Here is a 127,170-nt window from a genome sequence, read left to right on the forward strand (position 1 = left end):
TACACCAATAAATTAACTGTGTCGGAATTTTCCAAAATTTCCTCTCCAACATTCTTCATCATACTTTCCTCTACTCGTTCAATTTTGACCTGTCTGTTAGGGGTTCAAGGAGGTTTTTCTATATTGGTTGTCTATAGATTGAATTTTGTGCAACATTATGGGTATGTTTTCAAGTGATTTTATTCACGAGAAAAGTGAATTTTCAAATTCTCAACAAGTAATGGGCTTAAAACCTTGAAAAGTGGGGCTTTCGGATATTGTGGGCCGTGACGTAGAATAACCTACAAAAGCAATGATCCATAGGACATGCAATCAGGTCGAACATGATGTGTGACTGCTGACAATCTTCAAAAAGGTTATGGATGGAAAAAACTTTTGGGAAATACTTGGTTCTCAGGCAAAAGTCTACATCTGGTTGCTCATTTTCAAGCCCGAGAAGTGCCATTTTCGGTGATCTGGGGGGTATCAAAACCAGAAATTTTCTTGTACGCTCCGCGCCAACCGATGGTGGCGCTCCGCTTAGATAGTAATTCGCGCCCCCCGGGTTAGAAAATCCTGGATACGCGCCTGATTCAGTCCATATGATGAACACCAATGAAGTATTCTGAAGTTTTATGGTAATGTATATACACAATTATAGTAAACATAATTATATAGGCCTACAGATATGGTGATTTTAGCTTCCATGAACTCTCACATACCACTTGCTGGGGTTTGGTATCATTACAACTTGCAGTGCACGTAAAAAATACCAAAACGGATGCTTGTAGCGAAGAGATGACACATATGATGATGAACGTGTCCAATTCACAACTTGCAAAAGAAGTATTGAATGCTACAAAATCTTTGCATACTGGGAAGACTTTGAAGGTTTACCCTATCATTGATTTGAATTTGAGCTGTAAGGAAGTACATTTTTAACCATGCATGAAAATAAACCAACTGCTATGCTTGATGAGAAAGTCCGCAGAATGATTATACTTACATGCTGCATAAATTGATTACTCGATATACGTCGATGATTATTTAGGTTGCAATTGGTATTGTCCAGGTTATCTCCAACCAAAAGGTGACGCTACTTTGATGACACGTACCTCTGATATCAGATGAACACGCAGGGACGAAGCTAAGGCCTGATGATTGGGGTGGGGGGGGGGGGGGGTGAGGGTAGTGGCTGATATTCCAACTGGAACATGTGCAGCACATATTTGCACAGAGTCTGTGTGTCTACGTGCTGCTTCATGTACAGCACTTAAAGTACATTTGACAAGGTACAGATCCCTTTCAAATTCATACTCAAGATTTCTTTGGATGATAATCTAAGAATATGAATAATTTCAAACGAAAAAATATTGCTTACTGTTTAATAATTAGCTTTACTAAGTCCCATTCACTACTCTCAAAACGACTGAATTTGCGACAAATATGCAAATGAGATGACGCACGGGGAGGGAGTCACGATACAGTTACACGATTAAGTGAACAGCCTTCGATTGTTTGATTGAGTCCAAATCAGCTTATTCTAAGCCACGACAACTTAATTTGTTTATCGCTGTAGAAAAATATATAGCACAACTACTACTACGTACACTGAACTACATGGAAATTGCGCTTAGGGTCGATATGATGAAGTGGTCGGGCGGATTCGATTATTAAGTATAATCATATCAGGATGCAAACAATAATCTCGAACTGTGATAAAGGACACTGATTTTTCTCCAAATATTCGCTGATGAAGGGGGAAAATGTTCGACTAACAGTACATACCCGTTAAATTAAAGAATGTCCTCAGCCAGTACAGATACTGTCTGGGTAATTGGGGATTCCGAAATGTGATTTCAAAGACTAAAGAATAGATCAGACTGACTGTAATTTATTGGTTCTGTTTATTTGTTTTGTATGGTGTGATCACTTACTGAAACACCAACTTAAAACTAAGGCCCGAAGGCCCAAAACCAATCAGAATTACAAATATGAGTCAAAGATATACACAAGAACCACTTGCTAACAACTGAGATCCGATACAATGCGTGATTTAATAAACCGTGCATAAACAACTCTCAACTTTTACTAGGCTGTTTAAGTGACCCACAATAACGTGAAGTGTGATATGAGACCCCTTTCATATCGTATCACCAGGGTCGTACGTTCACCATTGTTCAAGAGGGATATTGATCGATTTCGAGACCGACTTGGCTTGGCGATATGTCTGAACTACATGTCTTACCCTAGTGAAATTAGACTGAGAAGTGGTTTCATGCAAGTACTGGTCAAGTGTTATTATTTAAAGAAAAGTAAAACATTGATTGATTTCCTGCTTAGCTTTAGTGACATATAGTGAATTTGAATGTGGAATATAAATGTAACAAATCAGCTATGTTACAAAAGGAGAGCCCTGCTCTAATGAAGCCTAATATTGACAATAGGTATATATAACGACGTGTAATAGTCTTTTATAAAATAATTTCTAAATACCAATTATTATTTTCTAGATTTATGCAAAAGTACATCAGATTCTCTACCTCTCATATGCAGAGGTTGTTATGTGACACTGTACCACCAAAATAATAAAGAAACCATCTAATCCGTCGAATCCGTAGAACCATTGACCATATTTCAAAAATATTATTTTACACATTTAAAATATCAACGAGTTATTTTTTTGCGTTTTAGTTTGCTCTACTCAGAATAGAATGGTTGGGCAGTTACCACACAATAGTCTGAGGAAGAAGCGAGATTGCCACTAATATTGGGAGTGTATGCAGGTGGTTGATCGAACATAACTGCTCCATATGAGTGCATCGCTGGTGGTGTTACCGGGAGAAATCGGCTGACAATCTAAATGATAAAAAAACAGTGTCAGTGATTTAGTACTATATTACAAAGATAACATTATCATATTGGAAATGTATAAGTATATACACACATATATATAAATAAATATATATATATGTATATATATACATGTGTATATACATATATATATATATATATATATATATATATATATATATATATATATATATATATAATATATATATATATATATATATATATATATATATATATATATATATATATATATATATATACATATATATATATATATATATATATACATATATATATAGTTTTAAGTAAAACACGGAACTCATTTGATAATAATCATCGCATCGAGGAGTTAGATGGACGATGGTAATTAATGTACTTTCATAACACTTCATAAGCCAAGAGATGATGTTAGATAGAAAAAGTTGCATTAGTATCAGAATATACTTCATGTTTCATGTAAAATAATTAGATTCAACCCATATGCAATTAGATAATGCGTAATCATGAGTTTTATGAATACAAACGACAGCATAAGCGAGGTGACATATACATATATAGATATGATACTATCGAGTTGAACTCTTAAACTTCTCACTCACCACTTGCTGGGGTTGGTTATCAGCAGAAAGTGCAGTGCATGTAAAACCTGCCCCAATGACGCACAAACAAGCTTGCAGAGCATATGTTACAGTTATCATAATGTACCTGTCACTGTCAATCTGAAAAACAGTTGGAGAAGTGACTAGGTTAAATTGTGAAAATTAATTGACGGTAGGCTCCTACAATAGGTTTTACCGTGAATTAAAAAAAAAACAATTTTAATGTTAAGCTTAGCAAATAAATTTAATCGAGAGTGGAAGTTCGTTCAGAGGGTGTTTTAATACTTAAATGGTAAATGAAACACATCGTCCTTCCGGTTTTAAATATCCCAAGTACCTACATCGGAAAAACATTGGATAGATTCATATTTATAATTTACGAAACATTCTCTTCACTAAAACGAATATAGCAACAATAATTAGTATATTATTTGCCTTTTCCGAAGATCTTGATACATTCGATTTCATATTTTTCGATTTTGTTTATGTTAACTTACCTGACCACATGGGACTAGAGACGCCTGGTGACCCCACCAGATTATACTCATAAGTGTCGCAATGATGGCCAGGACCATGAAAGTTATTACCTGAAAGAAAATAATTACACAAAATAGTTGCAACACTCTTGCCAAATAAAACTAAAATATAAATCACATATGTTTAAGACTATCAACGAATTGATACAATTATTTGACTACATGTGCTGTACATGTGCTGTACATGTGCTGTACATGTGCTTTACATGTGCTTTACATGTGCTGTACATGTGCTGTACATGTGCTGTACATGTGCTGTTCATGTGCTGTACATGTGCTGTTCATGTGCTGTACATGTGCTGTACATGTGCTGTACATATACGCAATTGAGTGAAGGTAAATTGTCCATTTTCCTCTTATTAAATGAAATCGCGAAGCTTTACATACTTATGAGTTTTGAATTTGGTCACTTCGCCATTTGTATATACCTATATACCCAATAACTAGCCAAATTTCTGTTAAAATCCTTATGAATCAATGTCATTAATACATGAATATAGATACGATGTGAACGAAATATGAAGCGTGAATAGGGCTGCAGGAGAAACCCACTTAGTAGGATCTCGTCAGAAATCGTCACATGAACAGCAACCGTAGCTTCAAAATTTGCCTACAAAAAAGGCGTGTCCTGCACAGATGCTATACTCAAGCTCGTACATTGTGTTGTTTCTGGTTTAAATCAGAGTGACACAACAGTCACTAAAGTTTTATTCTTAGATTTTTCAAGTGCTTTTAATACGGTTTTACCAAATCGGTTAATCCAAGGTTTGTGTAGTTTTATCGATGAGCCATGGCTTATACCTTGGTTGGCTAATTTTTTACAAGGATGGTCCCGACAAGTCAAGCTACAGAAAGGTTATTCAGAGGAATCAAATATTACAGTGGGAGTCCCCCAGGGAGGCCCTCTATCTGCGTTACTTTTTACAATATACACAGATGATATATACGTTCTTCTATGGGGTGTGATGTAATTAAGTACGCTGATGATACAGCTATATCCCGTAACATTTCAAAGCGGACACACCTTGAAAATCAAAATGACTATAAATCCTGTATTGATAATATGGTCAATTTGTTTGAGCAGAAGAACCTCTTACTTAATCCAAAGAAATCTAAAGAAATAATTTTTGAAAACATTAACATTAAACATCAAGGTCTCATTCAGACCAGGGATCAGAAAACTTATATTCAGGGCTCCATTGTTGAGCGGGTATCTCATACTATGTACTTAGGAGTTGATATTGACGCCAAGTTAACCTTTACTAAACATATATCTAAATCGATGTCTAAGGTGTATTATATTGTATCAACGTTGGCATACATTACTCCTTATTTTCATTCTAATGTAAGAGATAAGGTTTTCAGCTCATCAATTCTGCCAGTGATTGTGTATGCAGTTCCTGTCTGGTATCACTTTCTACTTGAAAAGGACAAGAAAAGAATTAGAAGTTTCTTGAAATACTGCTCAAAAATATTTAATCTCGACTACGAAAGCCTTGTTGGTAAAGTAAACACTGTTGTTAAAAATGAATTCATAAGACTAGTTAAGAATATACATAGTTCTAAAGATCACCCACTTCACTCAGAGTTGATCTCTCTGTGCAATAGAACCAGCAAGTACAATCTACGTGATCCTACTATCTTGCCATCTTTTAGAATTATGCTTTTTAAGAACTCATTTATCTACAGAGCAGCCATTTATATTCAAAATGGGTTCTTAGAATCTCTGTTATAATCCTTTTAATCTTTAAAACTTCTAATCCTCTATCTTATTTCTTGTTTTTGTTCGTGCTTTCATTTTTGTACATGTTTACGTCTTTTATGTATCATTTTTATGTGTCCTATTTATAAATTTTATAATTTATACTGGAATAAAGAAATTGAAATTGAAAATCAATTACCATATCCAAATCGTGAGAGTATCAAATCCAATAGCAGCATGAAAAATGAGCGACAGCATCAAATTCAATCATGCAACCACTTCAGTGATCTTCTTTTTAACCTTTAATAACATCTAGGTTCTTTGTACTCTCATGACAGGGAGACGGGATTGAGGAAATCTGTGTGTGTGACTTACATGGGGTCCACATTGAGACTCCTATTGAAGTGTTGTGTTTACCAACCACGTTGAAAATTCGCTAGCTTCATGATTCTCTCTCGTAACGTCACTCTTTCGTCCCGACCCTTATCGATATACTACCTGGTTTTAACGGAACTTACCATACACTTCCTTTTTCTGCTAAAAACGCCGAAAAATCCAGTTGTAACGGCAAACTGTTGATAAAATACGTTTTACATTTAACAGGGTCAGTTCAAAGTATGTCTTTCGAGATCCGGCTTAGAATCATAATGATTTTGAGTTGGTTAGCGTCCTGTTTGATCTCTAGAGTAAGGCAAATATGTCACCAAAAACAGAACTAGTATTGTTCAATACAGGTGACAAACGCCTACAGTGAAATTACGACCTTCCTTACCGGTTTTGAACCTCTGGACGTACAATCAGTGTCCATAGCCTAGTGGTTAGGGTGTCCGCATATAAATCGGGAGGCCCGGGTTCGAATCCCGGTGGATCGAGGCTGGAAGTTTTTTCACTGTTCTGGATTTCCAACTCATTACGATTTCAATTATATATATATAATCATTTGCCTGTGTCGTTTACCACAATTTCATTTAATAGAGTTTGTTCAAAGTATCTCTTTCGAGATCCGGCTTTAGGAATTACAAATGATTTCTAGTTGGCTAGCATCATGTTTGATCTCTAGAGGAAAGCAAATATGTCACCAAAACAGAACTAGTATTGTTCGGTACAGGTGATAAACTCCTACAGTGGAATTTCGACCTTCCTTACCGGTTTCGAACCTGTGGACAAACAATAAGCGTCCATTGCCTAGTGGTTAGGGTGTCCACATATAAAGCGGGAGGCCCGGGTTCGAATGCCGATGGAGGCTGGAAGGTTTTTTCCCTGTTCTGGATTTCCAAGTATATTGATATATTGATGTATCGCTATATATATATATCGATATATCGATTTATTGATATATAGATATAGCTATACACTTACCGCACCGTTCCAGATTCCCCAACCTACAACACCCAGATATGAGTCAAATGATGTTCGTAACTCGATCATCAGCATGATTTCGATAATGCCACAAATAATGATGGCAACTCCCACGGTGAAGCGAGGCACAGATCCCTTTAGGTTCCCGGCATTTTGAATCACCTGCGGCTGTTGTCCAATACCGACAGGTTGTAGATTCCCATGCACAATTTTCTGATGGCTTACTGGTTCCATTTCTCCTTATTACAACCGTTTCACTTCTATACAAAAGTTTAAATAAAATAAAATTCAGGTAATTTATTGTAACCATGTGTAACTTTTAGTAAGAGGATGCAAAGAACTGGTATAAATCGGCTTAAAAATCCTCTTCGGAATTTTCTTTGGACAGCTTGTGGAATCTCGAACGTGCAGTCCTTGTGGAATCTATTTTTGAATCTTAAAATCTCTAATTTTCTTAAGAAAACCATTACTCTCGGATTTTAGTGTTATATTTTTAGGGTTTATGAAAATTCCAAGCTCATTATAGTTAAAAAACGGTTTTATGACGAGGGGTTTTTCCTGGAAATAACGAATTACCCAGCACTACTTAACTGCTATGAAGAAAGAAGAGAATGTGAGGTTACATGACAGGACCACAAAAGATGTTCGATATACTAGTGAAAAGACAATTTCAAGAAACGACTCTTTTCAGGACCATGAAATATTCTAGAAAGAGAAAACTCCATCCTCTCCTTAAACATATTGCACCTCTACATCTCTCTTGTTCATACAATCTCCTAACCGTAAGAAATAGACACGCCACGGTCTATAAACTCAACCTGATCTCATTTTCATCAAAGAAGGATCAAGACTTTACGTAGTCAATCAAATATCCATGACCATTAAACGGTGAGAGAACCCCAGTCATTTGAACCCATTAGAGAGAATAACAAGCACACTCACCTGTAGTCTAACGATGTAACTGCAGTACACGTAACGTTACCTAGTTTAATGTTCGTTCTTGACCTCGTATCACAAGAAACCATATAGTAGACTATAGTATTTAACTTTACGCAAAGGTAGACACGATCAAGTCGACAGACGAAACCCATGCTGTAATAAAGTTTCTGCGATCCCTTTCAATGTTATTTTTATTCTTGCGTCCGATTGGCTGATATTACATCATGTGATCATTCCTGACCATCCGTTATTTTCAATAACGGACAGTCTCCTTCATAAGTGTGCACAAATGCTTAGAAACACATCAATTGTGGAGGGAAAGAGACTTTCTGTTATTGTTAGGCAACATGGTGCAGCGTTACCTTCATATTTCGAGGACAGTACTGGCAAAGCACATCATCGATACAATATCATGAAATTCAATGCGCGTTTCTAGTGATCTTATATTGACGCATGGATGTTTCAAGCTTTGAACTTTACACTTTTAACCTATTTTGTATACAGCAGCAAGAATCTCTCCCCAAACTACCTTTTATTTGTATTAAAGGAATTCAGAATTGCAGATGTCAGTCTTTTATTTGTGAATCAGTCATGTCAGAGATGGTCAACAAGTCCATATTTTGAAAAGTAAAAATGTTTGTTAGCCTCATATATCAAACAATGAAAGAAGGTCCTTACAAAAATAATAAGGCCTTCTGTTCTCGTAAGTATGCAGCTTAAACACATATGGTATCCTCTAGAATACTGGCATGCCCCTTAATGTCTCTTAAAAAATGTGGTCTTGCTATATTCAGACAATCAACACTCATGACAAACTTTTGTGGTTAACATATGAAGCCTACTTCATTCCCGACGATACTTAGCAAACCTGTTGTAGCCTAGCCTATTGGTTTTCCAGTGGTAGGCATAAAGTTAAGCCTAGTTTCACAACTAATTCCAAGCAACACCTACTTCAAAGTAAACTGAAGTATGAATATTGAACGATCCAATAGTACAATGAATTAGGATATATCGTCGGAGATCTCTGGTGGTGACAAAATACAATGAAACATAATGGAGGTAAGAGAAGTCGTCAGGAATCCTATACTTTTTCGTGGGTTGGTTGACTTTTTGTTATTGTACTTGTCCCAAATCGTTTTATCAAGTAAGTTTGTTAAACAAATACGTTTTTCATAAATTTTGGAGTGTAGAAAGCCCCTAATTGTTTTACAGTAACCCTGTTATTCCCCCAATTCTCTAGTCTTGACTGTTTATTCAACAATAACATGTGGCAGCCTTAAGGGGTTTATTCCTTCAGTGCTGTCAATGAAATTCCGTTGCCACTGAAATTTACATTATACCAGTTCGTCTAGTATTCATGACGACTTTACGCTGCCCTTTCTATTCGCTAAATATATGTTGAGGAATATTATTTTGTCAACACAAAAAGGCTTCTACCAAGCGTACTTACTTACTTAGGACATACGAATTATTGCTTGATTGCCGAGACTCGTAATGAACAAAGACGAAAATAAACAGAGCCTGTGTAGCCTCTTAAGAAAAGTGCAGTAATTTTGTTTTGTGAATATATTTGTCCCAACACAATTTTTTTTCTTTTTCAATTTGAAAGTATTTCTATAAAATGAATTTTTTTGGATATTTCCTTTCATATTTATTGGTTATAAACAAATGGGGTGTGCTTACCACAACTATTCGCAACATGCACAGGCAGCCTTTATCAGTTCTCGAGAACGAAACAATTTCGAGTGGAGTCTTCTGTGATGTGGATAATAATGTATTGTGGCACAGAATTCCTTCTAACTCGAACACTGGAACATAACCTTTCTCGGTGTGAACAAAAGATCAACAAAAGTTCGTTAAAAGTAGGAACGAAAAATTGGTACCAAGCAGTAAACAATGAGCCAACCATATCTTTTGTACTGTTCGATGGTACGATCATATAAGAAAGAATAGTAACTTAACTTCATGCTAGGCAAACCCCACACCAATCTAAATAATTGAACAAGTCTAACAATGAAGGTACCATATGGTATCGCACAACAATATCGAGTGGAGTATTTTGGGGTGTGGGACATAATGTATTGTGTTCTTTAACACTTTGACACAGACAGTGGCGGAGATTTCTTGTCTGAAGTGGGGGGGGGGGGGGGGTTGAAGGCCATTGATGAAATAAAAAGTCATAACTGCTGGCTCACTATCTAAGTGGAGCGCCACCATAAGTTGGCGCGAAGTGCACAAGAATTTTTTGGCAAATTTTGCCTCCCAGATTGCAGTAAATGGCACTGCCCAGGCCTTGAAAGCTGCATTTAACCAGGGGCGTATGCAGGATTTTCTAACCCGGGGGGGGGGGGCGCGTATTACTATCTAAGCGGAGTGCCACCATTGGTTGGCGCGCAGCGTACAAGCAAATTTATGGTTTTGGTACCCCCAGATCACCGGAAATGGCACTTCTCGGGCTTGAAACTGACCAACCATATGTACACTTTTGCCTGAGAACCAACTTTTTTCCAAATACTTTTTTTCTCGTCTATAACCTTTTTGAAGATTGTCACCAGTCACACATCATGTTTGACTTCATCACATATCCTGTGGATCATTGCTTTTGTAGGTGATTCTTCATCGCGGCACACAATATCCGTCAGCCCCACTGTTCAGAATTTGAAAATTCACAATTCTCATGAATAAATTCACTTCACAACATACCCATAATGTTGCACAAAATATCATCTATGGACAACCGATATAGAAAAACCTCCTTCAAACCCTAACAGACGGGTCAAAATTGCACGTGTATGATGAAGTATGATGAAGAATGTTGGTTAGGGAATTTTCGAAAATTCAGACGGCTACATTTCGTTGAAGGAAATAAAAATATACCAGATATTTCCGAAACCGAACACTACACACATCGACAGTTTTGAGCATGGGCGCAGATCAGTCTTGGATAATGGTGGGGACGCGCGTCTGTTCTATGACACTAAGCGGAGCGCGACCATGGGTTCGCGCGTAGCGTACGATTTTTGGGGGCAAATATATCTCCCAGTTCGCCGGAAATAACACTTCCCAGACCTATAATGATGCTCCAAAACCTCCTTAAGTTTTAGATCTCATGGCTTAGAAATTTAGTTTGGAGAAATACATGGGCGTCTGCAGAAAGAAAATCAGGGGACAAATAATCCAAGTGGACTTTTGTATATACGATGGGTCTGGGGTCCTCTCCCAGAAAACAAATATAGACTGCCGCAAATGCGATTTCCGTCCTATATTTAACAACTGTGGATAAAATACAATAAAATGAGAACTGCTGCATGTCATTTGCACAATGCTGGATTAAACTGTGCCAAAGTTCAATACAGGGGAACTTGAAATGCAGCAATTGGTCAAGACAAATTGGTGTGGACACGGTATATCATGTCCCCACTACTGAAAAAGTTGGTGGGGACGCGTCCCGCTGTCCTCACCAGGATCTGCGCCCATGGTTTGGAGGCTGTTTATCGTGGAACGCCATTTTCATGCTCACTGATATGATGTGATATCTGCTGTTTGCTTCACAAATTCGAATAATTTTGTCACTGTTCCTCTTTCTCTTCCCGTTTTCTTGCCGTATTTTCTACTCCATCATTTTCTCCTTTTCTCTCTTTCTTCTTTTTCTTTTCCTTCCTTCACCTCGTTGAAGTTGGCAAGTGTATACAGTTCCAAAGCTATTCAACATCAACAAAACGTTATTTTGTGTATGTCTGTTGTGGGGTGAAGTTAGCGCTATGAGCTACAAGTTCCAATGCGCAAGGTGGGGGAAAGGGGCTAGAAATAATGTGTGGGTCTAACTCGGTTCTCGGTCGTTAACTGTTGATGTAGCCTACCAGGTAAAAGGTTGAAATGACTTTAACAATTTCAAATTTAATAATTTGATTTATTATGTCATTTGGAGCACATAACATAGGCTACAACAGAACATTACTGGCAAAAACTAGGGGAGGGGTTGATTGTGTGGGCCAACCCCCCTCTTCAAAAAGTGGGGGGTGTTAAAAAACCCCAACCCCCCCTGTTTCTCCGCCACTGGACACAGATTCCTTCTAACTCGAACACCAGAACAATACTATGGCTAGTTCGTGTATCCATGTAGGGAACAGGACTTCAAAATCGATATCGATAATTAACATAAATCGCCAAAAGTCACTTACTCAAAAAAGTTCCAACCATATTGGTTGAAAGTGTGTCGCAAACATGAGTCTGATAGATTAATAGTGACTGTGGTACATACGTGGTTGGTGACGTCAGAGAGTCAAAAGTCAGAGGTCAAAATATAAAAAGACGGAAAAGGTACGCCATTATGGGTATGCCAACTTAAGTCGTATAGGCACTAAAGGTCGAAAGTCAAACAAAAAATGTGTCGCAAAATCTTAAACCTCACGCTCTTGAGACTTAAAACGCTTTCTAGTCACTTCGTCCAAAAACCATTCGCCCAACTGCCATGTCGCCCAACCAGCCTGGTCATTTCGCCCAACCATCCTGGTCATTTCGCCCAACCAGCATGGTCATTTCGCCCAACCATCATAGTCATTTCGCCCAACCAGCATGGTAATTTCGCCCAACCATCATAGTCATTTCACCCAACCTTATTTTTACTAATATTCAGTCGGAATAATATTACTTTTTCTATTCCACTAGTTCAATTTGTTTTTTATCCATCCTTTGGGTTTATCTAGTTCTACATAGTGTTAATCTAATGTTATACAAACACAGGGGAATCGGTATTCATAAAAACCTATCAAACATAACCCCTAAAACACTGATTCATCTTACTGACTAACAATTCCCGAACGTTTCCTTATTAAATTGAAAAAAAATTAAAATATAAAACCCGTCCATAATATTGAAGTACTATATGTAATCAACGTAACCACTTTATCAATGTAACCACATAGGTAATCACATATGTAATCAATTTAACCACGACTTCAAGTATACTTAATATTCGGTTCGTATCCCGTAACGTTAACAATTCCCGAACGTTTACTATCAAACCTATCAAACCTAACCCCTAAAAACACTGATCCATCCTCAAGATTCCTGAATATTCGGTTCGTATCCTGTAACGTTAAAAATTCCTGAACGTTTCCTTACTAAAGTTATACAAAGTAAAGGACTTCAAGTTTCCTTAATATTCCTTAATATTCGAACGTTTACTATCAAACCTAACCCCTAACACAATGATCCATCCTCAAGTTTCCTTAATATTCGGTTCGTATCCTGTAACGTCAACAATTCCCGAACGTTTCCTTTTGAAGTATCATATTTAATCAAGGTTGGGCGAAATGACTAGGCTGGTTGGGCGAAATGACCAGGCTGGTTGGGCGAAATGACCTGGCTGGTTGGGCGAAATGACCAGGCTGGTTGGGCGAAATGACAAGGCTGGTTGGGCGAAATGGTAAGTTTGGGCGAAATGGCAGTTGGGCGAAATGGTTGTTGGGCGAAGTGACCTGCTTCCCTTAAAACGATGTGGGTGTACGCGTAGACATTCTGCTATGATGGCCCAGGGTCTTAAGACGTCAAAGGTCAAAAGTCACCAAATATAAGAGTTGTCTTTTGTCTAAGATACAAATAACAATTATACGGCTTACGGTGTGATTTCCATTAAGGAAACAACAACTAAATTAACGAAAGGGTATGAGGTGAATGAAGATTGTACGATCAAAATAGAGTCAGGCAAACTTCCCCTAAGCCGTAAGGGTTATGCAGCACTTCAAAACTAGCTGAATGCCTGGACATTACACGAAGCGCCTCTCTGAGTGATGACATCATAGCTAGCACAATAGTTGACCAGCCTTTGGGAGATCATCTGCAACTTCATGGACTGTCTACTTATTTTCTTTGTGTATTGTTTTTTGTTTTATGTTATGTCCTGTCAAACCCCACGATGTTTTATTTTTCATCATAATTCATGTTGACTATTTACCGGTACCTCCTACTTTTCTTGTTAGATAAATTGTGCAAAAAGAAATAAGTATCCAAAACTGACTAATTTTGGAGACATAAATGAAAGACAATGTTTGGATAACTTGCAGAGCTTGGTTATGGGGAATTATCGGGCAAAGAGATTTACGATGTATAAGCTATATTAACTAATCACGTGCGCGTGGACGATTCAGCACCATTTTAGCCATGCGCTAATAACAAAACTACACCACAAATGTAACGTCTTTATTTCTGGATTACAAACCATTTCGGTATCATCATTCTGACTCGTTGATATCATTCCCATTTGTTTACTAACAATTCATCAGCTATAAAACTTACGTCTCGTAATTATATTGCAGAGCAAACCGACTCATCCACTTCATGTAATCGATATGCCTCTGTGTAGATTTTTAACAAACAGTGCATTTTTTTTTGGGGGGGGGGGATGTTTTTGACACAGGTTTAGTCCTATTACACAGTTTGTCTTTTCTGAACGTTTCTCACTTTGAAGTATTTCTATAAATGAACACATTTTTGAAATTTCGTTTCTTGTTTATTGGTAATAAACAAATTACAGTTACTTACCACAACTATTCGCAGCACAGATATCATCTAATATCAGCTCTATTAAACGAGACCTATCATACGTAATCTCTGAAGCATATGTAGTATCTAAAGTGTGCTCACAATGCATAACATGACCACCAAAGAGAAATACCGTAGCATACGAAACGAAAAAACGTTATTGAAAAGTAGGAACAACAATATTGACAATGCCAGACAGTAAACAATAAGCCAACCATATAAATTGAGCGATCTATTACGGGTGAGTTATCATTCGGTTGGCTGCATGCTTGCAATAAAAAAAAAACCTACAGAGTACCTTCAACAGCGTTTTTGGTCATATAAGTACATATTAAACCAATCTTGTCTTTATAATGGTAAGGTAAGGACCCCATGCTTGAATATGATATTCAAGTCTAAACAATCTGGGAACAATTTCTTTTCCGAAACATTTCAAAAACTCCCCTAATCATTCAAAGGACTGTACTGTTATGCAGCATTATTACATCATTATAAACACCTATATCCATTTTACCAAAACATCCTGATAACTAATTCGGCATGGAGACTATCTAAACAGGATTATACCTGCAAATCGCACTGACTATAACATTGAAAACCATTTGCCACTGCTGAGACTACTTAAAACGTTAAATAATCTTTTTTTTGGAGGAAAGTGTATCATTACCTTTTCAATACATAGTTTTGCATACATATTTGGTGTCGACAGCAAGTGTATTGATTCTACAAAGCATATTAGTATGGAGAGCATACAATTTAAGCAATGAACGAAAGGTAGTTAAGACTGAGCCTTGTGGAACACCATAACAAACCTCCTACTAATCACTAATTGCAGACCTCTGTTTCCTATCGACAAACAAATTCAGGAGTTATTCAAGTAAACCAGTAACTACCAATACCCAGCCAGTCCTTTTCATTAATAGGCACAGTTGCTGAAGTGGTACCTTGTCAACAAAGATTGATGAATGTCTAAGAAAATTTCATCTAAAGTACATGACGCTTAGTACATCCTTTTGTCTGTCGATAGAACTATTTACATATCCCATAATATTAATGATGTGTTAATCAACGATTTAAAATCATGCACGATCTCCCAGCATTTCTGTGGTGTATCAATGTAAATACGCAAAAAAAAGTAACAAGAATGACGATTATTAAGTGAAACAGTAAACAACACTACATATATATATATAAATATATATAAATATATATATATATATATATATACATACATATATATATATATATAAATATATATAATTTTTTTCAATTATATATATATTTCAATTATATATATATATATATATATATATATATATATATATATATATATATATATATATATATATATATTCAATGACTAATTGAACACGCTGTTTTTGGTTCCCTAGCATCGGTGACTTCGTCGAAGCTCGTCTCGCGAGGATCTCAAGTCTTCGCAGGACGCTACCAGAAGATTTACAGACCAACCCCTGTCGCTGGTACTTAATAAGGTACCTTTAATTATATAACGTATCATGTATCTAAGGTTACGTGTCAACGTAATTGCAGTAATTAATTTTACCCTAACAATTAGAACTGTACAGATTGGTGAAAAAAGGTGACAGAGGAAACCGACTCATCCACCTTATGTAATCGACAGCCAGTAACTGTAAACATGATGTTTGCTCTTGTTCCGCCCAGCTATTTGGAATAGTTTGGTTTATTAAACGGTGTGTATACTTAAACTGTGTAACAGGTAACCAGCTATCATGTAATAACTGCCATTCCGCACACGGTTTTTAGTATATGTTCATCGAACTATTATGGTGAAACTTTTAGAAACTTTTACTAATACTATAAAACATTGCTTTGTTCCTTCTCGCAATCCGCTCTATATTAATGGGGAAGTGGGAATATTCTGGCGAATAGGCCGTGGCTATATATATATTTTAAAGAAACTTTCTGATGGATAAAGTCGATTGACTCATCCCTTTTTGTTTCGTGTCGTGACTGTCCTTGTATAAACATACCAGTGAACAAGGGCGTAGGAACCGGGGGGGCTGGGGTGGGGGCGCCAGCCCCCCCAGTGAAAAATATGGGGGGGGGGCGGAAGTATCATTCCGCCCCCCCCCGCTCCGCGAGTCAGAAAACCCCTTTTTCATTTCCAAATGAGAAAAAAATCTCATTTGGAGCACCAAATTGCATCTATAAGGCCAGGTGAAAATGCAAAATTAGTTACAAAATGGATTGGGTGTTGAAGTGTGCTATATTGCACCAAATTGCATCCGAGGCCACCTGGAAATGCAAAAACACCCCCTCCCCTTAGACCCCTCCCCCCAGGCCGGCCATCAGTCTTCAGCCCCCCCCCCACTCAAAAGTACCTTCCTACGCCACTGCCAGTGAACATGGAAGGGATTGAAGCTTTGCATACACATACATTGCTATATGCTTGCTCTATCATATTACTGGTTAATTGGGTTGTATGTGTTTGTTTGTATTACTGACTTCGCTAAAATGTTAGCATCACTTAAAGCACCTTTGATATGGAGCATCGCCTCTTTAGAACAAACTGCATTACGAACAACAATATATATAACAAATTTCGTGGAACTGCTTACTTTACTTCTCCGCTGCATATATAGGTTACATTTATTGCATTGACTATACCTGATCTCATTTTCTACAAAGAAAACCAAGACTTCACCTAGTCTATGAAATATCCATAACCGTTAAACGTTCAAAGAGCCGGCAATTTACCAAACACATCTGATGGAATAAGAGAAAATGAGATAACGGCCGCCACCCGCACACGCAAGACAAGTAGCCTATACTCACCTATAGTTCTAACAGGGGCGTATCCAGGATTTTCCAATAGGGGGGGCGCCAGGCATGAATGATCGCCGTCCTGGGGGATGGGTCTAGGGGGAGGGGTGTACAATTTTTGCTTTCAAAGAAGGGCTGAAATGCAAAAATGGTGTCATATGCATGGGCGGCGATCCGTACTTCCGAGTGGGGGGGGGGGGGGATATGACCTTGTTGACTATCTAAGCGTAGCGCCACCATGGGTTGGCGCGAAGCGTACAAGAAAATTTTGGGATTAACAAACCCTCTAGATGGCCGGAAACGGCACTTCCCGAGGTTTCCAAGCGGCATATACCCAACTTTAAAATAGGGATGTCATGTCCGAAATATCTCATAATCAGGATCCAAAATACTTTTTTTTTTAATTTCGGGTGTTATTTTGGGAAAATTGCCCCTGTCAATCTTGTTTCAGGCGCAACGTTAGAATGTTCGAGAGCTCTGTTATATTATTCGATGAAGAAAATGGCCTCATGCAGGCTATTATAGGCCTATACACATGCAATACACAATTACACATAGTTACATTCCTAGGTACCGATTGCTAGGGCATCCAGGTGAAACGTGTATTAAGCATTACCCTGGTTACATGAGATTCTCAGCTGTTCGAGGGAACATGTACGTGTGTAGGCCTACTATATGGCCTATATGAATACTATGAGGGTGCATATATGTACTATATCAATACCGTGGGCGCAATAATACATTATGTAGGCATGAAAATATTCTTATCCCTGGCATTTGGTGGGGGGGGGGGATATGGTGCATTACATCCCCTCCACCCATTTTCATGGGGGATATATCCCCCTCCACCCAGGATCGCCGCCCATGGCCATATGTGATCCATTTTTCGACCTTAATAATAAGCAACATTTCCAGTAAATATGGACACAAAATGCACAATTTAGTATGGCTGGCATGTCATTTAGTGTTTATAGTGATAATACAAACACAATTACCATCTATGTTTCTAAAACTATTATGCCGCCGAACTTCGCCAGAACCTTTTTTTGGCAAACAAAAAATAAAGCATACGGGAGGGGGGGGGGGGGTTGAGCGATCACCGACATCTCACATAAAGGTCGTCATCAATTTTTTTTTTTTTTTTTTTTTTTTTGCTAAACTTTTTTTTTTTTTGGTGACGGCCAATAGGGGGGGCGCGCGCCTGTTGCGCCCCCCCTGGATACGCCCCTGGTTCTAACGATGCTACCTATCTTTAATGCTCGTTCTCGACCTGGTATCACAAGAAACCAAAGAAAACGGTTTTTAACTTGACGTACAAGTAGATGCGAACAAGTCAACGGAAGAAAACGCGGCCTGTAATAAGGATTCTACGACCACTTTCTATAGACTGTGATTTTCATTTTTATCTGATTGGCTGATTTGACTTCAATTGGGCCATTTCTGACCATCGTTTATTTTCCATAACAGACAGTTGCCTTGAAAGACACCAATTTTGGAGGAAAGAGACACGGTCTGCTGTTGCTATAGGCAACAAGGTACAGCGTTACATTCATGTTTCAAGGACAATGTACTGACGACGCACATTGTACATACAACACTTAAGTTTCAATGCACTAATCTTCATATGAATATTCCATGCTTTGAACTTTGAACTTGAAACCAAGTTTGGATAGCTAGAACAGCTAGAATCCCTCCCATGTCCCGAGACTACCTTTTCCAGACCTGTCAACCTGTTTGACCCCAAAATAGGGAGAATAACATTTTTTCAGGGCAAAAAAAAACCCCGGGAGAATAAGGGGAAAATAGGGAAGTTTGTAATTTTCAACTGAAATTATATAAATACTCCTAAGTAAATAGTCTACAGTACCGCCCATGTATAATTGGGCATGTGTACGCGCACAGGATCGTATAAAGACGTATAAACAAGTACAATCGCGTATAAAATCGTTGACAAACAAATTGCCGCGTAGACACCTCGTATAATCCCTGTACGAGTTTATACGCAGGTTATGCTATTGTGCTCAATGAATAGGGATTTAAGTCGCCGAAAGAATTAATGAGATGTTTGAAACAGCCGTTTCTTAAATCGTAGTTTAAGACGTGATATTCACCTAGCATCGAAGAGGACGCAGGTAAAGTGTGTGCCGGTGTGACAGTACAGAGTGTCCCCCTGTACAAAGTGTCCGCGGGGACAATCTGTACCAGCATATTTAGTCCGGTGGGACATTATCTGCTGAAAATTGGGTCCCCACCTCACAGCAAATATAGTCCCGCCGGACGAAATGTCCTGGTACAGAACGTCCGCAAATACTTCATAGCATATTTTGTCCCGCATAAAATTTAGGCATTTCGACATTCAAAAGGCAATTGAGTTCATTGTATCAATAATTAGAGCAGATGCATACATCAGAGTTAAATGTTACAGGAAATAAATGAGACGTTGTGCCTTGCTGCAAAACAAAAAATAGAAAGGGAAAAAAAAGAAACAAGTCTTCCATCTGTAGAAGATGTTAATCATGTTTTTGTTGTGATTGCTGCTATTTCATCCTCCGTATATGTTGCATGTTGTATTCGGCAACTACATTGCGTTCATAGTCATCTTTACAGAGGGAGAGATAGTATAAACCTAACCCCCCCCCCCAACGGAGGGCGGGTACGGGATAGGGAATGCAACAGCTACAACAAAAAATGATAATTGCAGAGATAAAATATTACGAACTTAAGGAGTCCAAATTTCATTGTTGCCGTATTTCCCTAACACACAGTGGGTAAGATTTGGCAAGTATGGTAACTGTACTTAATGGGTCTACGAGAGTTGCCTAGCCAATATGAAATTTCATCCGTGCGTAAAGCTCATTATAGGACGGGAACCGAGGGTGTTTTCAAGTTACATCCTAAACGAAATCGGCAACGCTGTATACAAAACTCATGCCCATACACATAATTTTGAGTGCAAGGATTCGGGGGGGGGGGGGGAGTTGGGATGGTAAGTTATCAATGTGTGTCCTGGGGAGGGGTCTTCTTAAGTCTGTGACCTATCTGTGATGACTTCCAAAATATTTTTGTTTGCTAATAACAACAATGAAGTAGCTGGAAGATACTTCTCTGACCTTGAAAATGTCAATACTGCCCCAACCCTCTCCGTATAGGCTTGACACCTATTTATTGACTTTCATTACTACTTTATTGTTTACTTTTTTACCCTTCCTTATTTTTGTCACTCAATTGTCGAGTCAAGGTTTTCACCCTCTCAACAACCATCCCCCCACCCCTGCCCCATAAGCCCCGTTGTGATGGCCATGCGTGAAGCAAATTTTCATTTGTATAGACAAATGGCATTCCAGGCAATTCCAGTGATAAATGTTCGTTGTTTCTTATTATGAATGTTTCTTATTGGACAAAAGGGGTTCAAATTAGAAAAGATATATTAGAACGATATCCTCTTCTAAAGAGCTGCAAACATACAGGAAACAAAACAAAGCCAAACAAGGGAAAGAATAAAGCAAATAGGTCAGAGCAGGATGCAATATGCTAGATTTTTTTGTCTCATCATGTTTCTCACACTTTAAATATGTCATTCTTGTAGAGATAAGTTTGTTCAAAGAAAGTTAATATAGTAAAAATCAAAACATGAAATTGGATGATAGTCATGCACAAATACAATATTCTGAATCTATATCAGACTGGGCAAAGAGTGAAAAATGATTATACATGGAATCAGGGAGCCAGGAGCCGGGGGGGGGGGGGGCACTGTCTGTACATACTATTTTTAAAATGGCATCCCATATCTTTTTATAGCACGGTTAACAATAAAGAATCTCAATAAATAGTAATGATAACATACTAACACATCATATATATTTAAGTGATATGGCCGGTGTGTATCGGTTTATAGCATATCGAGTGGTGGTTGTGGAATGAGAAAATGTCCCTCTGATGTTGTGTGCCCACCCCCACTCCCTACCCCCTGCATGGGGAAATTTAACTGGAATGATGACTCTCCCTTTGTAGCTCTGATGCAACTAAAGATAATTCATGCTTTCTAGAGCATCCTTCAAGCAGGGAGGTATTGCTTGATTAGAATGATATACTACTGTCACTCTTCTTCAAACAATATGTACTTGAAACTCTCATAATCCACATGAAGAACATCCTCTTTAGAGTTTGGTAAGGACCTCAATAAAACCATGCAGAAGTTTCCCTATTAGAATTCCCCCACCCCCCCCCCTTGAACTGCTTTCCACAAACAGTAGGATTACCTATATAATGCTTTAATGTGCAACTTGATACCGTCAAAATTTAATCTTGATTGTAAATTACAAATAAAATAGCTGATTCTCATGTATCCAACGGGTTTTTCGTTAAGACTTACACAGAAATCCATAACAGCAAAAGTTACAACAGGAAGAAGAATATGGTCGGTTATATGTTTTACTATGAGAACTTATCTTGAACACAATTTCCAGAACCAAGAAACACGCCTTCTTATTTGTTATTTAATGAAGTAATGAGGTGATAAAGAATTTCGAGCGTCACATCCCTTCAACCTGAACTGCAAATATATGTATTTCCACCGAACGACTGGCAGTGAAAAGTCAATGGCCTGTCTTTGCTTAAACGTATAGCAGCCGACTAAATTTCTCTCATGATATGTTAGAGTGAAAGACAAGATTATTGTCGGTAACAAGTTAACTGCTAAGAAAATCGTCTAGACATGTCTTCTGTTAACTCCATACATACTCCCTCCATTGGTGGTCAGAGATGAGATATCAGTACAACCAAATCTGTGCAAAATAAAAGTTGAAAGCAATATTATGAGTAGTGAATGCCACACTGTAGGTCATATATAAAATAAATTATCATCTTGAGAGGTTTATGTGTAAGCTCCACTACAAAGATAATTAACATTCACCATGTTGGTTAAGTGTAGACTGTATAGTGTACAACTGAACTATGCTTAGGCATTGAGTTAATTGGATGATCTTTTATTGTGACACCTACATGTTTATGGGATTACTGGCTCCATTTTTTAATTGGAGATTGCATGTCATAATTTTGGCGCTATATTGTACAGTTCACTACCAAACCTGAAAAGTTTTAACCACATGAGCCAATACAACATTTATGACATATTAATTAAATTTAATATCAGAAATTTATCAAATTAGAGTAAGCTAGGATACAACAGAAGTTTGATGCCTTTTTGGTGCTCTATTGATGTATGTGTGCATGGTATCACTGTTTAATGCCGATCAAACATTAATTGTCCTAAATCAGGATCCATGGGGGTTCAAAACACCCTCTGTATGACCCAAATGCAAAAACAAATAATGCTAGCTTACCATTATTATAGTAAAATGTACTATTATACATCATTTTGCATCAAGAGACCTAAACATTGCCTTATTTTGCCAAAGGAAAGGGGGTCCTCTCCCAGGTTTCAGGAAATATCCCCCCACCACACACACAAACACATTTAGCAATTTTCCACACGGACCTAACAGAGAAATGGTACCAAAACTCAGTTGATACATTATCTCTCTTATCTTGTCGAAATTCCTGTCAAAACAGCCAAGTAGTAATAAGTTCACACTTTCTAAACAGAAAAGTTCCCTGTGGTTACGATATCAAACTGCCCAACACCTTTTTGAAAAACAACACACAATAGGTGGTGTCTAGCTGTGGAATGTGGTCTTAATTATTTACTCATCATTTGTTTCAACAAATAAACTGTGTCTGCTGCAGTGAAACATGTCCAGCCAAAATCACTTTTTGGGGATGTAAATCAAATGACGACAATTGTCAGGCTATATGCTACTTAAGAACCAGAGGTGGAACCTTTGCAAGTAAATATAGGAACAAAAACTATGTACATATAAACTTGTTAATGGGGACTTAACCTGCCTGTATAAGCTTAATACCTATTTGGAAATAATTTATACTCAAACACAGCATTCTGCCATGCACTACAAGTTATTTGCATGGTACAAATAACAGATATGATGCCATTCATATTGGAACTAACTACAGAAAATTATTCACTTTTTAAGACATGCTTACCTCATCATCACATCAGTAATGCAATAAGAAGTTGATGCTGCAGTCTTGTCAGGCACTGCCTTAGTCTCAGGCCACTTTGAATATAAGTCAGACAGTGTTATGATGTACAGTCGCTTGGCAGCTGTCACTGGTAGAGGACCAATAAGATCTACACCAACCCGTTAAGAAAGAAGACAGCATTTAGGTGCTAATTTTTAAAAACATTTACAAGTTGCAGGCTTTGCCTTGACTGTTGTTCTATTCCATTCCTTCTTTCTGTACACAGATCTGTAGATAAAAACAGTGGGATATCTGATCGAAACAGGGTGTTGGTGGATTTAGGCCAATTATTTTTACCTTGCAAACATGAAAATGTAACTTACACCATACTGTACCATATATTTACAATCTCTTCAACCACTAAACCAGAAAAATGATACGCCACTTTTTGCAACTTACAATAATGCCTATATTGATGGTTGCTCTGCAGTTAGGCCAGGGTGTGGCTTAAAGGTATGCTGTATAGGCCCTCAATATGCCAAATTTTCACTATGGACAAAATTCTTTTAGTATGTTTATTTCCCTGGAGGAAATTTACCTCACTGGGACATTCAATCATCTCGTGTCATTGAGATTGAGAATTTACCTGTTTCCATAATCCAGTTACAGGAATGCTATGGAGACTTGTTCGTGGTCTACAGGACAATGACGCTTTGACATCCTGTTGAACATAACTTGTTACATCAACGTTGATAGTTTTCCAATAGAATCTAGACATAGTCTGTTGTCTGGTTTATCTATGCAAAGATGAACACCTTCAAAGAGATAAGAAAATTCATGATCAAGGAGATATCATGTTTTTTTGCCCCCCCCCCCCCAAAAAAAAAACAAAAAAAAAACAAACACACACAAATATATGGGCTGCAGGATTAGTAGTTCTAGCTGAAGTGCCTTAAAATTGAATTACAACTCTATATCGAAGTCTATATCTAGAAGTAGGCTAGGCTATATGCTATAGTCCAATAATTGCATTTTATAGTGTCCCATGCATGCAAACCAGACTAGCTCTGTAAGCTTTAGTGATCTGTTGTTATCTTTTATGATAGGCAGGGCGATAAAAGGTAGAAATTTATAATAATTTTCACAAAAATTTGTTAAGACAATTGGGTAAACAAAACGAAAAGAAAAAGGCCCTAATAACTTTGTTCATGCACTTAAAACTTTGCACAAGCATACAACTGATTATAATGTTGCATAAGCATGCAATTGCTTGACTTTTGCGAATGAGTTTTTACAACTAACCAAACGTGGTAAAAGAATATCATGATTTGTGAACCAATCAGTCCTAGAGGCCTGGTTATAGTTTAACTGTGGAATTGCCGTTCGCCATTTAACAACCAATACCATATTGTGTATCCTATACTGTAAGTTACAGACATTACCTTATAGATGTCACTAGTCAGTATGAGCTGCCTCGATTTGGGCGAGTTGAGAAGCCCTAGATAGCAAAACTTTCCTTCAATTTCGGTACGCAAGAGTTTCATTTTCAGCCAGTCTGAAAGACTGACTTTGTCTCCGTAAGATCCTTCTCTGTTTTATTCTTGTAAACTCACTTGGATAGCTCTCATCTCTTAGAATATCCGCAATTTGTCTCACGTTTTCTGCTAGCTTTTCCATTTTTTAGTTGTCGCACGACTTTACTGCTAAATATACGGAAGCCGAAATGCGACAGTTTGCTAATAATACGGATACTGCCAGAGTCCATTACTAATTAAATTTTTGCTACTCGAGCGTACATGCTAATGCGGACATAGTGTTCAGGGGGACACAATTTACAACAAAATATGCGACCAACAAATAATGTCCCCCCTCGTTTCATCATAGCATAAACTGTCCTGGGAGACAGTCTGTACCAACTGGCCTTGTACAAAAGGTCCGGGAGACTAAATGTACTGGTAAATTCAGAAAAAAATGTCCCAGTGGGACTGGGACAGTATATACTGAATATGGAATATTTGCGACAGTTTGTACTGCTACACCGGCATAGAACTTAACTGTTTTTTTGTCGTATATAAGTAGCCTACATGCGAACTGCACACATTCGGTACGCCGCACATACAAAAACAAGTGACAATTAACTTGTGTTTATTAACTTGTGAACCATGGCATATGCACAGTGCACGCCGTACTACTGTACTGTATTCAGGATCGACCAAGGCCAACGTACAATAACGACATTGGGCGAAGTCTGAGAACTGACAAAGCAGCCTGATATTGGTTGAGAGTCCCGCACAGCACTGTGTCAGTCGTAACGTGTTTGTAAACAATCAGTCTATTTTTAGATTACACTTATTACGCGATAGGCATAGCACCAACTGTTGGCTATTTTCAGAAATTTCGCAAGTGATGAAACATTAAAAAACCGGGAGAATAGAATATAAAACCAGGAGGCCGGGAGATTCGGGTAAAAACCGAGAGTCACCCGGTAAAACCGGAAGAGTTGACAGGTCTGCTTTTCACTCCTATGAAGAAAGAAAGAAAAAGAATTGTATTTAGTTTGTATTGGGTCCTTAGCTTAAGAAAGAAAACTCGGGAGGCAATTTGGAGATCTGTTGGTTTAACGCGCTCAACTTCGACAGCGTAGCGATTAACTGAAGAGAGTAAAAAATGAAGCAAAAGACATAGAAAATAAATTGCTACTAATCTCTCAATAAACTACCCCTTAAACTCTAGAGGACTTCCAAACTCACTACCCCTTTAACTCTATAGGACTTCCAAACTCACTACCCCTTTAACTCTAGAGGACTTCCAAACTCCCAAGAAACTGCATAGACCTATACATAATATAACCACGTAACAATATCCCTGAAAAATATGCATTGTGAAATAGATCACCTTTGATATAAACCCTAGCCAAGTCTAAACTACAAACTTGATAAACCTCCAATTTCCCCACTGAATACCACAGTACTGAAAAACACATTCACCCAGGCTTGCCCAGGGAAGCTTAACTAAACGAGAACCTTAAAATAAACCCAAGCCCAATAAAAGTACATATACCCCTGCAACAAACGATTGCGAAATATCATCTCACCGAAACAAATAAACAAAAGAAACTATTTACCCACCTAAACCTTTAAATTGCATAACCAAGCTGCCGAAACACCATCTAAAAACCAGCAACAGCCCAAACAATATGGCTGAAGTAAATCTAAGTGCCACTCACTAAAAACGAGGGCGCTATAAACCAATTGAAGGAGTAAAGACTAAACTAGAAATCAAATTTGGTCGCAACAGTTTGCCTTTTATTTGAGAATCAGTCATGTCAGAGATGGTGTACATGTCCATATTTTGAAAGTTAAAGTGTCTGTTGTATACACTCACAGAGCAAATTTTAAAAAAGGTCAAAGACTTTAAAGAAAGTAAGTTAGGCCTTCTGTACTCATAAGAATGCAGATCTGCACGAGGTGAGTGAAATCGTTACTTTCACATAATAAAATAGACCATCTGGGGTACAGCTTTCTGTTTCTTATAGCTCAGGGAAGAAAATAATATTTAAAATGTTTTTTAGCCCATCAGTAGTAATTTTACCTGTCTGGTATAAACGGTACTGAAACTAATGGTGCACTCTAATGGTTCATTTGTGTTAAATGGTGCATAATTCCTGACGGTAAACTTAAAATTTCCAAAATAATGCTCCAATTTTGGTTTGGCGAAGCTGGAGGATTCCCAAGTGTTCATTTTTGTTGTACTCTGATGCATTTCTGTGGTAATAATAGTGATTTTTATAAACAATATCAGTTGTCATTGTGCACATTTGAGGATATTTAAAATAACAAATTTGAAGTGAAATAAAGATATCTTTAAGTTTAATGTGTTAGGAAATCCCTAATCTACATGCGAGAGTACCGCGAAACATTTAAAGGGGTGATAGGATTGCCTATTTGTAGCCTAAGGCCAACTACAATACAATATAAAGTTTAAAAAAACCCAGAATAGATATCAGCCTAATATGCACATAACTTTACCTGCCAAATCTACCTGCCAAATTATTTTCAACTATTTTTTAGAGGTATTAAGTGAGTCTATTGAGGTTCACATCAGGGTAGCTAATATCTAGTGACTCTGTGGAGTAAGTCAAAATTGAGAGTTTACGCAAATTTAAATAAATTTGCTAACACACTCTCACTCTAAATACAAACTCATAGTAATTTGCAACTCCTAATCGACATGCGCAATCATTCTCAACGATTTGAATGGCAGTAATTCTCGTTCTTATTGACTCCCATGTAGGTGGGTGGGGATCCTTCACCAGAATGAGGTTAACACGTCACATGGCTCCATTCTGAGACTTACGTAGGTAGAAAATTCTCTTGAAGTTTTATGTGAGGTCGAAAGAGGGTGTACAACCATTGTTCTCACATCCCTACCCTCCCATGGCCATGGCCTTCCCCTTCGGTCTGCTCCTTGTGTAATAAATTGTGTAAAATCCTCATGAGCTTTTTGCGTTGCAGTTGTTGATTGAAAGCAAAGCAGTAACCTTTGAATTGACAACTGTGGTGAACATTGACAAATGTATCTGCTAAACTCAAGTTCTGGGGTTGCTTAGTTCAATTAGTTGCTTAGGCGGAGTGCTTAGTTGCTTAGTTGCTTAGCCGGAGTGTATAGCCTAGTGGTTAACGCCGGCGTCTCCCAGTCATGAGATCCCCGGTTCGATTCCCCGTCGACAGCAATGTGTGTCGTCTGGCAAGGGTGTTGTTGAATAACAACTTCCTGACATGGACGCTAAATGGATGTGTGCCGAGATATTGGCTTCGGTCAGCTTGCGAGTCTACAAGCCTCCATGGCTTCTTTCGCGAGTTCCTGCTTGCGGGAAGATCACATATACATACATACAATTAAGAGGTGACAGCTTTATATACTATCATGACATTACCTGCTAACATAATGCACATAATGCATATGATAGGAATAAGTGCTACCAAGGTACTCGTCACATGACCTTCCACATGACCTTTCTTTTACGCCTCGAAATAGTATTGCCATAAACGGTCTAACCTTAAGATATATGTTTATATATAGGGATTGTTTGGATGATGAACATTACTAAAATGCTTGTTGCTGTCCAAACAATTTGGCAGTTTAAACCTACCTCATCCCTGTGTGCATTCCCATAGATGATGACAGAGTGTTGAACAATCTGTCTTTTATCTTCTGTTCGTACATTGTTTGATTTCAAATAATTGCTCGAACTGGAAGCTGTTTGGGTTGCTTGAACGTATTTTATATATATATATATATATATATATATATATATATATATATATATATATATATATATATATATATATATATATATATATATAAATATATATATATATATATATATATATATATATATATATATATATATATATATATATATATATATATATATATATATATATATGAAAAATAATATTGATGTCATGGATTATTAAGCAAATAAATACAGTATATCAGTATATCGGTGTCTGACCTTTTAGAAAAAAAGGAAGTCAAATACTCTTCTGTTATTTAATCCTTCACCCATCAATTGTTTGGAGATAAAACCAAAATTTGATGTTTAGGCCGACTGTTAAAATTGTCGCATAGGAACGTATCAAAATATATCAGTCACAAGGAATCATATAAGACATGAAAAAGTACTCCATAAGCTAAAAATATTCACCTATAAATGATAAATCATGCTGATCATGACATTTAATGTGACCACTATTTGCCCTAGTATTTATCCCGAGGGTAACATACATTATATACTTTCCCTGCCTTACCCACCGTCACTTGCGCAAACGTTTACAATAGTAGGGCGTTAACACATTTGTTTAAGTATTTAAAAATAAAAAACGTCGTAATACTGTCGATACAGCTTTAATATAAGCAAACTTTATCAGAGCGGTGTGCCTATAGTGGCGTGCAATAGGTAGTTCAGGCGGTTTATTGAACGGATGTCGGGATTGGTCAGAGGCCCCGGGTGTTGATTCCAACATTTTTAGCCAAAGGATCACATTTAACTGCCAATCATCTTTTCTTCTCTAACAACTGGTTTCTTCCAGGTGACAAAACTATTAACAGCCCACTGCAGTCATTCACTGGAAATGTTTTAAGTCATGTACAGTGAACATTGCATCCGACATACTTCATGATATTTATACACTTCACGTGAACCAGTCTGAAATAGAATTAACTAACTTGATAAAGGAATAAAAAAAAGAACATTTTTAATTATAATGCACTTTTTCGACAAGGGATTCACTCCACGGATGTGCTTAATCTTTCAGCTGAATCTTTGTATTCGGAAACACAGTGCAAGGCAATACAACATCAAAGGATTTTTTATGTATGTATATATTACCCGTCATATATTCGCTTTCTGTTCTCGAACCATAGACACATGGTTCACATTGTGCCAACATTCCAATGAAAAGATATCAATTTTTACGAAAAATAAAACAGTAAAACAGAAATAAGTGGAATTATTTAGTAAATATGAAACTTGAGGACATCGTCAATTTAACTCATTGGACGGTGGGGCATTTTGGGGATAAGATGTCGAAATTTTGATACAAGTCGAAATTCCGATAATTTCGGGCATTTTGTGGAAATTGTGAGATGACATAGTTCAAGTTTATTATTTGAGTATTTTGTGTATTCAACGCCCACTCCCCCTCCCACCTCCCCCCACCTCTGTTCACTTTGTGATGGCTCCTATTCCACTGATGGTTGTTACTGGTTATGTAGATTCTTTTAACTCAGAAAGCTTGTGATAAAAAGAGAAGAAAAAAAAAGCATATGCGCTCACGCGGTTCGAAGTCGTTCATGCAACATAAATTGCGTGCGGAAGTTCCCCATCTCTCAGCTTGAGCCACGCCCATTAGAGCATACTTAAGTGTCTAATCTTATTATGATCTCACACGGCCACAATGGAATTTAGAAAGCTTCACACGTGGAGCGGGTCAATTTGGCATTCACCCTGTTGCACTCGAAAGGGTAGGACAGGTATTGTTTATACTACTATTTTCTATCATCTGATTTTGAGAAAGTCAGTGTTTTAACCAAGTCATTGTTTGTCAAGTCACGTCAAGTCGGTCAGAGGTGAATCGGATGACATGGCTTCCCCACTTGGACACGCCACTGAGTATATAACGGTGAAAACATGAAAAATCACGATGCAATATTCAAAAAACCTTGAATGACTATACAACTACTAATATTATGCAACCTTTGTACACCTAACGTAAATTTACACTAACATTTATAACAATAACACCATGATGCATGGACTTAAATAAGCAAAAATATGCAACCTATTCCTTACAACGCATTTCAGCGTAAAGCTTAAACACGATGTGTACTTCATGTCCCAAAGTTGGAGGCATGATAACATTTTTCATTGAATAGTTATGTTGCAATATGGTCGGTTGAACGATTCGCTCTTCTGATCACTACTTGGTGCAGTCAAGGGCTGCTGGTGTCCATGTCAACTTTTCTGAACATCAGTACTAAAGTTGCGAATAACACCGGATTGATATTTCCTAAAAGATACTGAAATTGCTCAAATTTTTCCTGAAACAACAGTAGAATAAATGACATGCGTCTTCCTTTGCAAGTGGAATGTTAGTGTCAGAACAAATTATACTGAGTATTTGTTTCAATCGCGCGTATTATTTTTTTTTCAATTTCTTTTAAAAATACTTTAATAATGACTAGAAGGCAAGCAAATCCAAATCAAGTCACAAGTGATTTTATATGTAAGTCATTACAAGTCACAGTTCATGTCTTGTCAAGTCACAAGTCATTAATAATCAAGTCAAGGCACAGGTCATTTACCAAGTCAAATTAAGTCAAATTAAAAAAAAAATCGAGTTCAAGTCATTAATTCGAGTCAACGACACTGCTAATCTCCATTTTTGTATGAAAATATGGTAATAATAGTGCACATACATTTAATGTGTACACAGTAACACTTAATATAATGATGACATCTAACGCCTCATTGTTAACAGCAAACAAGATTGTTTTATCTTTTCTACATGTTCTATGAACCAGTAATTGGATATTTTGACAATATTACTTCATTTTCGTCGATTTGAATGAAGCGGATGTTGTATCAAGCATAGTCTTTATGGAATCTATCAGTATGTGTTGATATAGCAGGGAGTAAAAAGATACTACATTACATCATTCTCATGTGACCTTCTTCTTTCGAATGAACGTATATTTAGTAATAGTACAAGATATTACGATGTTTTTGTAACTAAAAATTCGCTTACATGGCTGCATTTGCTACGCTCGCAACAATAGGTAGATTCAAACTAAAATTTCAACAATATCAGTTTTCAATCTCAAAATAAAAATTAAAAATGAAATGAAAGTAAATGAAGTAGGCTAAAACATACTACTTTGCTCTATTTTATGTACATATTTGATAAATGTCTGAATAGAAAATGTAAATTTATTAAAGTAAGAAGTAAGTAAGTAAGTAAGAAATTTCAACAAATGGTTAAGCAGTGAAGAAATGGTCAGGCATAGGTATTGCTTTGGTGGGTGGTCGATTGGCCGGATTTACATCCTCTTCATTTGCAGGTGGCGCCACATCAGGACGGTATACAACCTAAACAGCAATAAAAATGAGAAGAAAATCGTTAAGAAATGTACATTACGATCAAGACATGCTCAATGGTATCTAATTAATACGTTTCTTAATTGCCCTCTGCTCCTTCGGTTTATATATATATATATATATATATATATATATATATATATATACATATACATATATATATATATATATATATATACCTATATATATATATATATATATATATATATATATATATATATATATATATATATATATATATATATATATATATATATATATATATATATATATATATATATATATATATATATATATATATATATATATATATATATATATATATATATATATATATATATATATATATATATATATATATATATATATATATATATATATATATATATATATATATAGTTTGGCACTCACCCTTCTTGCACTGGACTCCACAGAGGGTAGGGCAGGAATTGATCTCACTTCTCCATTTCTTATAATCACACCTTGAGAATGTAAAATGCTGTTTTATAACCAAGTCATTGCTTGTCAAGTCACCAGTCATCTTTGTTATCCTATCAAGTCGCAAGTAATTTAATTATCGCAAGTTAAGTTAAGTCAAGTCATAATGTTGAAGGCATGATAACATTTGTCATTGAATAGTAATGGTGCAATATCGTCGGTTGAACAATTCTCTTTTCTCGTCACTACTTGGTGCAGCCTAGTCAAGGGTTGCTAGATGATATGCTGGTGTCAATGCCAAATTTTCTGAACATCAGTACTAATTCGCACACATCACTAGATTGAAATATACTAAAGTATTCTGACAATGCTCAACTTTTTCCTGAACCACTCGTACAATAAACAACCAGCGTCTTCCTTCTCGAGTGAATATAAGTGTCAGTGTCTGATCCTGAGAGAGATAGATTGAGTCGTTCACTTACCACTCGATCGAATTGCTTCACACAACATTTAGTGATATCTCTGCACGTTAGAAGTGACCCGATTATGCAGGCAGTAAATTCACACGCCAGTATTCCAACGAGTAGGTATGAACCGGCATCTTGAACCTAAATAAGAAACAAATGGAAAGCTAGTATGTTTATGTAGACAAGAACAATCAAGTTAATTAATTAGTTAGTTAATTTAAAACCGAAAGAATCTATCATGCCATCAAAGTACTTATGATTATCGCAGTATTGTACAAACCAAAAATCATCACATTATGATACAAATTTCGCAATTTGTAGGAACACTTTTCATGCTCTCTCACTTTTCTTACCAGACGTGCAAATGACGCTTGAAGAATAATAAAGATTCCACTCATATGTGACGCAACCAAGGCAAGGATTCGGAAACCTATATTCTGTAAGAAAGAAATAATGATTTTTTTCAAAACGTTGCAGTGCAAAGTTGACAGAGTGCACTTGAAAGGGAAAATTAAGACAAAATATGATATGATATATTGTAGATGGTTACAAACTACCACGTACAATGCTGTCAGCCCGTGTTGTATATATATGCAATGTTAACTTTGAGAAATGCCTCTATAAAAGGATGTTCCCGTGAGGAGCACTGTACCACTTTTAGTCGAAAACTCCACCGCCGTCTCTTGATGGGTTTGCTGGAACTACAACTATTTGATTGGCTAAAACACTATTTACACGAGGAATTGGATTAACAGTATTGTAACGGAAAGTTAGTATTTATTGACTACTGTCGAAAGGTTATACTGTAATGCGACGGGTCAGACGTAGTCATGCGTATTGAAGTATAGAGTAACATATAACTTACAGATTATAAGTTTCGCACTGGAGACCGGAAGATGCAACGATTGGTAAATATGTTTTCTTTATTTGGGTGGAGATAATATGTGTTTTTTTAGCTATGTAAGAATCTCGATTAGTAACAGATATTTATTGCAAAGGGCAATATGTAGAGTAAATTTTCTAGGAAGCAATTGGTAGCTGCATTCGTATTTCTGCAAACTGTATTCTTTGTATTGTTAACGCATTAGTGTAATCTCTGTTGTAGTATAGTATGACTATTTTCTACATAGTTCCGTCTATTTTTGACAGCGTTTGATATTTCAACAATGTAACTCTAATCCGGAACAGAGAAACATTCACAACCATCCAATATCTTGTCTCTTGCCTGAGGCAATTTTAAAATGTAAAAATGTAAAATATTTATGTCTTTGTCACAAATGCTATGGTGTTATGGTTATTTTAGTCCCTCCCATTTTAAAGTAATCAGCTTCAGCTGCCTGAATATCTCTTTAAACAGCTGATGACGGCGACGTCATCAACAATTTAGCCTTAAAGCCTTCCAGAGATTCAGCATATTTTATATTTAAATATCTCGAAACCAGAATCATTGTAGAAAATCACTACTGGCACTCAAAGTATTCATTTAACTAAGACAAATGAAGACTACAATGCAGTCTAAAAGTCATCAATTTAATGACATACGGCACGGTGAACATCAACTTACCCTGTCGAGAATACCTATTTCGCACCAAAACAAACGCCGTAGTGGCGTACAAATGATTCAAATATGTGTTTGTGTATTGAGGAGGAGGTCGGGGTGGTTGGTGAGACTGGGTAAATCTCAGTTCCTGATTTTAGGTAGTAGGCTAACCTGATGTAATAGCTTGAACTTTTTTGTAAGGACTAGTTCCTTAACCAGAGTTTGCAGAGACGGGGCACAAATATTGGCTGACGTCAGTCCTGGAGAGTGATTTGTTACCCTGTGAGACATTTCTGGTTAGGGAGTTGCTTAGACAGAAAATCGTTTCATCTTTTTAACTACATTTGTGTAGTTCAAGCTTTTAGAGTGCTTTTGTAGGACATTTGATTTTTTTTGGGGGGGGGGTGGTATCATCCCCACACATATCTACGGCCCTGAGAGAGTAAGAGAGAGTAAGTGGTGTGGGGGACCTCCACAGAAGAAGAAATGAAAAGTTAAGACGTCAAAAACGGCTCCTTTATGAGGCATGTTCGGACTAGCTCTACAGATAAGGAACTACTATAGTGCACACCAGGATGGGTGATATTATTCTTCCCGAATTAATGTAAAACTCTCCCCCTACACACCCCACCTAACTAAACCATTTTTCTCAACCAATGGCCAGCACTCACCCCATTCCATACCCCACTGTCAATAGGTTGAATCCATGACGAAAGTACTTTTCTACCCGAGAACCTTATCTTAAGTGCGTTCTTTGTGGTATCTGCAGACCCTCACTGTGTATGCCCCAAACACACATTTATATCAGGAGACCATATGAGCTTACTGTGAACATGAGTTGTATGATTCTCATTTGAACCCATAATTCAAACGTGCGATCTGTGTCCTCTTCAAAGATATCTCTCTTACCACACATTTGTTATTTGTCTTGCCGCTAAGAACGCCGACACATCCAGTAATAATGGCAATCTATATGGTAGAGAAAAAGTTGTAAATAAAATGAATGTATTGTTTCTTGCATTTGCAACCTTGCTTGATAGTCAAACGTAGCCAGTGCATTGTTAATGACAGTTTTTACCACCGATATCAACGTTACTCACCTATATGATTGATTTCTGGATGAAGGCAAACATATCACCAACGAAAATTAATCGACGATTGTTCGATGCAGACGTCGAGACATGCAAGTGTGGTATGATGTCCGATAAAACATATACATCACATATATATATATATGTATATATATATACTAAAAATATATATATATATATATACAGGTGCGTATCCAGGGGGGGGCGTTGGGGGCGCGCGCCCCCCGGGTAAGAAAAAGAGGAGAGAAAAAAAAGAAGAAAAAAGGAAAAAAGAGGGGAAAAAAGAAGAGGAGGAGAGGAAGGAAGAGAAAAGAAAAAGAAGAAAGAGAGAAAAAGGAGAAAAAGAGGGAGTAAAAGAAAAACGCGAAGACACCGGGAAGAGAAAGAGGAACAGTGACATCATTACAGCGCTGAAGGGTAGCCAGTGACGGATCAATGATTTCGTAAAAGTTTGACTCACCCTACCCCTTACACCGACAACTCCATTTTTGACGTTTCCATTTTCCTCTCTCACTAATGATCTATATATATACTATATATGGTCTATCATAACGCGTGTGTAGAATTGTGCTATGAAACCAACTGTGGCTGGTCTCGAACTCGATCGTGTCGTTGGGGAACATGACGATTTTTGAGATGGGGGCGACCGCCCGCCCCCCCCCCCATTCAGCATTGTTTTAAATGATATCGCTAAGTAATTTCAAAATAGAAAGTGCTTAGATGCAACTTACAAGGCCTGGGAAGTGTCATTTCCAGCGATCTGGGAGACATTTTCGGCCAAAATTTGCTTGTACGCTTCGCGCTAACAAATGGTCCTGTGTAGTGCCATTTCCAGCGATCTGGGAGGCATTTTCGGCCAAACTTTTCTTGTACGCTTCGCGCCAACCTGTGGTGGCGCTACGCTGAGATAATTTGCCTACAGGCTTCGCCCCTCCCTTGGCAAATTCCTAGCTACGCGCCTGTTCGAATTTGTGACGCAAACAGCAGATATCACATCATATCAGTGAGCATGAAAATTGCGTTCCCGGATAAAAAGCCTCAAAACTGTCCGACTTGCCTAAAAAAATAACCCAAAATTTCCGCGCGCAAAGCGCGCGTTCAACGTCTTCATGTCAATATCATATAAGCAAGCATCGGTTAATACATCGCATGCCATCATGTACCGTACGGTCCGTTCAAATTGCGCAGTATACCGCGGGATGCTAATGTAAACAACGACATGTCTCATGTAGATGTATAAAAAGCATGGAGGTCCAATTATGTCAAAACTCTCTTTTACATTAGTAATGGCGAATTAGGGGCTGCACCCCCGCCGCGCAGTGGCGGAGCGTCCATACGGTCAGGGGGGCGCATGCCCCCCCCCCCCCCGACGGACTCAAATGGACTGCTGGCGCGTTTTTCAGCTCTTTACCACTTTTTACTTATTCTAGATTATTGACTTTTTTATTGCGCTCACATCTACTTATTGACATTTGTCACATTTTGTTGGTGTAATTTGGAGATGACACCTATTTATTCTTCGTTTATCTGCAAATTAGCCAGGCCCGGAAAGGGTCATTTCCGGCGATCTAGGGAGTATCTTTACTCAAAAATTTTCTCTACGCTACGCGCCAACCAGTGGTGGCGCTCCGCTTAGATAGTGTTGAAAGCGCCCCTACAGACCATTCTCGCTCCTCCTGACCAATACCCCTAGCTCCGCCACTGCCGCCGCGCCTCCTACGCCTATGTGTATAGTGTTCGGTTTCGGAAATATCTGCTATTTTTTCATTTCCTTCAACCAAGTTTTATAATAGCCGTTATAACAGGTTTTAATATTTCTACACCAATAAATTAACTGTGTCTGAATTTTAGAAAATTTCTGACCAACATTCTGCATCATACTTCCCTCTACTCGTGCAATTTTGACCGGTCTGTTAGGGGTTGAAGGAAGTTTTTCTATATTGGTTGTCCATAGATGAAATTTTGTACAACATTATGGGTATGTTTTGAAGTGAGTTCATTCACGAGAAATGTGAATTTTCAAATTCTGAACAAATATGGGGCTTAAAACCTTGAAAAGTGGGGCTGACGGGTATTGTGGGCCGCGACGTAGAATCACCTACAAAAGCAAAGACCCACAGGAGATGCGATCAGGTCGAACATGATGTGTGCCGGGTTGACAATCTTCAAAAAGGTTATGGATGGAAAAAAACTATTAGGAAATACTTGGTTCTCAGGCAAAAAGTGTACATCTGGTTGGTCATTTCAAGCCCGAGAAGTGCCGTTTCCGGTGATCTGGGGGGTTTCAAAACAAGAAATTTTCTTGTACGCTGCGCGCCAACCGATGGTGGCGCTCCGCTTAGATAGTAATTCGCGCCCCCCGGGTTTGAAAATCCTGGATACGCGCCTGATATACTAAAAAAATATATATATACTAAAATTATATGTCACATTATATTGTGTTACATTTTGTACTTTTCATTCGACTGCCAAGTATTGCTGACGAAGATCCCAGGGGGGACCGAAAATTCCAATATATTTTCTAAAACTTACTCCTTATTTGTCATTTATGAGTCATATCTTATTTCTCTGGTTTTCTCTAATAATATTTTCTTTGGAGTAAACGTGGATTTTCGTTATATTATATATATACAAATATATATATTTACATAACCATTTACATGTATCACTCTGCTATGAACCGTACTTACTAAACCATTTACGATCCCCCAACATCCAACGTTGTAAATGTGACAAAGGTCTGGTGTAGTAAGCGGATAGATGACTAGAATGCTACCACACAAAAAGATGACAATGCCCATGGATATCCGAGGCAATTGCATGTACTTGTTATCATCATTTTGGAGGTTTGGCTGTTGTACATTGGTTATAGGCTGCTGATTCTCAGGCGCAATTTGTTGATTAACTGCTTCGTCCATTTCCCCTTATTCGTTGCAACCGCTTTTCTTCTATGGAAAGTTTAACAGTGTAAAAATAATACGGCTCAGGTATCGAGTGTGTCGACAATAGCTTCGATTTGTTCTTTACTTTGTTAGTTCACAAAAATAGAAAATGACTGCTTTAGAGCTAAACTCAACTACCAAAGACTTTAAAGTTGTGTTTATCGTTTCACTTTTGTGATTATATATGTATATATGACCTGTGATTATATATGTATATTATATCATATATCTATATCTATCTATCTCTCTATCTATGTATGTATGTAAATATACTTAGTATTTATATATATATTATATATATATATATATATATATATATATATATATATATATATATATATATCATTAAGTGCCAACTCTCGATAGGAGAAACCGACTCTCCAAAGGTCTAAATTTTTGCCCTAAACCACGGCAAGTTAATGCTCAGAAACTTTCTCTTGACCTAAATATGTTCTATCGACGCTTACGTCTCCGTCATTTTTTTTTGCCGACGAAAATGGCAATAACACCACACAACAAACCAACGACTTGCATTCCAATTTTAAGCCCAAAAGCTCGTGGAATCCGCCCAAGGCTCATTGTACGCCTTTTGAATCATTTATTTTGGCAATTGAAGAGGATGTAAAAAACCACAGACCTCTGCCCCAAACTTCCGCGACAATCTCAATAAAACTGAAAGACAGGCTATCCATGAACTCCGGAAGCGCGATGACATTGTCATCAAGCTAGCCGACAAGGGTTCTGCAATTGTCGCTATGGGCAAACAATTCTACAGAGAGGAAGCCAACAGACTACTCGGCAACCCTCAACACTACAAACTACTGGATTCTAATCCTACTCAAGCAATCACACAAAACGTGAAAAGAGTCATCCAAAAGATAGTCTCTAACGGTTTCATTGACCCTAAGTTAAGCCAAAACCTTTTTAGAAACGACCCAAAACCTGTCGCTTTTATTTTCTGCCTAACATTCACAACGAAAGCAATCCCGGGAGGCCCATAATATCGGGTAATGGTACAACGACTGAAAAAAATCCAAATTCATGGATCTTCTCATCCAACATCTTGTTTCGGCCCTACCGTCCTATGTGCAGGACACTACGGACTTCATCCGGAATATTGGGGAAATAAAAAATCATCCCCTATCTACCCTGTTAGATACCTTGGATATGTCTTCGTTATACACAAATATCCCCAACGAAGATGGCATTTCGGCCTGCACAAAAGCATTCAAACCGAAACCCGGCAAAACCCCCACGAAAAAAAGAATTGGCCGAATTGATGCAACTGATCTTGACCAGCAATAGTCTGGTATTTGGCAACAAAAGCTACCTCCAAGTTCATGACACCGCAATGGGTACTAATATGGTACCGTCTTTTGCCAACATCTTTATGGGAAACCTCTAGAAAGAATTTCTATCTCGACAAAACTTAAAACCACACACGTGGTTACGTTTCATTGACGATATCATCATGATATGGACCCATGGCGAGGCAAATCTAAAACTCTTCATTGATGATATAAACTCGTTTCATCACACTATCAAATTCACTGCTGATTTTTCTGGACATGGCGTTCACTTCCTGGAACCACTCTGACCCTACAAAATGATTCACTCAAAAAAACAGACTTGTTCAATAAACCCACGAATAAGCACAACTACCTCTAACCAAGCGGCTGCCATCCACGTCACTGTACCAGAAATATTCCGTACAGTCAAGCGTTTGACGCAGTTGCTCCTCTGAAGTCGATTTTGATTCCCGCACTAAAGAACTGTCGCAACACCTCTCCTAAACAGACAGTATTTTAGGGGTACTATTGAAACGCCATCAAAAAGGCTAAATTTTAATCTGCAAAAACATTCAATTGAGGATTTGCGTGTTATTACCATTGACCAAGACGATTCTTGGACAGATAAATCTAGGAAAGGAAAAGAAATTTTTGGGAACTAAACCTAAAGACCACGGCACCATTCGGTTTAAACATCAGAAACGATTTGCCGTCCCAGATAAACCAAAACAATTCCTTTGCAATTATGACGGAATCGGATTAAAATAATCCGACGCGAATTAAAATAATCCGAATTCCTAAAACTTCTGCTCAATTCAGCAGAAATCAGTAAGTCGGTTTGACTTCACAACCATGCCGACACTCTTGTCTATAAATTAGTTTCAATTCCTGCTACTCCTTGTCACTTTCGGTGATCATGCACTGAAGAAGAGCTAGTTTTGCTCGAAAGATCTGCAAAAACCAAACATTGGCTGTTTTACTTCCAATCACTTACCTAATTCAATTATTGTATCTCACTCGAGATCCAGCCTAATTCTAAATGCAGCATAGTTGTTTATTTAACAGTTTCCCGTTATTCCTATATATATATATATATATATATATATATATATATATATATATATATATATATATATATATATATATATATATGAATATATAATATAAAAATCCTCAAGAACCGGACACAGGGAAGCACTTATCGGGTCTAGCACTTAACCTATGTCTGGAAAATGGCTGACACTCCTCCACTTAGAGATGAACGATAGTGATTTTCAGCATTGACGAAAAAATACGATTTTATTCAAGAGTATTCTAGTTGGTTTCCGTTTTACACATGTGATAATTCAAGTCAATCCGATGTTGGGAAAGGCTGAAAAAACATTCCTAACCTCGTCGATTTTTTAAACAAAAATTGGGCTTTTCGCGAAAAGCGATATGAAGATCAAGTGATCTACAGTGACCTGTGACGTCATTATGATGAGTTCTTCAGCTGTGTGCACTGAGTTTAGTTGCAACCTACTGTATATTGGACTCGACAACCTAAACCACTGGCAAAATGCCAAGAAATTGCGTTGTAGGGGGATGCAACAGAACGAATGTGGACTCTACAGTAAGTTTTTTTTAAATTTTCCAAGCGTATGTATGCTCGAGCGAAACAAATATCGTGTAAGTACTACTTACGGTAGCGCACAGTCACTAATGTTTGCACAGTGTGAAAGTACCGTTTGCGGACCTACGTGAAGTTGAGCTAGAATATGATTCCTCCTGAAGCCCAAACCACGAGGCATGCATGTGAATAAACGCAATAGGCATTGCATGTAGTGAGAAAATTGTTAGAGCTAGACTAACCACTCGAGTGCAAATGCAGTTGTATTTCGAGCTCAATGGAACCTTTCTGTTGGATTTAATAACGTACGGAACAAGGAACGTTGTTTTACATGTTTTTTCTTTCGGATGTTATACTAATCTACGTTTGAGACTATCATCACTATTATTTTTGTGCCAGTTTGACAGGTAAGTGAGCACATTCATACAGCACTCTGAATAAAACCCGCCAACAACGTGATCTTGTGATTTACGTTACTAAGTTTGGGTCAGCTTGCGAGTTACCTCTTCAGATATTGCGAAATCGTTGCGAAATCGTCGCAAATTTCGTAAAAAAAACTTGTAAACACGCGGTGAAGTACTCAAGAAACACCATGATATTCATTATCTATTTATGTCTTGAACATTACGCCGGAAAATTAAACTAAAATAGCTCCGTACTGAAAAGTGCACAACAGAAAAGATCATCAGAGGGCGTTGTGGTCAAGTGGTTAAGGCAATGGACTTGTGATCTAAGGATTACAGGTTCGAGCCCTGGCCAGATCATTACGTTGTATCCTTGGGCAAGGCGCCTTATCTCCATTGCCTCTCTTCACCCAGGTGTATAAATGGGGACCTGTGAGGTAACTTGTAAATATAGTTGCGTGCGCCGGTTTGTGGCTGCACCCTATGGGAAGTCCCCCGGGGACACGTGGTTGTGGTGCACTGTGGTGCCCCAGGAGAGATTGATTGAATTGTGCACACTTTGGTGTGTGGGTGTGACAAGTTACCAATGACCAGGGGTTAAGTTGTAAAGTCGTGTGAGGAGGCTTTAGCCTCATACAAGACTGTAAACCTTCAACTTTTTAACTTTATCACAGTGACGTCATTCACTGACTTGAGGGCTGTTCAAGGTCGTTGCAGTGTTTGCAAATTTCTAAATTCGTATCAATTACGGAGACGAAAAAACGATATTTTAATTCCCTTTTATATAACTTTCCGGTGTGCTATTTGGAAAATAAAAAATATGTTGCTTGGTAACATATAAACTACATTATATATGAAATGGAGAGATTTTTTTCTATCACTATAGTTCTACTTTAAATGATGTAACAATTGATAAAAAACATAGAGAATATAAGGAATTGCTTTGACTTGTCTTGGACGGCAGGTCGTTTACGAATGGTGCCGTAGTTTTAAAATTTTGTTCCCAGAAAGTTTTTTTTTAAAAATTTTCTAGACTTATCTGTCCAAGAATCGTTTTGGCCTATGGCAACAATATCTCAATCGAATAATTTGGGAGATAGAGATGAATTGCAACAGGTTGGTTAATATTGTTTGTTTTGATCGCCAATCTATGTTGAGTCATTCTCTTTCTTCTTTTTTGTTTATTTCCCAATGTTGGTTAAAAATCAACACACCAGAAGAATTCCACTTCATGGCCGGTTTCGTTCTTTTTGGGGCTTATCATGCAAAGAAAGGACCGGATCCCGGACCGTTCGAGTCACAGAACTAAGTCCGTTACACTAAGCCACAGTAATTCTACTGGTGAGAATGTGTATTTTAGGCTTTCTATAGCTGTCAATGAGAGCGCCCTCTTCCCGATCTAGGAATGCGTGTGTTTCAATTAGTCGGCAAAACGACGTTCAAGAAATGTCCAGTTAAGATATATACCTGATGTTCATAATGACGAGGGTTGGAGCAAATCCGCTTCAGTCTAAGACATTGGCTGTAAACTAAGAATTCTTAAAGGAGAAATAAACCCTGGTGTTTTGAAGTGTCCTCGTAGTAGAGACTAATATTCCCTCATCCTCTGTAAAATAACTAGTCAAAACTACCTTCCCCCGAATTACCAGGAATTTTCTAATTATACTTTCACAACTACCGTGTTGGCAGCCAATATTTATCGAGGACGCTTACAAAATGACGCAAGCGAGCTACATCGTAAGTTAAACAATTCACCTCTCTGCGTATGAATTGTTCACTTGCTCTCGGAGATTGTTCGGAAGTTGGTACAAAATGTCGGTAAGCATTTAGTTGGGAAGGATGGTGCAGAGAAGGGAAAACGATATTATGTTACTCCTGTCGGGAAAAGGTTTCCAGAAACATGATAACGTACAATAGGCAAAAAATGACCAGACTTGCCCTTCCGTTGCAGAACTGTTACTAGTGTTTGCTGTACCAGCGAGTACAGAGTCTGTTTAAAAGGCTCTAATCCCGTTGTCGCAGTTCGTGCACTTTGTATTCAGGCTCGAATTGCTAGCAGTCAAGTCCAAATGCATCCATGTTCTCTTTTTTCAACATTCTCGATTCCGGAAAGCGTTTCAGAAGAAAAATTTGACTAGATGTTGCCTTAGTTATCGTGAACGGCGGGCGGGTAGGAAATGTTATGCTCAGAAGGTTTAAATGTATTGAATTGCGATACGTGGCCCGCCCACGTCATGAAACAAGCAGAAACTGTAGGTATTGAAAAAAATGGCAAATGCCATGGGTGACAATTCATTCGATTTTTAGGATTGTTGGAAATGTTTTCAAGCATTCGTGTTGCTTCTGTCGGAAGAGTGTACTGCTAAACGGAATTTTCTGCTCAGAAAATGTCAGGTTAATATCTCTTTTAATGTAAATACATATGAATATCAGCAAGCTTATAATAGACCGACGTGGTTAACGCATTCGTATCCAACTTTACCAGTACATCCAAACACGATATTTGGTGTGTAGAGACTAAATCTTACAAATTAATGTCTTCCATGTTATATGAAAGATATATACTAAATTATTTAGATCAACACACTATAAAAGTTCCACTTCACGACCGGTTACGCCGTGGGCCTCATCAGGCAAAGGTATGAATCAAACCGGGGTCACATATCTCCAAGTTAGACAGAACTACTCAGCCACAGGGATTCTACTGGTGGGAATGCGTATAACTATACTGTTGCTTTGAAATTAAACAAATGTACCACTTTTAGAGGCAAGCCAAGTCACATCTAAAGAAATAATTGTGTTGCATATATATGGTATGGCAGATATGTAATACATTTCTAAAGGTTTACATTAACGTTAACACTATATAGGCATGTGCAGTTGTGAAACCTTAGACCAGTGCTCTTCTGCACACATGTCAATGTGTGAAAATCAGGAATTCGCATTCATTGTCAGCGGTATGTGGTTTCGTTAAGATTGTGAGTTTTGTAACAGTTTAAACTGCTGTTGTATTTCTAAGTTCACAGTGTGACGTCGTGAGTTACCTCCGGCGTTGGCCTTGACTATATCATTTTGTATTTCATGATGTTTGTCTATCTGTATATATTTGGATTTCTGAGTGTGAAAATACTTTTCGAAGTGAACAATATTTAATATTTTGTTTCCTTTTCCTTTACATTAAATTAAATGAACAACATATAATTTACGATTAAAACACTACGTACCACAACTGTCCGCAGGATATCGGCTCCCCATACGACTAGTGGCAATTGCATTAACGTCCAATGAGTTTGACCTTAAACGCATGATATAACGTTACCCAGGCATTCACTGCTACTAATCCGTTTGAAGTTTCAAGCAGTGAATAAAAGATGTGAATAAACCCGTCTAAATATAACCTATATGAAAGGTCGCGTAAGAAAGAATAATTTGGTTGGCTGCTTCCAATGAAAGAGGCTGTAGCCTTCTACCAGACTATACATACACAACCGTACGATAAAGTAGGCATAATCTACAATGCACATTGGATTATGTTCGTGATAAATTACTGGGTCTCATACATATGTCTATATAGATACCGACCTATGCCAGGCAAGCATTCCTTCAAACCTGAGCGTATATTTCAATTGAATTCATAGGCTGTCAGTTTAAGGCCAGCATAAGTTTTTTGGGCTCATTTCTATACCAGAAGTCAAACACATAAAGGGGTTGATTTCAGTCAGAAAACAGAATAAAATGACAACAGAGGCACAAATATTTTTCAAAGTGATTTTTGTGTTCAGTTTGCTTGTTGAAATAATTTTTGTATCTACTTGCAAGTTGCTTATATGCTATTAAAGGCAAAATATTGGCAATAGCCTGACTCAAAGAGACATGATCTGTACGTGTCAATTGCCATATATAGATTTCTTTTCTTTCTTTTTTTTTCTTCATTTAACAGAACAATGTTGCTCGCATGAGGCAATGGGAATTTTAGTTCAAGAGGGTTATTGAGTAGGGAAAGAGTTGAGTGTGTTTTTCTATGTGTGGAAAATCACTAAGATGTTGGTACGTTGTGTCTTGCTTCATTGGATTTTAATAAATAATGTTCTCTTTCTTTACCATGAAGACCCTTGAAGCTGCAGAAGGTAGCAGTATATCAGAAAAACCATCGTCTGTTCGAGCACAACCATTCCCAACAGTGCGCGAATTAATAAAAAGAAAGAAAGCCAATCATCTGGAATCAACACCATTGATGATGGATATTGCATCATCAGAGGTGAGTTTTTTTTAAATTATTCTTTTAACAATATAAATTTCTGTTGCAGTTATACTTACATAAATAACAGTTACAAAGTATTGTAAATGTTGCTTCCATTAGGTGTTTTGAATTTGAAAAATCTCCAATTAATGATAAATCTTGCATCTTAGTTGTTGTGGCAAGAATTGGAAGCAAATTCTGTCATGAATGGTTTTGATCTATGGGTCAAATTAACATGTCACCTTGATAATAGAATAGTTGAGTGTAGTAGAGGAGAGAGTTAATCTGCATACAGACACAATGCAACTTTCATAAGTCATGTATTGTTTGCTACTTAGTGAAAACACTTTTGTCAGATATTTTCACTGAATATATAGCATTTCATACAATATATATATATATATATATATATATATATATTGTTTTATTGTGTGCATAATATGTAAGTGTTCATAGACACAAAATACAGAATATGTAAGAACTGAATGGAGTCATGTGCAATGTTTCATCAGTGATTTATCTATCATTTGCATCTCTAGGGTGAAAGTAGTATTGTTGTTGCACCAAGGGATACTGTCAACGTTGAGGTCAGAGATGAGTTGGCCGTGGAGACTGCATTTTTGTCTAAAGGTAATATATCACCTCTGCCCATGCCCTACTGGTAGATAAGATTGTTGTCTGTATAGTTTTTGGTTCCTTTGCTCAAGTACTAATACTCAAGATAACATGTGTGTTGATGTAAGTAAATGTCAAGAACAGTGGGTTGGTTTGAATTGAAGATTTTCAGTGCCAGATTTCATTTTGCTGATTAAATATGAGGGGTGGGGCCCGAGAAAATTATGCCTGAATTTGGTTCATTCACACAGAATCTATAGAACTGTGGGTTGGTTGAAATACTACTTGGCACAATGGTGGGCCCTATTGGTTTTGTTGTGAATATGCTGTATAGTAATGATTTGCAGGTTTTAGCGAATAAATGTGAGATTGACTTCATATATGGTGTGTACATGACTTCATGTTGCTTGACAGTTAAGACATTTGAAATAGACCCAAGGTTGTATTCATGTCATTAATTAGACATTGACATTGAGGATTTCTAAACTACATTGCTAAAACTGTTAAACAGAAGAAAAACCAATGCAGCCATGTGTTTGTCAAACCCTGCAAGTGCAAATTATTGTCTAGTTAGGTTAGAAACATTTTGCAATGTACATAAATCTCAACCTTCAATTTTTTGAACAGATACCCAGACAGACCGTTCAGAGTATGTTGAGGGATACGTTCAGTGTGCTCTTGTCCCACTGCCACCACTAGAGTTCAGACACACATCTGAGGAGTTTCCAAAGCCAGCTACTCCTAAGCCAGCTAACCCCAAGCCAACCACTCCATTATCAGTTAGCCCTACAAAGCCACCATCAGAACTTAGTGAAGAATCCAGTGAGCCAAACCAGCCATCAAGCCCAGTTTATGAGCCTTCTTCTCATTCATCTGATCCCAGTGGTGATCATGGACCTGGATCATCTCCAGTGTAAGAACTATTATCTTTCTTTCTCACATTTGCATGTCAGTTTATGACATATATGTTAAAACTCAATTCACTATTTTAAATACAATGTAGTCAATCATTCTCTCTCAAAGTGTGAAAAAATGAAAATTGAAGACAAAGACCAAAAAAAAAGTGTGAGCAGATGAATGGGTTGTTTTGTTAGGTAATAATTATCAATAGATCTTGCTGGTTTTTAGAATTCAGCCTTACATGCGTTTGGTCAAGCACACAAAACCTGCCTGCTCTAATGTAAGAAAGTAATATCAAAAGTTTTCATGAAACAGTGGTGTGTGCAATTCTCAAAGTGCAAAATGGTTTTCCTGTTACTAGATTTATTCCCCTCCAATTACATTTCTTTGGCAAATCATAGATGAACAGCATTAGGGTCTGTTTTTTTTTTCTGAAGGACTTTGCCTGTTTTGTTGATTGACATTTTTCACACCTTCATGATGAAAAAAGGCTGTTCTAAAAAATCCTCAAAAATATAAATTCTGTCTGAATGACCAAATAAAATTGTTTATAAGTGATTTGAATGTGGTCTTTGCAAATTCAGTGAGTGGGAGCTGAAATTTTTGGACATGCTAAATCCCAAACATAGATAGCCCTGACACTGTTCTTTGCATACACTTCCAATGTACTGATGAGTGCATGGTTTGCCAGAAAGTCTGAAAAAAACTTTTCAAAACTTTTTTATCTGCAGAAAACCAAATGTTGAGGAGACCAAAGAACGTGTATTTTTGGTGATGGAGAGTTGTCTCCTGCTTCTCTTCAAGTTATGTTCTGCATGCAGTGGAACTGTGGAGGCAGTGGTGTGGAACATTATAGGGTCCATGATAAGGGTCAGGCAGAGGTGTAAAGAGTGTGCCAACATCACCTTCTGGGACAGCCAGACGTTAGTAGGAAACATTCCCCATGGCAACCTGATGATGAGTGCAGGGATTCTGTTTGCAGGATCAAATCCTTCAAAGACCCTGCGGGTCTTTACAAATATGTGTTGTCCTGCCATTACAAAACGGACATTTCACAGGCATCAGAGGAACTGGCTGCATCCAACAATCAGCAGAGTTTGGCGTGAGTCGCAGGAGGAGATGATTGAGGGGCTGAAGGAGATCGGTATGGCAGTGAACCTTGGTGGAGATGGAAGGAGTGACAGCCCAGGTCACTCTGCAAAATATGGGTCCTACACTTTCGCAGACCTTGACTGGAACATGGTTCTTCACCAAGAATTAGTACAGGTACTGATATTTAAGATATAAACTTAGATTGATTCTACAAATGTACCTTAAACAACTATGTCTTTTGCTCACATTTGATGAAATGAGGCAATCAGAAACAAATCTTTCATATTCCTTGCAATTTTTTGCCTTTTACAGAGCAATGAAGTTTCCAGCAGTAATGCTATGGAACTGGAAGGCATAAAGCGGGGGTTGCAGTTCTTTGCAGGGCAAAATCTCCAGGTCAACTCTCTTGTGACAGACAGGCACCGTTCCATTTCAAAATATATGAGGGAAGACCAAAGTGAGATTGACCATCGCTATGATGTTTGGCACATAGCAAAAGGTGTCTATTTATTCCACTTTTTAAATGGGTATATTACGGGTGTTGCCAAAATTCAATTAAGCTAATACAGCAACAACTCTCTGTCTTGGTTTAGTGACCAACATACACAATGAATTTTTGTAAGTTCCTATTGCTACACCATCACTTATAAAACAAATTGTGGTAATCATCAATGATGAGATTACTACCAATGCTATGTTTTGTTTCATTACGTAAAATTTGGTCTCAAAGTGATTTTTCTACAATGGACAATTTATTACACTCTGCTTTATATTTTGCAGGTACTTGTAAGAAAATTGACGAGCTGGGGAAAAAGAAAACCTGTGCAGCAGCTGGTGCCTGGGCAAAGAGTGTCAGCAACCACCTCTACTGGGTTGCAGCATCTACACCTGACGGTGATGGTGATGTGATGTTGGCCAAGTGGCTGTCTGTTGCCAATCACATCCAAGATGTGCACCAGCATGATAGTGATCTTTTCCCAAGATGTGTCCATGGCGAATTAAATGTACCAGGAAGAAAGAAGAAGTGGCTACAACCTAGTAAGTGGTTCTAGGTATAGGTGTAACTATTATAACATGGGTGGATGTCCATCTCTCTTCTTGATAATGTTACGTTGAGAAATTGGAAGGTTATACATATACAATAAATGCAAAATGGTGTCCATGACAACACTAAAAATCTATCCCTTTTTTTTGAACAGGCACCGAAGTTTGTGAGAAAATGGTACAGGTTATAACTGCTAAGTGTTTGCAGAAAGACGTTATGCAGTTGTCATCTGCATATCAAACTTCAAACGTTGAAAGCTTTCACAGTGTAGTTATACACTTTGCCCCGAAGAATACCCACTACAGCTACCATGGAATGATCAGCAGGTAAACATTGTACCACTTTTATCAATTCTAGGCATCAAGGTTTAACTCATGTAGACATTGCACTTACCAGCTGCATACCCAAAAAGAATTTTAAAATATTTGGAAACAGATGGATGTATTTATTAGTAACATCATCAATTTTTAATTTTCAAAATGGTTCATACCTAACACTTTCCTAAGTCCACATTATAAACATGATCTCTGGTAAAAGCAATGCTACTCCCAGTCTTATATTTACTGTGAAACCAGCAGAAATGTTTGAAAGTGAACATAAGGGGTTGACAATTATCAGTGTATTCTCCACAAGTAATAATATTTATACCCAGAGAAATACTTCAGCAAAACAATGAGCAGGGGTGTTTAGACACCTGCCATTTAATCATACTCAATTCTTATGCTTCAAATGTTAGTCTTTAATTTTGATTTCAGACTACAGCTTGCTGCTCTCCATTTTAATGAAAATTCAAGCAGATCACAAGCCACCACAAATGAGGGAAAAGAAAGGTTTGCCATGAGGTTCCCAAAGTTTAAGAAAGGCCAAGCCACCGTTTCCAAGGTCCTTACCGATGCAACTTATGGTAAATATTTTTTCTTGCAACTACAGCCTCTTGCAGTGAAATGCAACTTTCATAAGTTATGTAAAGGCAAATTTTTCCATTAAGTCACAGTGTTACTTTTTCCCCTTGAATAAATATTCTTTTTTTTATTGGGGTTGCAGGTTATGTAGAGAAACTGACATCAACTCTACTTCAGTTGTGTAAGGCTGGAAGAAGCACTATAGAAGACCTTGAGGAAGCTTCTGCCCCCACCACCACTGGCAAGCTCTTATGTCCATCCAGACAAAGAGGAGGCTGTCCAGCAACACAAGAGCAGATATAACTAGTATACAGCTCTACTGATCTAGCCATCTATCCGTCCGTCCATCTGCCATCAATTTTATTTTTATGTTACTATACCACCATACTTGAACAGATTCACTTGAACATTATATATATTTTCAAAAATAAGAAAAACTTATTGTATTGTATGATCATGAAAGTTGGTGAGCACTATGATTGACCAATGGTACAAAGAAGGGGGGGGGTGGGTTATATGAAAGGTTAAATAGTGATCACTTTCACAAATTTTTTTTAAATGCTCAAATGCTGCTTCTACAAATTATATTTAAGTTAATCAGTAGTATCGCTTGCCAATGGTACATACTGTATGGGACCCACGTGAAGTTTGTTACACATTTTTTTATATGAAGTGAAATTTATTATGGGGGCAAAATGTTTTCATCTAGCCTGAACATTGCAGTGATAATGTATGGGCCACCCTCCTTGTTCATTAGGGGACATATCCTCTCCCCCATTCTCCTCACCCTGACCCCTCATTTAAGTCTGTTTTTATGTCAAATGAATATTTGAAGTATTTTTTAATCTTATAGTTGTTATGTTATGTAAGTCTTTCTTTAGCTCTAATTTTTCCTTGTTTTAAGTTACAGCTACTTCTTGAGAACTTCTTCAACTTCTTGAAGTAATTGAAAGTCGAGGCTTCACACAAGCACATGCATATTCACACACTGCCACATTAAGCACTCATTTATTCCTCAATGTTTTGTGAAATTAAAAATAGTTATAAATATTTGTAAACAATCACAACTTCCAAGTTCATACTTTCTTCTGTCACTGATTTTTTTTCTTGCTTTCTTTAATGTTAGAAAACCATACAAAATCATCACTTTAAAGTAGATGACCAATGAAGATTTTCATTAATAGAAGAGACACACCTTCTCTTGATTTACCGTTATGTTTATTTAGTACATGCAAATTTACAGTCGAGGCAATCTAAAACCTTCATAGTTGTCTGATGGAAAAGTGTCTCTAATTTTTAATACGGCACATGCTGGGAGGATCACCCTGACATCTTTTCCCAAAAACTGCCAACAAAACCTCACTAGTTGTCGATACGCCACGTGTCGATACTTCCTACAGATACAAATGAAAGGAAAAGAAGAGAGAGAAAAAGCTTGTTCAGTACCAATACTTGCAAGCTGTGTATTGAAAACATACAGTAGTTCTGTTTGGATTGTTATCTAATGCTAGTTACAATGTTTAAGTGCCAAATGGTGGAACACTTTAAGCATGACATTGAATGCTGGCCACCCAGATGAATTAAAGTCCATGAGTTGTACCTCTCTTCAATGATCAATAATGACAAGTGCTGCCCATTCCATTTTATTTATTGTACATTTCAGCATAAAACTGGTGCCGTGTAGTTAAAGGCTTCTAAAATTATAATAACATTAAATTTCTATGGCAATTCGTGTAAGCAATGCAAGTTTTTCATAAATCTTACTCGTGTAAACTGCTCTCTCTTGCATTTTCTCCATACTGTTGGCGGTAAGCAAAATATGCTGTCCTCAATCCCCACCTGTCAAGACAGACAGCATGAAATCCAGGATGTGTTGTGATGCATCCTGCACCTTCTTCTTCCATAACAACTTTCACCTGATCAATTTCAGTGCAGCATCTGCATTCCCTCGCAGTTGTCATTATGGCACAATGACCACAAGTACACCTTTATGTGAAAGAAGATTGAAGTAGTAGTAGTAAACCACAAGAAAGACCACTGTATATAGAGTAATAAATTAGTGATATAATATAGAGTAATAATGTGAAAGAAGATTGAAGTAGTAGTAGTAAACCACAAGAAAGACCACTGTGTATAGAGTAATAAATTAGTGAACGACAATGCTGAGGCAGTTAGAAACTTCAACAGGGCCCTAGCTGTCTATCCTGTATTTCATGAACCACTGCAACAAAGCCCAAGTGCAACCCACCAAATTTCAGAATGTAAGAAATCTTTGATTAAAAAAAAAAATCGCCAGTAACTGACAGAATGCACTGTTCAATATTACTGAAAGTTTTACTGCCCAAATCATCCTTGTTTATTTCTATAAGACACTACCCCAAGATTAGATTAACAGGAAGAACAGACCCTATGTATTCGCTTGGTCAGCTAATTGAAGCCACACTCTGATGACCAGGAGAAAATAAAAGAGTGGTCTGATTAGTGATTATTAGTACCATGGTCGTCGATTGGAACCATGAGTTAATCGTACAAAATCTACGTTAATGGAATAAGCAGGCTCATATTGGCTTGACCATCAACAAATACTCATTCCGATATCATTCCAACAACTTGTGCCTTTCAAGACATGCATTAAAAACTGAAAATAACTTGTTGAGATGATCTGATGAATAACAAAATAATGTCCTTTCAAAATAAGGCACAGACTTTTTCTTAGAGCAAGAGTTATTGTACTGCACTATAGTACTGTGATGGATTCAAGCCTAGGTTCTGTTCACCCTCAATGTTGCATACAGATACAGTTTCATTATCATGAGTAAATTTGATGGGCAAACAAACAGGGACAACAATAATTTCCTTCATTTATCTATTTACCAATTAACCACAGAGTGAACAGACCTTTAAGTGACTGAATCACAGTACCCTAAGCCACTGATGTAGGCCTTGGTCATAGAATATAATTCATATTGTTACTGACCTAAGCCAGCTAAACTAACGTTAGGCATAACTATGTTAGGCCTTGGCAGCCACAGGCTTGCCTAATTCCTGCTTGATCACTTACACGATTGAGTGAGCAACCTTCGATTGAGTCCAAATTAGCCTAGGCTACATGCCTACGAAAACTTTGTTAATCGCTTTCTACAACAAGTATGTACAACTACAACGTACACTGGCCTAAATAGGCATCGCGCTTAGGGTCGATATGATGAAGCATTCGGGCGGCGTTCGATTACTAAGTATAATCTTATCAGAAGGCAAACAATGATATTGACACTGTGATAAAGGACACTTAATTTCCCAAATATTTACTGGTGAATGGGGGGAATGTTCGACTAACTCACGTTTCCTTCATTATTTGAGTACGTACCAGTCCAAATTCCTTTGGCGATTACCTTCATCGCCTTGTACATCTCCTCCTCCAGCACGGCCCTCGCCATCGTTCTCGTCACCGGAATCATCCGTTTCTGGCTCGTACATGTAAGGCTGGATATCTCCGCCGCCAGGTAAATATTGTTGATCGGCGATATTCTCACCATCATTCTCGCTACTTTCGTCAGTATCTGAGCTCTCTACTTCGATACTGAGAGGAAAATATGGCACTGTCATGTTTGTTTTCGGTAAAGATATCTGGTAATAGCGTGAATTCGTCCAGTAAAATATACTGCGCAGAAGTGACAACTTCATCGACGTTCTGCGCTACAATACCGTACGTCGTCAAAAATGAATACGAAATTAGCTGGCATTCGATGGCCTGATATGAGCGGTTATATTTCACCAATTTTGAATCTGAAGGATTTTTCTGTCGAAAACCATCGAAGTCGATTTGGGATAATTGGTATACGTTAAAAAGAGTTCAGTAGAGTTTCGTTTTCCGTGTCACATGTCCTTTAAGAAATGCAAGTGAGATAGTGGTAAGTTTTTCCTGCTCATGGTTATTGTAGTTGAACTCAATGTAAGAACTGTAAAGATGCAATCAATGTGTTAAAAATAAAAACATGTTACAATACTGACTTACCTAACTTTAGAATAAGCAATACAAACAATAGTAGGGCAGTGTTCTAAATACGGAATGCAAGAACATATACCCAAATAGGGCTAGGAGACGCCATGCCTCCATTGTGGAACTTCTCCATGATAAGTATAGCAGCTTTACATGCAAAAGAACTTTGCCAAAACTTCAAAAGACCCTATAATGTCCCCTGCATTTCAAACATCTCCATCTGCCACTATCTCCATCTGCCACTGGGCCCGACTGGGATTATCATGAGAGCACTGAATGAACTGTTTTATCACTACTAGCTGCATGTTAGAGTACCTCTTCAACACTCTATGACATCACAATATATGTTATGTTAAATTGATCTCACACAATACAAAATAAAGACAAGTTATTCTGTACCAACAATAAATAACCCAAGATCAATGTCACATTAGAACTACTGGTATGACTGAACAAGCTACAGTAATTAAAAAGATCAGATATTGCTATCATGGAAAGCCAAATAGTGTACGATCAAGTATGTAGTGAAACCAATATTCAATCATTTACTTATTTAATATGACACAGTTGTAACTTTGATGACATCAATTATGTAGTTTACTTAAACTATGAATGAACATGCAAATCAATGCTAAATACTACAGAAAGGAGCAGGATACATAACACACTGAATGCAACAATCAATGTTTGACACCATGGAGAAGATAAATTCTTATGATACATTGCACTAGCTTAGTAACTTCATTTTACTGAGACACCATGTTTGTTGTTGTCTGTTATGGTACAGTTTGTTCAATTGTCTTGAAGCCTTGTGATATCTACATTCTGGATACTTGTTACTCCCATTGTCCACTCTTGTGTCCTTGATGTATGGTATTTAAATAAGCTGAGAAACTGCTTTGACATCAGCTAATTCCAAATTGTCCGTATCCATGTTAACAATGTTCACTATGCAAATCCATAGCTTTCACTGGAGAACAAGAAATATGACAATCATCTTACGTAAAGTAGAGAAGCACACATTTATTAATGAAACAATCCAACACAAATACTTCCAGTTCCAACCCTTATATCTGCTTGCAAAACATTCATCATGCCATAACGCTATGCTGTGCTGTACTGTTCCTCTAAAGGATGTTCTGTACATCTGTAATGTGAAATGAAAATGAAAAAAAAGACATATTTATGGCATTGTGTGAGGACAAAAGTGTCACAAAGATATACCTGTTCAAATGATTTTCCAAGATATGATTTATTTGATTTTAATTGCAAAAGAGACATTCAGGCTCATAGACAAGGTAACTGGGTTGGAGCCAGCATAAATGTTATGTTTGTTTATTCACTGAGATTGTAACTTGCACTCATTGTAATAACTAAAAATTATTGTTCAAATCTGGGTGAAAGTAGACCCCTTAATGATGCCCCTAACATGTTAAACTAGAAATATACCTCACACTAAAAATTTGCCAAAAATGTCAATGTCTTTGCTGATATGAAACTATATGCACATGACAACCTGATCAGATGACAACTACAGTAAAGGCAGTTAAGAGTAACTATCTTTAAGCAGTGCTAGTACTGTAATGTATGTACAAATGATGCCACATCATCATGAAACATAAAAAGAAAACATAAAGAGAAAAGAATAAATGTGCAATGTTTGAACACAAACTGCTTCAGACAGGTAGGTAGCACATTCTACAAGATTGGTAAATGTCTTTATTTTTCAGAGATACGGAAAAATACTACAGGTACTGTTATCATTAACTTGTGGGGTTTGAACATTTTTGGGTCCCTCACATTTATAGACCTCCAGTGGCTGTATTAGCACCATATTTAGCACTACATGTCTATGTCATTAATATATAACATAATACAATAAATGAATAAATGTGTCCAATGTCCTAAATCTGGTTAGTCATATACAGTCCTACAGTAGTAGACTGCAGACCTACTTAAAATGTAGACTTATTTACAGCATGGAATGGTGACAGTATGTACATCAAAAAATTACCAGTCTCCACTGGGGTATAGCTGCTGGAGTGCATTGCTGCATCAGCCTCTGTTGGGCATAGCCTTTCGTTGAAGAACTGGTGTTATCTTTTCTGGTTGATCAGTTTGGATACCAACCTCTCAAGTTTCTTAATTGGGCACACACCTTCAACTGAAAAAGAGAAATAATACCGGGATGTGCAAAGTTAATAATATATCAGAAAGCATACTGTACACATAGCAGGGAAGTGCTCATTAATATTTGAGTGCCAGGCAGATCGGGCGGTAGTGTGCTCCACACCCTGGGAGAGGGATTTCATGGGTGGGGTACCCCCCCCCCCCAAATGGACAAATTTTGCACATGAAGTATGCTTGTGTGGTGCTATATTCCTATTCTGTGCCATATATTCTCCCAGATTTTGGTTATGGTAAAACTTATTAAATAATCATCAAAAAGTGCTGGGCGAAAAAGGTTAAATATATACTGTTTGTGCGGGGCACCATTCAGAACTGCTGGGCATAGCTGCCCAGTGTGAGCAAATCCCTGATATAGTGAATTATATAACTTCCAACATAAATTACTGAATACCACATTTTGCCCTTCACTAAATAGTCAATAATTCAAATCAATTTCGCAAACACAGAACAGTAATTACACTAGTTAATACAGAGCTTTGCTTTTGCCAGCATAAATTCATCACATCTGCTTTATGATTTACAGTGTCAACTCTGCAAGTATCCAAGAATGGTTCATTTACTAATGTAGTGCAAACCTAAACTAGTGATGTGCAACAATTTCTATTATATTTCTTATTTCTATGTTAGTAGTATACACCTGCAGTATTATAACTCATCTACTAATACCTTACATACACTAAATGTCATAACGTTTGATGTTACAATGGCAATGTCCCTGTAGGCTTGCTCATACACTAATATGTCACCAAATTTCATCATGTTCAGGGATGCATAATTGCTTTCAAAAATATAACTAGGCTTTGCTTATTTCCAAGACTAAAAATTACGGAATATTCTACAGGTGTGCCCTAAACAATGAAGTGTTTAAAAGATACTATAGAAACATGATATGGTATATAATGGGCGACCATTCTAGTTCTCTCACAAATCAGAAGTATTATTTTCATTTTGTATAATTTTTAGAACTGCATGATCAGATTATGTGTAGAGCTATGAAGCCTATGATGTTGTTATATTTGGCAAATGTCTTTAATTTCTATATCATGATGAAATGATCAATTATTGTAAGACGGACTCAACGACCCCCGGAATGGTGCGTCATGTCCGATGAAGCGCATATTTGGTGCGTTATTACAACTACAATATGTGCTTCAGTGTCCGTCAATGTGCCATGCATGGTGTATCCTTTAAATTAAATGTGATAAATTTTGTCGAACATAAAATGGTGGCATTCACAATTATTGGTGACATTGATTTGTTTATGTTGTCCTTGATTTTATGATTAAACAACGATGATAGCAAACTATCATGTTATGAATGCATAAATATGTGAACAATATTTACTATCCTTCACTAATTCAACAAAGGAGCCTGTAGAGCTAGTGTAGCTTCTTTCTGAGAAGGCTTGAGTTTTGAATTAATTTGGAAAACTTAGTTATATCAGTTATCACTTTACACTACAGTTACCACGCCGCTACCGTTTTTTTAAGTTACTATACAAGTTGGGAATATTACAGGCATACTCTAATTTGGGATAGAAAGAGTTTACATTAATGCACACATTTTTTCTTTGCAAGTGGAGAATCATCCACAGCTAAAGTGGCTATGCGGATTGACAAACAAGTGAAGCAAAGTAAATATCCTAGCCGATGCATATTAGACTTAAACCAGAATGCAAAATGCATTGAGGTTTCGATGACTTCAATGCACTAGACTTCTGCTTGTTAGTATAACCAGAACTAGCTGTTACAATAACACTATGGCATGCTAACACAGGTCAGTCTGTACGTGGTTATACACACCTCCATCAAAAACAATAGGGTTCTTGTACTCAATGTTATGAATCCGCACACCAAGTATTACAAACCAAACCAAATCTCTAATAACTTCGCACATTAAGGTTGCAGAGGAGTCCACTTATGGACAATTTAGATTGGAATATGCCCACAAGACTTCAAAGAATCAACTTGAAAGAAGCTTATACAGGTCACTGGAGGTCAACCTGAGGTCAAAGGTCACCCAAATTCAGGTCTACTATTGTATTACAATAGCTTAAGTCCCAACCTTAATGGACATTTGGTTCTCAAGTTATTGCAAAAATACTAGTTTTGACCCCTGATTGACCTTTGTTGACATTGGATCACATGACAGTTATGTTTTGAAACAATCCCTTACCCCATTCACAACTAGTCCCAAAATATCAACCTTGTCACACCCTGTCAATGGTAGTTTCACAAATTATTGAGAAAAACTAGGCCAACATTGTTACAGCCAACTCCATGGAGTGAAAGCAAATCTCAAGTTCACAGGTGCTTGACCTAGTTTCTCCTTGGCAGCTGGCCAAGAAATGTTTTGAAATTCGTGGTACCTGTGCAACTTACATCCAACCAGAACTACCAATGATCTACAAATATTTTCTAGAGAAGGCATGCTTCGCCATTCAAGTGCACTATTCCATCGAAATCACATCAACTCTTTAGCAAAATATCCATACGGATGAGTCACAAGTGTTGAAGTAGCTCTAGCACTTTTATATATCTATGGTCTGCAAGCAAGCCTTGGAAGACACTGTACATGTATGTAGATATGTACATAGCAATTCAGGACTTCTAGCGACACACTTAAGTCAATGGGGATATTGTCGCGAGTTCAGATTCAAATCTACGGATGCCCGTAAGATCATTTTCAATTGTCAGTAGGCTCTCCTATTCTTATGAGGCGAATCGCCATGTCATATACTTATCGGCTGGACGATGGGAGATACCGTATATTATGAAAAGGTTTTTACAAGTTGACCCCTGGTGACCCTAAATGACCTTCGATATCCACCAAAAACGATAGGCTTTTTGTACTTAATGTGGTCAACCTACATACCAGAAATGAAATCAATCCAAGCTTTGCTTCTTGAGATATCATGTTTACAAGCTTTTCACTATTTGACCCCTGGTGACCCCAAGTGACCTTTGACCTACACCAAAAACAATAGGCTTCTTGTACTCAATAAGATACTCCTATGTACCAAATATGAGAACTGTCCAAGCTTCCCTTCTTGAGATATCGTGTTTACAAGCTGGGCGTCACAAACGCACGCACACACACACACACACCCATACACACACCCATACACACACGCATGATTGCAAAGGTTACGATTATCATCGAAACCAAAAAGTAAAAGAACCCAATGCCTTAGTAACTTAATTCATCTTGGAGTTCCTCAGCAGATTCAAGGTTATTTCACAACTTAAAAACCCATTCTCAGACAAAAAAAAAAGACAAAACTGAAATGGCTACACGAATTAGTAGTCTATAACTGAGAATGACCATGCATGCAAATATGCAGTAAATTTTCAAGTTGTCAGACTAATTTATTTGATGCTAGGAACTTTATAATTGTGTTGGTAAAGTAGAGTAGGAAATGAAAACAGTTACTTTATTGCGTATAGGCCCCTGTCCCTCACGTATCTCATTGCATACTAGACTTACAGTTACAAAATAAATATGCCCATATCAAAAATGCTCTTGACACGAATAACCACCAAATTGAGGTAGGCCCTCCATGGTGCATAATTTTATAAATCTGGGCCTGGAGCTAGGCTACAGTAGTCCTACTTTTGCTATTGCTCCGCTCATGAGAAGTTGCATTTCTTTCAAGTTTAATTTTCTTGTGGGGAGATCTCCCTACCAAATCCATATTACACTAATGTAGGCTAAGTCCTATTCATATTTGCAAAGCTACCGAATCATAAACCAAACACATGATACCGCACACTTCCATACTGATCATGCTTAGTAGGCGAATATAAGTAGAAAAGCATAAATAACACTTCATGAAATGTTCGGCCTAGGCTAGGCTACAGTTTATACAGCAGCCTACACTGCAGTAGCATGGACACTGCGGAGTTCGGACACCTAAGCCTCAAAACACCCCAAAACTATATCTCATGGTATAAATCACCTGAAACTATACTTGATATGGTTGGGTCATTTTGGAGAGAAAATAACTGTAGCTTCGTAGTTTTTCGTGCAATTGGCTCTTGCTATAGGTTGTCTCATCGTGAAATCGCGTATTTCTTAGGGGTGTCCGAACTTCGCAGTGTTCCAAACTTCGCAAAACTGACTATACTACTACTGTACTAGCCTATGTCTCTCGGTGTATTAGTTGCCTTAGTTTGTAGTACTCGTAGTAGGCCTAGCTAGCATGATCTATTGAACAATATAACAAGGAAGCCTACGGTAGACCAAACACTTCGGCCGGAAAACAGTATACAGTAGCCTAAATAGTAAATATCTAACGTTAGTCGTTAGCATAATTTGTTGCCTACCTTCTCGTATGATCTGCCATACCAGTAAATGGTCCGCGAAGGTAGCATTGGTCATTTTGTCGATCCCCGATCTCTGTTCCAGTAGATCGTTTTTGGAGACCCAGTCCACGTACGTAGCATCAGCTCAAGTACACTTTTCATTTCATGTCCGTTTTGTCGCTCACTGCTATTGGCATCGGGACCCACAATAAAGCAACCTGTGCCTTCCACCTCAACAGCGCGGCGACCCGGCCGCAATATACACGTTACGTGTGTTATGCTACCACTGCATGAAACTGTGCTATATATTACGTATATTTACATACAGGGTACACTGTACACTGGCAGTATATTACAATACGGCGTCACGTGATTAACGGTGAACCATCGAAACATATGAAATTGGCCCGCCCTCTAAAAATTTCCTAGCTGAGAGTGTGCTTTTAAATTTCTTTGAATAGCTACAACTACTCTATCAATGTCAAGAAGCCAAGCAATTTCAAGTCAAGTCACAAGTCATTTTATCTGCAAGTCAGGGTTCGTGTAAGTTCGTTCAAGTAATATATAATCAAGTCAAGTCACAGGTCATTTACCAAGTCACAAGTAAAAAAATGATTCGAGTTCGAGTCGTTAATTCGAGTCAACGAGACTGCTAATCTCCATTTTAGTATAAAAATATTTAATTATGGTATAAGTAGCGCACATACATTTAATATATACACCCTAATACTTTATATAATCATGAAATCTAAAGTCTCATTGTTAACTGAAAACAAGATTTTGACAATATTATTTCATTAGCGTCGATTTCAATGCAGCGGCTGCTGTATCAAGCATAGTATTTACGGAAACTCTTAGTATATACAGATATCATATAGAGTAAAAATATACTACATTATATTCTTACTCATGAGACTTTTTTCTTTCGAATGAACGTATATTTAGTAATAATAGTACAAGATATTACGATGTTTTTTGTAACGGATAATTTGCATTAAAGGGCTCCATTTGCTAAGCTCGCAATAATAGGTAGATTCAAAATAAACTTTAAACAATATTAGTTTTCAATCTTCAATGTCAAAACAAACAAAAAACAATAAAATGAAAGTAAATGAAGTAGCCCATAACATAATACTTTGTTCCATTTTGTGTACGTTTTTGATAAATGTCTTAGTAGAAAATGTAAATTGATTGAAGTATGAAACTTCTCGTAAGTTTCAACTAAATGGTTAAGCAGTGAAGAACATGTCAGGCAAAGGGATTGCTTTGGTGGGTGGTCGGTGCTTTGGTGCTTTGGTCTGTGCTTTGGTGGGTGGTCGGTTGGCCGGATTTACAACCTCTTCATTTGCAGGTGGCACCACATCAGGTCGGTTTACATCCTAATTATCAATAAAAATGAGAAGAAATTCGTTATGAAATGTACATTACGATCAAGACATGCACAGTGGTATCTAAAGAAATACGTTCTTCTTCACTGGACTCCACAAAGGGTAGGGCAGGAACTATTCTCACTTCTCCATTTCTTATATCTTTTCATTTATTATCTGACCTTGAGAATGTATGTAAAATGCAGTTTTTTAACCAAGTCACTGTATGTCTTGTCACCAGTCATCTTTTTCATTCTATCAAGTGACAAGTCGTTTGATTTTCTCGCAAGTTAAGTCAATGTTTCTCCAGTCATGTCAACTCACAAGTATTTGTTTCTGTTAAAGTAAAGTTACAAGTCTAATATAAAGCAGCTTAGTTCAAACATAATATGGTTAAGGTTCAACAAGGTGAAGCGATGCCGCGATGATTTAAATATGGACATGAACCAGAATAGAAGAACCAGAATAGAATGTTAGTGTCTAAGCCTGAGAGAGAGATTGAGTCGTTCACTTACCACTCGATCGGGTTTCTTCACACAATCTTTAGTCATTTCTCTGCACGTTAGACTTGACCCGATTATGCAGGCAAAACATTCACACGCCAGTATTCCAGCAAGTACGAATAAACCGGTATCTGAATACTAAATGAGAAACAAATGGAAAGCTAGTATGTTTATTTTAGTTAAATAAAGTTTGCAGTATCCTTAGTTGAATTTAAAACCGAAAGTAACTATCATGCCATCAAAGTACTTATGATTATCGCAGTACTGTACAAACACAAAATCATCACATTATGATACCAATTTCGCAATTTGTAGGAACAATTTTCATGCTCCCTGACTTTCCTTACCGCAGCTGCAAATCCCACGTGAAGAGCACATAAGACTACACTCGTAATTATCGCAATCCAGGCAAGGATTCGGAAGCCTATAATCTGTAAGAAAGAAATAATGAAAACTCAAAACGTTGCAGTGCAAAGTTGACATAAAGTGTGCAATTTAAAGGGTAAATAAAGGCAAAAAATGATATGATATGTTGTAGACGGTTAAAAACTACCATGTACAATGCTGTCAGCCCGGGTTGTATATCTATGCGATGTTAACTTTTGAGAAATGCCACTATAAAAGGATGTTCCGGTGAGGAGCACTATACCACTTTTAGTTGAAAACTCCATCACCGTCTTGTTCTGAACTCTTGATGGGTTTGCTGGAACTATAACTATTTAATTGGCTAAAACACTATTTACACTATTGTTGCACGCTGTCCGGTATAGACTAATGTCAAAAGGTTATACTATGAGGCGACGGGTCAGACGTAGTCATGCACATCAAAGTATGGAGTATAGAGTAACATATAACTTACAGAGTGTCAGTTTCGCACTGGAGACCGGAGGATGCAACGACTGGTAAATATGTTTTATTTATTTGGGTGGAGATCATATGTATTTTGTAACTATGTAAGAATCTCGATTAGTAACAGATATAATTGCAGAGGGCAATATAGAGTAAATGTAAAGGCTGCAATTGGTAGCTGCATTCGTATTTCTACAAACCGTATTCTTTGTATTGTTAACGCATTAGTGCAATCGTTTCACTGTTGTAGTATTGTATGAATATTTTCTACATTCTATTTTGATAGCGTTTGATAGTTCATATTTGTATTTGTCTCACAGTGAACGAAAAATTAAAGTCAAAAGAGAAACGGACAATCAGTTCAAGTGTTGTCATTTTTCGTTATCAGAGCGAAATGAGCCTACAAGTATATTGTTTGTACTCATCAATGGAGAAGTGGTGTGGGGAAACTCCACCAGAAGAAGAAATGACAAGTTAAGACTTCAAAAATGGCTCCACTAGGAGGCATGTTTGGATTAGCTCTACAGACAAGGAACTACTATAGTGCACACCAAGATGGGTGGTATCATTCTTCCCGAATTAATGTAAAACTCGACCCCGCCACCCCACCCAACTAAACCATTTTCCTCAACCAACCAATGGCCAGCCCTCACCCCCTTTTCATACCCCACTGACAATAGGTTGAAATCCACGATGAAAGTACTTTTCTACGCGAGAACCTTATCTTAAGTGCGTTCTTTGTGGTATCTGACCCAACTCTGTTTATGCCCCAATCACACATTTATATCAGGAGACCATACGAGCTTACTGTGAAGACGAGTTGCATGATTCTCATATGAACTCATATTCAAACGTTTGATCTAAATGTCCCTTTCAAAGCGATCTCTCTTACCACATATTTGTTATTTGTCTTGCCGCTAAGAACGCCGACACTTCCAGCGACAATGGCAATCTATATGGTAGAGAAAAAGTTTAAAGAAAACAAATGTATTGTTTCTTGCATTTGCAACCCTGCTTGATAGTCAAACGTAGCAAGGGCTCTGTTAATGACAGTTTTTACCACCAATATCAACGTTACTCAGCTATATGATTTGCTTAATGGGTATAAGCGATCAATTGAGGACGATTTTACATATTTATATATATATATAAATATGTATATATATATTTATTATATATATATTTATATAAACATTTATCCATTTATATGTACCATATTGCTATGAACAATACTTACTACAGCATTTACGATCCCCCAACATTCAAAGTTGTAAGCTTGACACGGGTCTGGTGTAGTAAGCGGATAGACTATTAGAATGATGCCACACAAAATGCTGACAATGCCCATGGCTGCCCGAGACAATTGTATGCCATTGTTATCATCATTTTGGAGGATTTGCTGTTGTACATTGATGATAGGCTGCTGATTCCCAGGCGCAATTTGTTGATTAGCTGCTTGGGCCATTTCCCCTTATTCGTTGCAACCGCTTTTTTCTATAGAGAGTTTAGCAGTGTAAAAATGAAACGGCTCAGGTGTCGAGTCTGTCGAAGATAGCTTCGATTCGTGCTTGACGAATTACGAGTTTCAAAAATAGAAAATGACTGTTTTAAAGCTAAACGCAACACTACCAGAGACTTCAAAGTTGTGGCTATCGTTTCCACTTTTTTGTATATATATATATATATATATATATATATATATATATATATATATATATATATATATATATATATATATATATATATATATATATATATATATATATATATATATATATATATATATATATATATATATATATTGATTGATTGATTGGGACGGGGCAGGTCGTTTCCGAATGGTGCCGTAGTTTTAAGATTTTGTTCCCAGAAGTTTTATGTTTATTTTCCATATTTATCTGTCCGAGAATCGTTTTGGCCTATAGCGACAATATTTCAATCGAATGATTTGGGAGATAGAGGTGATTTTCAACAGGGTGGTTAATATTGTTTGTTTTGATCGCCGATCTATGTTGAGTCATTCTCTTTCTTCTTTATTTTTTTTATTCCCCAATATTGGTTAAAGATCATCACAAGAAAAATCCCACTACACGGCCACTTTCGTTCTTTTGGAGCTTATCAGGCGAAGAAAAGACTTGTACCCCGGACCGTTCGAGTCACAGAACTAAGTCTGTTACACTAAGTCACAGTAATTCTACTAGTGAGAATGTGGTATTTTAGGACTTCTATAACTGTCAATGAGAGCGCCCTCATTGACGATCTAGGAATGCTTGTGTTATGACTTTTGGACTAATGAAAGTCATCACGGTTCAATTTGTCGGCAAAACGACGTTCATGAAATGTCCATTTAAGATAGATACCTGATGTTCATAACCTCGAGGGTTGGAGCAAATCCGTTTCAGTCTAAAGCGTTGGCTGTAAACTAAGAATTCTTAAAGGAGAAATACACCGTTTTGAAGTGTCCTCATAGTAGAGACTAAAATTCTTACACCCTCTGTGAAATAACTAGTCAAAACAACTTTCCCCCGAATTTCCAGGAATTTTCTAATTACACTTTCACACATACCGTCATGGCGGCCAATATGTAACGAGGACGCTTAGAAAATTACGTCTGCGAGCGACATCGTATAGTTAAACAATTCCCCTCTCTACATATGAATTGTACACTTCTCGCGGAGATTGTTCGGAAGTTGGTACTAAATTCCGGAGTGCCAAGCATTTGGTTGTGCAAACAGGAGAGGGACGGACGGAGTAGGGAAGGGAAAACGATATTATGTTGTACCTAACGGGAAAAGTTTTCCATAGACGATAGTATGTACAAAAGGTACAAAAGCACCAGGCTAGCCCCTCCGTCGTAGAACTGCTACTAGCGTCTGCAGTATTAACGAGTAACTGCCAGTGTCTGTTTAGAAAGCTCTCATTTCCTGCACTGTGTTTTCAGGCTCAAATATCTAGCAGTCAGGTCCAAATACATTCATGTTCTCACTTTTCAAAACTACCCGAGTCCGGGAAGCATTTCAGAAGAAACATTTGACTAGATATTGCCTTAGTTACCGTGAACGGCGCGTAGGAATTGTTATGCTCAGGTTTCAATGTGTTGAAATGTGATATGTGGCTAAGAATTCTTAAATGAGAAATAAACCCTGTTGTTTTGAAGTGTCCTCATAGTAGAGACTTATATTCCGTCCCCCTCTGTGATATAACTAGTCAAAACTACCTTTCCCCGAATTTCCAGGAATTGTCTAATTATGTTTTCACGCATACCGTGTTGGCGGCCATTATGTAACGAGGACGCTAAAAAATTGACGCCAGCGAGCCACATCGTAAGTTATACAATTCCCCTCTCTGCGTATGAATTGTTCACTTGCTCTCAGTGATTGTTCGGAAGTTGGTACAAAATGCCGGTAAGCATTTGGTTGGGAAGGATGGCGCAAAGGTAAAACGATATTATGTTACTGTTGGGAATAGGTTTCCAGAAACATGATAACGTACAATAGGCAAAAAAGGACCAGACTTGCCCTTCCGTTGCAGAACTGTTACTAGTGTTTGCTGTACTAGCGAGTACAGAGTATGTTTAGAAGGCTCTAATCCCGTTGTCGCAGTTCGTGCACTTTGTATTCAGGCTCGAATTGCTAGCAGTCAAATCCAAATGCATCCATGTTCTCTTTTTTTCAAAAATTCTCGAGTCCGGAAAGCGTTTCAGAAGAAAAATTTGACTAGATATTGCCTTAGTTATCGTGAACGTCGGGCTGGTAGGAAATGTTATGCTCAGAAGGTTTCAATGTATTGAAATGCGATACGTGACTCGCTCACGTCATGAAACAAGCGGAAACTGTAGGAATTGAAACAAAATGACCAATGCCATATGGGTGACATTTCATTCGATTTTTAAGGTAGTTGAAAATGTTTTCAAGCATTCGTGTTGCTTCTGTCGACAAGAGTGTACTGCAAAACGGAATTTTCTGCTCAGAAAATGTCAGGTTAATATCTCTTTAAAAACTTGGTTATTAGCTATTTAAATGTAAATATATATGAATATCAGTAAGCTTATGATAAACCGACGTGGTTAACGCATTCATATCCAACTTAACCAGTACATCCAAAAACGATATTTGGTGTTTAGAAACTAAATCTTACACATTAATGTGTCCCATGTAATATGAAAGATATATAATAAATTATGTAGATCTACACATCAAAAAGTTCCACATTGCCTCATCAGGCAAAGGTATGAATCAAACCGGGGTCACAGACCTTAGTCAGAACTACTCAGCCATGCACAGTGATTCTACTGGTGGGAATGCATATAACTGGCTCTGTATTACTATCACTTAAGAGCATATTACGTACTCGATACGATTGTACACAGTGCAATACTGTTGCTTTGAAATTACACAAATGTACCACTTTTAGAAGCAGGCCAAGTCGTATCTAAGAAATAATTGTATTGAATATGGTATGGCAGATATGTAATACATTTCAAAAGGTTTACATTAAATAACACTATATAGGCAGGTGCAGTTGAGTAACCTAAGACCAGTGATCTTCTGCACACATGTCAATTTGTAAAGCTCGGGAATTCGCATTCATTGTCAGCGGTATGTGGTTTCGTTAAGATTGTGAGTTTTGTAACAGTTTAAACTGCTGTTGCATTTCTAAGTTCACAGTATGACGTGGTGAGTTACCCCCGGCGTTGGCCTTGACTATATCATTTTGTATTTCATGATGTTTGTCTATCTGTATATATTTGGATTTCTGAGTGTGAAAATACTTTTCGAAGTGAACAATATTTAATATTTTGTTTCCTTTTCCTTTTCATTAAATTAAATGAACAACATATAATTTACGCTTAAAACACTACGTACCACAACTGTCCGCAGGATATCGGCTTCCCATACGACTAGTGGCAATTGCATCAGCGTCCAATGAGTTTGACCTTAAATGCATGATATAACGTAACCCAGGCAATAACTGCTATAATCCGTTTGAAGTTTCAAACAGTGAATAAAAGAAGTGAATAAACCCGTCTAAATATAACCTATATGAAAGATCGCGTAAGAAAGAATAATTTGGTTGGCTGCTTCCAATGAAAGAGGCTGTAGCCTTCTACCAGACTATACATACACGACCGTACGATAAAGTAGGCATAACCTTCAATGCACATTGGATTATGTTCGTGTTAAATTACTGGGTATCATACATATGTCTATATAGATACAGACCTATGCCAGGCAAGCATTCCTTCAAACCTGAGCGTATAGACTGCGGTTTTTCATAGACTACTCAATTGGCATAAATATTGTAGGGAGGTCATTTCATAAAACTCACTTTTATTTCGGTGGATAAGTATTGTCCATTGAAGTCAATGGTGTAACTCCACCTCATATGACTGTTAAGCCTTTGATTAAGAAGAGTAGACCGCAGGGGCGCACATTAACAAATTTAACAAGCCTGGGTGTAGCGCTATTTCGACTGAACAATGTTTGGGAAAGTTAATCATCAAATAGGGCAATTTGATTTATAATTAGAACATCCAGTTAACTGTTATTGGCTGTGAGTAGGCAAAGTCTCCGGTAGCTGGCCATTTTGAAGGAGCAACGTAAACAAAAAGTCAGAAAGGGAAGTTGCATGTAATTCAAAACCCTGGCGGAGTCGAAATGTTAAAAATGGCGTAATGTTAATGTAAAAATAACATAAACGCTGCAAAGGCTCTCTAATTTAGCGTCTACTGGAGAAATTTGCTTTGATTGACAATATTTCTGAGCAGCTTATCCATTTGCTTGTGCGTAGAATACAAGACATAATCGGGATAACGGTGTCATTTCCTTTCCGCCAATCTCCTTTTCGCTTGCCTTACCATCCTTCTTAGCAGACATAGTTTGTCACAATGTTAGCAAGTTGTAAACATTTTTACTCGTGACTCCCTACAAACTCAATCATATAGACACCCCTTGGTAAATGCTTTGTCTTCATCACAACATGAGTATAGTCACAATCTTCCCTTGTCGCCAACGAAACCTAAAATGCTTTAAATCATCCCAAGTCCTTCGTTTCTTACAGTATTTACGGTATCAACAGTGTATATTTATATCATACCTGAAGTTCGTCGATATTCAAGGGTTACAAATAATGATGATTTCTTTCAATATTTATGCTTTTGTATCGATGTACATTGCTGAGCAGGAGTTTCATTGTAACGGCGGAACACCAGTGTAGTGAACATCTGGCCGATATGGACGTTGGTTTACTACTCTGTGTAATTTTTTTAAGAACAACCTTTTCGCATGCAACTATTATTTGTAGAAGCGAACGAACGTGGGATTACGTGAGAGAGGAGGCGGGTTAAGAATGGTTGAATTGTGGATGTCTTTTTATTATATATATCTGGAAAATATGGCGCCCTATGCAACTGCGGTGGAAACAACAGAAGTTTGAATAAAGGTGACGGCGTGTGATGGATGTGTTCTTCTGCTGCTAAGCGACATAAGCAGTTTCGCTACATGTAAAAGCTGTTTCTCTTTCCAGTAACATTACTGCACCAACTTATAGCTCATTTGGAGGGGCAGTTTTCTGAATAGTAGATTAAAATACCACAAATTATGGAAACTACAGAATTAAAGTAGAGACTTGCGTTAGGTATGTGTTAATACACACTGACCGTTGAATTAGTCACGCCAATGACGTCATATTTGTAATTTGCTTTGGCGAACAAATGTTTGGGGTCATGTCCTTGGTTGACTTTGGATTTTTAAATTTGGTAAAGATTCCTCTCCAAAATAATAAAAATGTCTATTAATTAAATTGTCGAATGACTGTATTATGTGCCTTAGAAAGGCGTATGGAATACTTTAGCATATTATAATTAAATTGCGCATCATAAAACTCTCCAACTAGAAGATGAACAAGTTTGTCATGATGGTACACATGAGACTTGTATAACTGCTTATCATTTAGTGATAACGCTATTTACCAACGAATTTCTACTTAACCTATAATTTTCACCTCCAGTCCTCCAGGAAAAGCAATTGAAAAAATTGAAAACTTTTTTTAATCATATTTGGAAATTATACGTAATTATAGTTTGTTTCTGCTGGCACTCAAATAATTGATTCTGGAAATAACTGAATATAATAGGAAATTGTTCCCCGAATAGGTAAGTGAAAATTTGTTGATTGAATAGCCATCTTGTGAAAACACGAAATAACTATTACTTCCATGAGATGCTGGCATATTTTAGTGATATTTTTGACACCACAAACATTTAAAATCTTGAAACTCTTTACATGATCTGTACTGAAAAATGGAGCACTGGAGCATCATTTAACCATAGACTCTTTCTTATACGCAGGAGGTAGGCGGGAGTTTAGGGTTTGATGAATCTTTGTTTACAAATGTGTGTCGTAAGTATACTTACAATCCTCAACTGGAAAATGTAAAAACGAGTGCATGTGCATTTTCTTGTATTGATTTAGGTAAATCATTGTGGAGCAATTTTAGAATAGCCTTTTCCGTAGAGGTGGAAATAATCCTCCTTCTACCAGCACTGGATTTCTTTTCAAACAGCATTCGAGAGAGAGAATAGCTTAACATTACCTCATGGTACTTCGGGCGCTGGTGCGAAGAGGGTGACGACAGTAGCAAGTGACTGACAATGCAGGAATATTTTATTTGTTTGCCACAAAAGTACAAAGTGGAGGGAAGTCTTCCATAAAGCTTAAAAGCTTAACAATGTGGAAGACTCCCTGAAGAAAGAAAAGAAAAGAAAAAACAAAATATATATATGTGTAAGAATACATACATAGATATAAGTACAAATTAAATATTCAATATATATATATAGTAATTACATACAGGTATAATTTAGTTTTAGTCAGTAACTAGCTATTATTTCCTTACAAAACCATTTCTTAAAGGATGTGACTGACTTTTTACTCTTTAAATCGTTCATTAGAAGATTCCATGTTTTTGTTGCACGGTTTTGTAGGCTTAAAGTTCCAGTGGTGGTATTGTAGAGATTATAGTGGGCATGATTAGCATGCCTCGTGTTATGATTATGTACATCTCTGTTACTGGTTAAAAAAATTGTCAAAGGCACCTGGTAGTAATCCATTCCAGGTCTTGTAGGCAAATAATGCAAGCTTAACTTTAATGAGATCGTGCAATTTTAGTAAGTTGAGTTTCTTAAATAGGGGACTGGTGTGCTCACGTGGGGCTGAGTGTGTTATGTGGCGAATGGCTGCCTTTTGGAGTATTATAAGATTGTTAAGGTTGGTGTTGTATGTACCAGACCAAATAATGGAACAATAAGTGAGATGCGGGACAACCAGGGTCTGGTATAGTGTTCTGAGTATGTTTTCCGATAGATAATATTTCAATTTAGATAATATGCCAACATTCCGTGCAATTATACTGCAAATAGTTGAAATATGGTTGCGCCAGCTAAGTTTACAATCAATATTTACACCTAAAAACTTAGTAGTATAAACTTGCTTAATTATTTTCCCATCCATACATATATCTTTATTCCAAATAAGTGTATTACGAGTATTAAAGACAATGTAATTACTTTTTTGTACATTTAGTGATAATTTGTTGGCTGAAAACCAATTACAGAATTTATTTAATTCATTTGACACGTTGGAAGATAATGTGATTATGTCGTCGCTCTCGAAGAAAATACTGGTGTCATCAGCAAAGAGAATGATTTTGGCTAGTTTGGAGACATGACAAATATCGTTAATATATAGAATAAATAACAAAGGACCTAAGACTGAACCCTGTGGAACGCCGCAACGAATTTTAGCAAGATCGGATCTAGAGTTTTTATACAAGGTATACTGATATCTGTTCGAAATATAGCTTTCAAGCCAGTTGGGAGTAGTTCCTCTAATGCCGTATGAAAATAATTTATTGATAAAGATGGTATGATCGATCGTGTCAAACGCCTTCGAAAGGTCGAGGAATACACCAATGCAATTTTTGCCATTATTAAGACTACTTTGTAAACTGTTAAGTGCATCTGCCAAAGCTAGTTCAGTAGAATGTTCGGGTCGAAAGCCGTACTGTTCTTTACAGAGAATATTATATTGGTTAAGAAAATTATATATGCGATTGAACATAAGTCGTTCTATGATTTTAGAAAAACAGGAAAGCAATGAAATCGGTCGATAATTCTCATATACATTTATACTTTTTATAGATTGGTATAACCTTTGCCGTTTTAAGTTTATCTGGGAATACGCCAGTGTTAAATGATAAATTACATATATGGGTCAAAGGCTTAGCAATAAAAGGAATAACACTTTTTATAATACCAGGTTTGAAATCATCATATCCTGCTGCTTTCTTGGGTTTCAAGTTGGAAGTTGCAATTTTAATTAGTTCTTCTTCAGTGACTGGGAATGTGAATATTGAATGACTATTGTTATCATAGATGGTTTTATGTGATTTACCTTTGTTATTTATTTTATTAGCAAGCGATGGTCCAAGATTTACATAGAAATTGTTGAAGTTATTCGCAATGATATTTTCATCACTGGTTTCTTGGTCACCATCTTTGAAAACAGCTGGATATGATGATTCTTTACGGTTATTGTGCAACATTTCATTAATAGTACGCCATGTATGGTTTGTGTTATTTCTGCTCTCATTAAATTTATTGTCAAAATAGAGCTTTTTCGAAAGTCTGATTACTTGATTAAGCTTATTACGATACGTTGTATACATAGACTTGTGCATAACTGTAGTGCTGAGGTTTCTCACCCGGGGTTTGTTGTGTATCGTCAGGACAGAAGGGATACTCATAATGGGGTTGGTGGGGGAGTTTTACTGTATGTTAGGGATGACATTGTAAGTGTTGAAAAATCTCAGTTGCAAGGGGCTTTTGTTAATTCTGTCTGGTGCGAGTTGTCCACAAACAACTCCAAGAGGTCCAGGGACGTTATCACTGTGGGTGTTGTTTACCGCTCTCCCAACAGCAGCGATGATAATGATGCCGTGCTGTTTGATTCAATTAGAAAGGCTGCTAAAGGTGATGATGTTATAATGGGCGACTTTAATTTCCTGAAATTAATTGGATAGATGGTTCTAGTAGTAGGAAGGGTAGTAATTTTGTAGATGTTGTGCAAGATTGCTTTTTACATCAACATGTTACTTTCCCTACTAGGGGGGATAACAACCTGGATCTTTTTTTGAGTTCTAATCCAAGCAATATTGTTGATTTGACGGGTCTAGGAAAACTAGGAACTAGTGATCATGATATACTAGCTTTTGATGATGTTTGCAAAGTCGTAAATTCTGTTAGCAATGAAAAAGTCCCTGATTTTTCGAGATCAGATACAGAGGCAAGTGAAACTTTACTAAAGGGTACAGATTGGATTAATTTGTTTACAGATATGAGTGCTTCTCGGTCTTGGATTTGTTTTGCTGATAAATTAAAGGTTATTATGGAAAAGCATGTTCCGTGGAAGAATCGTCGTCGTAAAAGCAGTATGCCTCACTGGATGAATAAGAAAGTTAGATGTGCAATTAGGCAAAAACGTAGAATGTGGAAGTTGTTTAGGAGGACTAAATCTGAATTTCTTTTGGCCAAGTTTAAAATTCATCAGCTGAAGGTAGAATGCTTAGTCTCTGATGCAAAATTGAATTTCGAAAAAAGCATTGCCCTAAAAATTAAGGATAACCCAAAGGCCTTCTTTTCTTATGTCAGGTCAAAGCAGAAAGTTAAAGATGCAATTGTTTCTCTTAGGGCACCACAGGCTGATAATATAGTAACTGATAGTCAGGAACTTGCAGATCTTTTGAACAACTATTTTGTGTCGGTTTTCACAAGGGAAGATACAAGTAGTATTCCAGATTTTCAGGGGGGCAGTGATAGGCCTAAACTGGATACGGTCTTATTTTCGGATGAGGTTGTCTTAAAGGAGCTGCTTCGTCTAAATGTCTCTAAAGCTTCTGGACCGGATGCAATCCATCCGTATTTGTTGAAGACTTTTGCACACCATTTCTGCGTTCCACTCTCGTTGGGTTTTAGTAAATTTATGGATGAAGGTTATGTTCCTAGGGACTGGAGATGTGCTAATATTACCCCAATTTTCAAGAAGGGTGATAAGTCTAAGCCCTGTAATTATAGGCCCGCTAGTCTCGCTAGTGTAGTTTGTAAGGTCATGGAGTCTATTGTTAAAAGGTCTATGGTCTGTCACTTCAACAGTCAGTCTTTGATCAGAGAGTCTCAGCATGGCTTTTGTCAAAAAAGGTCTTGTCTCACTAATATCCTTGACTTTATGGAAGATGTAACAAGTTCACTAAATAGGCAGAGGTCTGTAGATGTTGTGTTCCTGGATTTCCAGAAGGCCTTTGATAAAGTTCCCCACCAGCGTCTTTTACTTAGGCTGAAGAGCATGGGTGTCATAGGGAATTGACTGTCTTGGATCGGGAATTGGCTTGGTAATAGGGAACAGAGGGTGGTAATTAAAGGCTGTGCTTTTTCTTGGCAGAATGTTACTAGTGGGGTTCCACAAGGGTCTGTATTAGGTCCCTTGTTGTTTGTTGCCTATATAAATGACAGATGCTAAGAAGTTTGCTGATGACACCAAATTGTATTCTGAGGTCTCTTCCAAAAGCGATTCTGAGAAATTTCAAGCGGATTTGGATAAGATTTTTTCCTGGTCTCAGGGGTGGCAAATGCTTTTTAATATTGTTAAATGCACATTGGTAGTAGTGACCAAAAGTTTACATACAATCTTAATGGTGTGGAGTTACAGGCAGTCTCTGTTGAAAGAGACCTAGGTATCTACATTGACTCATCTCTGCAACCTTCTAAACATTGTCTTGAAGCTGCTAAAAGAGGTAATAGGGTTTTAGGTATGATCAAGAGGAACTTCAGTTGTCTGAAAGAGGACATCGTAGTTAGGCTTTATACGCAGTTGGTTAGGCCTCATCTGGAGTATGCTGTGCAGGCTTGGAACCCTTACTTTGCTAAGGATAAGAAAGTACTTGGAAAGGTCTAGAGGAGGGCTTCTATGATGATTAGTTCCTTAAAGAGGGTTCCTTATTATAGGCGGTTACAACTGTTAAATCTCACCACACTGGAGCTTAGGAGGTTACGTGGGGACTTGATCCAGGTTTTCAAGATTGTGTATGGTTTTGACAATTTATCCTTTACCGACTTTTTCTTGTTTGCTAACGGTGGTCGTACTAGAGGTCATTGTCTTAAACTCCAAAAGTCGCATAGTAGGATTAATATTCGGCATAACTTTTTTCTAATAGGGTTGTGAATGAGTGGAATGGTTTGCCTGAGAAAGTTGTACTTGCAAGTAGTGTCAATGGGTTAAAGAATGCTTTGGACAAGCACTTTAAGCATTGTAATCGGGTCTGAGTGTTTGTGTCTTCAGTTTTCTTTTCCTCTCTCTATAGGGTCCTTGATGGGGACTTAAGTGTCCCTCCTGATCCTTTTTTCTACTAAACTAAACTAAACTAAACTGTAGGAGACTTTAACTGACGTCTGTAAAGTTTGTGCTTCCTTTTAATGGAAGTCAAAATACCATTCGTAATCCATGGGTGTTTCTTTCTACGACGCTGTTTATGATTGATTTGGCGAATAGGAAAACAATTATTATAAGTTGAACTGAGATAATTAAAAAAGGTATTATAAGCAGAATTGACATCATTTTCGTTTAAAACATTATCCCAATATGTGTCCCTTATTTCAGAAGTAAACCGCTTTATGTTGTTAGTATTGTAATAACGTCTATAGATGGTGTTGTTAGATCTGATTTTTTTCTTCCCTACCACTTTTAGAAATATCGGAAAATGGTCACTTATATCAGTGATGAGAACCCCTGAAGTAATCGTAGAGTCATCATTTGTAATGATGTTATCTATCAGGCTTGTAGTAATGCTACTAATACGAGTTGGGACAGTTATTGTAGGGATGAATCCGTTCGAATAGAGAATATTTAAAAACGTAGTTAATTCGATTGCATTCGTTAAATCAATATTATAATCTCCCATTATGTAGGTTTTACAGTTTTTATTCGAAATGATATTGAAAATATTTTCCAGATTAACATTAAACTCATCTAAAGAACCATTAGGTGGTCTGTAGACTATGCCGATAAGAAATTTATCTTCTGAATTTATGTTAGTAGCCTCTATAAAGAGAGATTCTATAGAATTATTAAAAATTGATAGGTCGCGTCTACAAATAAAACTTATATCTTTATGTACAAATAGACAGACTCCACCGCCCCGTTTATTGTTACGATGTTTTTCAACAAGATTGTAATTATCCAATTTTATGAGGGGAGAAAAATTATCATTGAACCAGGTTTCTGTGAATCCAATTACCGTAAAGTCATTATTTAATACAGAAATGAAAGTGTTGATATCGTTAAACTTATTTTCCCTGAGGCCGTTAATATCGTGGAGTATACGTGACGCCATTAGTGATAACATTAAAATAGGTAAGTAAGAGAATATAAATCTTATTTTGGTTCTGTTCGTTCCCTCTCCCTTGTGTGATATCGCCTGGTGGTTGTGACGTTGGGCCTGGGGATGTTCTTCCTCTGTTGCTGGTTTGTGCTATTCTTTTTTACGACTATCCAGTCTGCTCCGTCATTCGATGATAGGGTTCGCTTTATCTTTGCGACGACTTGTTGATTTAATTCGCTCTCCGTTATCGGCTGAACTTTAGTCAGGTTAGAAGACTGCCGACTTCTCTCTTTCAGGTCACTAATACATTCCTCATCTTTATCTTTTGTTAATACCCCAGTATTCGCAGGTCTCGATTCACTTTCCTGTGCTTCATACGTCTTTGGTATCTCTGTGTCCTCGTCGTTGGCTTGTCAATTGGGTTCTCGATTTCTGTGTCCTTATCCATTGTTTCCGTGTCGTCCTTTTCATCGCAATGGTAACTCGTGTGGCCCAGCTTGTTGCATTTGTAACAGAGGATTTCAGGGCAACGGTTCCTTGAATGCCCTTGTTGACCGCACTCTCCACACGTGTATTGTGGGCACTCTCGCATTATGTGATCATCTGATAAGCAGAGATTACACACCCGTGATTGTCCATTGTGCTTTAATCTTTAGTGAGTTCCCTCTATAGTGATTGCGTACGGTAGAGACTTTACACTGTTTGGTAATTCGAGTCTAACGTATCTGATACCATTTTCTATGTTGGGGTAGTCTTCGTAATATTAACGTACCCATGGGGATGTTAGTCTACATCCGTATTCTTCCAGTTTTCCGGAGATTTCATCATCGTTAATGTACATTAGGACTCCAAAAACACTTACGGTTATTATGGTCTTGGTCACTCCCATGATGTCACATACCTCATTCCCTATTTTTAATCCAGTTTCTTGAATAAGGCGGAGTGTATAGCCTAGTGGTTAACGCCGGCGTCTCCCAGTCATGAGATCCCCGGTTCGATTCCCCGCCGACAGCAATGTGTGTCGTCTGGCAAGGGTGTTGTTCAATAACAACTTCCTGACATGGACGTTAAATGGATGTGTGCCGAGAGATTGGCTTCGGTCAGCTTGCGAGTCTACAAGCCTCCATGGCTTCTTTCGCGAGTTCCTGCTTGCGGGAAGATCACATATACATACATACATACATACATACATACATACATACACACACACACACACACACACACACACACACACACACACACACACACACACACACACATACACGCATACATACATACACACACACATACATACATACATACATACATACATACATACATACATACATACATACATACATACATACATACATACATACATACATACATACATACATACATACATACATACATACATACATACATACATACATACATACATACATACATACATACATACATACATACATACATACATACATACATACATACATACATACATACATACATACATACATACATACATACATACATACATACATACATACATACATACATACATACATACATACATACATACATACATACATACATACATACATACATACATACATACATACATACATACATACATACATACATACATACATACATACATACATACATACATACATACATACATACATACATACATACATACATACATACATACATACATACATACATACATACATACATACATACATACATACATACATACATACATACATACATACATACATACATACATACATACATACATACATACATACATACATACATACATACATACATACATACATCTTCTTTGTTTTTTTACCGTTAAGATCCACTGTCCTTGAGTCTTGACACACCCGAGAATATTTTTTCTTGAATTTTTTATATTGAATGTGCTTGAATCTTCTGGCGTTTCCCTTTACGCCAGTAACAGGCTGAAAAGGAGGAGGGAGTCGATTCTACAAGGTCTGGAAGACTGGGCGAAAGATAACCTCCATAATCTATGTAGTGACTTCCAGCAACAGCTGCGACGACCAAGCAAATACCCGATGTACGAGATTGGCGTGGTAATTAGACACTGGGCGACCACCCAGAGGCAGAATAAATTATGAGTTTTACTTTATCTAAGGTTAGTTATTTTCTGAACAGTATGTACAGATCTTAATTATTGTACTTTCAACTACAGATGGACTAACGGACGGTGCAAAATCAGAAAAGTATTTTTTCTGTAATTTTATTTGCTTTAAAAAAACGTTATTGTATTATTATTATTGTTTACTTTATTTAAATACTCCTTTTTTCATTCAAATATCTATCCTTTGTTTTCTTTACAGACTTATCGAGACGACGGAGAAGGAAATAAAGCTAAATCAAACAGAAAAGAAAAAGAAAACTGTCTTCCAGTAGTCTCATCAATATTCATCAACACTTATTAATCCTAAAACAAAAGACCAAACGTCAATACTAAATACTCTCCTTCAGTATTTGATCTCAACTCATCAATATCCACCGACACTTAATCTTTTATACAAAAGAACAACAGTCCAATAAAGAAAACTGTTCTCAAGTATTTCACCTCCCTCACAATATTCATATTAATCATTAAACAAAAAAATTTAATTCCTTAACAATAGACTCATTTGCGTAACAGGACGGTCGTGTATACTACTAACACCAGATTGAAACATAGTAAAAGAAATTGCTCAGCTTTTTTCCTGAAACACTAGTAGAATAAACGACATGAGTCTTCCTTTGGAGTGGAATGTAAGTGTCAAAACAAATTATACTGAATATTTGTATTATTCCTTTCAACTTTGAATAGCTACAACTACTCTATCAATGTCAAGAAGCCAAGCAATTTCAAGTCAAGTCACAAGTCATTTTATCTGCAAGTCAGAGTTCGTGTCAGTTCGTTCAAATAATATATAACCAAGTCAAGTCACAGGTCATTTACCAAGTCACAAGTAATAAAATGATTCGAGTTCAAGTCATTATTCGAGTCAACAACACTGCTAAACTCCATCTTAGTCGAGAAATATAAATTATGGTATAAGTAGCGCCCATACATTTAATATTTACACTTTAAGCTTCATTGTACACTAAAAAAAAGATTATGACAATATTATTTCATTTGCGTCGATTTGAATGCAGCGGTTGTTGTATCAAGCATAGTCTTTACGGAAACTGTTATATACAAATATCATAAGCAGTAAAAATATACTAAATATTCTTTCCATGATAATAATGTAATAATAGTACAAGATATTACGATGTTTTTGTGATGGAAAGTTTGCATAAAATGGCTCCAACAATAGGTAGATCCAAAATAAACTTTAAACAATATTAGTTTTCAATCTTTAATGTCAAAACAACAAAACAATGTAATGAAAGTAAATGAATTAGCACATAACATACTACTTTGTTGAATTTTGTGTAGGTTTTTGATAAATTGATTGAAGTATGAAACTTTCTCGTTGATTTCAACTAAATGGTTAAGCAGTGAAGAACATGTCAGGCAAAGGTATTGCTTTGGTGGGTGGTCTGTGCTCTGGTGCTTTGGTCGGTGCTTTGGCTGGTGGTCGATTGGCCGTATTTACAGCCATTTCATTTGCAGGTGGCACCACATCAGGTCGGTTTACATCCTAATTATCAATAAAAATGAGAAGAAATTCGTTATGAAATGTACATAACGATCAACACATCCACAAAGGTATCTAAAGAAATACGTTTCTTAATTGCCCTCTGCTCCCACGGTATATATATATATATATATATATATATATATATATATATATATATATATATATATATATATATATATATATATATATATATATATATATATATATATATATATATATATATATATATATATATATATATATATATATATATATATATATATATATATATATATATATATATATATATATATGTTCTCACTTCTCCATTTCTTATGATCTGACCTTGACAATGTAAAATGCAGTTTTTTAACCAAGTCACTGTATGTCTTTTCACCAGTCATCTTTTTCATTCTATCAAGTCGTTTGATTTTCTCGGAAGTTAAGTCAAGTCACAAGTCAATTTTTCTCCAGTCATGTCAACCCACAAGTATTTGATTGTACTAAAGTAAAGTTACAAGTCGAATAAAATGCAGCTCAGGTCAAACATCACATGGTTAAGGTTCAAGAAGGTGAAGCGATGCCGCGATGATTTAAATATGGACATGAACCTGAATAGAAGAACCAGAATAGAATCAATTGTTTTTGGAAAGAAGGGATGCTGTCCTGGGGTTAATGTAGGTTATGTAGCTGACTCCCATGTAGGGGGCAAGTGGTCTTTCCCAGAAAAAAAAATAAACAAATTAGACTAATGGTGCGTATATATAAGCAGCTCTTAATGCAAGATTGTGAAAATAAATCATGATAAATTAAAATTTTCATCAAATGATTTAGTTGGGATCAGAACCGCTATGATAGGACTAAAATCGAAGCAATGACTTTTTTTTTTAAAGTGGGAGTACTGCCATTGGGTCATTGGAGCCAACTCCCGTGTAGGTGCTCTGATAGTTCTTCCCCTTCAACACAAACACACATAATTTAAACGTAAACGTCCATCGTTTCATTCTGGGAGATATTTACACCATAAATAAGGTTCTCTATCAGTAGCTCTAAACACGAGGTTGTGCTAATAACTACTGTGTGTGAGGTTGAAAAGTAGTAGTGGTCTAAACTTTCCCATCTAAATGCAAAAGTCACGGATGACGATCAGAGGTGAAAGTGAAAACATGTGAAAGCATGAAAAAGCAGGATGCAATATTCGAAACCCCTTGCATGACTACAACTACTAATAGTATGCAACCTGTGTACACCATTAATAACAATAACACCATAATGTATGGACTTAAATAAGCATAAATATGCAACCTGTTCCTTACAATGCATTTCAGAGTAAAGCTTAAAACACGCTGTATACTTCATTTCCCAAAGTTGAAGGCATGGTAACATTTTTCATTGAACAGTAATGGTGCAATATCGTCGGTTGAATAATTCACTTTTCCAGTCACTACTTGGTGCTGTCAAGGGTTGTTAGATGATATGCTGTTGTCAATGCCAACTTTTCTGAACATCGCTTTTCTAATCTCGCACTCATCACTAGATTGAAATATCCTAAAATATTCTGACAATGCTCAACTTTTTCCTGAACCACTCGTAGAATAAACAGCATGCGTCTTCCTTTTCAGGGGAATATAAGTGTCAGTGTCTGAGCCTGAGAGAGAGATTAAGTCGTTCACTTACCACTCGATCGGGTTTCTTCACACAACATTTAGTCATACATCTGCACGTTAGACTTAACCCGATTATGCAGGCAAAACATTCACACGCCAGTATTCCAGTGAGTACGAATAAACCGGTATCTGAATCCTAAATGAGAAACAAATGGACAGCTAGTATATATGTTAATTTTAGAAGAGAACAATAAAGTTTGCAGTATCCTTAGTTTAATTCAAAACCGAAAGCAACTATCATGCCATCAAAGTACTTATGGTTATTGCAGTACTGTAAAAACAAAAAATCATGACATTATGATAACAATTTCGCAATTTTTAGGAACAATTATCAATCTCTCTTACTTTCCTTACCGAAGCTGCAAATGTCGCGTGATAAATACATAAGCCTACACTCGTAATTATCGCAATGAAGGCAAGGATACTGAAGCCTATATTCTGTAAGAAAGAAATAATGAATAGGGTAAGTAAAGGCAAAAAATGATATGATATGTTGTAGACGGTTAAAAACTACCATTTACAATGCTGTCAGCCCGGGTTGTATATCTATGCAATGTTAAGTTTTGAGAAATGCCACTATAAAAGGATGTTCCCGTGAGGAGCACTATACCACTTTTAGTTGAAAAATTTCACCGCCGTCTTGTTCTGAACTCTAGATGGGTTTGCTGGTACTATAACTATTTGACTGGCTAAAACACCATTTACACGAGGAATTGGATTAACAGTATTGTAACGGCAAGTTAGTATTTACAGTTGTACGCTGTCCGGAATTGACTGTCAAAAGGTTATACTATGAGGCGACGGGTCAGACGTAGTCATGGGTATCGAAGTATAGAGTAACATATAACTTACAGAGTATAAGTTTCGCACTGGAGACCGGAGGATGCAACGACTGGTAATTATGTTTTCCTTATTTGGGTGGAGATAATATGTATTGTGTAACTATGTAAGAATCTCGATAAGTAACAGATATAATTGCAAAGGGCGATATGCGGATTAAATGTATAGGCCGCAATAGGTAGCAGCATTCGTATTTCTGCAAACTGTATTCTTTGCATTGTTTACGCATTAGTGGAATCGTTTCACTGTTGTATTATTGTATATATGAATATTTTCTACATAGTTCCGTCTATTTTGATAGTGTTTGATAGTTCATATTTGTATTTGTTTTTAGAGTGAACGACATTAAAGTCAAAAGAGAAAGGGACAGTCAGTTCAAGCATTGTATTTTTGCATTATCAGTGAGAAATGAGCCTACAAGTATGTTGTTTGTACTCATGAATGAAGACGTGGTGTGGGGGACCTCCACCAGAAGAAGAAATGAAAAGTTAATACTTCAAAAATGACTCCACAATGAGGCATGTTTGGACTAGCTCTACAGACAAGGAACTACTAGTGCACACCAGGATGGGTGGTATTATTCTTCCCGAATTAATGTAAAACTCCCTCTCCCACCCCCACCTAACTAGACCATTTTTCTCAACCAGCCAATGGCCAGCTCTCCCCCCTTTTCATACCCCACTGACAATAGGTTTAATCCATTCCATGACGAAAGTACTTTTCTACCCGAGAACCTTATCTTACATGCGTTTTTTGTGGTATCAGGCCCTCTCTATTTATGCCACAAACACACATTCATAGCAGGAGACCATATAAGCTTACTGTGAACACGAGTTGTATGATTCTCATATGAACTCATATTCAAACGTATGATCTATATGCACCTTTCAAAGATATCTCTCTTACCACACATTTGTTATTTGTCATGCCGCTAAGAACGCCGACACTTCCAGCAATAATAGCAATCTATATGGTAGAGAAAAAGTTTAAAAGAAAATAAATGTATTGTTTCTTGCATTTGCAACGGTGCTTGATAATCAAACGTAGCCAGTACTCTGTTAATAACAATTTTTACCACCAATATCAATGTTACTCACCTACATGAGTTGCTTAATGGGTACAAAGATCAAGTTGAGGACGGTTTTACAAATCCGTATTTTCCGTATTTTTTTCCGAATTCCGTAATTAGGTTTTTATGAATGATTTCGAGTTGAAAATATGTGATACATTTAAATGGATAAATGTATATATATATATATATATATATATATATATATATATATATATATATATATATATATATATATATATATTTATATATATTTATATATATATATATTTATTATATATAATTTAAATACATTTATCCATTAACATGTATCATATTGCTATGGAAAATACTTACTACAGCATTTACGTTCCCCCAACATTGCCAGTTGTATTCTTGACACGGGTCTGGTGTAGTAAGCGGATAGACTATTAGAATGATTCCACACAAAATGCTGACAATGCCCATGGCTGCCCGAAACAATTGTATGCAATTGTTATCTTCATTTTGGAGGATTTGCTGTTGTACATTGATGACAGGTTGCTGAATCCCAGGCACAATTTGTTGGTTAACTGCTTGGGCCATTTCCCCTTATTCGTTGCAACCGCTTTTCTTCTATAGACATTTTAACAAGGTAAAAATGAAACGGCCCAGGTGTCGAGTCGGTTCGATTCGTTCTTTACGAATAGAACAGTTAAAAAAATAGAAAATGACTGTTTAAGATCTCAACTCAACATTACCAAAGACTTCAAAGTTGAGAGCAAGACTTACGTTTACCGAAAGGTATATACCCATTGAATTTTACCTTGCAAAATTGCTCAAAAAGTAGGTTGGAACTAATATCAACTGATATGGAGTCCCAGTATCATCAGGTATAATGATATTTACATTTCAAGTTCAACCAAGCATTTCACCCCTGGTAAACCTAAACACCAACTTCGAGAAGTAAACTCATATACCCCAATCTAGTGATATATATATATATATACACACACACACACACACACACACACATATATATATATATATATATATATATATATATGTATATACATACACACACACATATATATATATATATATATATATACATATATATATATATATAGATATAGATATAGACATATATATATATATATATATATATATATATATGTATATATATATATATATATATATATATATATATATATATATATATATATATATGTATACATTTATATATTTATACATATTAACATGTATCATACTGCTATGAACAATACTTACTGCAGCATTTACGATCCCTTAACATTCCCAGTTGTAAGCATGACAAGGGTCTGGTGTAGTAAGCGGATAGACTATTAGAATCATGCCACACAAAAAGATGACAATGCCCATGGCTGCCCGAGACAATTGTATGCCATTGTTATCTTCATTTTGGAGGATTTGCTGTTGTTCATTTATTATAGGTTTCTTAATTATAGGACTCATAATTGACAAATAAGGAGTAAGTTTTAGAAAATATATTGGAATTTTCGGTCCCCCTGGGACCTTCGTCAGCAATACTTGGCAGTCGAATGAGAAGTACAAAATGTGACACAATGAAAGTATGACGCTAGATAAGTGTAAGTTGCAATGATGGAATTAAAACCAAATAAACCATGACTATACAGGAAGCTGATTAAGGAGCAAAGAACGGATTACATATGCTTGTAGAACTGATAATTGTTAAGGGGTCCCAAGCCTTTCAACTTTCTTTGGTATGTATAAGTTCCTTCGATACCCTGTTTTGTTTGGTATATGCGAACTTAAGTGCATGGTTACGTAGTTGGTGGGAGGCTCGAGAGCATATGGCGTCAGGTATGCTATCAATGCGTTTTTTCTCCACTGTGTAGAGGGTTGCGGATCCGGAGTCTTTTAGGTACAATGTTCAGCTGTTTACACTGTGATAGGAACAATATATCCGATCGGGTCCTAGCTAACTTATTGAGAAGAAGTTCGTGCTGCCGTCTAGCGTGGAGAGATTCGCCGTCAAGGCGAGGACCAAACATAATATAACGAAAATCCACGTTTGCTCCAAAAGAAAATATTATTAGAGAAAATCAGAGAAATACTGCCAAGTATTGCTGACGAAGGTCCCAGGGGTCCCAGGGGACCGAAAATTCCAATATATTTTCTAAAACTTACTCCTTATTTGTCAATTATGAGTCATATCTTATTTCTCTGGTTTTCTCTAATAATATTTTCTTTTGGAGTATACGTGGATTTTCGTTATATTATGTTTGGTCCTCGAAATACAAGAATTGTCCATTTAACAAAGATACATTATGTTCATAGTGACGTGGGTTGGTGCAAATCCGCTTCAGTCTAAGGCATTGCCTGTAAACAAGGAATTCTTGAAGGAGAAATATACCCTGTGGATTTGAAGTGACATAATAGTTGAGGCTAATATTCCCTCACCCTCTGTGATATAACTAGTCAAAACTATCTTTCCCCGAATTTCCAGGAATTCTCTATTTATTTTGTGACAACTACCTTGTTGGCGGCCATTATCTAACTAAGACGCTTCAAAAATTACGTCAGCGAGCTACATCGTAAGTTAAAGGCCCCAAACAAAGTTAACTTTCCGTTGCCTGCAAATGACGTTTCCTTCTTGTCACTACAAAATGCAGACAGTAATGAAACGGGATACCTTGTTATGTTTGATCTAGACCGGAGATGTCCACGCTGCTATGTACACTGTGCTGTGAGTATTTACCAAAGCTGTATGTATGGACTGTACACTAGTGTCTAATTACCGACGGTAGCAAGCTCTGTGTGTATTTTCTAGGTTCGATAGTGGTGTCTAACACTTTCGTTACACCTCATTCGAAACTAGGTCAGATTACCAACATGAGACGTTTCTTTGTGCTCGAGTCTTCACACCCTTTAATCAATTCCACTGTCTGCATATGAATTGTACACTTATTCGCGGAGATTGCTCGGAAGTTGGTACAAAATTCCGAAGTGCCAAGCATTTGGTTGTGCAAACAGGGAGGATGGAGCAGGGGAGGGAAAACGATATAATGTTGTACCTGACGGGAAAAGTTTTCCAGAGACAATAGTATGTACAAAAGGCACACAATCATCAGGCTTGCCCTTCCGTCGCAGAACTGCTACTAGCGTCTGCAGTATTAGCGAGTAACTGCCAGTGTCTGTTTAGAAAGTTTCGTTTTCTCAGTTCCTGCACTGTGTTTTCAGGCTAAAATAGCTAGCAGTCAAGTCCAAATACATTCATGTTCTCACTTTTCAAAACTATCCGAGTCCGGGAAGCATTTCAGAAACATTTAACTAGATATTGCCTTAGTTACCGTAAACGGCGCGTATGAATTGTTATTCCCAGGTTTTAATGTGTTGAAATGCAATATGTGGTTAAGAATTCTTCAATGAGAAATAAACCCTAGTGGTTTGAAGTATCCTCATACAGAGACTAATATTTCCTCACCTTTATGATATAACTAGTCAAAACTACCTTTCTCCGAATTTCCAGGATTTCTCTAATTATTTTGTCATAATTACCATGTTGGCTGCCATTATGTAACGAGGACGCGTCAAAAATTACGCCAGCGAGACACATCATAAGTTATACAATTCTCCTCTCTGCAAATGTTTTGTTCACTTGCTAGCGGAGAATGTTCGGAAGTTGGTACAAAATGTCGGTAAGCATTTGGTTGGGGAGGATGGAGCAGGGTAGGGAAAACGATGCGATGTTACTCCTGTCTAGAAAAGGTTTCCAGAAACATGATAACGTACAATAGGCAAAAAATGAACAGACTTGCCCTTCCGTTGCAGAACTGTTATTAGTGTTTGCTGTACTGGCGAGTAACTACCAGCGTCTGTTTGGAAGGCTCTAATTTCGTGTCGCATTTCCTGCACTTTGTATACAGGCTGGAATTGCTAGCAGTCAAGTCTCTTTTTCTGTTCTCTTTTTTTCAAAAATTCTTGAGTGCGGAAAGCGTTTCAGAAGACTAATTTGACTAGATATTGCCTTAGTTATCGTAAACGGTGGGCGGGTAGGAAATGTTATGCTCAGAAGGTTTCAATGTATTGAAATGCGATACATGGCTCGCTCACGTCATGAAACAAGCGGAAACTGTAGAAATAAAAAACAAGAGCATCAATGATGCAGTATCTCAATACTGGAAGTTCTAATTTCGATTCCTAGTTTCATATCTTTGCTCTGTCTCTACAATTATTAATATCAATATATATAATATTTTTGGTCATATAGTTTGACGTCAATGACAACAGTCAAATAAGAAGAGGCGAACAACTCGACCATATTCTTGATGCCCACCTTGAGAAAGCTAGGCCTATCGACCTACTGTACGTTACTGTAGACTGTAGTGGTGACTACCATCAAAACTGTGTATACTTCCAAGTATCAAAACAACCCACGTTTTTCCTTCTCAATAATTTTGACATGAAGATTTCGTGGATTTATGACTTGGAAAAAATAATGTACAAGTAGATTACAAGTTTTTAATTGAAAGTGATGGGTGGCCTCCTCCTCTCCTTATAGCCACCCCAGTTCCTCTCCATTTTAGTATTTTCTTTTAATTCTTTGAATATTTGATGTCAAACATCACAGGTTCAAAAGAAAGCTAAACATACTTCTTATAATCTTATAGTTAAACATCTTATATCCTTATAAATAACCCATAACCTTATCCAATTTTTATAGTCTTATAAAAGTTGTGATGCTATGGCTGGCTCCTCTTTTATACATACTCCAGTGAAAATAAAATGTGATAGATTATAATTTTTGTTCTTAATTCTTTTCTTTTTTGGGGGGGGGGGGGGTTAAAGAAATATACCAAACAAGCTGTTAATTCATAATGATGCTTCATTCTAGAAATGCACAATATACACTCTATTCCAAATTAATAGTTGTTGTATTATACCATTCACATTATGTTAAATTTATGGAGTCACAGTTAAAATATAAGTTGGAAACTTAAGTTAAATTAAAACACACTGTAAGGCAATCGAACAAACTTACTGCACCCTGGCCCAAAACTGCCTGAACACCACCAGTACAATGCCAATGTGGCCATTACTAAATGAAAGTCTAATATAGGATGCACTACTGTAGGCCTAGCCTAAACTTGTAAACACAACAATGTGTATACGTAATTATACAAAAATAACTGATGGGCAATCAAACAAACTTATCATGACTCTTGCTCTGAAAAACTACCTGAACAACAGAACAATCCTTAAATTGATATTACTAAAACCATGGAGCTATAAACAGACGAAGTCCTAATATAAATTAAATGTAGTACGACAATGTGTATGAAATTAGTGTGCAATACACTACCAGTACCAGCAGCATATCTCACAACAGTATAGAAAATTGGTCGCGAGGGTGGCCATTTTCGTATATCTAACATGTAGCTGCCTTGAGTCATTGCCAATCTGCTACAAACCAGACTTGGAGGCGGGGCTTGAGTCATTGCCAATCTGCTACAAACCAAACTTGGAGGCGGGGCTTAATTATCAAAAACAAGGAAACAAACAAGTTTTGTAGCGTGTGCAAAAAAGCCTTGGTTCAACGGTTTTTCAGAGGGATTTGGCCAAATTTGGACATAAATCGGTGAAAAAGTCATGGAATGAGATACAATTCTGGAATAAAAAATAGTAACTTTTGTTGGCCTATATGATATATGCTTGCTCTGGAAATTTCAGAGAAAAAGAACTTTGTATGAAGACGCTGAAAATTTTTTAAGAGAAGAGAGAGTCCCACTTACTGTTACAATATCTCTATACATGTAATGTATTGAGATAAAAAATGACAAATGCCATGGGTGACAATTCATTCGATTTTTAGGTGTTGTAAATGTTTGCAAGCATTCGTGTTGCTTCTGTCGACAAGAGTGTACTGCAAAACGGATTTTTTTAACAGAAAATGTCAGGGTTTATATCTTTTTTAAGACTTCGGTATTAGCTATTTAAATGTAAATACATATGAATATCAGTAAGCTTATAATAGACCGACGTGGTTAACGCATTCATATCCAACTTAACCAGTTCATCCAAACACGATATTTAGTGTTTACAGACTAACTCTTACAAATTAATGTGTCCCATGTAGTATGAAAGGTTTATAATAAATTATTTAGATCAACACACCATAAAAATGCCACTTCACGACCGGTTTCGCGTGGGCCTCATCAGGCGAAATTATGAATCAAAACGGGGATCTTCGTGTCACAGAATTTGTCAGCCCTGCACAGTGATTCTACTGGTGGGAATGCGTATTCGTGGCTCTGTATTACTGTCAATAACAGCGTATTACGTACGTAACACGATTTTACACAGTGCAATACTGTTGCTTTGAAATTACACAAATGTACCACTTTTAGAGGCAAGCCAAGTCACATCTAAGAAATAATTATGTTGCACATGGTATGGCAGATATGTAATACATTTCCAAAGGTTTACATAAAAGTTAACACTATATAGGCATGTGCAGTTGTGTAACCTTAGACCAGTGCTCTTCTGCACACATGTTAATTTGTAAAGCTCAGGAAGTCGCATTCATTGTCAGCGGTATGTGGTTTCGTTAAGTTTGTGAGTTTTGTAACAGCTTAAACTGTTGTTGCATTTCACAGTATGACGTCGTGAGTTACCTCCGGCGTTGGCCTTGACTATGTCACTTTGTATTTTACCATGTTTCTCTATCTGTACAGTGTATTTGTATTACTGAGTTTGAAAATACTTGTCGAAGTGAACCAGGGACGTAGCCAGGGGTAGCTGGGGGAGCGGCTGCTCGACCCCCTTTCAGTGTCGATTTTTTTTAAACTGTTGTTTTATTAGCATTGTATTTTGTGAGTGCTCTTTTGATCTTGAATACTCGTCAGCTCCGTTAAATCGATTATAATCGTAGTAACATTCACGCCTACTGATTCAGCTACTTACTTAGTTGACAGATGCAATTAGGCAAATTTAGCCTATAGCCTATAACAAGCCTACAGTTGGCCACTGGCGTATTAATACATATTGCCTACCTAACCGCACTCGATGGAGTGCCACGAACCGTATGCACAGCGACATCGACAACGTTCGTTCTCATCCTTTCTATGATTCGTCCTGCACGAACAGCATGTTCTGAAGCTAAGCTAGCAATCGTACGTGATACGCGCTTCCTATAAATAATTATAACATGCTAATACACTGCGATAACGATATTAGTTTTAAGGCCACTGCAATCTGGCTGTCTTACAAAATATGAAAGTTTCATATTGTCCATCAGTTAAGTTCGTCAATGTATTAACGTCCAAACATTGGACAATAAACAAGGATCATCCTACTGGAAAAATTGTAAAAGAGCACTATGTTTGTCTTAATGATATAATATGTAAAAGAACATGTAAAAGAATTCAAACAGGAAACAAAATCTGCTGATAACATGATATCATATGATAATGATCAAACTGGCAAAACATTGCACCAGATCGCATCTAAGGACCTTCAATTGTTTAAAAAATCTCAAAGGGGAGGGGTACACCCCTACCCTTAGAACCCTCCCCAAAATCAATCGCAAAATGTCCCCCCCCCCCTTTCAAATTCCTGGCTACGTCGCTGAAGTGAACAATATTTAATATTTCGTTCCTTTTCCTTAGCTTAAATGTACAACATATAATTTACGCTTAAAACACTACGTACCACAACTGTCCGCAGGATAACGGCTTCCCATACAGTACGACTACTGGCAATTGCATTAACGTCCAATGAGTTTGACCTTAAATGCATGATATAACGTAACCCAGGCAATAACTGCTACGGTACTAATCCGTTTGAAGTTTCAAGCAGTGAATAATGAAGTGAATAAACCCGTCTAAAAGAATATAACCTATATGAAAGATCGCGTAAAAAGAATAATTTGGTTGGCTGCTTCCAATGAAAGAAGCTGTAGCCTTCTACCAGAATGCATATCGCACCATCGTAAGATAACGTAAATAAACAGACAATGTACATTTGATTATGTTTGTGTTGCATTACTGAGTATCATAATAGGTCCATATAGATGACATATAGCTAGCAAGAGTTCCTTTAAAGTTGAGCGGCGTATAGACTATGGTTTTACATAGACCACTCAATTGACATAAAGGTTGTAGAGAGGTCATTTCATGAACTCGTTTTTTTTCTACGGTGGATGAGCATTGTCCATTTTAGTCAATGGTGTAACTTATCCATATGACTGTTAAGCCTTTGATAAGGAAGAGTAGACCGCAGGGGCGCACATTCACAAATTTAACAAGCCTGGGTGTGTGTGTATATATATATATATATACAGTATATATATATATATATATATATATATATATATATATATGCGATTGAAACAACAGAAGTTTGAATAAGGTGACGGCGTGTGATGGATGTTGTTCTGCTGCTGAGCGACAGAAGCAGTTTTGCTACATCTAAAAGCTGCTTTTCTTTCCAGTAACATTACTGCACCCACTTATAGCCCATTTGGAGAGGCAGTTTTCTAGAGAGTAGTTAAAAATACCACAAATGATAGAAACTACAGAATTAAAGTAGAAACTTGCATTAGTTATGTAGTAATACACACTGGCCGTTGTATTGGTCACGCCAATGACGTTTTGTTTTGTCCAACAAATGTTTGGGTTCATGTCCTCAGTGGATTTGGATTTTTAAAATTGGCAAAGATTCCTCCTCAAATGATCAAGAGTGTCTATCAACTAAATTGTCGAATTATTGTATTATGTGATTTTGCAAGGCGTATGGAATACTATAGCATATTATAATTAAATATTTTGATTCGTTTGTGTTTTATGTTTCATGAATTAAGTTACAGTCATGATAGCACACAAGGAAAAAGATAGTACAAGTCAACAACTATGATGGCTAGTAGGGTATACCACTTGCGATCTTCTATCTCAGCTATATAGCGACCTCGGAAAGTTTGTCAGTAGAGTAGTTAACTGTGGTACGACATCACCAAGATCTTGGTAGTAGCTGCCAACTTGCACAATACATCTTATTGCTTTGCGCACCATAAAACTCTTACAACTAGAAGATGAACAATTTTGCCATGATGGTACACACGAGACTTGTATAACTGCTTATCGTTTAGTGATAGCGCTATTATAACTAACGAATTTCTAATTTACCTTTAATTTTCACCTGCAGTCTTCAAGGAAAAGCAATTGAAAAATTGAAAAAACCTGTATGAAACATATTTGGAAATTATGCCAAACGTGTCGTGTTATTACATTGAACGCGATTATGGTTGGTTTCTGCTAGTACTCAAATAATTTATTCTGGAAATATAACTGAATATGATTTTTTTTTATTGAACAGACATCTTGTGAAAACACGAAATAAATATTAATTCTATATGATGCTGGCATATTTTACTGATATTTTTGACACTACATACATTTAAAATCTGAAAACTCTTTACATGATCTGTACTGAAAGGGAGCCCTGAAGCATCATTTAACCATAGACCCGGGCATATACGCAGGAGGAAGGCGGAAGTTTATGGTTTGATGAATCTTTGTTTACAAATTAGTGTCGTAAGTATACTTACAATCCTCACCTGGAAAAGGTAAAAATGAGTGCATGTGCATGTTCTTGTATTGGTTTAGGTAAATCATTGTGGAGCAATTTTAGAAAAGCTTTTTCCGTAGAGGTGGAAAGAATCCTCCGTCTACCAGCTCTGGAATTCTTTTTAAACAGCATTCGAGAGAGAGAGAGCATATCTCAACATCACCTCATTGTACATCGGGCGCTGGTGCGACGAGTGTGACGACATTAGCAAGTGACTGACAATGCAGGAATATTTAATATGCTTGAATCTTCTGGCGTTTCCGTTTACGCCAGTAACAGGCTGAAAAGGAGGAGGGAGACGATTCTACAAGGTCTGGAGGACTGGGCGGAAGATAACCTCCATAATCAATGTAATAACTTCCAGCAACAGCTGCGACGCCCAAGCAAATACCCGATGTACGAGTTTGACGTGGTAATAAGACACTGGGCGACCACCCAGAGGCAGAATAGTTTATGAGTTTTACTTAATCTTAGGTTAGTTAGTTTCTGAACAGTTTGTACAATTTTTAATTATTGTACCTTTAACTACAGTTGGCCTAACGGACGGTGCGAAATCAGAAAGTGTTTTTTGCTGTTATTTTATTAACTTTTGTTTCTAATTTATTGTATTTTTATTGTTAACTTTATTTAAATACTCCTTTTTTCATTCAAATATCTATCCTTTCTTTTCTTTTCAGACTTATCGAGACGACGGAGAATGAAAAAAAAACTAACAAACAAACTTAGTGTTGTGAAAAATGAAGGCTTCAGCTATCTTATCTTTGTGGTTAATGATTCTTTGAACATATCCCTTCACTAAATTAAAAAAGAAAAGAAAAAGAAAACTGTCTTCCAGTAGTCTCATCTATATTCATCAACACTTACTAATCCTAAAACAAAAGACCAAATACCAAATACTCTCCTCCAGTATTTGACCTCACTCATCAATATCCATCGACACATAATCCTTCTACAAAAGAATAGCATTCAAATAAAGTAAACTGTTCTCAGGTATTTCACCTCCCTCACAATATTCATATTAATCATTAAAGAAGCGAATTAAATACAACAAAATAATTAAATCCCTAAACAATATTGTGCTGTCCTCGCGCTAATAAACTGAGGGCGCTATACAGCCAGACAACCATTTCCCCTCAAGCCCCAAAATAAAGATAAACCGTGACAAGATCATGGACATTTGACAGCAGTTTAATTTGAATATACGTTGGTGAATGAGTGAGTAGACGGTAAAACTGAAAGAAACAAAAGAAAAAACTATGTCTAAATAACAAGGTGAGAATAATGAACATGTTATAAAAACAAGGCTAGATAACATATGCCACAAGAAGGTGACATTCCTGACTAAAGATAAAGTGAAATTAACATAGGCAAGGTGAACAAATACTGTATGTCTGACTTGTGGTTTTCCGAAAACTGTACACTATATATACTACAATGACAACGTAGGGAACACATAATACGTAACTGAAAACAATGAGTAAACAATGGTCTAACCGAAACTCCATACAACCAAAATCCTAGCTACACGTACCCTGTACGCACACCATGCAAATAACAAAGATAACATAACCCGTAAATAGAAGCCCAAGGGTAACGAAACATACTGAATGCGTTGAGGTAATAGAATACTCAAGAATAGATGTGAAGTACACGCAGTAATAAAATAGATACCAAAATTTACTACAATAGACAACCTAGTATGACTGCTATAAAAACCCTAACAATCAGGTAACATGTGAGCCCAAGTACGCAAATCTCTCGAACCGTAAGCAACAATGTAATATAGAAACGTAGTGGAATTGGTCTACGGTAATACATAATGGAGAATAGAAAACATTAGGGCACCTCACAAAACACAGCAGAAACTGGCCAATAACAACTTAGATTTACAATTTTGTGATCCTAAATGGCAGTAAATAATACAACAAATACTTACAGACTATCCCACTCCAAGGATAGAAACTATGAGTATAGATTAAGGTTATTATGACTGCATCTAAAACAAGCGATGCTTCTGAGATTAACGTGAGAATTGTAAACAAAACGATTTCTGAGCGTCCACAAGAAAAGGGTGGCGCTATACTAAAAAGAAAACATGAATAGGAATAAAATCAAAAACACAACACTCCCCGCCTGGTATATATAAATATACCAAACCTCAAAAAAAAACAACAACAACAATCTAAGAAGACCATATAAAGAACAAGTGTCAAAAGAACAGTTCAAGTATCAGAAAGAAGCAATATGACTTGGGTAATAGGCCTTAAGAACACCTTGGCTTTTCCATCCTTGGCAACTCTAACATCAATCTTTCGGACGCTTCCATCAGCATCAGGGTAAACTTTGTCTATGATTCCGAGTGGCCACTCGTTGCGACTGACTTGGTTATCCTTCAACAGGACTACGTTTCCAATTTTGAGATTTGGTCTTCGATCAACCCATTTCTTGCGTTCTTGGAAGGAACTCAAATAATCACGACGCCAGCGTTTCCAAAAGGTTTCGGCAAGACATTGAACTTGTTTCCAATGCTTCTTATGTAGTGTAGGGGTATCAAAGTTCCCAGCAGGAGCACTGGTAGCGTCCACCTTTTGAGTGAGTAACATTGCTGGGGTAAGAACTGTAGGCTGGTCGGGGTCACATGACACTGGTACAAGGGGTCTTGCGTTCATGATTGCCATTACTTCAGCTAGAAAGGTACACAAAATCTCATGGGTAAGACGGGTGTGTTTAGATTGCAATAGCATTGCATTGAGTATCTTCCGAGCTATACCAATCATCCTTTCCCAAGAACCACCCATATGAGAAGAATGCGGAGGATTGAACAACCAAACACATCCTTTCTCTAGGAGATGCTTTCGGAGCTCTCTGGTCTCAGCAATGATGCCTAACTCCTTACATGCGCCAACAAAGTTAGTTCCCCTATCAGAACGTAGAACTCTTGCAGGGCCACGAATGGCAAAAAACCTCCGGAGAGCATTTATGAAGCTCGATGCTGAAAGGGACTCAATGACTTCCAAGTGCACTGCCCTTGTATACATACATGAAAATATGACTGCCCACCGTTTGTTATTAGCACTAGCACCTCTGGTTCTACGTGCCAAGACTTGCCATGGGCCGAAGACATCAACGCCGACACTGGTAAAAGGTGGTTCACATGTGACTCTATCAGCTGGTAGGTCAGCCATCAGTTGAAACTCTTCTTTGCCTCTTAGTTTCTTACAAGTGACACATACCTTGATCACATTGCAGGTACGGCGCTTGCCTCCGACAACCCAAAACCCTGCAGCTCGGATGGCTCCCTCAGTTATATGTCTACCTTGGTGGGCCACGGATTCATGATAGTGTCTGATGATAATCGTAGAAACATGTCCAGGAGGAACAATGACTGGATGCTTCTCTTCTTGGGTGAGGTCTGCGTCAGACAAACGTCCACCAACTCTTAACAGACCGTGCTTATCAACCTGTGGATTTAGCCTTCTGAGTGAGCTTCCTTTAAGTAAGGCTCGTCCACGTTTAATGCAGTCCAATTCCTCCTTATAAGCATCTTGTTGGATGGAACGGAGGACTGTAATTCTAGCTTGTGAAAATTCATCAACTCCGCAGGAGGTGTGGGAGCATTTCCAAGTTCCTTTACCAGGCTTACCAGGAATCTTCTTGAAAGACTTTGCTATCTGCAAAAGTTTGCCGACAGCGTTAAGTAAGGCTTTCCAATTTGAAAAACGTTCAAAGCGATGAGCACCTAAATCAACATTTGAAGCTTTTGTTAGCATGGTAGTGACGACAGGTCGAACTTCAGAATCTGCTTCAGGTTGCACAAGGTCATAGTTGTTCACTTCAAGCAGTTCTTGGCGGGACAGAAACTCCGGGCCTGTAAACCACATACTGTCTTGAAGCTCATGTGCTGCAATGGATCTAGAGGCCAAGTCTGCGGGATTTTGCTTGGTAGCAACGTAACACAACTGTTCTGGACGTGTCGACTGTCTGATGCGATTTACTCTGTTTGATACGTAGACGTAGAATCGTCTGGTAGTGTTGTTAATGTAACCAAGGACGATCTTACTGTCTGTGAAGAACCTTACAGTATCTATTTCTAGATCAATTTCATCCTTGATGTACTCATACAACTCCACTGCCAAAACTGCAGCGCATAACTCTAGTCGAGGAATTGTGTGGGCTGGTTTTGGTGCTAACTTCGCTTTTCCCAACAAGAATCCAACTTGGTAATTTCCTTCTTCGTTGACGACTCTGATGTAGGCCACTGCTCCAATGGCAAATGTAGAAGCATCAGAAAAGATACACAATTCCTTCTTTTTAGTCAACGACAATGACGATTGGATGATGCACCGGGGAACATGCACATCTTCTAACAACTTCAAGGATTCCTTCCATTTAGTCCATTCAACTTCTCCTTCAAAACTGAGAGGCTCGTCCCAGTCGTTGATCTCAGAACTAAGTTCTCTCAATAGGGCCTTTCCTTTTATAGTTATCGGAGCTGTCAAACCAAGGGGGTCATACAAACTGTTGACGACAGATAAAACACCTCTCTTTGTGAATGCTTTGTCTTCTGAAGAAACACTGAATGTGAATGTATCAGTATCCAGGTCCCACAGCATGCCTAAACTTCGCTGAATCGGGAGTGGATCTGAGGATAGATCTAGATCCTTTATGCCTTTGGCTCTGTCATCTACATCAAATGCCTTTACCACTTCTCCGCTGTTTGAAGCTATTTTATGGAGGTTAATGTTTGACTCAGCTAGCATTGCTCTTGTTCTTTTCAGAAGGTCAATGGCTCCTTGAGGTGTGGGGGATGAAGAGAGGCCATCATCAACATAGAAATTTCTTTCAACATATTGTTTAGCATCACTTCCATGGATTTTTTCTCCTTTTTGAGCTGCTCTCCTTAAGCAGTAAGTGGCGACTGATGGGGAAGGACTATTTCCAAAAACATGTACCTTCATACGATACTCACAGATTTCCTTTGTCATGTCGTTGTCCTTGAACCACAGGAACCTGAGAAAATCTCTGTGATCTTCCTCAACTAGAAAGTTATAAAACATCTGCTGTATGTCGGCTGAAAAGGCTATGGGATCCTTCCTGAAACGCATTAGCACACCCAAAAGTGGGTTGTTCAGATCTGGACCGCTTAGTAGCACACTGTTCAACGAAATGTCTTCAAATTCTGCTGAGGAATCAAACACGACACGAATCTGGTCAGGCTTTTGTGGGTGATGCACCCCGAATATGGGGAGATACCAACATTCTTTCCCATGTTCTAATGGCGGGGCAGGTTCGGCATGATCATTGTCCAACATTTTTTGAACAAATTCAGCAAACTGATTCTTCCTGGTGGAATCCTTCTCCAATGACTTGCGCAGAGAGTACAAGCGCTTCTGTGCTTGTATCCGGTTATTTGGTAGGCGCCTCCTCTCAGGGCGGAAAGGTAATGGTGCCACCCAACTTCCATTTTCATCTTGATGGACATGTCTATCCATTATGTCCAGAAAAATGTTATCTTCTATAGAAAGGGCTTCTTTTTCATCCTCATTTGTTTTGTCAAATACTGTTGTACCAAACTGAACCTTCCCTGTAGATCCCTTGTTACTGGTGATGTTTAAGCCACTCTTCTGACTCTTGTCAATTCTCTCTTTCACTTGAATCATGTTGGAACAAGGTTCCATGAGAGAGGTACGCCCATTACTGTAAACACTGGTTTTGAAGACGTTGTGGTGTTTCGGTTGGTGGGATGTGCCCAAACACACTTCTCCAACAATAACCCATCCCAAGTCTAGTCGCTGGGCATACGGAGCATCATGAGGGCCGTTGATGTGTTCCCGCACCTTGTGGGCCCTCAAGACATCTCTTCCGAGCAGTAACAAAATCTGCACTTGCGGGTCAACTGGAGGTATCTTGTTTGCAATGGGCTTCAAGTGGGAAAAATGATTTGCAATATCTGGTGTTGGGATTTCCTGTCTGTCATCTGGGATCATTTCACACTCTATCAGCGCTGGCAAGTGAAATTTGACTTTGTCATCAATGGAACTTATCATCAGGTTGTTAGCTCTCCTCCCAGCTGTCTCCATAATACCTGAACAAGTCCTCAGTGTGTAAGGGGTAGTGGTAGATGTTATGCCAAGTGCATCAAATAGTTGTGGTTTAGCCAGGGACCTGTTACTCTGCTCGTCCAATACAGCATAAACCTTGATTGCTTCATGTTCCTTCCTCTGTGTATACACCTTGACTTGGCATACCTTCGAACAAGAGCGTCCACCTAAATTATCCCCACAAATTTCAGTGCACTTAGAGGTAACAGACGAAGAGTTCTGCTCCCCACCATTATCTCCCTTAGTAACTTGTGTATCACGAAAAAATGCTTGATCAACATGGAGGGCGGTGTTGTGTCTCACACTTCCACATTCAGCACACTTCACCGATACTTTGCAATTTCTAGCAACATGATCACTTGTCGCCATACATCTGAAACAAAGTCTGTTTTCCATGAGGCAAGCTTTTCTCTCTTCCAATGGCATCGACAGAAATGCTCGACATTTGAGCAAAGGGTGTGGCTTTTTGTGAATAGGGCATTGTCCACTTGCTGGAGAACTTTCAATCATACCAGTGATGTGTGTCTTCACTCTTTCTGGATACGCAAACCTTCCTGCTGAGCTGTTTACCTCGAAACTAGGATCGTTGAGAATTTTTGCTTCCTGTCGTACAAATCTGGAAAACACAGAAAATGGTGGGAACGTCACATTGTAGTCTTCCTTATACCTAGCTCCCTTTGAACGCCATTTATCTTGAAGTCCTGGTGGGAGCTTTTCCACTATTCGTTTCACCCCACCGGCCGAGTCAAGGTAACTGAGACCAGGGAGAGTTCCGTCTCTCATAGCACACTCCAGTTCTAACAACACATCACCTAACTCTCTGATTTTTGTGTTATCCTTGGTGTTCATCTTTGGGAAATCATCAACTTTCCTCAACAATGCTTGCTCCACTACTTCTGGAGCTCCATAACACTCATCCAGGCGTTGCCATACCATATCCAATCCCACTTGTGGGTTAGTAACCTGAGCTGAGCGTAATCTTTTGGCATGTAGTGACGACTTTCCACCTAGCCACTTTATCAACAGGTCAAGTTCTTCCCTGGGTAACAAATTAAGATCCCTAATCACATCTCTAAATGATGCCTTCCATGCTCTGTAATTTTCTGGTTTCTCGTCAAATATAATAAGCCTGGAACTCACCAAGTCTTTTCGAATAAGATACTTAGCAAGGTCTTCAGTCTCTTGCCGGTAATTTGCTCTTGTCTGAGTGATGATAGGATTTCTTGAAGCTGCCTGATCACTAAAATGGTGTTGAATATAATCACTGGTTCGTTGATTGGAATTTACTTCGTGAATATCTGCATCACGTAATTCGTCATGGCTTCCTAATGATTGATCTTCATCATACACTGCGGCTTCAGCTGTAGCAGCAGCAGCTACCTTTTCACTTTGCAGAATTAGCATATCAGCGTCCAGTGCTGCCTTTTGTCTCAACAGTTCAGCCTCTTTGTTTGCATATGCGAGCAATGCCCGAGCCGATTCAACCTTAGCCCGTGCCTTCATTGCTGCTGAACTCGTGGAGGATCCATATATGCTAGAGCTTTTGGTGGATTTTGACTTAACAGATTTTGTGTCAACGTTGGCTGAATCACGATGTTGCCTTGTACTGCTGTCGTGATCCATTGTTTTACTTCGGTCTGTTTCCTTACCCGTTGCTTCGCTGGGTTCTTTCTCAACACGGAAATGTCTTCCTGATCGTGTACTCATTGCTATGCCTTGATTCAGTCTTTTTACTGTGCTGTCCTCGCGCTAATAAACTGAGGGCGCTATACAGCCAGACAACCATTTCCCCTCAAGCCCCAAAATAAAGATAAACCGTGACAAGATCATGGACATTTGACAGCAGTTTAATTTGAATATACGTTGGTGAATGAGTGAGTAGACGGTAAAACTGAAAGAAACAAAAGAAAAAACTATGTCTAAATAACAAGGTGAGAATAATGAACATGTTATAAAAACAAGGCTAGATAACATATGCCACAAGAAGGTGACATTCCTGACTAAAGATAAAGTGAAATTAACATAGGCAAGGTGAACAAATACTGTATGTCTGACTTGTGGTTTTCCGAAAACTGTACACTATATATACTACAATGACAACGTAGGGAACACATAATACGTAACTGAAAACAATGAGTAAACAATGGTCTAACCGAAACTCCATACAACCAAAATCCTAGCTACACGTACCCTGTACGCACACCATGCAAATAACAAAGATAACATAACCCGTAAATAGAAGCCCAAGGGTAACGAAACATACTGAATGCGTTGAGGTAATAGAATACTCAAGAATAGATGTGAAGTACACGCAGTAATAAAATAGATACCAAAATTTACTACAATAGACAACCTAGTATGACTGCTATAAAAACCCTAACAATCAGGTAACATGTGAGCCCAAGTACGCAAATCTCTCGAACCGTAAGCAACAATGTAATATAGAAACGTAGTGGAATTGGTCTACGGTAATACATAATGGAGAATAGAAAACATTAGGGCACCTCACAAAACACAGCAGAAACTGGCCAATAACAACTTAGATTTACAATTTTGTGATCCTAAATGGCAGTAAATAATACAACAAATACTTACAGACTATCCCACTCCAAGGATAGAAACTATGAGTATAGATTAAGGTTATTATGACTGCATCTAAAACAAGCGATGCTTCTGAGATTAACGTGAGAATTGTAAACAAAACGATTTCTGAGCGTCCACAAGAAAAGGGTGGCGCTATACTAAAAAGAAAACATGAATAGGAATAAAATCAAAAACACAACAAATATACTCATATTTGCAAAACAAGACGGTCGTAATGCTACTAATACCAGATTGAAATATACTAAAAGAATTTGCTCAGCTCTTTTCCTGAAACAGTCTAGTAGAATAAACGACATACGTCTACTTTTGGAGTGGAATTTAAGTGTCAGAACATTTTATAGTGAAACTTTGCATTAGTCCTTTCAATGTCTTTGAATAGCTACAACTACTCTATCAATGTCAAGAAGCCAAGCATTTCCAAGTCAAGTCACAAGTCATTTTATCTGCAAGTCAGAGCTCGCGTCTTGTGAAGTCACAAGTAATATATCATCAAGTTAAGTCACAGGTCATTTACCAAGTAATTAATTCGAGTCAACAACGCTGCTAGTCTCCATTTTAGTATACAAATATTTAAATATGGTATAAGTAGCGCACATACATTTAATATATACACCCTAATACTTTATGTAATCATGAAATCTAAAGTCTCATTGTTAACTGAAAACAAGATTATGACAATATTATTTCATTTGCGTCGATTTGAATGCAGCGGTTGTTGTATCAATCATAGTATTTACGGAAACTATTGGTGTAAACAGATATCATAAGGAGTAAAAATATACTATATATATTCTTACTCATGAGACTTTTTCTTTCGAATGAACGTATATTTAGTAATTATAGAACAAGATATTACGATGTTTTTGTAACGGAAAATTTGCATTAGAGGTCTCCATTTGCTAAGCTCGTTACAATAGGTAGATTCAAAATAAACTTTAAACAATATTAGTTTTCAAGCTTTAATATCAAAGCAAACAAAAAACAATGAAATGAAGGTAAATGTAGTGGCCCATAACATACTACTTTGTTCCATTTTGTGTACGTTTTTGATAAATGTCTGAGTAGAATATATAAATTGATTGAAGTATGAAACTTCTCGTTAGTTTCAACTAAATGGTTAAGCAGTGAAGAACATGTCAGGCAAAGGGATTGCCTTGGTAGGTGGTCGGTGCTCTGGTGCTTTGGTGGCCGGTCGGTTGGCCGGATTTACCACCTCTTCATTTGCAGGTGGCATTACATCAGGTCGGTTTACATCCTAATTATCAATAAAAATGAGAAGAAATTCGTAATGAAATGTACATTTCGATCAAAACATGCACAATGATATCTAAAGAAATACGTTCTTAATTGCCTTCTGCTCCTTCGGTTTATAATAATATATATATATATATATATATATATATATATATATATATATATATATATATATATATATATATATATATATATATATATAATACTACAACTACTAATAGTATGCAACCTGTGTACACCTTACGTAAATTAACACTACATTTAATAACAATTACACCATAATGCTTAAGGCATGATAACATTCTGCTTGAATAGTAATGGTGCAGTATCGTCGGCTGAACAATTCTCTTTTCTTGTCACTACTTGGTGCAGTCAAGGGTTGCTAGATGATATGCTGGTGTCAATGCCATCTTTGCTGAACATCAGTACTAATTTTGCACACATCACCAGATTGAAATATCCTTAAATATTCTGACAAAGCTAAACTTTTTCCTGAATCACTCGTAGAATAAACAGCATGCGTCTTCTTTTTTCAGGGGGATATAAGCGTCTGTGTCTGAGCCTGAGAGAGATTGAGTCGTTCACTTACCACTCGATCGGATTTCTTCACACAACATTTAGTCATATCTCTGCACATTATACTTAACCCGATTATGCAGGCAAAACATCCACACGCCATTATTCCAGCGAGTACGAATAAACCAGCATCTGAATACTAAATGAGAAACAAATGGAAAGCTAGTATGTTTATTTTAGACGAGAACAATCAAGTTGCAGTATCCTTAGTTGAATTTAAAACCGAAAGAATCTATCATGCCATCAAAGTACATATGATTATCGCAGTACTGTACAAAAAAAATCATGACATTATGATAACAATTTCGCAATTGTTATGAACAATATTCATTCTCTCTGACTGTCCTTACCGAAGCTACAAATCTCGCGTGAAGAGCACATAAGACTACACTTGTAATTATCGCAATCGAGGCAAGGATTCGGAAACCTATAATCTGTAAGAAAGAGATAATGAAATCTCAAAACGTTGTAGTGCAAAGTTGACATAAAGTGTGCAATTAAAAGGGTAAATAAATGCAAAAAATAATATGATATGTTGTAGACGGTTAAAAACTACCAGTTCACTGCTGTCAGCCCGGGTTGTATATCTATGCAATGTTAACTTTTGAGAAATGCCACTATAAAATGGATGTTCCCGTGAGGAGCACTATACCACTTTTAGTTGAAAAATTCCATCGCCGTCTTGTTCTGAACTCTTAATGGGTTTGCTGGAACTGTAACTATTTAATTGGCTAAAACACTATTTACACGAGGAATTGGATTAACAGTATTGTAACGGCAAGTTAGTATTTACAGTTGTACGCTGTCCGGTACTGACTACTGTCAAAAGGTTATGAGGCGACGGGTCAGACGTAGTCATGCGTATCGAAGTATAGAGTATAGAGTAACATAGAACTTACAGAGTATAAGTTTCGCACTGGAGACCGGAAGATGCAACGACTGGTAATTATGTTTTCCTTATTTGGGTGGAGATAATATGTATTGTGTAACTATGTAAGAATCTCGATTAGTAACAGATATCATTGCAAAGGGCAATATGTGATGTAAATGTATAGGCCTCAATAGGTAGCAGCATTCGTATTTCTGCAAACTGTTTTCTTTGCATTGTTTACGCATTAGTGCAATCGTTTCACTGTTTTAGTATTGTATGAATATTTTCTACATAGTTCCGTCTATTTTGATAGCGTTTGATAGTTCATATTTGTATTTGTTTTTAGAGTGAACGACATTAAAGAGAAAGGGACAGTCAGTTCAAGCATTGTATTTTTGCGTTATCAGTGCGAAATGAGCCTACAAGTATGTTGTTTGTACTCATGAATGAAAAAGTGGTGTGGGGGACCTCCACCAGAAGAAGAAATGAAAAGTTAAGACTTCAAAAATGACTCCACTATGAGGCATGTTTGGACTAGCTCTACAGACAAGGAACTACTAGTGCACACCATGATGGGTGGTATTATTCTCCCCGAATTAATGTAAAATTCCCTCTCCCACCCTCACCTAACTAAACCATTTTTCTCAACCAGCTAATGGCCAGCTCTCACCCCTTTTCATACCCCACTGACAATAGGTTTAATCCATGACGAAAGTACTTTTCTACCCGAGAACCTTATATTGCGTGCGTTCTTTGTGGTATCTGGCTCTCTCCATTTATGCCACAAACACACATTCATAGCAGGAGACCATATAAGCTTATAACTGTGAACACGAATTGTATGATTCTCATATGAGTTCATATTCAAACGTATGATCTATATGCACCTTTCAAAGATATCTCTCTTACCACACATTTGTTATTTGTCTTGCCGCTAAGAACGCCGACACTTCCAGCAATAATAGCAATCTATATGGTAGAGAAAAAGTTTAAAAGAAAATAAATGTATTGTTAGCTGCTTACCTGCTTGATAGTGAAACGTAGCCAGTACTCTGTTAATGGCAGTTTTTACCCCCAATATCAACGTTACTCACCTACATGAGTTGCTTAATGGGTAAAAAGATCAAGTTGAGGACGATTTTACAAATTTCCCTGACAATTTTATTAGCTGTTTACCTTCAATTCTGTCAAGAGAACGTATCATTCCCGAATTCCGTAATTAGGTTGTTATGAATGATTTCGAGTTGGAAATATATGAAACATGTTAATGGATATATATATATATATATATATATATCTATATATATATCTATATACCCTGTGGATTTGAAGTGACATCATAGTTGAGGCTAATATTCCCTCACCCTCTGTGATATAACTAGTCAAAACTACCTTTCCCCGAATTTCCAGGAATTCTCTAATTAGTTTGTCACAACTACCTTGTTGTCGGCCATTATGTAACTAAGACGCTTCAAAGTACGTCAGCGATCTACATCGTAAGTTAAAGGCATTGAAAACTCGCCCCAAACAAAGTTAACTTTCCGTTGCTTGCAAATGACGTTTCCTTCTTGTCGCTACAAAATGCAGACAGTAATGTTTGATCTAGACCGGAGATGTCCACGCTGCTATGTACACTGTGCTGTGGGTATTGACCATAGCTGTATGTATTGACTGTACACTAGTGTCTAATTACCGACGTTAGCAAGCTGTGTGTGTATTTTCTAGGTTCGATGGTGGTGTTTAACACTTTTGTTACACCTCATTCGAAACTAGGTCAGATTACCAACATGAGACGTTTCTTTGTGTGCGAGTCTTCACACCCTTTGACCAATTCCCCTCTCTGCATATGCATTGTACACTTACTCGCGGAGATTGTTCGGAAATTGGTACAAAATTCCGAAGTACCAAGCATTTGGTTGTGCAAACAGGAGAGGGACGGAAGGAGCAGGGAAGGGAAAACGATATTATGTTGTACCTGACGGGAAAATTATTCCAGAGACAATAGTATGCACAAAAGGCACATAAGCACCAGGTTTGCCCCCTCCGTCGCAGAAGTGCAACTAGCGTCTGCAGTATTATCGAGTAACTGCCAGTGTCTGTTTAGAAAGCTCGAAGTTTCGTTTTCTCAATTCCTGCACTGTGTTTTCAAGCTCGAATAGCCAGCAGTCAAGTCCAAATGCATTCATGTTCTCACTTTTCAAAACTACCCGAGTCCGGGAAGCATTTCAGAAGAAACATTTGACTAGATATTGCCTTAGTTACCGTAAACGGCGAGTATGAATTGTTATTCTCGTGTTTCAATGTGTTGAAATGCGATATGTGGTAAAGAATTCTTCAATGAGAAATAAACCCTAGTGGTTTGAAGTATCCTCGTAGTAGAGACTAATATTTCCTCACCCTCTGTGATACAACTAGTCAAAACTACCTTCCTCCGAATTTCCAGGAATTCTCTAATTATTTTGTCATAATTACCATGTTGGCTGTCATTATGTAACGAGGACGAGTCAAAAATTACGCCAGCGAGAGACATCGTTAAGTTATACAATTCTCCTGTCTGTTGGAAATGTTTGCAAGCATTCGTGCTGCTTCTGTCGACAGGAGTGTACTGCAAAACGGACTTTTTTTGAGCAGAAAATGTCAGGGTTTATATCTCTTTTAAGACTTCGGTATTAGCTATTTAAATGTTAATACATATGAATATCTGTAAGCTTATAATATACTGACGTGGTTAACGCATTCATATCCAACTTAACCAGTTCATCCAAACACGATATTTGGTGTTTACAGACTAAATCTTACAAATTAATGTGTCCCATGTAGTATGAAAAATTTATACTAAATTATTTAGATCAACACACCATAAAAATGCCACTTCACGACCGGTTTCGCGTGGACCTCATCAGGCGAAATTATGAATCTAAACGGGGATCTTCGTGTCACAGAATTTGTCAGCCCTGCACAGTGATTCTACTGGTGGGAATGCGTATTCATATCTCTGTATTACTGTCAATAAGAGCGTATTACGTACGTAATACGATTTTACACAGTGCATTACTGTTGCTTTGAAATTACACAAATGTACCACTTTTAGAGGCAAGCCAAGTCACATCTAAGAAATAATTATGTTGCATATGGTATGGCAGATTTGTAATACATTTCCAAAGGTTTACATTAAAGTTAACACTATATAGGCATATTCCGTTGTGTAACCTTGGACCAGTGCTCTTCTGCACACATGCTAATTTGTAAAGCTCAGGACATCGCACTTATTGTCAGCGGTATGTGGTTTCCTTAAGTTTGTGAGTTTTGTAACAGTTTAAACTGCTGTTGCAATTCACAGTATGACGTCGTGAGTTTCCTCCGGCGTTGGCCTTGACTATGTCACTTTGTATTTTGCCATGTTTCTCTATCTGTATAGTGTATTTGGATTACTGAGTTTGAAAGTACTTGTCGAAGTGAACCAGGGACGTAGCCAGGGTGGAGCAGGGGGAGCGGCTGCTCGACACCCTTTCAGTGTCGATTTTTTTAAACTGTTGTTTTATTAGCATTGTATTTTGTGAGTGCTCTTTTGATCTTGAATACTCGACAGCTCTGTAAAATCGATTATAATCGTAGTAACATTCAGGCCTACTGATTCAGCTACTTACTTAGTTGACAGATGCAATTAGGCAAATTTAGCCTATAGCCTGTAACAAGCCTACAGTTGGCCACTGGCGTATTAATACATATTGCCTACCTAACCGCACTCGATGGAGTGCCACGAACCGTATGCACAACGACATCGACAACGTTCGTTCTCATCCTTTCTATGATTCGTCCTGCACGAACAGCATGTTCTGAAGCTAAGCTAGCAATCGCACGTGATACGTGCTTCCTATAAATAGTTATAACATGCTAATACACTGCGATAACGATATTTGTTTTAAGGTTACTGCAAATCTGGCTGTCTTACAAAATATGAAAGTTTTATATTGTCCATCATTTAAGTTCGTCAAATGTATTAACGTCCAAGCATTGGACAATAAACAAGGATCATCCTACTGGAAAAATTGTGAAAGAGAACTATGTTTGTCTCTATGATACAATATGTAAAAGAACATGTAAAAGAATTCAAACAGGAAACAAAATCTGCTGATAATATGATATCATACGACAATGATCCAACTAGCAAAACATTGCACCAGATCGCATCTAAGGACCTTCAATTGTTTAAAAAATCTCAAAGGGTAGGGGTACACCCCTACCCTTAGACCCTCCCCAAAATCAATCGCAAAATGTCCCCCCTTTCAAATTCCTGGCTACGTCGCTGAAGTGAACAATATTTAATATTTCGTTCCTTTTCCTTAGCTTAAATGAGCAACATAATTTACGCTTAAAACACTACATACCACAACTGTCCGCAGGATATCGGTTTCCCATACGACTACTGGCAATTGCATTAACGTCCAATGAGTTTGATCTTAAATGCATGATATAACGTTACCCACGCAATAACTGCAACTAATCCATTTGCAGTTTCAAGCAGTGAATAAACAATTGCAAAAACCCGTCTAAAAGAATATAACCTATATGAAAGATCCCGTAAGAAAGAATAATTTGGTTGGCTGCTTCCAATGAAAGAAGCTGTAGCCTTCTACCAGAATGCATATCGCACCAACGTAAATAAACAGACAATGTACATTTGATTATGTTTGTGTTGCATTACTGAGTATCATAATAGGTCCATATAGATGACATATAGCTAGCAAGAGTTCCTTCAAAGTTGAGCGGCGTATAGACTATGGTTTTTTATAGACCACTCAATTGACATAAAGGTTGTAGAGAGGTCATTTCATGAACTCGTTTTTTTTCCTATGGTGGATGAGCATTGTCCATTTAAGACAATGGTGTTACTTATCCACCTCATATGACTATTATGCCTTTGATAAAGAAGAGTAGAAGGGCGCACATTCACAAATTTAAAAAGCCTAGTTATTGTGCTATTTCGAAACCGAGTCCAGATTGACTGAGCGATGTTTCGGAAATTTAACCAACAAAAAGGCAATTTGATTTATAATTAGAACGGTGTTTAATTGTTACTGGGGGTGGGGTGGGGTGGGAAGGTTAAAGGGGTGGAGAGTATGAGGGTAGGGCAGTAAGGGTACTTTCTACTCCTAATCAGGGTCCTTCATGCATGAATTTTAAGTGAATATCTTTCATTATCCATATATTTCTGTTTGTTACCAATATTACAAAGTTCCTTTGAAATCATTGATAATTAAGTGGCTCTGTTCATAATTTCTTGAATAGCTGTCTGCAAGAAATAGGTCATAGTAACCTCTTTCTATGGATCCTCTCTGGAACATTTTGAAAACTCAAAAAAAAAAGTTGGAAAAATGGAAGGTGCAAGCAGTAACTTATTTTCAAAGTAGGCTGAAATTTTAACAGGTGTGTCCTGCAAATAAAAATCTTAAAGATGTTTACTCACGATTTCAAACGGTTTAAATTAACAAGAACAGAATGATGTCCAATTGAAAAAGTACATCAGGGGATTTTTTTTTCAAATGCCAAAATGTCTTCAAGGGAATGTGCCCCAGTGGTACTGCACCATGGAAATAGTTCGCTGGTTGACATCCCAAGGGAGATATTTTCTTGTCAGATCAGAAACATCAAGCTCTACCTCTGGACTTATGATAAATATGCCTAGATGTTCCTCATTTGTTATGATATCTGTCTTTAAGAGTGGAATATTAAGTGTTTATGGGGTTTCCAAAGGACCCTAATTGTCAGTGGTTAGTGGTAAGGTGAAGTCTCTAGCAGCTGGATATTTGAAGGAACAACGTAAACCAAAATTAAGAAATGGAATTTTTCTATATAATTTTGTGGAATGTATCTCAGAACCTTGGTGGAGTTGACTGGTCAAAGCCCAGGACGCCGTAGCAATTTTCGATATTTCTTGCTCTCTCGTAGCTAATGTAAAGTTCAATAAGAGCAGCAACGCTGCAGAGGCTCAGCTAATTAAGCGTGTATTTGAGAAATTTGTTTCGATTGGCAAGATTTCTGAGCATTTCATCCATTTGCGTGTCCGTAGAATATAAGACATAAGCGGGATAACGGTACCGTTTCCTTTCCGCCTATCTCATTTACCCTTGCCTTATGATCCTTGTTAGCATAGATAGTTTGTTATAATAATAGCAAGTTGTAAAACTTTTACTCGTGACTCCCTACAAACTCCACAGTAAAGACTCCCCTTGGTGAATACTTAGTCTTCAACATAGCATGAGTATAGTCCTAATCTTCCTCGTCGCCAACGAATCCTAAAAAGCTTTAAATCATCCCAAGGCCTTCGTTTCTTTAAGTATTTACAGTATCAATAGTGATTTTATCTATGATACCTTCAGATTGATATTCAATGTTTACAAATAATGATGATTTCTCCCATATTTATGCTTTTGTATCGATGTACATTGCTGACCAGGAGTTTCATTGTAACGGCGGAACATCAGTGTAGTGAACAGCTGGCCGATATGGGCGTTGTTTTGCTACATTGTTTAATTTTTAAAGAACAACCTTTTCGCACGCAACTATTATTGTAGAAGCGAGCAAACATGGGAATAAGTGGGAGAGGGGCTGGGTTAAGAATGGTTGGATTGTGAATGTTTAAAAAATATATATGTATATTTCGAATATATGGCGCTCTGTGCAACTGCGGTAGAAACAACAGAAGTTTGAATAAGGTGACGGCGTATGATGGATGTTGTTCTGCTGCTAAGCGACATAAGCAGTTTTGCTACATCTAAAAGCTGTTTCTCTCTCCAGTAACATTACTGCACCCACTTATAGCTCATTTTGAGAGACAGTTTTCTAGAGAGTAGATTAAAATGCCACAAATGATGGAAACTACAGAATTAAAGTAGAAACTTGCATTAGTTATGTAGTAATACACACTGGCCGTTGTATTGGTCACGCCGTCATATTTTTATTTGCTTTGTCGAACAAATGTTTGGGTTCATGTCCTCGGTGGATTTGGATTTTTAAAATTGGCCAAGATTCCTCCTCCAGTGTCTATCAACTAAATTGTCGAATTATTGTATTATGTGATTTTGCAAGCCGTATGGAATACTATAGCATATGATAATTAAATATTTTGATTTGTTTGAGTTTTATGTTTCATGAATTAAGTTACAGTCATGGTAGCACAATAGGGAAAAGATAGTACGAGTCATCAACTATGATGGCTAATAGGGTATACCGCTTGAGAGCTTCTATCTCAGCTATATAGCGACCTCGGAAAGTTTGTCAGTAAACTGTGGTACGACATCACCAGGATCTTTGTAGTAGCTGCCAACTCGCACAATATATCTTATTGCTTTGCGGATCATAAAACTCTTCCAACTAGAAGATGAAAATTTTTGCCGTGATGGTACACACGAGACTTGTATAACTGCTTATCGTTTAGTGATAACGCTATTAAATTGAATAGCATTGAATAGCATTGCGTAAACATCAGAGCGGAAAGATCTTTTCAACGGCTCTCGATTATTTACTTATTTTCTGTCTTTTGTGCATTTGTTTGGCCTCATTCTGAGGCATTTAACATTATCCCGTGAAACAGGAGGATTTTATTACGAATTTGGCATATCACATTGAAGTATTTGAACAAGTTTTTCAAACGATAGAAGTGCCAAGGCGCCACTTGGCGCCAGGCTATATCTCACAAAATGATTACCGGATCTGCGAAAATGCCGCCAAATATTTTCGTGTTGAAAACAAATAGTGTAAAGCTTGTTGATGCTAATTTTAATTCTAAGGATATATTGAAGTCTTTGGCATTGGATCTTAACGGTAAAAAACAAAGAAGATGCAGAACTTATTCAAGAAACTGGATTAAAAATAGGGAATGAGGTATGTGACAATCATGGGAGTGACCAAAACCACAATAACCGCAAGTGTTTTTGGAGTCCCAATGTACATTACCGATGATGAAATTTGGGAAGAATACGGATGTAGATTAAGATCCCTATGGGTACATACATATTACGAAGACTACCCCAACATAGAAAATGACATTAGATACGTTAGGCTCGAATTACCAAACAGTGTCAAGTATCTACCGTACGCAATCACTATAGAGGGAACTCACTTAAGATTAAAGCACAATGGACAATCACGGGTGTGTAATCTCTGCTTATCAGATGATCACATAATGAGAGAGTGCCCACAATACACGTGTAGAGAGTGCGGTCAACAAGGGCATTCAAGGAACCGTTGCCCTGAAATCCTTTGTTACAAATGCAACAAGCTGGGTCACACGAGTTATCACTGCGATGAAAAGGACGACACGGAAACAATTGATGAGGACACAGAAATCGAGAACCCAACTGACAAGCCAACGACTAATGAGGACACAGAGAAGCCAACGACTTATGAAGCTCAGGAAAGTGAATCGAGACCTGAGAATACTGGGGTATTAGCAACAGATAAAGACGAGGAATGTATATTAGTGACCTAAAAGAGAGTAGTCAGCAGCCTCCTGTAAACAAAACGGAGCTAAAAGAGAGAAGTCAGCAGTCTTCAGTAAAGAAAACAGACCAATACCACGGTATTGAACAGACCTAGGACCGAGTCAACAGTTATGGAAGGTAATGCTAACCTGACCCAGGCCCAACGTCACAACCACCAGGCGATATCATACAAGGGAAAGGGAACGATCAGAACACAAATAACATTTAAATTATCTTACCAAAATTCAAAGGATAAATTTCTTATCGACATGGTCTACAGACCACCTAATGGTTCTTTAGATGAGTTTAATGATAATCTGGAAAATATTTTCAATATCATATCGAATAAAAACTGTAAAACCTACAGAATGGGTGATTATAATATTTGATTTATCGAATGCAATCAAATCAACTACGTTTGTAAATATTCTCTATTCGAACGGATTCATCCCTACAATTACTGTTCCAACTCGTATTAGTAGTATTACTACAAGCCTGATAGATAACATCATTACAAATGATGACTCTACGATTACTTCAGGGGTTCTCATCACTGATATAAGTGACCAGTTTCCGATATTTCTGAAAGTGGGAGGGAAGAAAACAAGATCTAACAACACAATCTATATACGTAATTACATGACAACATAAACCGTTTTACTTCTGAAATGTGGGACACATCTTGGGATAATGTTTTAAACGAAAATGATGTCAATTCTGCTTATAATACTTTCTTTAATTATCTCAGTTCAACTTATCATAATTGTTTTCCTATTCGCCAAATCAATCAAAAACAGCTTCGTAGAAAGAGACACCCATGGATTACGAATGGTATTATGACTTCCATTAAAAGGAAGCACAAACTTTACAGACGTCAGTTGAAGTCTCCTAGAGTTACGAACAAGTCTATGTATACAACCTATCGCAATAAGCTTAAACAAGTAATTAGACTTTCGAAAAAGCTCTACTTTGACAATGAATTTAATGAGAGCAGAAATAACACAAACCATACATGGCGTACCATAAATGAAATGTTGCACAATAACATGAAAAAATCATCATATCCTGCTGTTTTCAAAGATGGTGACCAAGAAACCAGTGATGAAAATATCATTGCGAATAACTTCAACAATTTCTATGTAAATCTTGGACCATCGCTTGCTAGTAAAATAAATCACAAAGGTGAATCACAAAAAACCATCCATGATAATAATAGTCATTCAATATTCACATTCCCAGTCACAGAAGAAGAACTAATTAAAATCGCAACTTCCAACTTGAAACCCAATAAAGCAGCAGGATATGATGATTTCAAACCTGGTATTACAAAAAAATGTTATTCCTTTTACTGCTAAGCCATTGACCAATATATGTAATTTATCATTTAACGTATTCCCAGATGAACTTCAAATGACAAAGGTTATACCAATCTATAAAACAGGAGATTCAAATGTATATGAGAATTTCGACCGATTTCATTGCTTTTCTGTTTTTCTAAAATCATCGAAAGGCTTATGTCCAATCGCATATTTAATTTTCTTAACCAATATAATATTTTTTGTAAAGAACAGTACGGCTTTCGACCCGAACATTCTACTGAACTGGCTTTGGCAGATGCAGTTAACAGTTCACATACTAGTATAAATAATGGCAAAAATTGCATAAGTGTATTCCTCGACCTTTGACACGATCGATCATACCATCCTTATCAATAAATTATTTTCATACGGCATTAGAGGAACTACTCTCAACTGGCTTGAAAGCTATATTCCGAACAGATATCAGTATAACTTGTATAAAAACTCTAGATCCGATCTTGCTAAAATTCGTTGCGGCGTTCCACAGGGTTCAGTCTTAGGTCATTTGTTATTTATTCATGTCTCCAAACTAGCCAAAATCATTCTCTTTGCAGATGACACCGGTATTTTCTTCGAGAGCGACGACATAATCACATTATCTTCCAACGTCTCAATTGAATTAAATAAATTTTGTAATTGGTTTTCAGCCAATAAATTATCACTAAATGTACAAGAAAAGTAATTTAGTTGTCTTTTATACTCGTAATGCACTTATTTGGAATAAAGATATATGTATGGACGGGAAAATAATTGAGCAAGTTTTTACTACTAAAAAATTTAGGTGTAAATATTGATTGTAAACTTAGCTGGCGCAACCATATTTCAACTATATGCAGTATAATTGCACGGAATGTTGACATATTATATAAGTTGAAATGTTATCTATCGGAAAACATACTCAGAACACTATACTAGACCCTGATTGTCCCACATATCACTTATTGTTCCATTATCTGGTCTAGTACATACAACACCAACCTTAACAATCTTATAATTCTCCAAAAGGCAGCCATTCGCCTCATATCACACTCAGCCCTACGTGAGCACACCAGTCCCCTATTAAAGAAACTCAACTTACTAAAATTGCACGATCTCATTAAAGTTAAGCTTGCATTATTTGCCTACAAGACATGGAATGGATTACTACCAGCTGCCTTTGATTATTTTTTTAACCAGTAACAGAGATTAATCAAAGCACGAGGCATGCTAATCATGCCCACTATAATCTCTACAATACCACCTTTGGAACTTTAAGCCTTCAACACCGTGTAAGAAAACATGGAATCTTCTAACAACGGATTTAAAGAGTAAAAAGTCAGTCACATCCTTTAAGAAGTGGTTATGTAAGGAAATAATAGCTAGTTACTGACTACTACCAAATTATACCTGTATGTAATTACTATATATATATATTGAACATTTAAATTGTATTATATATATATATATATATATATATATATATATATATATATATATGTATTATATATATATATGTATTATATATATATATATAAATATATATATATATATATATATATATATATATATATATTTTCTTTCTTTTCTTTCTTCAAGGAGTCTTCCACATTGTTAAGCTTTTAAGCTTTATGGAAGACTTCCCACCACTTTGTACTTTTGTGGCAAAACAAAAAAATAAATAAAATATTAACCCACGAATTTATTTTTTACCTTTCATTTTAACATCCAGGAAAAGCAATTGAAAAATTGAAAACCTGTATGAAACATTCTGTAACAACTACTCGCCATGTACCTATGACATAGGAGCAGCGGGGTTAGGGGTGTTTACAATGACCCTCGTGGTCAGCTAGTATAGGGACGGAAGCTTAGAAATAAAAGAAACATACACAAATCAGTAAGCAGAAACATTTATATTAGGGTTACGACTGGCTTCTTTATTCAGTAGACATAGCAACCACTCCAAGACACATACAATCAAGGAACAGCGCTGGTCTACTATTAACTCTACTGTTTGTGTAGAAATCTACACATCAAGGAACAGCGCTGGTCTACTATTAACTCTACTGTTTGTGTAGAAATCTACACATCAAGGAACAGCGCTGGTCTACTATTAACTCTACTGTTTGTGTAGACTGTTTGTGTAGATATTGTGTACACTGTTTGTGTATTACATCATTAACACAAATAATAACAGTTGGAACTCAGTTTGTGTGGGTACAAATGCACTATAGCATTCCCACAACTTTAAACTGGTCAAATACGAAATACTTTCTCTTGTAGTTCGTAACGACTAACGACTATGAATAACTAGCAAAATTAATAAACTTAGACATATGCGCTGCCATTCCGATCCAGCGTCTTTTAGAACGTTCGGGCAACCATTGGATGGAGTACCCCGTCCCTAGGTAGTATGTACCAGCTTTTATATGGACGACCGGGGTCTACGAGTACTAACCGGCGTCTAATTGCCCAAGGCCATCAACAGTGTGTAGCCTATAACAGAGTCTGAATAATCAGAATATACAGTAAGACCTGAAGACATATGAAATAGTTTTCAACTTTCTCTCAGGAGAGGTTAAGGTGTTGCATCCGCTTGTATTGGCAGATGAGAGATCGATCAACTAATTTAACCGAACTATAGTTGACCCACTTAATAACTTAAAGAAGCAAAATAATATAACCACAAACTAAAGAAATAATAAGTAAACAAAGCCATGAACAGTACATCCATACCCCTGTAGATGTAATGTACAACTTAACAACTGTAGGGAGGTAGTGACCATAACTGCATGTGCTAAACTATCTAGAAGTGACATATGGCCTTGTAACCTCTCACAAGCAGCAAACCAGAAGTGATAAACAAATTATTATAAAGATAATAGACAAGCTATGTACAAATAAGCCAGTAAATGGGACAGGCCTATACATGATCTTTAGCCGCTTAACAACAAGATCCTGAAAACAGCAGGGGCATTACCCCTATATGTAAAGTACCTAACACATGAATCCTTGCATAATACTACAAATTGATAGTTCATAAGGCAGTAACCGTAGATACAGCTATAATTCAGCCTAATTAGCAGATCACTTATACAAAACACATCAATACAAGTTTAAGACTAAGGTACACGGACAACTGCCTTAATATGATTTCTCCTAAGTCTAAATGAACAATACTATCCATATACAGTATCTTGTCCATTGTGGTTCTGTTACCATGGTAACGGAAGGTACCATGCACATATATCCTCATGGATTCAAAGAATGCAGCTCTAACCCACAAAATGTTAAGGTACTGCCGTAACGGGGGTATGGCAGAACTTGTTAGCAATTATAATGTAAACAAAGTGACCTGGGTGATCACTACTAACAATAATGAACAGCATATTGAATATAAATTAAAATAATGTGCACCATGTTAACATGTCACACTTAGCAAGCCTTAATATAATGTTGCAAACTAGGTAGCAGCAAAATATGTACAGTACTCTAGCCACCAGCGAATCCTCCGGCCACCAGCGCTGGATTTCTTTTTAAACAGCATTCGAAAGAGAGCATAGTTCAACATCACCTCATTGTACATCGGGCGCTGGTGCGACGAGGGTGACGACAGTAGCAATGTGACTGACGATGCAGGAATATTTAATATGCTTGAATCTTCTGGCGTTTCCGTTTACGCTAGTGACAGGTAGAAAAGGAGGAGGGAGTTGATTCTGATGAAGTGAATAATCATGAAATCTAAAGCCTAATTGTTAACTGAAAACAAGATTATGACAATATTACTTCAATTGCGTCGATTTGAATGAAGCGGTTGTTGTAGCAAGCATAGTCTTTACGGAAACTATATATATATATATATATATATATATATATATATATATATATATATATATATATATATATATATATATATATATCAATATTATAAGGAGTAAAAGGATACTACATAATATTCTTCTCATGAAACTATTTTCTTTCGAATGAACGTATATTTAGTAATTATATTAGTACATGATATTACGACGTTTTTGTAATGGAAATTTTGAATTATATGGCTGCATGCAATGAAATGTAATGAAGTAGCCCATAAAATACTACTTTGTTCCATTTTGTGTACGCTTTTGATAAATGTCTGGGTAGAAAATATAAATTAATTGAAATATGAAACTTCTCGTTAGTTTCAACTAAATGGTTAAGCAGTGAAGAACATGTCAGGCAAAGGGATTGCTTTGTTAGGTGGTCGGTGCTTTGGTGCTTTGGTCGGTGCTTTGGCTGGTGGTCGGTTGGCCGGATTTACAACATCTCCATTTGCAGGTGGCACCACATCAGGTCGGTTTACATCCTAAATATCGAGAAAAAAAATTGTTATGAAATGTACATTACGATCAAGACATGCACAATGGTATCTAAGAAATACGTTTCTTAATTGCCCTCTGCTCCTACGGTTTATCCTTTAAAATATATATATATATATATATATATATATATATATATATATATATATATATATATATATATATGTATATATATATATATATATATATGTGTGTGTGTGTGTGTGTATATATAGAAGTATATAAAATGTTCCATATAGAACACGATAGAGTGCTCAATTCCACGTTATGAAGAAGACCGTAATGTAAATTTCGATGTTTGCAACCAAACCTCTACTCAGAGTTTCATGCTTACTAGCAATCGTCAGGGGGTGTACTAAAAAGCTATCTCTCTTTCATCTTAATTTTGACTTTATTTTGGGGGTGTTTTGTTTGGTGTCTGCAGCTTGCGAGGATTTCTGATCTTTTGTTCAGGAGATTAGAGCTAGAATAATCTATTATTGCTAGTTTCTCGGCCTGGCATAGATTACAAGAACCTGGGCTGTTGATCAATGTGTTTGATCTCCTGACAATGGACCGGGAGATTTGGAAGGCTCTATTACTTTCTTTTAGAGACCAAACATGTTTTGAAAGCTCAGTTTCTCCGTGGTATTTCTTCAAGTTTTTGTGGTTATTAAACCTTGTTTTGAACTGCCCTCCGCACATACCAATATAAATAGACTTAGAATCCCAGCAGTCACTTTAACCCCTCATTTAGCGAAACTGTAAAGACAAACATTGGAAAAAACTTTTTTGAAGTTAGTGGCCAAGCACTTTCCCCGACACAGGCACATCAAATATTCAACAAAAATACTCTCAAATTAAGCTACAGCTGCATGAGAAACGCAAAGGCTATTATCAACAGCCACAATAAAAAAGTTCTATCAAAGGCCGTTGAAAATTCACCCAAGCATGGATGCAACTGCAGAATGCGAGAGACCTGCCCCCTCGGAGGAGAGTGCTTGACCCCCTCCATATTATACAATATATTATACAGTATATATATATATATATATATATATACCACTTATCACCTAGCAACCCTATCAACGCCCATGAGTACATACGTAAGTACCCGATCACATTATTATCTCAAACGGTCACAATGGAATTTAAAGAGATTCCCACGAGGAACAGGTCAGTTTGGCATTTACCCTTATTGCACTGGACTCTACAGAGGGCAGTAATAGTTGTTCTCACTTCTCCATTTCTTATAATGTGACCTTGAGAATGTAAAATGCAGTTGTTTAACCAAGTCCTTGTATACCAAGTCACCAGTCATCATTTTCATCCTAACAAGTGACGAGTCGTTTGATTTTCTCGCAATTTAAGTCAAGTCAAGTCACAAGTCAATGTTTCTCCAGTCATGTCAACTCACAAAGCATGTAATTATGTTAAAGTAAAGTTACAAGTCGAATAAAAAGCAGCTTAGGTCAAACATCACACGGTTAAGGTTCAACTAGGTGACGCGATGCCGCGGTTCTGTTAATGGACGTACATCATTGAGCTCCAGCTAAAATGCTATAAGGATAGTTAACATAACAACAGTAATAATTTTGCGGATTGACGGCACCTGAAGTGTATTATAAAACAGACACTTCTCCTTCCCTTTCTCAATACAAATATGAGAACATGACTATATTTCAGTAGCGTGAGCAAGATTTCAAAGGTGGTGGCGCTAGGGTAAATCCAAAGACTTCCCCGAGTGATTTAAATATGAACGTGAACCTGAATAAAAGAACCAGAATAGAATCAATTGTTTTTTGGAAAGAAGGGGTGCTGTCCTGTGGTTATTGGAGCTGACTCCCATGTTGGGTGTCAAGTGGTCTGTCCCAGAAATAAACATGAACAAATTAGACCAATGTTGCGTATATATGAGAAGCTCTAAATGCAAGTTTGTGATAATAAATAAGGAAAAATTCAAATTTTCATCGACTGATTTAGTTGGGATCTGAACCACTATGAGAGGACTAAAATCGAAGCAAGGACTTTTCTTCAAAGAGGGAGTACTGCCATTGGGTCATTGGAGCCAACTCCCGTGTAGGTGGTCTGATAGTTCTTCCCCTTCAACACAAACCACACAGAATTTAAATGTAAACGTCAAATGTTCACTCTGAAAGATATTTACACTATAAATAAGGTTCTGCATACACAGCTCTGAACACGAGGTTGTACTATTAAATAGGTGTAGGTGGTCTGATAGTTCTTCCCCTTCAACACAAACCACACAGAATTTAAATGTAAACGTCAAATGTTCACTCTGAAAGATATTTACACTATAAATAAGGTTCTGCATACACAGCTCTGAACACGAGGTTGTGCTATTAAATACTTTGTGAGAGATTGAAAGTAGTAGTGGTCTAAACTTTCCCATCTGAATGCAAAAGTCCTGTATGACGATCAGAGGTGAAGGTGAAAACATGAGAAAGGATGAAAAATCACGATGCATTACTCAAAACACCTTGAGTGACTACAACTAATATTAGTACGCAACCTATGTACACCTAACTAAAATTAACACTACCATTTATATCAATAACACCATAATGCATGGACTCAATTAAGCATAAATATGCAACATATTCCTTAATACCCATCTTAGAGTAAAGCTTAACACGCTGTTCATTCATTCCCAAAGTTGAAGGCATGATAAAACATTTGCCATTGAATAGTAATGGTGTAATATCGTCGGTTGGACAATTCTCTTTTCTCGTTACTACTTGGTGCAGTGAAGGACTGCTAGATGATATGCTGGTGTCAATGCCAACTCTTTTGCACATCAGTACTAAATTCAAACATATCACCAGATTGAAATATCCTAAAATATACTGACAATTGCTCAACTTTTTCTGAACCACTCGTACAATATACAGCATGCGTCTTCCTTTTCAGGGGATCCAATATAAGTGTCAGTGTCTGAGCCTGAGAGAAGAGCGGAGAGGTGGCAGAACGGGAGAGTGCACGTCTGCAGTACCTGAGGTCCCTGGTTCAAACCTCGGTGTCGACACTGACGTCAATTTTCACCCGCTCCTTTCTCGTGGTAGGAAAGTGGCTACACGTGGGAAGCGGTACTCACGTCCTTCGGAGGGGACGTTAAATTGCGGTCCAGGGAGCAGGACTACACACCCCTGCCTCGTTACTTCAGGGCACTATTCAAAAAAGAGAAGGCGAGATTCGCCGGTGTCCTTCCACGCACAAAAACTTGGAACCTCAATAATTTCCGACTAAGGATTTCCTTAGTCTGCTGAAGCACCTTCGGTGGTATGGCGGGCCATCAGTCTCTTATCATGGGAGATCGACTTATACCGATTCAAATCGACATATACCAGTTTCCTTCGACTTATACCAGTTTCAAGCAGCTAAAATTGACTTCTACCGATTTAAATCGACATATACCAGTTTCATTCTACATATCATCGATTTAAATCGACATATACCAGTTTCATTCTACATATCATCGATTTATTTTACTTATCATCGATTTAAATCGATGATAAGTAAAATAAATCGATGATATGTCGAAGTAAACTGGTATAGGTCGATTTAAATCGATGATATGTAGAATGAAACTGGTATATGTCGATTTAAATTGACATATACCAGTTTCATTCTACATATCATCGATTTATTTTACTTATCATCGACTTATACCGATTTAAATCGACATATACCAGTTTCATTCTACATATCATCGATTTAAATCGACATATACCAGTTTCATTCTACATATCATCGATTTATTTTACTTATCATCGATTTAAATCGATGATAAGTAAAATAAATCGATGATATGTAGAATGAAACTGGTATATGTCGATTTAAATCGATGATAAGTAAAATAAATCGATGAAATGTCGAAGTAAACCGGTATATGTCGATTTAAATCGATGATATGTAGAATGAAACTGGTATATGTCAATTTAAATCGACATATACCAGTTTCATTCTACATATCATCGATTTAAATCGACCTATACCAGTTTACTTCGACATATCATCGATTTATTTTACTTATCATCAATTTAAATCGACATATACCAGTTTCGTTCTACATATCATCGATTTATTTTACTTATAATCGATTTAAATCGATGATAAGTAAAATAAATCGATGATATGTCGAAGTAAACTGGTATATGTCGATTTAAATCGATGATATGTAGAATGAAACTGGTATATGTCAATTTAAATCGACATATCATAGATTTATTCTACATATCATCGATTTATTTTACTTATCATCGATTTAAATCGATGATATGTAAAATAAATCGATGATATGTCGAAGTAAACTGGTATAGGTCGATTTAAATCGATGATATGTAGAATGAAACTGGTATATGTCGATTTAAATTGACATATACCAGTTTCATTCTACATATCATCGATTTATTTTACTTATCATCGGCTTATACCGATTTAAATCGACATATACCAGTTTCCTTCGACTTATACCAGTTTCCAGCAGCTGAAATTGACTTCTACCGATTTAAATTGACATATACCAGTTTCATTCTACATATCTTATGGCGGGCCATCAGTCTCAAATCATGGGAGATCGAATTATACCGATTTAAATCGACATATACCAGTTTCCTTCGACATATACCAGTTTACTTCGACATATCATCGATTTATTTTACTTATCATCGATTTAAATCGACAAATACCAGTTTCATTCTACATATCATCGATTTATTTTACTTATCATCGATTTAAATCATGTCAATCATCACCGAAATCGGGATTTGGAATATGTTAATGAGCTAAATCGATGATATGTCGATTTAAATAGGTATATGTCAATTTGAGACGCTAGAAACTGGTATAAGTCCACGGAAATTGACTTCTACCGATTTAATTCGACATATCATCGATTTAAACTGGTAGATGTCGATTTACATGGACATATCATCGATTTATTTTACATATCATCGATTTAAATCGATGATAAGTAAAATAAATCGATGATATGTAGAATAAATCGATGATATGTCGATTTAAATCGACATATACCAGTTTCATTCTACATATCATCGATTTAAATCGACATATACCAGTTTACTTCGACATATCATCGATTTATTTTACTTACCATCGATTTAAATCGATGATAAGTAAAATAAATCGATGATATGTAGAATAAATCGATGATATGTCGATTTAAATTGACATATACCAGTTTCATTCTACATATCATCGATTTATTTTACTTATCATCGATTTAAATCAATTATAAGTAAAATAAATCGATGATATGTAGAACGAAACTGGTATATGTCGATTTAAATTGATGATAAGTAAAATAAATCGATGATATGTCGAAGTAAACTGGTATAGGTCGATTTAAATCGATGATATGTAGAATGAAACTGGTATATGTCGATTTAAATTGACATATACCAGTTTCATTCTTCATATCATCGATTTATTTTACTTATCATCGATTTAAATCGATGATAAGTAGAATAAATCGATGATATGTCGAAGGAAACTGGTATATGTCGATTTAAATCGATGATATGTAGAATGAAACTGGTATATGTCAATTTAAATCGACATATACCAGTTTCATTCTACATATCATCGATTTATTTTACTTATCATCGATTTAAATCGGTAGAAGTCAATTTCAGCTACTGGAAACTGGTATAAGTCGAAGGAAACTGGTATATGTCGATTTAAATCGGTATAAGTCGATCTCCCATGATTTGAGACTAATGGCCCGCCACACGGTGGAACATAATACGAGGTATATGATATGATGATGACCCTGAGAGAAAGAGAGATTGAGTCGTTCACTTACCACTCGATCGGATTGCTTCACACTACCTGTAGTCTCATCAATGCAACACGTTAGACATGACCCGAATATGCAGGCAATTAATTCACACGCCAGTATTCCAACGAGTAGGTTTGAACCGGCACCTTGAACCTAAATGAGAAACAAATGGAAATCTAGTATGTTTATTTCAGACAAGAACAATCAAGTTTGCAGTATCATTAGTTTAATTTAAAACCGAAAGAATCTATCATGGCATCAAAGTTATGATCATCGCAGTACTGTACAAACGAAAATCATCACATTATAAAAACAATTTCGCAATTGTTAGGAACAATTTTCATTCTCTCTAACTTTCCTTACCAGATGTGACAATTGCGCATGAAGAATACATGAGAATCCACTCGTAAATAACGCAAGGCAAGGATTCGGAAGCCTATATTCTGTAAGAAAGAGAAAAAAATTTCTTCTAAACGTTGCAGTGCAAAGTTGACATAAAGTGTGCAATTGAAAGAGTTAATAAAGGCAAAAAATGATATGATATGTTGTAGACGTTTAAAAACTTCCAGTACAATGCTGTCAGCCCGGTTGTATATCTATGCAATTTTAACTTTTGAGAAATGCCCCTATAAAGGGATGTTCCCGTGAGGAGTACTGTACCGCTTTTAGTTGAAAACACCATCGCCGTCTTGTTCTGAATGCTTGATGGGTTTGCTGGAACTATAATTATTTGATTGGCTAAAACACCATTTACACGAGGAATTGGATTAACAGTATTGTAACGGCAAGTTAGTATTTACAGTTGCACGCTGTCCGCTATTGACTACGGTCAAAAGTTATACTGTGAGGAGACGGGTCAGAGTAAAGAGTTACATATAGCTTACATAGAGAGTATCAGTTTCGCACTGGAGACCGGAGGATGCAACGATTGGTAAATATGTTTTCTTTATCTGGGTGGAGATCATATGGGCTATTTTGTATCTATGTAAGAATCTCGATTGGTAAAAGATATTTATTGCAAAGGGTAATATGTAGAGTAAATTTATAGGCTGCAAATGGTAGATGCATTCGTATTCCTGCAAACTGTATTCTTTGTATTGTTAACAAATTAGTGCAATCGTTAAACTGTTGTAGTATTGTATGAATATTTTCTATATAGTTCCGTCTATTTGTGATAGGGTTTGATAGTTCATATTTGTATTTGTTTTTACAGTGAACGACATTAAAGTCAAAAGGGACAGTCAGTTCAAGCGTTGTTATTTTTCGTTATCAGTGCGAAATGAGTCTACAAGTATATTGGTTGTAGTCATCAATGGAGAAGTGGTGTGGAGGACCTCCACCAAAAAAAGAAATGAAAAGTTAAGACTCCAAAAATGACTCCATCATGAGGCATGTTTGGACTAGCTCTACAGACAAGGAACTACTTGTGAACACCAGGATGGACGGTATTATTCTTCCCGAATAAATGTAAAACTCCCCCTCCCACCCCACCTAACTAAACCATTTTTCTCAACCAGCCAGTGGCCAGCTCTCACCCCTTTTCATACCCCACTGACAATAGGTTGAAATCCATGATGAAAGTACTTTTCTACGCGAGAACCTTATCTTAAGTGCGTTCTTTGTGGTATCTGACTCTCTCTGTTTATGCCCCAATCACACATTTATATCAGGAGACCATAAGAGCTTACTGTAAACACGAGTTGAATGATTCACATATGAACTCATATTCAAACGTATGATCTATATGCCCCTTTCAAAG

At 37.2% G+C, this 127,170-nt stretch overlaps 9 protein-coding genes and 1 long non-coding RNA gene across 19 annotated transcripts in view; 1 reads left to right on the forward strand and 9 right to left on the reverse strand.

Annotated features, from left to right (window-relative positions):
* Positions 1 to 1,869: 1,869 nt before the first annotated feature.
* Positions 1,870 to 14,625, reverse strand: LOC139963001 (uncharacterized). 3 transcript variants are annotated; one of them, XM_071963450.1, is made up of 6 exons: positions 14,511 to 14,625; positions 7,029 to 7,288; positions 6,188 to 6,241; positions 3,929 to 4,018; positions 3,432 to 3,551; positions 1,870 to 2,838 (listed from the first exon to the last, which is right to left on the reverse strand). In XM_071963450.1, the coding sequence occupies exons 2-6, from the start codon at positions 7,260 to 7,262 to the stop codon at positions 2,680 to 2,682; spliced, it is 657 nt and encodes a 218-aa protein (XP_071819551.1). In that variant the 5' UTR covers positions 7,263 to 7,288; positions 14,511 to 14,625; the 3' UTR covers positions 1,870 to 2,679. The 3 variants fall into 3 exon arrangements, with proteins under 3 accessions (XP_071819551.1, XP_071819552.1, XP_071819553.1); XM_071963451.1 differs by lacking the exon at positions 14,511 to 14,625 and adding an exon at positions 9,651 to 9,827; XM_071963452.1 differs by lacking the exon at positions 6,188 to 6,241.
* Positions 14,626 to 20,603: 5,978 nt separating this feature from the next.
* LOC139962913 (uncharacterized) lies at positions 20,604 to 25,392 on the reverse strand. Of its 2 annotated transcripts, none has more exons than XR_011791395.1 (4): positions 24,797 to 25,392; positions 24,001 to 24,169; positions 23,376 to 23,523; positions 20,604 to 22,099 (listed from the first exon to the last, which is right to left on the reverse strand). It is a non-coding gene; the product is annotated as an uncharacterized lncRNA (long non-coding RNA). The 2 variants fall into 2 exon arrangements; XR_011791394.1 differs by having other exon boundaries at positions 23,376 to 23,642.
* Positions 25,393 to 31,319: 5,927 nt separating this feature from the next.
* LOC139962533 (uncharacterized) lies at positions 31,320 to 45,169 on the reverse strand. 3 transcript variants are annotated; one of them, XM_071962609.1, is made up of 6 exons: positions 45,021 to 45,169; positions 38,243 to 38,497; positions 35,371 to 35,430; positions 33,275 to 33,358; positions 32,937 to 33,062; positions 31,320 to 32,007 (listed from the first exon to the last, which is right to left on the reverse strand). In XM_071962609.1, the coding sequence occupies exons 2-6, from the start codon at positions 38,468 to 38,470 to the stop codon at positions 31,897 to 31,899; spliced, it is 609 nt and encodes a 202-aa protein (XP_071818710.1). In that variant the 5' UTR covers positions 38,471 to 38,497; positions 45,021 to 45,169; the 3' UTR covers positions 31,320 to 31,896. The 3 variants fall into 3 exon arrangements, with proteins under 3 accessions (XP_071818710.1, XP_071818709.1, XP_071818711.1); XM_071962608.1 differs by having other exon boundaries at positions 38,243 to 38,500; XM_071962610.1 differs by lacking the exon at positions 33,275 to 33,358 and having other exon boundaries at positions 38,243 to 38,500.
* A 295-nt stretch (positions 45,170 to 45,464) lies between these two features.
* Positions 45,465 to 51,069, forward strand: LOC139963107 (uncharacterized). The gene is made up of 9 exons (XM_071963626.1): positions 45,465 to 46,054; positions 46,576 to 46,666; positions 47,279 to 47,564; positions 48,283 to 48,817; positions 48,956 to 49,142; positions 49,424 to 49,681; positions 49,843 to 50,014; positions 50,444 to 50,592; positions 50,733 to 51,069. The coding sequence occupies exons 1-9, from the start codon at positions 45,881 to 45,883 to the stop codon at positions 50,891 to 50,893; spliced, it is 2,013 nt and encodes a 670-aa protein (XP_071819727.1). The 5' UTR covers positions 45,465 to 45,880; the 3' UTR covers positions 50,894 to 51,069.
* Positions 51,070 to 51,211: 142 nt separating this feature from the next.
* LOC139963108 (uncharacterized) lies at positions 51,212 to 54,302 on the reverse strand. Its single transcript, XM_071963627.1, has 3 exons — positions 53,958 to 54,302; positions 52,355 to 52,576; positions 51,212 to 51,984 (listed from the first exon to the last, which is right to left on the reverse strand). Exons 1-3 carry the CDS (start codon positions 54,272 to 54,274, stop codon positions 51,828 to 51,830), a joined length of 696 nt encoding a protein of 231 aa, XP_071819728.1. The 5' UTR covers positions 54,275 to 54,302; the 3' UTR covers positions 51,212 to 51,827.
* Positions 54,303 to 61,532: 7,230 nt separating this feature from the next.
* On the reverse strand, positions 61,533 to 68,970 carry LOC139962532 (uncharacterized). Of its 2 annotated transcripts, XM_071962606.1 has the most exons (6): positions 68,669 to 68,962; positions 65,041 to 65,297; positions 64,696 to 64,755; positions 63,302 to 63,385; positions 62,967 to 63,092; positions 61,533 to 62,463 (listed from the first exon to the last, which is right to left on the reverse strand). In XM_071962606.1, the coding sequence occupies exons 2-6, from the start codon at positions 65,266 to 65,268 to the stop codon at positions 62,314 to 62,316; spliced, it is 648 nt and encodes a 215-aa protein (XP_071818707.1). In that variant the 5' UTR covers positions 65,269 to 65,297; positions 68,669 to 68,962; the 3' UTR covers positions 61,533 to 62,313. The 2 variants fall into 2 exon arrangements, with proteins under 2 accessions (XP_071818707.1, XP_071818708.1); XM_071962607.1 differs by lacking the exon at positions 65,041 to 65,297 and having other exon boundaries at positions 68,669 to 68,970.
* A 10,889-nt stretch (positions 68,971 to 79,859) lies between these two features.
* On the reverse strand, positions 79,860 to 92,516 carry LOC139962531 (uncharacterized). 2 transcript variants are annotated; one of them, XM_071962604.1, is made up of 6 exons: positions 92,117 to 92,516; positions 84,782 to 85,039; positions 84,283 to 84,342; positions 82,882 to 82,974; positions 82,547 to 82,672; positions 79,860 to 80,890 (listed from the first exon to the last, which is right to left on the reverse strand). In XM_071962604.1, the coding sequence occupies exons 2-6, from the start codon at positions 85,007 to 85,009 to the stop codon at positions 80,741 to 80,743; spliced, it is 657 nt and encodes a 218-aa protein (XP_071818705.1). In that variant the 5' UTR covers positions 85,010 to 85,039; positions 92,117 to 92,516; the 3' UTR covers positions 79,860 to 80,740. The 2 variants fall into 2 exon arrangements, with proteins under 2 accessions (XP_071818705.1, XP_071818706.1); XM_071962605.1 differs by having other exon boundaries at positions 82,891 to 82,974; positions 92,117 to 92,515.
* A 2,686-nt stretch (positions 92,517 to 95,202) lies between these two features.
* On the reverse strand, positions 95,203 to 102,909 carry LOC139962535 (uncharacterized). Of its 2 annotated transcripts, none has more exons than XR_011791260.1 (2): positions 95,967 to 102,909; positions 95,203 to 95,262 (listed from the first exon to the last, which is right to left on the reverse strand). XR_011791260.1 is itself a non-coding variant. In XM_071962611.1 (2 exons), the coding sequence occupies exon 2, from the start codon at positions 101,836 to 101,838 to the stop codon at positions 96,253 to 96,255; it is 5,586 nt and encodes a 1,861-aa protein (XP_071818712.1). In that variant the 5' UTR covers positions 101,839 to 102,022; positions 102,727 to 102,909; the 3' UTR covers positions 95,203 to 96,252. The 2 variants fall into 2 exon arrangements, 1 of the variants encoding a protein (XP_071818712.1); XM_071962611.1 differs by having other exon boundaries at positions 95,203 to 102,022; positions 102,727 to 102,909.
* Positions 102,910 to 102,920: 11 nt separating this feature from the next.
* LOC139962536 (uncharacterized) lies at positions 102,921 to 110,004 on the reverse strand. 2 transcript variants are annotated; one of them, XM_071962612.1, is made up of 5 exons: positions 109,825 to 109,996; positions 106,346 to 106,405; positions 104,916 to 104,999; positions 104,579 to 104,704; positions 102,921 to 103,990 (listed from the first exon to the last, which is right to left on the reverse strand). In XM_071962612.1, exons 1-5 carry the CDS (start codon positions 109,873 to 109,875, stop codon positions 103,853 to 103,855), a joined length of 459 nt encoding a protein of 152 aa, XP_071818713.1. In that variant the 5' UTR covers positions 109,876 to 109,996; the 3' UTR covers positions 102,921 to 103,852. The 2 variants fall into 2 exon arrangements, with proteins under 2 accessions (XP_071818713.1, XP_071818714.1); XM_071962613.1 differs by lacking the exon at positions 104,916 to 104,999 and having other exon boundaries at positions 109,825 to 110,004.
* Positions 110,005 to 119,139: 9,135 nt separating this feature from the next.
* Positions 119,140 to 127,170, reverse strand: part of LOC139962537 (uncharacterized) — a 27,482-nt gene continuing 19,451 nt past the window's right edge. Inside the window, exons 4-6 of the mRNA XM_071962617.1 lie at positions 125,775 to 125,854; positions 125,436 to 125,564; positions 119,140 to 119,598 (exon numbers count right to left, since the gene is read on the reverse strand). Coding sequence (XP_071818718.1) covers positions 119,449 to 119,598; positions 125,436 to 125,564; positions 125,775 to 125,854 — 359 coding nt within the window. The 3' untranslated portion in view covers positions 119,140 to 119,448. The remainder of the gene's footprint in view (positions 119,599 to 125,435; positions 125,565 to 125,774; positions 125,855 to 127,170) is intronic.

This window comes from Apostichopus japonicus, chromosome 21, assembly GCF_037975245.1.
Source record: "Apostichopus japonicus isolate 1M-3 chromosome 21, ASM3797524v1, whole genome shotgun sequence".
NCBI lineage: Eukaryota > Metazoa > Echinodermata > Holothuroidea > Aspidochirotida > Stichopodidae > Apostichopus > Apostichopus japonicus.

What these genes read in the sequence shown, in the direction of transcription:
- LOC139962532 (XM_071962606.1), bottom strand. Translation starts at nt 65,268, where the DNA reads ATGGCCCAAGCAGCTAATCAACAAATTGCGCCTGGGAATCAGCAGCCT. An exon ending in ACGTGGGATTTGCAGCTGCG is followed by an intron (nt 63,093 to 63,301) that starts GTAAGGAAAGTC and finishes TTTCTCATTTAG; the next exon opens with TATTCAGATACCGGTTTATT. An exon ending in TGAAGAAACCCGATCGAGTG is followed by an intron (nt 62,464 to 62,966) that starts GTAAGTGAACGA and finishes ATTGATAATTAG; the next exon opens with GATGTAAACCGACCTGATGT.
- LOC139963107 (XM_071963626.1), top strand. Translation starts at nt 45,881, where the DNA reads ATGTTCTCTTTCTTTACCATGAAGACCCTTGAAGCTGCAGAAGGTAGC. An exon ending in GACTGCATTTTTGTCTAAAG is followed by an intron (nt 46,667 to 47,278) that starts GTAATATATCAC and finishes TTTTTTGAACAG; the next exon opens with ATACCCAGACAGACCGTTCA. An exon ending in TACCATGGAATGATCAGCAG is followed by an intron (nt 50,015 to 50,443) that starts GTAAACATTGTA and finishes TTTTGATTTCAG; the next exon opens with ACTACAGCTTGCTGCTCTCC.
- LOC139963108 (XM_071963627.1), bottom strand. Translation starts at nt 54,274, where the DNA reads ATGAAGTTGTCACTTCTGCGCAGTATATTTTACTGGACGAATTCACGC. An exon ending in CGCCAAAGGAATTTGGACTG is followed by an intron (nt 52,577 to 53,957) that starts GTACGTACTCAA and finishes TTTCACATAAAG; the next exon opens with GTGTACTTGTGGTCATTGTG. An exon ending in AGAGAGAGCAGTTTACACGA is followed by an intron (nt 51,985 to 52,354) that starts GTAAGATTTATG and finishes TTGTATCTGTAG; the next exon opens with GAAGTATCGACACGTGGCGT.
- LOC139962531 (XM_071962604.1), bottom strand. Translation starts at nt 85,009, where the DNA reads ATGGCCCAAGCAGTTAACCAACAAATTGTGCCTGGGATTCAGCAACCT. An exon ending in TGACAAATAACAAATGTGTG is followed by an intron (nt 82,975 to 84,282) that starts GTAAGAGAGATA and finishes TCTTTCTTACAG; the next exon opens with AATATAGGCTTCAGTATCCT. An exon ending in TGAAGAAACCCGATCGAGTG is followed by an intron (nt 80,891 to 82,546) that starts GTAAGTGAACGA and finishes ATTGATAATTAG; the next exon opens with GATGTAAACCGACCTGATGT.
- LOC139962533 (XM_071962609.1), bottom strand. Translation starts at nt 38,470, where the DNA reads ATGGACGAAGCAGTTAATCAACAAATTGCGCCTGAGAATCAGCAGCCT. An exon ending in AGACAAATAACAAATGTGTG is followed by an intron (nt 33,359 to 35,370) that starts GTAAGAGAGATA and finishes TCTTTCTTACAG; the next exon opens with AATATAGGTTTCCGAATCCT. An exon ending in AAGCGTCATTTGCACGTCTG is followed by an intron (nt 33,063 to 33,274) that starts GTAAGAAAAGTG and finishes TTTCTTATTTAG; the next exon opens with GTTCAAGATGCCGGTTCATA.
- LOC139962536 (XM_071962612.1), bottom strand. Translation starts at nt 109,875, where the DNA reads ATGCAATTGCCAGTAGTCGTATGGGAAACCGATATCCTGCGGACAGTT. An exon ending in ATATCCTGCGGACAGTTGTG is followed by an intron (nt 106,406 to 109,824) that starts GTATGTAGTGTT and finishes TCTACCATATAG; the next exon opens with ATTGCTATTATTGCTGGAAG. An exon ending in TGAAGAAATCCGATCGAGTG is followed by an intron (nt 103,991 to 104,578) that starts GTAAGTGAACGA and finishes ATTGATAATTAG; the next exon opens with GATGTAAACCGACCTGATGT.
- LOC139962535 (XM_071962611.1), bottom strand. Translation starts at nt 101,838, where the DNA reads ATGAGTACACGATCAGGAAGACATTTCCGTGTTGAGAAAGAACCCAGC.
- LOC139963001 (XM_071963450.1), bottom strand. Translation starts at nt 7,262, where the DNA reads ATGGAACCAGTAAGCCATCAGAAAATTGTGCATGGGAATCTACAACCT. An exon ending in GCAGAAAAAGGAAGTGTATG is followed by an intron (nt 4,019 to 6,187) that starts GTAAGTTCCGTT and finishes ATTTTCTTTCAG; the next exon opens with GTAATAACTTTCATGGTCCT. An exon ending in CTCTAGTCCCATGTGGTCAG is followed by an intron (nt 3,552 to 3,928) that starts GTAAGTTAACAT and finishes ACTGTTTTTCAG; the next exon opens with ATTGACAGTGACAGGTACAT.